Source organism: Mobula hypostoma, chromosome 14, assembly GCF_963921235.1.
Source record: "Mobula hypostoma chromosome 14, sMobHyp1.1, whole genome shotgun sequence".
NCBI lineage: Eukaryota > Metazoa > Chordata > Chondrichthyes > Myliobatiformes > Myliobatidae > Mobula > Mobula hypostoma.
In genome coordinates, this window is record NC_086110.1 from 21,978,955 (window position 1) to 22,123,133 (window position 144,179).

The window sequence follows — 144,179 nt, forward strand, 5'->3', positions numbered from 1 at the left end:
TGGATGTGGAAAGAAACTTGCACACTCACAGGAGAAATTTCAAATGCCTTGCAAGCAGCTCTGGAGATCAGAATTGAATCCAGGCTGCAGGAGTCATGTAGCAGCAACTCTCCTAGCTCTGCTGCCCTGTTTTGTTTAATCAGCAAAGATATTGTGAAATGGGCAACAAACTCAATCATGCTTTGATTAAAGAACATAGTGGTGAAATGAAGTGGGGTGGGTGGTGTGAAGAAGAGAAAAAGAGAAGCTACACTGGTTATTCCTATCACTTTTTAATTTTATGATATATAATATGAATCTGCTTTTTTCACTTTGTACTATCTTCAGTCATCAGGGTGTGAATTACTGTACCATCTATGAATTACGTTACTGTTATTTTACAGCTGGCTGACTGGAGATGTTCTTTGCCTTGAAAAAATTTGCTTTAATGACCTTTTCCATATATAGACTGCCTCATTTAAAATCAGTATTCCCTAAAGCTGAACACTAGCGATGAAGTAAACTGAGTAAGTTAATTGATATTTGGATCCATTACTGGTCAGAAGACGAGTATTATTTTATTGATCCTCAAATAACGTTATGTCTGTAATGCAATATACCCAAAATGCTGGAGGAACTCAGCGGGTCAGGCACAGTCAATGTTTTGGGACGAGACTCTTCTTCTCTAATGTTTTTGTCTTTCTTTTCTGAGTTGTTGTTAAATGTCATCTGCTGGAATCATAAAAACAAGTCACTGTTTAACTCAGCACAGACTGAGGATGAAATCAGTTATTAGCTTCAACCATCATAACTTCACTTGCCTCAGCACTGAAATATTCCACAACTTACTGACTTACTTTCAAGGACTCCACAACTTGTGTTCTCAATATTATTTATTTGTTTGTTTATTTATTTTTATTACTATTTGGTCGTTTGTGAATGCCTGGAAGAAAATGAATCTCAAGATAGTATATGGTGACTTATACGAACTTTGATAATAAACTTACTTTGAACTTTGATCCATTATCTGTGTGGGCTTGGTATGACACTAGCCATATCATCACAGAGCCAACAGGGGATCACTATACTGTACTGTTACCGATCGTGAAGAAGGATGTCTGACAGAAACCAATGAGTGGAATCTGATGTCCACAGTTCCATTTTGTTTAAAAGCATTCATATAGTAAGTCACATACTTATTGTGCAGGGCAATATATCGTGAATTTGCCCAGAACAACTGGCACAGGTAAAATATTTAACTACCCTGTATCTCTGAAATATAAACGAGGAAATAATTCACAATCAATTCAAGTGTTGAAACGTGTATCAACCACAATGGTGAGTATATTTTTACTGATTTTAAATTGCATTTAGAAAATGAAGCTATATAAAATTAATAACAAGAAAAATGATGGAATTAATAGATTACTGGTAAAACTATTAAATTCTCTCATAAAATGCATTGTTTAATAGTAGAATTTTATAGGAAATTTTCAGTGCTATGGCCTTTTCCTCCCTGCAGTGAAGGAGTTGAAAGTATCACCTTAGCTGAGGTGTTTCAAACAACTTTGGACAAATTCTGTGTACAGGCTGCCTGAGGTTAAGGACACCCAACTTGTGGAATGAGCTCCCATAAAATGATTAAATTCAGAAGTCAATATATGTATGTAGATTTGGTCCAATGAATGACAGAACTAGTCTTCTCTTTCTCCACTTCTAATAATTGTCCTTTCTTATCAGTCTTGTGTACCTCTGATGCCATTGATTACAAAACTGTGGAGGTATGGCTAACAAATCAAGTATATTTTCTGACAGTGTGGACAATATTGACTTATGGATATCTGTAAATGTGGAACTCATATTTTACCCTGGAATAACTTGTATTAGAAAGGAACATGTCATAAGAATTATTGTTTTATTTCCTGCTCCTGTAGAACTAGTTACCAAAATGAAAAATGAAAATCAATGTTACATATCATTGTTAGTGAAGAGCATCTGACCAAGAAATATTGTAGAAATGAAATTTTATATTTATCTCCAGTATGCAATGCTTAAGCTGGCAAAAGAACATTAGTACAGATTTGCATGTGAGCCTTAGCTATATCTCAAAGAGAACTGTTTGTATTGAGGATGTTCGAGGCACTTTGATCATGAGTCTGGAGATAGCAGCAGAGTATACTAGTTAGTCAACCACATCTGCACTGCAGCAAAGTAACCATCTGTTTATCATCCAGGTCACTGGAAATTCTTTCTTGACTGATCCAGTGTTCCACCAACAGCAGCTTCAGTAAGGACTATGAATAAATGGAGAGAGGTAAGAAAATTGGGGAAAGGAGAAAGGCCTTGTGTAATCTTGTACCTTCAATGGTGTCAGCAGCCCAGGGAATCCTCACCTCAATGCCTTTGGATGAAAAATCCTACAAAACGTAGTGGATTCAGCCCTATATGTCATGGGTAAAGCCCTCCTGACTATTGAATACATCTATGTGAAACACTGTCATAAGAAAGTAGTATCCATCATCAGAGATCCCCACCACCCAGGCCATGCTCTTTTCTCGCTGCTGCCATCAGGGAGAAGTTACAAGAGACTCAGGACTTATGCCACCAGGTTCAAGAACAATTACTACCCCACAACCATCAGGCTCTTGAACAAAAGGGGATCATTACAATCATTTGCTCATCCAATAAGATGTTCCCACAACCAATGATCTCACTTTAAGGACCCTTTATCTTGTTATCTGAAGTTCTCATTGTTTATTTATATTTGCATTTGCATAGTTTGTCGTCTTCTGCAATCTAATTGATCCTGTTATAGTTACCTTTCTATAGATTTGCTGAGTATGCCCGCAGGAAAATGAATCTCAGGGTTTTATATGGTGACACTTTGTACTTTGATAATACTGTAAAAAGTACTTGGGAATTTTTGGAACTTTGATTTGTAATTACTTGGATATAGACCAAGAGGGAGGAAAACACCAATTTACATAGAATGTAGGTATAGAAGCCAGTATATAACAGAAGAAAGTCAATAATACCAAAATAGAATATTTGTTAATGCTTTAGAAGATTGAAGGTAGCTACAAAGAGACATTGCATGATAGGGAATCTGGGTTGTTACACGCAACACACATCAAAGTTGCTGGTGAACGCAGCAGGCCAAGCAGCATCTGTAGGAAGAGGTGCAGTCGACATTTCAGGCCGAGACCCTTCGTCAGGACTAACTGAAGGAAGAGTGAGTAAGGGATTTGAAAGTTGGAGGGGGAGGGGGAGATCCAAAATGATAGGAGAAGACAGGAGGGGGAGGGATAGAGCCAAGAGCTGGACAGGTGATAGGCAAAAGGGGATACGAGAGGATCATGGGACAGGAGGTCCGGGAAGAAAGACAAGGGGGGGGGACCCAGAGGATGGGCAAGAGGTATATTCAGAGGGACAGAGGGAGAAAAAGGAGAGTGAGAGAAAGAATGTGTGCATAAAAATAATTAACAGATGGGGTACGAGGGGGAGGTGGGGCATTAGCGGAAGTTAGAGAAGTCGATGTTCATGCCATCAGGTTGGAGGCTACCCAGACGTGTGTTGTAAGGTGTTGTTCCTCCAACCTGAGTGTGGCTTCATCTTTACAGTAGAGGAGGCCGTGGATAGACATGTCAGAATGGGAATAGGATGTGGAATTAAAATGTGTGGCCACTGGAAGATCCTGCTTTCTCTGGCGGACAGAGCGTAGATGTTCAACAAAGCGGTCTCCCAGCCTGCGTCGGGTCTCACCAATATATAAAAGGCCACATCGGGAGCACCAGACGCAGTATATCACCCCAGTCGACTCACAGGTGAAGTGTTGCCTCACCTGGAAGGACTGTTTGGGGCCCTGAATGGTGGTAAGGGAGGAAGTGTAAGGGCATGTGTAGCACTTGTTCCGCTTACACGGATAAGTGCCAGGGGGGAGATCAGTAGGGAGGGATGGAGGGGACGAATGGACAAGGGAGTTGTGTAGGGAGCGATCCCTGCGGAATGCAGAGGGGGGGGGAGGGAAAGATGTGCTTAGTGGTGGGATCCCGTTGGAGGTGGCGGAAGTTACGGAGAATAATATGTTGGACCCGGAGGCTGGTGGGGTGGTAGGTGAGGACCAGGGGAACCCTATTCCTAGTGGGGTGGCGGGAGGATGGAGTGAGAGCAGATGTACGTGATCTCCCCCCTGGCACTTATCCGTGTAAGCGGAACAAGTGCTACACATGCCCTTACACTTCCTCCCTTACCACCATTCAGGGCCCCAAACAGTCCTTCCAGGTGAGGCAACACTTCACCTGTGAGTCGACTGGGGTGATATACTGCGTCCGGTGCTCCCGATGTGGCCTTTTATATATTGGTGAGACCCGACGCAGACTGGGAGACCGCTTTGCTGAACATCTACGCTCTGTCCGCCAGAGAAAGCAGGATCTCCCAGTGGCCACACATTTTAATTCCACGTCCCACTCCCATTCTGACATGTCTATCCACGGCCTCCTCTACTGTAAAGATGAAGCCACACTCAGGTTGGAGGAACAACACCTTATATTCCGTCTGGATAGCCTCCAACCTGATGGCATGAACATCGACTTCTCTAACTTCCGCTAGGCCCCACCTCCCCCTCGTACCCCATCTGTTACTTATTTTTATGCACACATTCTTTCTCTCACTCTCCTTTTTCTCCCTCTGTCCCTCTGAATATACCTCTTGCCCATCCTCTGGGTCCCCCCACTCCCCTTGTCTTTCTTCCCGGACCTCCTGTCCCATGATCCTCTCGTATCCCCTTTTGCCTATCACCTGTCCAGCTCTTGGCTCTATCCCTCCCCCTCCTGTCTTCTCCTATCATTTTGGATCTCCCCCTCCCCCTCCAACTTTCAAATCCCTTACTCACTCTTCCTTCAGTTAGTCCTGACGAAGAGTCTCGGCCTGAAACGTCGACTGCACCTCTTCCTACAGATGCTGCTTGGCCTGCTGCGTTCACCAGCAACTTTGATGTGTGTTGCTTGAATTTCCAGCATCTGCAGAATTCCTGTTGTTTGGGTTGTTACATTCAGTATTAGTCTGAATGAACAAACATGTTGTGGATGCCTAAAAGAGAGGGATTTGGGATGTTCATAAGAGAAACTAGTTTAACTCTAGGCTTTATTTCAAAAAGTAAAGAGTATAAAAACAGAGATAATATTAAGCTTTATAAAACTTTGTTAGGAAATTGTTCTAATTTGAGATCCATACTGTCAAAATGTCATTATGGTTTTATTATGCAGATCTGTTTGATTGCTGTCTTAATCAAGAAATATAAACTGAAAAATCTTTTGCATTAGAATGGGACTTTTCTGCATAGATTGTGACAAAAGCTTGTTAAGGCTTCAAACATCATCTTTATTCCACCCAGAGCTTTGTAGCAGGGGTATGGGAACAGCACCAGTTTGAGCCTCGTAAGAGGTGCCTTGAGCTGGAGACAGGCACTAGGTTCTGCCACCTGAGAGCAGGCTCTGAGCTCTGCCTCAGCTGTAGGACCTGAAATATAACAATCCTGTGAAGGATATCATGGCCCAGAAATTCACTTGAATGAAGCATGATTTTTAACGGCCATGGTACTGAATTCTTACTTAAAGTCAATTACAATGTGGATGACAATAACTCAATTCTATTCGTACAATGCAATATTTTACATTAGCCTGGGACATCATTAATCTTGGCATCAGAATAGCAACAAACAGTAGGGGACTCTTGATCCTTCTGATAGCAAATTTATCTGATCCAGTAATTATAGGATATTCCCCTCCTGCCCTGCAACCACACATTGATTTTTCCTCCTCCTTCCTGCCGTGCTCAATGATACCATATTCGTCACGCCTTCTATCCTTGGACAGTCTTTATTATTTACCTTATACCTGTCGACTAGAGAAAACTTCTGCTGATCCTTCTGGGCCCCACTTGCCTTCACTTTACCCTGCAGGCTCGTGGTCACAGCAGCTCCAGTCAGTCTGATTCAGAGGTATGACTATCTCCAGCTGACTCAAAGCTGTTCAGTGCACTCTGGGAGTTTAGAAGTTAGCTTTTCGACTGCAAGCCTATCATCAGGTACTAGATTATTAACATGTTAACTGCTTTAGATCTGAAATGTTCCCAGTTATTAGCTTTGTTGACAACAAGTGATTTGGGTTCTATCTTGGGTTCTATCTTGGGTTCTACCTTTGCCTGATCAACGTTAGATCCCAGACTGTTGTAGCCCAAGGCCACAGTCCCAGCCAACTTCACGGGAGTCAAAATTGACCAATGGATAAATGATGAGAGGTAGTTTCGCTTAGGGTTGGCTTCCTCTAAAGTAAGGTAGGGCAGCACAGTGTCTCTGTGCCTAAGTTGTCTGCCCAAGTCTGAACGCAGGAATTTGAACTTTCTCTCTGTACTTTAATCTAGAGACAAGATCAATACTGCAGACTTTTCTGACAACATTTTAATTAATACTAAATGCAACAGTTTTAAGGTGATGATAGCCAGAAAGCTGAAATTATCAAGGTCCCAGGATGAGGAGCAATAAATAGTTTAGAGAAGTGATGTTATTGGAGATAAGTACATGCAGAACAGTGTAGCACAGGAAAGGGCCTTTGGCCTTTGATGTTGTCTCAAACTAATTAAGCTAATAGCACCTAATTAGGCTAATCCAGGGACGGCGAACCTATGGCACGCACGCCCAAATTGGCATGCACAAAAATTTTGATATACGTGGCATGCACTGCTGCCCTCGATATATTTTTAAACCCCACTCAGAATAAAAACATACTGTACATAATGATTCTTTACTGCCAAATGAATCAGCAAATGATTATAACCCGAGAGCAGTGAGATGTTTTCACAAAAAATGTCTCACGCCGGCTAGATGGTGGTGAGAACACATGACAGCAAGTTAACCTTTCTAAACTGGTTTCCATGACAACTGAGGGTGCACCCAGCATGACTGGTAAAGGGGTGGGTTTTGTCAGTCTGTTTGCAAAATATGTTGGACATCTACTGACAGGCTTTCAGTGTACATTACAGGAAGAGGCTTTGTGGGCAAAAGCATATCTTAAGGAACTTGAAGAAATGATAAAAATTGTAGCCAAGGTAATTAATTTTATTTTTTAAAGAGGTGAAGATTAGCTTTATTTGTCACGTGAACATGAAAACGTACAGTTATATGTCGTCTGTATCAAATCAAATCAGTGAGGATTGAGCTGGGCAGTCTGCAAATGTTGCCAGGTTTCCGATGCCAACATAGCATGTCTGCAACTGACTTACCCAAACCCTTATGTCTCTGTAATGTGGGAGGAAACCTGAGTTGTCACAGGGAGGACATGAAAGCTCCTTACAGGCAGTGGTGGGAATTGAACCTGTATTAGTGAATGCTGGCACTGTAAACCAATGTGCTAACCACTGTGTTACCTTGCCACTTTTTCTGGGCATGCTTTGGAAAAACAAAGGCAATTCCAGAATTTACTGAGTGAGGTGAGTGAAGTGTAAGCAGAACTACTTGTGTATTACATATGTTGGCTCAGTAGAGGTTTTGTTCTTAAACAACTCTTTTTTGTGTTTGGATGAAATCCACCTGTTTTTGGCAAATGTAAAAATTGTCAAGAATTATATCACATCCTGTGGCTTTGTAAATGTATTGTTTTTTTTGCAGATTCCTCCTCACATTTAAATGACTTGAACACCAAATTACAGGGATGTGGTAAAACACTTGATGTTATGTTTGATAATATGAATGCCTTTGATATCAAACTGCGTATATCAGTGTGATGCTGTAAGTAAACGCTAACCACTGTGCTACCTTGCTACTTTTTCCTTTAAGTATTTTCCAAACCTTAAAAAACACATGATAGGTATTGACATTCCTAAACCGATAGATATTGAGAGAAGATTCACTGAGCTCAGGTTAGTTGAAGAAACTGCAAAAATCATAAAATATACAGACAGTGTAAGATCACACAAATTGAGTTTGGAAATGTTGCAGTAGATTGACTTGGATAATTTTGAAATGCAATTGATTGATTTACAAAGTAGCTCAATTTGGAGGCAAAAATTTGTTAACAAGAGCTGAATTAGAAAACTTTGAAAAAGCAGCTGCTTCTTCCACTATCTGCAGAATCATAATAATAAAAGAGATCAGTTAGTGACTGGATCGAAACATACAAATCCAGACACCAAAGTTCTGAAACTCTGGAATTCCATTCCTGAAACTTTTAACTGTTTAATAAACCTAGCAGTGGCAATATTAACAGTATTTTCATTGACATATTCATGTGAGTCATTGTTTTCATGATGAACTTGGTCTGGCAAGCCAGGTCTGTACAAGGCATTGAGGGGAATGGGGAGAGTATGGGAATTTAATATTGAAAGAGAAGAATGGGGGATAAGCTCAAAGGGCCAAATCACCTACTCCTGCTGATTATTTATTTGTGTTGTTACCTCAGGAAGAATGGAGGCTGAAGGAAGACCCAATAAAAGGTTTATGAGATTGATTGGCATAAGACCATAAAACATAGGAGCAGAATTCAGGCATTCAACCTTGATAGTGGCTGAATCAAACCCACTCTCCTGCCTTCTTCCCCTAACCTTTGACAAGAACCTATCAAACTCTGCTTAAATATACCCAAATGACTTGGCCTCCACAGCTATCTGTGGCAACGGATTCCACAGATATTCACCACCCTCTGGCTAAAGAGACATTGACAACCCAATATCTTCTTCCTCAAAGGTCAAGCATTTAAGGTGAGGAGAGGATAAGTTCAAAGGAGATGTTCAGGGCAGGTGTTTTACACAGAGATTGGTGGGTTTCTGGACTGTGGACATCGAGGTAAATACAATAGTAGCATTTAAAAGAGTCTTAGATAGTCAGATGACTATTGCAAAGAATGGATGGATATGGACATTGTGTCGGCAAAAGGAATTGGTTTAGATAGACACAACATTGTGGGCCAAAGAGACTGTTCCTGTTTCTGGGCCTGTACTGCTCTATGTTTTATTTCAGATGTTGTCCAACCAGCAAACTACAATACAACCACAAACAAGAGCAAATCTGCAGATGCTGGAAATCCAAGCAATACACACAAAGTGCTGGAGGAATTCAGCAGGCCAGGCAGCATGTATGGAAAAGAGTATAGTCAATGTTTCAGGTCAAGATGCTTCATCAGGTAGGCCTGAAACGTTGACTATACTCTTTTCCATAGTTGCTGCCTGGCCTGCTGAGTTCCTCCAGCATTCTGTGTGTGTTAACTACAATACAGCCTCCAACTTGTCGTACTCCAGCCTCTTGAGATGAAGGCTGACATTTTATAAGCATTTTACAGTATTTTGGGGTTTTTCTGCTTCTTAGACATACATTTATTTTTGTTACACGTCATTATTTTGCTACTAAGACACAAAATAGTTGTTTAATTCCTTTGCCGTTTCTCTGCTCTCACGTTTGTCTATAAAGGACATACATTTGCTCTCACTGATCTTTTCCTGTTGCTTATCTATGGAAGCTCTCACAGCCTACTGCTCTTTCTGACAACTGTATAAGCCTCTTCATTGGATTTAACAGTATCTTCAATTATTGCTGTCAGTCATGGAGGGAGCACATTTCTGTGTCTCAAGGGCATACATTTTAAATTAATCTGTTTTCCTAAGCAACCAGAGTGAGCTCTCCCCTCATACCTTCATAGTTTCCTTAGTTTAGATTCAAGACCGAGATTCAGATTGAACTACATCACATCTGAACAGTGTGTATTCAATCACATTATAGTATTTTTTCCTAAAAACCCTGTTTACAACATAATGATCAAATAACCATTTCTTATTACTCAAATCAAGATCTTTCCCCAAGCTGAGCCCCTAATATTTGATCTTGAAAACCATTTTACATACATTTCATGAATTCATCCTTCACCTTTATAACTGTTGATTTGATTTCTTCAGTTGAAATGTATGTAGTGTTTTGACATTATCCTATTAAATAGCACGAGCCTGTTAAATATTGGTGCTCAGGGGGATCTGCATATTAAAAAAAAAACATGAAGTTGTCATGCAGAAAAAATACTGGTCTTTACTGCAAGGAAGTGGAGTACAGGAGTAACTAAGCCTTGCAACATTTGTACTGTGGTCTGGTAAGGTCACAACTGGAGTATAGTGTGTAGGTTTTAGCTTATTTAAGAGGGAATATAATTGCCATAGATACAATGCAGTTAATGTTTACTCAAGTGATTCTTGGGGTGAGGGAATTGTCTACTGCAGAAGATTGAATAGAATAGGACTTTCCTTTGGAGTTGAGAAGATCACTTTCTCAAACAGATGTACAGTATTATGCAAAAGTCTTAGATCTCCCCCGTCCCCCTCTCTCTTTCTCTCCCCCTCTCTTCCACTCTTTCTCTCTTCCTCCCCCCCTCTCCCCACATTACAGTATATCATGTCTTTCCAGTTACCAAACAACATAACACATAATACTGTACTACTGAGCTAATACAAAGCTAAATACTCTTATTTCTGCTTCCCCACCACCTTCCTATTTCAATCAATATGTAGTAGTGTGCAAAAGTCTTAGGCACCCAAGCTATATACGTATGTGTGCCTAAAACCTTTGCTCAGTACTGTAATTCTGAGGGACCTCTCTGGGGAGATCCTGAGAGAACATCTTCCCTTGTGGAGAGATTCAGAAGGGGGGCCACTATCAAGATAAGGAGTCATCCATTTAAAATGAAAGGAAAATGTATAGGTATTTGGACAGCAGGTGAAGCAAAGGTATGCATCAAAGCATAATATCAGGTCAGCCATGACGTGAATTATGGAGCAGGTCTGGGAAGCAGTAAGTCCTCCTCCTGTTCCTATTTCAAATAGTCATAGTCATACTTTATTGATCCCGAGGGAAATTGGTTTTCGTTATAGTTGCGTCATAAATAATTAAATAGTAATAAAACCATAAATAATTAAATAGTAATATGTAAATTATGCCAGGAAATAAGTCCAGGACCGGCCTATTGGCTCAGGGTGTCTGACCCTCCAAGGCAGGAGTTGTAAAGTTTGATGGCCACAGGCAGGAATGACTTCCTATGACACTCTGTGTTGCATCTCGGTGGAATGAGTCTCTGGCTGAATGTACTCCTGTGCCCAACCAGTACATTATGTAGTGGATGGGAGACGTTGTCCAAGATGGCATGCAACTTGGACAGCATCCTCTTTTCAGACACCACCGTGAGAGAGTCCAGTTCCATCCCCACAACATCACTGGCCATACGAATGAGTTTGTTGATTCTGTTGGTGTCTGCTACCCTCAGCCTGCTGCCCCAGCACACAACAGCAAACATGATAGCACTGGCCACCACAGACTTGTAGAACATCCTCAGCATCGTCTGACAGATGTTAAAGGACCTCAGTCTTCTCAGGAAATAGAGACGGCTCTGACCCTTCTTGTAGACAGCCTCAGTGTTCTTTGACCAGTCCAGTTTATTGTCAATTCGTATCCCCAGATATTTGTAATCCTCCACCACGTCCACACTGACCCCCTGGATGGAAATAGGGATCACCGGTACCTTAGCTCTCCTCAGGTCTACCACCAGCTCCTTAGTCTTTTTCACATTTAAGCTGCAGATAATTCTGCTCACACCATGTGACAAAGTTTCCTACCGTAGCCCTGTACTCAGCCTCATCTCCCTTGTTGATGCATCCAACTATGGCAGAGTCATCAGAAAACTTCTGAAGATGACAAGACTCTGTGCAGTAGTTGAAGTCCGAGGTGTAAATGGTGAAGAGAAAGGGAGACAAGACAGTCCCCTGTGGAGCCCCAGTGCTGCTGATCACTCTGTCGGACACACAGTGTTGCAAGCACACGTACTGTGGTCTGCCAGTCAGGTAATCAATAATCCCTGACACCAGGAAAGCATCCACCTGCATTGCTGTCAGCTTCTCCCCCAGCAGAGCAGGGCGGATGGTGTTGAATGCACTGGAGAAGTCAAAAAACATGACCCTCACCGTGCTCGCTGGCTTGTCCAGGTGGGCGTAGACACGGTTCAGCAGGTAGATGATGGCGTCCTCAACTCCTAGTCGGAGCTGGTAAGCGAACTGGAGGGGATCTAAGTGAGGCCTGACCATAGGCCGGAGCAGCTCCAGAACAAGTCTGTCCAGGGTCTTCATGATGTGGGAGGTCAATGCCACTGGTCTGTAGTCATTGAGGCCGCTGGGGTGCGGCGTCTTCAGCACAGGGACGAGGCAGGACGTCTTCCACAGCACAGGAACCCTGTGGTTCAATCTGCATTCAAACTGCAGATTGAAATGTAGTTCAATCCGCAGTTTGACTTCATTCCATGCTTGGAATCAGTGATTGACCCCGTTTAGGTGGTATGGGTTCCTTTCAACTGGTCTGCAGGACTCTTGGCTTTATAGGGTGATAACGGTGGCACTTGGGTTCAGTCCTTACCTAGGTGTGTCTCTGTGCAGTTTGTATGTTCTCTCTGTGACAATATGGATTGCCTTTGGGTGCTTTGATGTCCTCCCACACCCCAAAGATATGAAGGTTGGTGTGTTAATATGTTACTGTAAATTGCTCCTTTTGTATAGTTGAGTCTAGAATCTGGTGGGAATCAAAGGGAAATGAGGCAGGAATAAAATTGACTTGGGGTACAATTAGTGCAAACATGGTTGCTTGACAATCAGTATGGACTTGGTGGCGAGAGGGCCTGTTTCCATGGTGTATCTCGTTATGATTCCATGAAATTAGAACATAGAACAGAACAGGCCCTTCAGTTCACCTTGCTGTCCCAACCCTTTAATCTACTCTAAGATCAATCAACCCATTCCTTCACACATAGTCCCCCATTCTTCTTTTTTCCATACGCCTATCTAAGAGTCTCTTAAATGTCCCTAATGTATCTACCTTTACAACCAACCCTGGCAACACATTTCATGCACTCTCCATTCTGTGTATAAAAAAAACTTGCCTCTGACAGGGTCCCCCTATACTTTCCTCCTCAAAGTTATGCCCCTCGTATTAGCCCAGGCTCAGTCAACCTCTCCTCATAAAACATGCTCTCTAGTCCAGGCAGCATCCTGTTAAATCTCCTTTGCATATTCCCTTGAGCTTCCACATACACTCAGTGGCCAATTTATTAGATACACATGTACACCTGGTTAATGCAATTATCTAATCAGCCAATCGTGGCAGTTACTCAATGCATAAGAGCATGTAGACATAGTCAAGAGGTTCAATTATTGTTCAAACCAAACATCAAGATGAGGAAAAATATGATCTAAGTGACCTTGACTGTGGAATGATTGCTGGTGCCAGATGGGGTGGTTTGAGTATCTCAGAAACTGCTGATCTCCTGGGATTTGCACAACAGTCTCTAGAGTTTACAGAGAATGGTGCGAAAAACAAAAGCATGATCCAGTGAGCGACAGTTCTGTGGGCCAAAACGCCTTGTTAATTAGAAAGTTCAGAGAATGCCTGGCTGGTTCAAACTAACAGGAAGGCGACAGTAACTCAGATCACCACACATTACAACAGTGGTATATAGAAGAGCATCTCTCACTCGCAATGTGTCAAACCTTGAAGAGGATGGGCTACGGCAGCAGAAGACCACTAACACACACTCAGGGGCCACTTTATTAGGTACAGGAGAAACTGTACACGGTACTCCAAGTTGGATAAACTTGCACAAATAGGGTAGAGATTGTATCAGCTCCTCTTGAGGAATTGGATCTTTGCATGAGAAGCATGGACACAATCCTACGGCATCTTCTATACTTGTGTTTCACTGAACTTTTGTTATAGCAGTCAGTCTGTACAAGCCTATTTTCGGTCATTAAAACTGAATTATATTGCTATGTTGCTAAAGGCTCATTCTGCTCTGTCCTAAATGATGCTTATTTAAGGTGAGCTTTTCTCTGTGGCAACATTCTACCTGGTCTTTTAGTACAGAGATGAGGAATTTCTTTAGCCAGAGGGTAGTGAATCTGCGGAATTCATTGCCCTAGACGGCTATGGAGGCCAAGTCACTGGGAATATTTAAAGAAGAGAGCATAAGACCATAAGATATAGGAGCAGAAGTAGGCCATTTGGCCCATCAAGTCTTCTCCGCCATTCAGTTATTGGCTGATCCAATTCTTCCAGTCATTCCCACTCCCCTGCCTTTTCCCCATACCCTTTAATGCCTCGTCTAATCAAGAACCTATCTATCTCTGCCTTAAATGCACCCAATGACTTGGCCTCCACAGCTGCCCGTGTCAACAAATTCCACAGATTTACCACCCTCTGACTAAAGTAATTTCTCCACATCTCTGTTCTAAATCAGTCCTTCAATCCTGAAGTCGTGCCCTCTTGTCCTAGATTCCACTACCATGGGAAATAACTTTGCCATATCTAACCTGTTCAGGCCTTTTAACATTTGGAATGTTTCTATGAGATCCTCTCTCATTTTCCTAAACTCCATGGAATACAGCCCAAGAACAGCCAGACGTTCCTCATATGGTAACCCTTTCATATCTGGAATCATTCTTTTGAATCTTCTCTGAACCCTCTCCAGTGCCAGTACATCCTTTCTAAAGTAAGGAGCCCAAAACTGCATACAATACTCCAAGTGTGATTCCACGAGCACCTTAGAAAGTCTCAACATCCATCACATCCCTGCTGTTATATTCTATACCTCTAGAAATGAATGCCAACATTGCATTTGCCTTCTTCACCACTGACTCAACCTAGAGGTTAACCTTTGGGGTGTCCTGCACAAGGGCTCCCAAGTTGATAGGTTCTTGATAGTAAGGGTGTCAAAGGTTGTGGGGAGAAGGCAGGAGAAAGGGGTTGAGAGGGGTAATAAATCAGTCATGATGGAATGGTGGAGCAAACTCCTTGGGCCAGATAGCCTAATTCTGCTCCTATGTCTCATGGTTTTAGCATTATTGGAGCAGACCAATGCAAGTTCTTCAAAGTCTCTCATGTTTTAACTTGCTAACTGTTTATGTTCAACATAATATTTAAAACTTGTTTTGCTTTAAGCTGTAAACTGTTATTGAAATGAAATACAGTATCTTGTAGTTGATTGTGTTACTGCATTGGAGGATTGCTTTTGCATCTTATATATTGACCAGCAGTTAAACATTCTCCAAGTCATTATATTTTATCTCTTTTATAATTTATAGAAAGACTGCTTTTCTCATCAACTTCTCATCAGTAAATGCTTTGAATAATACCTTTCTGCAAGTGTGTGTTTCAGTACTATAGTTAAAAGATTTTGATAAATGTGCTCACATTTCTACCAAAATGAAAGTTACTTGGATAGAGATTTTTTAAAAATGTTCTCTGACAACTCACTTTTGGAATAGTTGCTTATTTACTAAACATCATCTTATTTCTTCATCTTAACTTCTCTTATTAAATTAATCTCTAGCAGGAGCAGTGGGAGATTGGGGTGGCGATGGGTAGGGGCTGGCTGCTGGTGGGTGGGGGGGGCGGTGGGGGTGTGTAGTGGGGGTTGCTGGGTTGTGAGTGGAAGATGGGGTCCCAACAACTAAAGTCCAACCTCTGAAAATGGGTATCTGGCTGCAAATCCTCCAACACCACCAAGTATTTGGGTAAGAAGACTGTCAAGACCTTTCATCTTCACACAGGTACTAGCATTGGTCTGTATAATGAAGTCTTGCTCTTTCCCTGGTCCTCCTCTTCCACCTTGTGTGCTGATGAAACAACCTCAGACTCTTTTTGGCCTTATGTGACTATACTTTTTCATGCCCTTTCTTTGCTTTCTAATTATCCTATTAATTTCACTGTTACACTTTATCTATTCCCCGAGACATTCTGCAGAATAAATTAAATTTTCAAAATCTGACAAACTTAATGAACATTTCGTTCCCATAATGAATTGTAACTGAATAATAATAGTGGATCTTGGTTAATTGGTCCATTTTATTAATCAGGGCAGCCACTTTTGTTCAAGAAGAACAAAAACTAATGGAGAAAATAGCAGGATTCCCTTTGTTTATTTGGGACACTGTGCCACATAGTTGGGACAGGAGAATGTTACCGAACGGTTTCTAACTAGTGACAGACACCACACCATGCTTAGAGCAAACAGTTTTAAATAGTGTCAGTTGCATGTGTTTGTGTTCAAAAAGCAGTGATTTTTGTCACTGATAGTTGGCACAAAATAAGCAGTAAGACAATTTAGAATTGCTTTGCTCACTGCGGTTTCAAGCATTCAGGTTTGGAAACGCCAGAAACAAATGGCAGTGAAAACAAAACAATTTCACTATTTTAACAAAATAGGAACTACACTACAAAGAATTTGAAGGTATCGATAATCATCTTGAATGTTACGATGAAAATGAAGATTCAGAGGATACAATCGCCAAAAGCATCGTATGAAGGCAGTCCATTATCTGCACTAATTTTGTTCATTTACAGTCAATCAAAAGAACCCGGCAGTATGTTGATTGTCTGTCTTATTCGACAATAACAGTGAAACAGGTGCAGGAGAGCTTTTAAAGTGGAAAAGCTGTTGCACTGGTTGGTTCCATTCTCCCAACCTTGAAAGTCTGCCTCCAGTGGTTTCAGTAGGCGAAGCAGACTGCCATCTTCCTTAGTTGCAAATGACTTCTTCTATGCCTCATCTTGCCTTTCAGTCTCCACAAAGCTTTGCAGAACCGCCTTCTTGGCCATTGGATCTTAGGGTTGATCTCCGTTGAAGATTACTTCACATGCTAAGACAGGCATGTCCCTATCTCACAGGGGTATGAGGCCTGCCGGCTACCCTCACCTGGTTTAGCCCAGATGTCAAAGTGGTGTACTGGGGCATGGCCACTATCACATGCAAACAACTACTTGGAGCCACAATGTGTCCCAATTAACCATCAGAGCTGAGTGTCCAGTGGGGATCAAAGGTGAGTGAGCTGCCTCAGAGTGGACATGACAAGTCCCTTCATCAGAGGTGCTTCCCCTCCCCTGGACACCCCATGCACAGCACACGCTGGATGAATTCCTCTGTCAATGACTACTAGGAACTAATACACAGTTTTACAGTACTGTAGTGGCATTGGTAGTGTTCTAATTTGTTCTGCATTTAGTGTACATACATAATTTGTTACTCAGTTAAATTGTAATTTGTCTTTTTTCAGAATCAGGTTTATTATCACTGGCATGTATTGTGAAATTTGTTAATTTAGCAGCAGTGGTACAGTGCCAATACAAGATAATGTAGAAAGAAAAAAATGAGTAAATCAATTACAGTAAGTATATAATATGTATATTGAATAGATTAAAAATGGTGCAGAAACAGAAATAATATCTATTTTTTAAAAAGTGATGTAGTGTATTCATGGGTTCAATGTCCATTTAGGAATTGGATGGTAGAGGGGAAGAAGCTGTTCCTGAATCACTGAGAGTGTGCCTTCAGGCTTCTGTACCTCCTTCCTGATGATAACAGTGAGAAAAGGGCATGCCCTGGGTGATGGGGGTCCTTAATAATGGATATTGCCTTTTTGGGGCAGTGCTCCTTGAAGATGTCTTGGATATTACAGAAGTTAGTACCCAAGATGGAGCTGACTAATTTTCCACTTTTGTGTAGCTTCCCTCAGGCCTGTGCAGTAGCCCTCCCCCCCATACCAGACAGTGACATAGTCTGTTAGAATGCTCTCCATGGTACTTCTGTAGAAGTTATTGAGTGTTTTAATTGACAAACCAAATCCCTTCAAACTCGAAAGGAAATATAGCAGCTACCTTGCCGTCTTTATAGCTGTATCAGTATGTTGAGACCAGGTTAGATCTTCAGAGGTCTTTGCACCCACTTCTGATCCCTCGGCTTACCCTTCCTGAAGTACACTATCAGCTGTTTTGTCTTACTGAAACTTAGTGCGAGATTGTTGCTGCCACACCACTCAGCTAGCTGGTATATCTCACTCCTGCACGCCCTCTCATCTCCATCTAAGATTCTACCAGCAATGGTTGTATCATCAAATTTAGAGATGGTATTTGAGTTATAAATAGCTACACAGTCATGGGTATAGAGGGAGTAGAGCAGTGGGCTAAGCACACACCGAAGGTGCACCAGTCTTGATTGTCAGCGAGGAGGAGATATTATCACCAATCTGCACAGATTGTGGTCTTCCAGTTAGGAAGTCGAGGATACAAATGCAGAGGGAGGTATAGAGCCCCCCCCCCATTTTTTAAATATACCTTTTAAGTTATTTCCATGAAACTTCAGCTAATTGGTGCAACTGCTTAGTTGGGCCAAAATGTACTGTTTCCAATTAACCAGAATCCACTCTCTGCATATTTCAGCCTGTGTTTTAACTATTTTCGCGAAATTTTCCTGAGTCAAAAACTAGAAATTATATCATGTAACCACACACATTTGATCCATTACATCTTTTATTTACAATGATACAGAGGAAGGTCATTCTGCTGAATTCATTGTAGGTCCCAGTGAACAGTCCTGTTTCCCCCTCTGTTCCCTGCCTTTACTCTTTCACACACAATCATCAAATTCCCCTTTGACTTTTGTTTGTCATTAACAAAGGGGGTTTCACAGAAGGCACAGGTGTAACATGGCAGAAAACCAGAATGTCCAGAGGTGGCCCACACCAGCACAGTGAGTCAATGCAAGCTGAACCCGCAGCTGAGAGACAGCAGCACTAACTGGAGAAGATTGCAAGCACGAGCTGCCTCAAGGAAAAGACCAGAGACGGGGCACGGGGCCATGATCAGCTATTTCTCGCTGATCAAAGCGTTGAGGAAGGTTGAAACATCAAGGCGGATGCGGAGGATGCCGCTGGTCGTGGTCGCTCTATGCAGAAGGACTGAGGTTGAGTGGTTGCTCTCCTCCATGTTGACGGAGGATGTTTTCAAAATTGTGAGATTTATGTGATTATTGCGGTGGGCAGTAGTTTATATTGGTCTCCTTCAGTTTTCTGTGTTTTCTTTTAGTTTTTTTTGGGGGGGTGGGGTTTGGAGGTATTATGTTCTAGCTGCTGTTTTTCAGGTGGGCCATCTGTTAGTTTTTGTGTGAGAGAGGGGTTGAGGGGTTTGAGGTTTTGTTTCTTTTTCATATGGGGGGAAGGACTGATGTCTTTCAATGACTACTATGGTTTTTCTGTATTTCATGGTTATCTGGAGAAGACAAATCTCAGAGTTGTATTCTGAATCCATACTTTGATACTAAAATGAATCTGTGCACCACTGTGCCCTCATTTTGATTGTTTCATTCATAAGTGAGTACAGTATATTGTGAAGTACACTTTATAATGCATAGCCAACATAGAACCCTATTTGTGGGAAAAAAATTTGATTCAGCTCTAGCTCCCCCCCCCCAGTAATTACTGGTCAAAACAGAAAATTTCAAGTGTGAGCTATAATTTACTTCTGTTTTCTGATAGCTGAATTAGCTACTGGCCTGTATAAATTCAGTCTTGAAATGGGCTTCACAGAGACATGAGGCATTGCAGCTGCTGGAAATCTAGATCAACACAACACACAAACTACTGGAGCAACTCAGTAGCTCAGACATTATCTACGGAGTGAAATAAACAGTCAGTGTTTCAGGCCGAGGCCGTTCATCAGGATAACAGGGTAGGGGAAGGAAGAAGAGCACAATGCAAAGGTAACAGGTGAGAGGGGAGAGGGTGTAAAAGGGAATAGCTTGAGAAGCTGGGAGGAGATAGGTCAGGGAGATAAAGGTCTGAAGAAGGAATATTAACAGGAGAGGGGGATGGTAGGCCATGGAATAAAGAGAGGGACGTGGGGACCCAGAGGGAGGATGGTGAATGTGTGGGTAGGTCTTGAGGGCAGGAAACAGAAGGGCTAATGGGGTGACATAAATATAGGGTGGGGGTGGAAAATGGAGGAGAGTGATTACTGGAAGCTAGAGAAATCAATGTGGATGTCCAGGCTAAATTAGTCTATGCAGTAGTCACCCATATTAGGTATTACTAAGGACATGAAAGTAAGAAATATTGATAACCAGTTTACAGTACCTCAAGGTGAAAGGTCAATTAAAATTTAGCTCAGATTGGCTTTGTCAAATCTGAATTTTAATATAGTCGTTCATCTCCTTTAGGCTAAAGTCTAATTTATTATAAAATATATCCATCTCTGTATGAGAAGATAGCTTAAAGGAAATACAAATACACTTAATAATTCTAAAGAAAATCAGATAAATCATTTTAAAGAGGTAGCAGAGTTTTTAGTACACTCACTAAAGAATTCAGACAGTTCTGCAAAGTGTAATGTCTATTACTTTGTCTGTGTTAATTCAGTTTTTCATTAGTTCCAATGGGCAATTGTCAGATAAATCATTCCCGAGTTGCTTCCTTAATAGTTCCATCTCAGTATTGATGGCATTGCCAGTATCATAGATCACAAGTGGAAGAAAGGTTACCTATTCTCATAGGAGCTATTTTCATTCTATAAATTATAAAGGAGAGGGAGTACTGTTCACAATTTTTTTAGACATTCCAGAATGCTTTGAATGAATTATCAGTGAATCTCTTGAGTTCCTGTTTTACTTTACCACTGAGATTTATCCATGTGGTATTGAAGATACACACCTTTTATATAAACAAGAATAAATAATTTTAGAACTTTAATAGTAAGGAGTTGCAATTTTATCTATTTATCTATCTATATACTTATTTATTTATTTGGCGATGCAATGCTTAGTAGGCCCTTCCAGTCCTTCAAGACATGCTGCCCCAGGAACGCTACGACCCCAATTAACCCTAAACTAATCACAAGACAATTCACAATGACCAGTTAACCTACCCAGTACGTCTTTGGAGCACCCAGGGAAAACCCATGCAATCCACAGGGAGGATGTACAGACACTCCTTACAGAGGAGCACTGGAACTGGAATTGAACTCTGAACTCTGGAAAACACTGCGAGCTGTAATAGTGTTGTGCTAACCACTGCACTACTATGGCGCCCAGCTATAAACCAAGAGGCTTGTTTTCTTACATTATGTTTAGTAATGATTTGTTTATCCATTTTCAAATATACCATTAAGATTATAATTCACTGATGAAGATAATAAATTATAACTTTTTTAAGCATGGCAACCCTCTTATTCTGAAATGCCTCCATTATTAATGCACTGTGCCTGCAGTTTGTACCAGACACAGATTGACTTGTAGTTTCATACCTAGATGTTCTGACAGCACCTCACAAACTGGAACTGCTGTCACAAAGGAGAATGTAGTCAGCAGGGGCATGGGAAACCATCTCATACAGGTTCCTCTCTAAACTCCACACCTTTCTAACTTGGAAATAGAACACAGCACAATAGAGGCCCTTTGCCCACAATGTTGTGCCAACCCATACAAATCTACTCCACAATTAATCTTATTCTTTCTTCCTACTCACCCCATAGCCCTCCATTTTTCTTACATCTATGAGCCTATCTTAGATGTCCCAACTGTGCCAGTCTCTACCACGAGCCCTGGCAGAGTATTCCAGGCATCCAACACTCTGTGTGTAAAACAAAAAACAACCTACCTCTGACATCTCCCATAGACTTCACTCACTTTAAAATGATGTCCTCCGGTACTGGACATTGCCACTCTGGGTGAAAAAGGTGATAGCTGTCCACTCTTTGTCTCTTGTAATTTTGTACTCTATCAAATTGTCTTTCATCCCCGTCGCTCCAAGGAGAAAAGCCCTACCACACTTAACCTTTCCCCATAAAACATGTTCTTTAATCCAGGCAGCATTGTAGTAAACTTCTCTGCACCCTCTCTAAAGTTTCCACATCCTATAATGAGGTGGCAAGAACGGAACACAATATTCTCCATGTGTTTCAACTGGAGTTTTATAAAGCTGCAACATTACCATAAGACCATAAGATATAGGAGTGGAATTAGGCCATTTGGCCCATCAAGTCTGCTCTGCCATTTCAATTTTCCTCTCAGCCCCAATCTCCTGCCTTCTCCCCGTATCCCTTTCTGCCCTGACCAATCAAGAATCTATGAACCTCTGTCTAAAATATGCATACAGACAGCCTCCACAGCTGCCTGTGGCAAAGAATTCCACAAATTCACCACTCTGGCTAAAGAAATTCCTCATCATCTCCATTCTAAAAAGATGCCCCCTCCATTCTGTTGCTGTGCCCTCTGGTCTTACACTCTCCCACCACAGGAAGGAGAGTCTATCTACCTTCAGACCTTTCAATTTCCCAAGAACCTTCTTTCTAATTACGGTAACTTCACACATTTCATGGCCCCTGACACCTGGAAATTCCACCATACTGCTAGTGCCTTTCACAATGAAGACAGATGCAAAATACTAGTTTAGTTCATCTACTATTTTGTTGTCCCCATTGTTCCCTCTCCACAATTGTTTTCCACCTATGATCACTTGCCCCAAGGATTCTTTAACCTTAATCTCTCTGATCAATTCTGGTTCATCGCACAACACCCAGTCCAGAATAGCTGACCGTCTAGTGGGCTCAACCATGAGCTGCTCTAAAAAGTCATCTCATAGACACTCTAGAAATTCCCCCTTCTGTAATCCTGCACCAACCTGATTTTCCCAATCTGCCTGCGTATTCAGACCTCTCATGTCTATTGTAACATTGCCTTTAGGCATGCATTTTGTATCTCTCATTGTAATTTGTAGGCCACATCCTTACTACTGTTTGGGGGTTTGTATATAACTCCTGTCAGGGTATTTTTATCCTTGCAATTCCTTGGCTCTGTCCAGTGTTTCAACACCTTCTGACCCTATATCACCTCTTTCTAATGATTTGACTCCATACCTTCTGGATGAGCCTAATATGGGGAACCTTGTCAAATGCCTTACTAAAATCGATATACACCACATCCACTGCTCTACCTTCATAAATTTGTTTTGTCATAGAACATAGAAATTTACAGCACATTACAGGCCCTTCGGCCCACAATGTTGTGCTGACCCTGTAACCTACTCTAGAGACTGTCTAGAATTTCCCTAGCGCATAGCCCTCTATTTTTCTTAGCTCCATGTACCTTTCTAAGAGGATCTTAAAGACCCTATTGTATCCACTTCCACCACCACCACCACCACCAGCCATACATTCCATACACCCAACACACTCTGTGTGAAAAACTCACCCCTGACATCCCTTCAGTACCCATTTCCAAGAACCTTAGAATTATGCCCCATTGTGTTAGCCATTTCAGCCTTTGGCTATCTACACAATGCCCCTCATCATCTTATACACCTCTATCAGGTCACCTTTCATCCTCCATTGCTCCAAGGAGAAAAGACCAAGTACACTCAACCTATTCTCATAAGGTACGACCTCCAATTCAGGCAACGTCCTTGTAAATCTCCTCTACACTCTCTCTATACTATCCACATCCTTCCTGTAGTGAGGTGATCAGAACTGAACACAGTACTCCAACTGGGGTCTGACCAAGGTCTTATATAGCTGTTACATTACCTCACGGGTGGTGAACGCAATCCCGTGGTTGATGAATGCCAACACACCATACGCCTTCTTAACAACACTGTCAACCTGTGTAGCAGCTTTGAGTGTCCTATCAACATGGACCTCAAGATCTCTCGGATCCTCCACACTTCCAAGAGTCTTACTATTTATATTATATTCTGTCTTCAAATTGGACCTACCAAAATGAAACACTTCACACTTATCTGGTTTGAAGTCCACCTGCCACTTCTCAGACCAGTTCTGCCAGTATTGATGTCCCACTGTAACCTTTGACAACCCTCCAGACTATCCACAGCACCCCCAACCTTACTAACCCACCCTTCTACTTCTTCATCCAGGTCATTTATAAAAATCACAAAGACGAGGGGAACACCACAGGTCACCGACCTCCATGCAGAATATGAACCATCTGCAAACACCCTTTTTCTTCTGTGGGCAAGCCAATTCTGGATCCACAAAGCAAGGTCTCCTTGGACCCCATGCCTCCTTACTTTCTGAAAGAGCTTTGCATGGGGAACCTTATCAAATGCCGTACTGAAATCCATATACACTACATCCACTGCTCTACCTTCATCAATGTGTTATGTTACATCCTCAAAGAATTCAATCAGGCTCGTAAGGCACGACCTGCCCTTGACAAAGCCATGCTGACTATTCCTAATCAGATTATGTCTCTTCAAATGCTCAAATTCTGCCTCTCAGGATCTTCTCCAACTTTCCCATCACTGAAGTCAGACTTACTGGTCTATAATTTCTTGGGTTATCTCTACTCCCTTTCTTGAACAAGGGAACAACATTTGCAATCAATCCTCCAGTACTTCTCCCATCCCTATTGATGACTCAAAGATCATCACAAGAGGCACAGCAATCTCCTCCCTCACTTCCCACAGTAGCCTGGGGTATATCTCATCCAGTCCTATTGACTTATCTAACTTAATGCTTTTCAAAAGCTCCAGCACATCTTTTTTAATGTCTATATGCTTAAGCATTTCAGTCTGTTGTAAGTCATCCCCACAATTGCCAAGGTCTTTTTCCCTGGTGAATACTGGAGCAAAGTATTCATTATGTACCTCTGCTACATCCTCCGACTCCATGCATACATTTCCACTTTCACACCTGATAGGTCCTATTCTCACATGACTCATTCCTCTTCACATACTTGTAGAATGCCTTGTCATCTTCTTAAAAAACTCAACTAAGCTTGTGAGGCATGACCTGCCCCTCACAAAGCCATACTGACTATCCCTAATAAAATTGCATTTCTCCAAATGCTCATGAATCCTGTCCCTAAGAATAGTTTCCATTAGTTTGTCCACCAATGACATAAAACTCATTGGTCTCCCTTCTCCAGCCTCGTATCCCTTTTGCCAATCAACTTTCCAGCTCTTAGCTCCATCCCTCCCCCTCCTGTCTTCTCCTATCATTTCGGATCTCCCCCTCCCCCTTCCACTTTCAAATCTCTTTCCGTCTCTTCTTTCAGTTAGTCCTGGCCCGAAATGTCGACTGTACTTCTTCCTATAGATGCTGCCTGGCCTGCTGCGTTCACCAGCATTTTATGTGTGTTGCTTGAATTTCCAGCATCTGCAGATTTCCTCGTGTTTGGTCTGTAATTCTCAGGATTACTTCTATTATTTTTTTTTAACAATAGAGCAAGGTTAGCCAGCCTCCAATCATTTGGTACTATTTATTTGTCCAGAGAGGATGCAGATATCGTCAACAACCCCACAATTTCTTCTCTCACTTCCTGTAGTAACCTGGGGTATATCCCAAGGAATTATGCATCCTATTGTTTTTCAGATATACCACTGTTGCTCTTCATCATTACTGCATATGGTAGTCCCTCTCCAACAGTAATGTAAAAGCTCCTTTCTCCCGTTCCAGAAGGTATGTCAACACTGCCTTTTCAAGGATGATTAGGGGTTGGCAGCAAATGCTTAGAAGCATAAAAAGGCAACTGAGGATCTTCCTCAGGCATAACTGGGTCATAACTGAGTCTTAAGGTAGGGCCAGTTAAGACTCCTGGAGGTGGAGGACATAGTCCTAAATGAGTAAATTGTTACTGAGGGAGTCACTGTAAAGAAAGATGATTCAGAATTAATTTTTAAAATGGTGCAGTAAAGACCAGCTGATTTTAAGGTAGATATCCATATGGCACAGATATGAGAGGCAGGGAGAAGTTGTGGAAGTATTGGCCGTAATCTTGCAATATGAAACCTGGAGGAATGCACAAATTACATCCTTGTTTGGGGGAGAAAAGGTCCAAGAATAAACCTACAAACCACAGGCCAGTCTGCTTATTCATGATGGTGGAGAAATGTTTGGAAAGAATAATCAGGAACACGTGGACAAGTGTTTATGGTTCAGGGAAAGCCTTGTTCAAAGTTAATCATGTTTAATTAAATGGATAATTGTTTCTTGAGGGAGATAACAGAGAGGGTCAATGAGGTCCATGCAGTTGATATGAAGCAAATAAATTCTCAGAAGCAATACACACAAACTGCTGGCAGAACTCAGCAAGTCAGGCAGCATCAACAGAAATGAATAACCAGTCAATGTTTCAGGCCAAGACCCTTCTTCAGGACTTCTGTGTTCTCAGAAGTATTTGTTAAGTTTGTCAAAAGTTTGAAGCCGATGGAGTGAAGGAACAGTTGTAGAATAAATCAAATATAGGTCAAGTGACTGGAAAAGGAGAGGACAGTACTGTACATTGGAGTCAGTACAGGGACCATTGCTTGCTGACTGCTTATTAATAATATGGACTTGGGTGTACAGGGCATGGCTTTCTAATATCAGAATCAGAATCAGGTTTATTATTACCAGCATGTGTCGTGAAATTTGTTAACTTGGCAGCAGCAGTTCAATGCAATACATAATATAGAAGGGAAAAAATAATAATAAATAAATTACAGTATACATATATTGAATAGATTAAAATTATGCAAAAAACAGAAATAGTACATATTTAAAAAGTGAGGTAGTGCTCATGGGTTCAATATCCATTTAGGAATCGATGGCAGAGGGGAAGAAGCTGTTCCTGAATCACTGAGTGTGTGCCTTCAGGTTTCTGTACCTCCTACCTTATGGTAACAGTGAGAAAAGGGCATGCCCTGGGTGCTGGAGGTCCTTAATAATGGATGCTGTCTTTCTGAGACACCGCTCTTTGAAGATGTCCTGGGTACTTTGTAGGCTAGTACCCAAGATGGAGCCGACTAAATTTACAACCCTCTGCAGCTTCTTTCGGTCCTGTGCAGTAGCTCCCCCCCACCCCCCCAACCCATACCAGACAGTGATGCAGCCTATCAGAATGCTCTCCACGGTACATCTACAGAAGTTTTTGAGTGCATTTGCACATAACTCAGAATTTGCAAGCTTGGTAAATTGTGTGGAAGACAGATACAGACTTAAAGGGAGGCGGTGGGGTAGGTGGATGAGATATCAATTATACAGAGTTAAAAGTTGGAGGGAACACCAAGCAGGGTGATGGAACCGATGGGAAGTAGACACAGTGATCTGCAACTAGATGTTCATAAATTGTTGAAAATGGCAGGTAGGTTGAGAAAATATTTTTTTTAAACCTTCAAGTATTATTTATAAATACAGGCATAGACTACAGGAGCAAGGAAATGATGATGAATCTGTCTTACAGAGGAAAAGCTCCAGGCCAGCTATAACTGGAGTCAAGTTCTAGGCATACTTTGGGAACGGTGTGAAGGTTCAACAGAGGGTGCAGAAATAACTTACTAAAATTATTACACAGGTATATGAACAGATTGATCCTCTCCTTGAGCAAGGGAAGGTGCAAGGAGATCCTCATGGAGACATTTAAATTCTGGAAAAGTCTAGACAAGGTAGAGCAAGAGAAACTTGTTGGCAAAAGTATCAAGAAACGGAGGACACAAAACTAAGGTGATTGGCAAAGAAAAACAAAAGTGACTTGGGGAGATGCTATTCAACACAGAGAATAGTTGGAGTCTGGGATGCACTGCCAGAGGGAGTAAGGAGCCATCCTGGTGATACAAAAAGAAACAGAAAATGAGCCTCTGTGGGAAGAGGAACTGTTCATAAACAACCTGCTGGAGGAAGTCAGGAGGTTGAGCTACATCTGCAGGAGGAAAGGACTTGTCAATATTTTAGGTCAAAACCCTGTATAAATTCAAAGCCCGATCTGCTCTTTCCAGCAGTTTCAGGATTTTACTTCAGATTCCGAGCAACTGCTATTAATTTCTAACTTTCACATTGAGCTCAAAGGGAAAAAAAATATTTGCGAAGCTTTGGGGAAAGGACAATTAAATGGATTTAGCTGTATCCTCTAGCACAGTGCTGAACCAGTCAGTGGGCTGGCTGGCTAAAATCATTTTGTGACTTTGAGTCCATCATTAACAGTATTACATAAAAGATTAATAAGGTAGATGGAAGTATAAGTTTGTGAAAATTTTGTACAAAGTTGTCAACCACCATTTTCCATCCTTTATGAACTAAAATGGAATCACAGCAGACTTCTCCCATGCCTTCTATTGGTTGGTCACAAGGTTGGATTAGCAAAGGCTTGTTAAGCACTGGTTATCAAAACCTCTTTAGCAGTTATTCATTTAATATCTTGACTTGGAACTAGGAAATGAGCCATTTGAGAGGAAAAATTATAACTAGGCGCTAGTTTTTATTGATTATATGAACTACAATTTTGTAATGTATTTATATCAGGTTCAGCCTTATCATCACTGACACGTGTCATGAAATTTGTTATTTTGCAGCAGCAGTACAGTGCGTACATTAAAATATTCAATGGATGACAAGGAATATATAATAAAAATTAAATAAATAGGGCAAAAAGATCACTTCTCTGTTGGAGTAATTCCGGATTCGTATTCTGCCCCAGAAGGTGTCTCAGCCAAGATGGTTGACACCGAGATAGAACTTTTCTAGCCATCTTCCAGTACTTGCTGAACGTCCTGCTGCGACATGCTGTGTGAATTACAAATCTGTTTGCATACTTATTTGTAAACAACAGCTCTTTTTGTTACAGCAGTATTATGCTCTCTGCACCTCCTGACCTTAAATCAGTATTGCAGCATGGGAGGCCCTAATTACACCCAGTCAGCTACGTTGAACAGGCCATACCATTTGTGTGCTCAACACCAGATGTTTGAATGAGACACCATTCTGAACTATGTCATTAAAAAATTATTAGTTTACAGATAGAGAAAAAGATTCAAGGATGCATTCACCCCCCCGACTCTTGGGAATCCCTGGTTCCTGACTGTTCAAAGTGCAAGGGTAGCAATCAGATGACGCTCTCCCTCTTCCCTTCCAGCTCTGAAGAAGGGTTTCGGCCCGAAACGTCGACTGTCTGCTCATCTTCCTGGATGCTAATTCCTCCAGCATTTTGTGTACGTTGCATTGAGAGCCCAGACTCCATGCACACAGAAGCGAATGCGTCACAAACTACCAACCCACCCACTCCAGTAGGCACCACCTACTTCAGCGGTAGAAGATTCTATACTGATCTCATTCGTCATCCTGGAACCCACAAAACTGGAGTGGGGTGAAGTCATCTCTGATCCCAGGGAACCACCTACAAAGCAGGAGATGATGATTCCAGGACAGCTGCAGCTGTCATTAGGTAACACTGCATAGTGTAGCACTAAAGCAATACAGCTTGGTGTGTAGCTGGTAGATGCATTATTGTGAGCAGATGATGAATACCTTGTGATCAGGAGGCAATCTGTTTATTTTGATAATTTATTCAATTAACATCCCTGCAATGATATATTTACCAGATTAAATACATTCTCTTACTGTTTATCACGTTTCATTTGAATCAATGTATTTTAAAACACACTGAATTTTTAACTCTGAGTTAATATATTTAGGTATAAAACCACCAAATGTTGGCGCACCTCCAAAATACTTTTACTGGAAATAACCAGCAAAATCTCATCACATGAAAGTTATCCTTTGTAATAACTTTGGCTTGCAATCATGTCGATACCAGTGGAGGTATTAATTCTTTTTTACCTTTGGCATGGTTATGTCAACTTAAAACATGATATCTGCAATAGGATCACCTTTTTCAGATTCTTCCATTTAATTTAAAATTCAATTAAAATAGATTTGTTAAACTCAAGCCACCATTGGTTTTTAATCTCTTAATTGTGTTGAAGTCAAGATTTTCAGAACAACTTAATGCAGCTGTATACCGAAATGCAATAAAATTTCCTGGACAATAGTATTTGCATATTTTAACCCATGATTCAGGCATCAGAACATTTTTCTCTGAGACCTTCACTTATAAAGACTGGATTAATCCCAGAGAAAATGGTTAGCTAAGCACACTAAGATTTTCATAATGGTGAGGGGGGGGGTGGGGGGGGGGGTGGGGGTGGTTTGCAAGAATTGTAGGGAGAAACCATTTACAGGAACATCAGCTGTTCATAATAATTCATCTATTAGGAATGTAAATGATCATTCTGTCTGTCCAGGGAATAGATACCATCTGATCATTTAATTAAACCAAGAAAAGGGATTGTAAAAATTCATGGCTTCTGCTTATTAAGGTCAGCACATAAAGAATTGCCACTGGAAAGTTATTGTGGGCTGTGGAATGGCATATCAGCAGCAACTCAGCCACCTGGAGAGGAGGTCAGAAGTGATTAAGTAATTGGCTTAAAAAACAGGTAAAGATCAGGGACACAGCTTGGAGAAGCTCAACATACATGTTAGATCCATGTTTTGTCGAACAACCCTTAGATAATGAGTTTGTTTATTCTGATTGGTTCCTTACAGGAAGGAATTAAAGGGACCAGGTACTTCTCCAGAGGAACAGTGTCCTCTTGTGTATTTGATAGGACTGATAGAAATTAATTAGCAAAGACTTGGAATGCAGAACAGCTGTTAAAGAAATTGAAAATCAAAACTACTGCAGGTGCTGGAAAATTCAAAGTATAAAAGCTGCAAACACGCAGAAGTCCAGACAACGTCTGTGGAAAGAGAAACCCTTTGCTCAAACTGGGAAAGGGAAGAAAAGATTATGATGTTAGGAATAAGATACTTTAAGTGGGAAAGAAATGTAAAATGTTCTCCAAATTCCAGAGGAGAGGTGAGAGTGACTGTCTGCAACATTGAGGCAGCATTTGACTGACTATGATACAAAGGGACCCTGGTGAAACTGAAGTTAGCCAGCTTCAAAAGGAAAAGCCTCCAGTGGCTGGAATTGCACTACCTTACACAATGCAGTTGTCGAAGCTAAATCATCCCCGTGCAAGGAGCAGGGTTTCTCAGGACTACGATCAACACTGATCCAACGGGATTAATACGAAGGACAAACTGTGGGGAATGGGAACAAGTAATGCAGCAAGAACAGCCAACGTGGGCAAGGGAGCGAGGAATTTCATTAGGAGCCTTTCTGACCACAGTTAATTATCAGAGTGGCCAGACGAATTTACTTTTTACTAGTTTCCTGCTGTTTACCTTCAATCTTGTCTTTCTGCAGCAGTGACCGTTTTAATTGAAGTCATAGAACACTACAGCACAGAAACATGCCCTTTGGCCCATCTAGTCTGTGCTGAATCATTAATCTGCCTAGTCCCATTGACCTGCACCCTGAATTGCTACAAGACTGTGCTTGTTGCTAAGTATTAGATGGTACCCAAGGTTAAAAAGGCAGAAATCTGCTCTATTTCAAATAGATTTTTGGAATTCTTTACATCCACTGAAGATGCATAGGAATTTATCAGAAAGATGGCTTCTCCAACTCTGCAGGCCCACTGCCCACACCCCCCTCCTCCCTTTTAGAATGGCAATGAAGAAACCAGGTCAGAATACAAATCCTGGATTCACACTTGAACACTTTTAATGAGTAACTGTGGATGTAATTAGCTGTTTAGTAAATACAGAGAAACAAAATGTGTTATTTGTCCTGTGACCACATTAGAGCATTATCATTATCGTATAAAATCCAGCTCCATCCCTTTTGTGACATGGCAAGAATCTAACCAGCTGAGTCCTTGTGGGTGGATAGTGATAATAGAATGCGGCAGCTGTCATTAAAAAGACAAATCCCCTGGCAAGTCAAATGGAAAACCTGGAAAATGGAAGATTTCCATTCTGTCTTTTCTCATTGTCTGTAAGATTTGCAGTATATTTTACAGTGGTATGCAGTCATTTATCAGTATTAAGTTACAACCTCAGTTCATGCTGTCAAGTGGAAATCCTGCAGATTTGTAATGTGGTTGATTTATCATGGCATTTGTTTGTGATTATTTTACAACAGGCATAAAAGTGTCCAGTTTCCAATTTTTAGAAAAACTGTTTAAACTAAACTGAAGATAACCATGCAAGAACAGAGAAGACAGGAACAGGTACAAGTTCTCCCATACCTAGTCTCATCTGTTTATATTTATTTCTCATCACCTACCTGTCTCTGTCTCACCTTTCCTCTCAGTTGAAATATGTCTACTTTAATGTATAAAGTATTAATAACAAGGGTGATGAACTGACATCATGGGTCAGTACACGGAATTACGATGTCAGAAGGACAGGATTGGTTGCTTTATACTCCAGCTTTTACATGTTCCTAAAAGGATACGGAGGGCTCTGTACCAATAATGCTTAAAGTAAAATAATTCAAGTACTTCCCTGCCCTTATCGCATCTTCCCTCCACACACTCAGTTCTAATGGTCAGTAACTGAAGGTTCGGACCGGAAGGTAGATGTCAGGGAAAGTATTGAAAGGCAAAATTGAAATAACATGTATGATGGGTAGGATAGTTCGAAGTGTGCATATTTTAATGTTAGGAGTATTATGGGTAAAGATGATGAACTTAGAGCATGGATCAGTACATGGGACTATGATGCGGCCATTACTGAAACTTGGTTGAGAGGGGCAGGAATGGGTGATTAGCGTATTAGGTTTTTGCAATTTTAGAGAGGATAGGGAAGGAGGCAAAAGAGGGGGTAGGATTGCGCTAGTAATCAGGGACAATATCATAGCTACACTCGGGGCATAGGGGAGGGTTCCGACACTGAGTCCATTTGGGTAGGACTCAAGGAAGTGAGGGTGCAATCACACTAATAGGATTGTACTACAGAACCCCCGGCCCCCAATAGCCACCAGGAACCACTGAGAAATAGATATATAAACAGATTAAGGAAATGTGTAAAAATAATAGTGTTGTCATGGGGAATTTCAACTTCCCTAACATAAACTGGACCTTCTTAGTGCAAGGGGTTTAGATGAGGCAGAATTTGTTAAATGCATTCGGGAGGGCTTCTTAAATCTGGAAGAATTTCTGAAACGCTCGTTCGCTGCTGTCAGTGCTGCGCGGTCAGGAATCTTTTGGAGGGTAGGCCTCAAAATCCCCGGCTTTGCCTGCTGTTGGCGACTGAGATGGAGGTCGAATCGCTCGGATAGAGATGGCGCTCAGTACTCGGTGTCGGAGAGCTGATCAGAGCTCGAAGTTTTCAGATGACTCAGAGTCGGACCGTGGTCGGGTATGGCAGGGAGAGTTTTTCTTCCTTCTCCCGTCTGTGTGAGATGTGGGACATTTGAGAGACTTTGAACTTTTACTGTGCTCATGGACTTCTTCAAGTTATGGTATTGTTGCACTGTTGTAACTATATGTTATAATTATGTGGTTTTGTTAGTTTTTTTTCAGTCTTGGTCTGTCCTGTGTTTTGTGATATCACACCGGAGGAAATATTGTATCATTTCTTAATGCATGCCTTACTAAATGACAATAAAAGAGGACTGCGTGTCTTCATAATCTAAATCAATATGTAGATGGTTCAATGCGAGGAGAGGCCGTATTGGATCTGGTGTTGAGTAGTGAGCCTGGCCAAGTGATTGACCTTTCAGTGGGTGAACAGTTAGGGAACAGTGACCACAACTCTTGAACTTTCAGGATAGCCATAGATAAGGATAGGTATGTTCCTTGTGGGAGAGCTTTAAACTGGATTGGGGCAAATTACAAGGGCGTTTGGCTGGAACTAAGATGATTTAATTGGGAGTACCTTTTTTCTGGCAAATTCACATCAGACATTTTAAAGATTAATTGCAGAAAGGCATGTTCTCCTGTTAGAAGGACGGACGGGGATAGAAAGGCAAGAGAACCTTGGATGTCCGGAGAGGTGATGAACTCAGTCAAGAAGAAAAATGAGAAGTACAGTATGTAAAGCTTTGGAACTTAGGATCAAATGAAGCACATGAGGAGTATAAGGAAGCCAGAAAAGAACTAAAGAATGTAATTAGGAAAGCCAGGAGTGGCCATGAAAAGTCCTTGGCGAGTAGGATTAAGGTGAATCCCAAGGCATTCTATACATACATCAAGCAAGAGGATAGCTGGGGGGGGGGGGGTAGGTCCACTCAAAGATAAAGAGGGGTGCATTTACTTGGATGTGGAGAATGTGAGTGAGGTACATAATGAGTACTTTGCTTCAGTATTTACCAAGGAGAACGACATGAAGGACCAGGAGATCAGTGCTGAGTGTATAAATCTGTTAAGTCATTTAGAGGTCAAGGAGGAGGAAGTGTTGGGTCTCCAAATGAATATTAAGGTGGATAAATCCCCAGGGCCTGATAGGATTTACCCCAGGTAATTGAGGGAGGCAAGAGATGAAATTGCTGGGGCCTTGACCAGTATCTTCGCGTTCTCTCTTGGCACAGGCGGGGTTCTGGCGGACTGGTGAGTGGCTAATGTTGTACCCACGGTAGATCATTTACAGATATGGGCAGAAAAATGGCAGATGGAGTTTAACCCAGATAAATGGGGGGTGTTACACCTTGGTGGGGCCAAAGCAAGGAGACCGTACACTTTAAGGGCAAGACCCTTAATAGTGCTGCTGAGCTGGGAGACCTTGGGGTCCAAGCTTATAGCTCCATGGAAGTGATCGATAGGGAGGTTAAGAAGGCTGATGGAAGGCTTGCTTTCACTAGTCGAGGCACTGAGTTCAAAAGCCAAGAGGTTATGTTGCAACTTTATAAAATTTTGGTTAGGCCACATCATGTATTCAGTTCTAGTCTCCCAGAACTAGAAGGAATGTTGAGGCTTTGGAGAGGGTGCCGAAGAGGTTTGCCAGGATGCTGCCCGGTTTAGGGGGCATGTGCTATCATGAGAGGCTGGACAATGCTGGGTTGTTTCCTGAGGGGAAATCTGATAGAGGTTTACAAGATTATGAGAGGTATAGATAGCGTAGACACGGCGCATCTTTTTCCCAGGGTCGGAATGTCTAATACCAGAGGGTATGCATTTAAGTTGAGATGGGCTAGGTTCGAAGTGGATGTGAAGGGTAAGTTTTTCCACTCAGAGTGGTGGATCCTGGAATGCCCTGCCTGGTATGGTGGTAGAGGCAAATACATTAGAGGCTCTTAAGAGATGTTTAGATAGGCACATGAATATGAATTGTGTAGGTAGGAGGGATTAGTTTTCAGGTTTTTTAAAAATTTACTTTTTAGCTGGTTGGCATAACGTTGTGGGCCAAAGGGCCTGTTCCTGTGCTGTACTGTTCTATGCTCCAATGCTGGGTTAGTCATCACTTAAAACATTGACCATACTACTTCACCCAATGAGTTCTCCCAGTAGTTTAACCCATTTGGTCCTTAAAATATCTCTGCCAATGGACAACATACTGGTTCATTGTACATTTCAACAGCTTTGTGCTATCCCTACCTCCCTGGATGCCCAAAAATATACCCTTCTTTACCTCATGAATTAACAAATTGGATCATTTTTCTTCCCAGCCTTCCGACCTATGATGGCCACCAGATGCAAGTCTCATGAATATACACAATGATGGAAATGTCTCAGCCTTATAGTGTAGGGAACGCCAGACCTTGAAAATGCTTGTGGGTGTAGAAAGGATTGAGGATAGCAAATTTCTCTTTCTCAAGGGCACCTGATGTGTTCTTGGTCACGGTTACCGGTACGGTTTTAAAAAATACATGTTTTAATTAAGGGACTGAGAGATGATCTTATATGGGGTATAAAATCATGAAGGGTATAGATAGGATGAATGTAATTCACCTTTTCCCAGGATTACTGAATCATGAACTAGAGGCCAATAGATCTAAGGTGAGAAGGGAAAGATTTAGTAGGGACTTTTTTAAAAAACCACAAAAGTTAGCATGTATGTGGAAGAAGCTACCTGAGGAAGTGGTTGAGACAGGTACAATAACAACCTTTAAAAGACAGTTGGGCAGGTAACTGGAAAGGTCTAGAAGGTTACGGAGCAAACGCTGGTAAATGAGATTAGCTTGGATGGGTCATCTCGGTCAGCATGGACCAGTCAGGCCGAAGAACCTGTGTAACTGTGAACTGAATTCACTTGCACTGTCGTGCCCAGGTGATTAGTTCAAGCCCATGACCGATGAGTCAGGGATGACTGTGCGCTAATCATCTCAGCTGCAGGATACCGCTATGCGGTGAGTGCATTGTAACCAAATCACATCATCAATAGTACATACAGCGAGCAGAATTAATCAGAACATCAACTCCACCTGCCATACAAATACAGGGCAGGTTGGAAACAATACTGAACGATTTGCCTTCTGACCCCCACAGCCTTTCCACTCCAATGCCTTAAAACAAACTTCCAAGAACTCTCTCCATGTGCCAGCACCTCTTTGACATGGAGTGACTCATTGTTTTCTGGCATTTGGATTTTTATTTTGCTCTGGATCATCACTGCGTTTCCACAATTTATTTATGCTTTATTGTTACTTTATAATCATTCATTCTCTTGTTACTTTTAAGGTAAAACCAAGGGCAGGAGTTGGTGCTTGAACTCAGCGATAAGTCATAAAGTATTAATTGAAACAGCCAGTTATTTTCTTTACCCTAACACCAAGGTTGCTTGTCCAGTTGAGAGATTAACTGTGCCTAACCACCCAACCCATTAAGTGCACCAGTTACTGACCCACCCCATGTCGGCCTTCAAACTACCCTTTAAAAGCAAGTTTGTTTAAAAAATGCAGCATGAAAATGCTTACAGTAAGATAATTCAAATACTCAGCTGCACTTACTCGTCCAGGACAACTCCATGCGAGTGGATAAGTTACCAGCTGCACGCTAGTCGGCTTTGGTGTGCATCTGACTCCTCTTGGCGACACTAGAGATTCTGCAGATGCTGGGAATCTTGAACAACACACACACAAAATGCTGGAGAAACTCAGCCGGTCAGGCGGCATCTACGGAGGGAAATAAACAGTCGATATTTCAGGCTGAGACTCTGACGTAAGAGTCAGCTCAGTTCAGCCCAACATGCATTACTTCTTTTCGCTGTTTAAACTTACTTAGCTTTTATCTTTTCGATTGTGTACAGTCATAGAATTATGTAGAACAGAAACAGGTCCTTCGGCCCACCGAATCAATGCTGCCCCATTTCATGCCTCTTTTAATGCCCTTTAATAAATGTGATCAACTTTTCAGGAAAAGCTGTACTGATAATACCATAAATGTCACTTTGAAGTTCCTGAAGGTGACACATTGGATGGATTCTCCAGCGACGGCATCACATGCTCTATAGATTAGTCAAAGTTTCTGCATTTTATATAATCCACTAACTGAGAAAGAGAATGAGGTTAATTGTTGACCACCTAAAATGTTTAATTGTGGAAAGTACACCTTTATCAGACAAATTACATTGTGAGCATTAATCTTGTGTATGTTTAGATTTCCACATGCTCTAGATTATTTTTGTTTGTCCATTAAGTGATTGCTTATTCATTGTCAGTTACGCTCAGTAGTATGGATGAATGAATTTGGTCGTTAGATATGTGAAACAAATTGGGCAAGTGTACAAGCCTGCATACCACCCCCCGCCCCCAAACTTCATAACACACAGGTGGGGCCCACCTTACAATGCTTTTAAAGATTCCTTGTGCATTGTGCTGAGGGCAAACTGTTTGCTATTGGGTCGCGATGATACAGTGTTTCCAGTATTGCTAAATGACTCGCTGTACTGGAGAGGAAACAATACTATCTTTGGTACACTATTTTTAAAAAAACAGAACAGCACAAAACCCTCTTTGTCCTGTTGCTGTATCCTTGCTTGAAGTAAAAGTCTTGGTAAAATGACACCATTTGTTTCATTTCTTAAACTCTGTAGAGGGTGCTCCAGTATTTTAATATTTAACCAGCCAAAACCCATTCCCACCTCTTCCCCCACAAAATTGTAGTTTCAGTTGGTAAACAAAGTATTATCCTTAATCTCTTCCTAACAGAATCCTTGAAACCACATTTAGATCCTCTCTGCCATCTGGCTGCATCCATCCTTTGCAGAAAAAAAACACAACCCTAGGATTTGGAGACGTTAATAAATATTCAAGTATTGATGTTTCATTCCACAATTTTTAATTGTTTGTATAAAAAATGTATCTGCACTTTCTAATAATATTTGAAACAAAATTTGATATCGTTCTTCATTTTAAAGAATTAGAGCCACTTTGGCAAAACCCACAATTCAGCAGTACAAGTTCTATTAACCACAGTAAGTATTACAAATTTGAAAAATCTTGGATGCTTTTTAATGTCAAGTTTTCAGAAAATGCAGCTAATGGGAAACTCAGAAGGCAAATGTGAGATGGAGTTTACATTTGACAGGATTGTTTCTCAAATGTTCATCTATTTTCCCAATACTCAAGTAGACATCAGCCTGGAGTGAAAGATCTTGCTATACAACTGCAAAAAGTAAGGGAAAAGGGAACAATATTGCGATGAGCACTGATGCAGAGTTGGGTGAATTTCCAGCCTGACTCCGTTGCTTTCACTGATTAGCAGTAAGTTGCAATTTTCATGTCAACTGAAATACCCAATTATAGTTATCTGTGTGAAAATGTGTGCAGTTTGTAACGATTAGTAACAGCAGGTACACTTTAAACACACACCATTTATTGTGCGTCCACCTAACTTTTCGCTGGTCACAGAGATCGGTGATCTCACTGTCTTGCAGCATCACAGTTTTCATTCTGGAAAAGCTTTGAGCATTAACATTTCAAATCAGACAGACGAATGGGGGAAGAGGCAACCAAAAACTTCAGAGGATTCAGGACCATTGTGTTACTGTAGGAAGTTTCAAAAGTGGGGACTGTCACAATATGGACATTTTAAATGAGGTCAACACGAGGAATTCTGCAGATGCTGGAAACTCAAGCAACACACATCAAAGTTGCTGATGAATGCAGCGGGCCAGGCAGCAACTTTAATGTGTGTTATTTTAAATGAGGTGGTTGGTTTTGGAAAAAAAATGAAAATTCACTGCATCTCGAATCTGTAATTGTGCTGTTTTTGCTTTTCCTGAATTTCCTCTGGCACTTTGTGCTGTCTTTAGCAAATGGTTGTTCCTGGATAGCCCAATCCCAGAGGTCAGGAGCTATGTACACCGCTGGTGGTGATCCCACTCACTGCACAATAGCCATCTTGTGATTTATTCTCATAGCCACACAGTTTCCATTGATGGCCACAATGTAGGCACTTGAGTGGCAAATTTAATATTCATCTTTTCATTGATTATATTCCAAGTACCATTGATCAGCCTGTTTTCTTCTTTAGCAGTACCTCTAATTAGAAAAATGACCAAAGTGTTGATAATGTATAAATTAGACCAAGTACCCATAGCAGAAGATCCAAATGAGCAAAGTGATGGTTTTGGATGAAGGCAGAGGTTCACTCACTGGGCTGAGGAAGAATAATGTCCAAGGTTAAGAACTGGAGGTGGTGGGGACATGGTTTTGGATTTCCAGAACAGGTGGACAAAGGTGGGAAGATATCCTTGGAGTGCAGTCTGGAACTGAATGTTCCCACAAGCATAATATAAAGTGGAAGCACAACAAACATGGGACCAAGGAGGACATTATGCTGAGATTTATTTGAATTTAAAAGCGCTTAATGGCAGAAATAAAGGTAGCATGGAGAGAAACTTTTAAACTTGGTTAATTAAGGCAATGAGTGGAGACCATTGCTTACCAAACTTTGCTTAAAAGGAGATTTGGAATTGATCTTTCACAAAATGTTTTTCTCCAGAAGGGTGCTGACATGCGAAGTCTTTCCAACAAGTATTGAGCAACAGAGATGAGATGGCAGCTTATGGTGAACCTACAGTGAAGGACAGTATGGAAGTATAGAAAACCATTCTATGATGTTGATGGTAAATAAGCAGGGAGAGATAATTTTTATGTGAAACAAACACTGGGGTTGTCTTGATGATGCAAGATCGAGGAAAGATTGCCAGTCAGTTGCACGTAGATGCATGCAGCAGAGTATAAAATGCTGTAAAGTTGGAAAGAAACTAGGGAAGAGGGATAACATGATCTCCCCTAAACTTGAAAGGACTGCCAATTTTACCTTTTAAATCAAAAATGCAATTTCCATCAGTTTCTGTCAACAGGAAACGGAGTCAGAAGATAGTACTTAAACAGCTAGAGCAGCAAGTTCTAGTCTGTTTCTCAAATACGATCAGTGCCCCCCTCCCCTCATGTATGTAAAAAGTCAGTAAAATTTTCCCATGCAAAAGAACCACAGCAGTTAACATTCAAGTTTTTGATCCCACCAACCCTGCAGTTTTAACTCTTTGGGGTTTGTTTCCCAAACAAGAACACATTTGTTTGTCAGCACCCTACATAGAGGAACAAGTTGTAGCAGCAGGTTGGCAACCAATCAATTTAAGATTGGTAGCAACTTTCTTCACTCTCATTGGAGAGTGACGCCAGTGTCTTCCCACAACCCATGATGCTTGTGCCAATCTAGCCAAATTCTGTTGTTCGGCATTTGATCCAGTGTTGGCTTACAGATCTCAATTTCAAATTATACCTTCACCTCTAATTATGTTGCCCTTGTCCAGTTATACGATTTGAACACTTAACAGGTCCTGTCAGCCAAATCCCTCACCCTCAACTTGGACAAGTCTTTACTGCTTGTAACTTGCCTCACGTTTTTTTTTATTAAATTCCTTTTCAATTCATGTTTTCTTAAGACGTTGGACCAACTGGCCTAGGAGTGCATGCTGGCCAATCGTTTCCTTGGTAACCTTTTCCCTCAGATGTCCATTAACAATAAACCTCACTGGTCTTGTCCCCATTTCCCCGCCAATCACTATTTTTAAAAAAATATAAAACAGCAGCTTCTTAAGCTAGCAACTAGCACATCTTTGGGATGTGGGAGGAAATCCCAAGTACCTAGGGGAACTGACACTGTCGCAGTAAGAGAAACAGACTCCACACAGAATCAGGAAGTTGCTCGAACTGCTACCTCACTATGCCACTATCCTTGCTGGGTTGTTGTATCCCAGTACTTAATCTTTCCAATTTAAAACCCTCATATTAAAATCACTGGCTTCAACTTTTAGTTCAAAACAGTTTCAAATTCGCATGTCTGATGATGCACACTTTACTATGGTTAACAATACAGGTTCATGCATCTGGGTTACTCTGGAATTTCCTCCCAAAATTCCTTTGATTCCTTCCCCCCCACCCCACCCCCAAGCCTCCATTCCTCAAAACTGATTTCCCATACTGAGCTTGTTTTTGGCTCAGTACAGCTCCACATGTCGAGCTATGCATGGGGTTTTTAAATGAGTATTATAGTTAGTACAAGTTGTTTTGGAATACTGATTCAAGTTGAAAGGAAACTTGTTTTGGTGCATGTTAGAACCTTTATTTGAATGATCAGCATACAACTATGGACCATTCGCAATGGTCTGCAGTCTTAACCTTCAAGACTGCTCAACTGTTAAATAAGATAAATACAAGGTAGTACAGTTTAGGGAAGGCAAATGGAGACAAAGGATTGAATGGGGTCAAATACAAAAAAGTAAGAAAAATACTGCCCTCATTTCATAAAAAAATTACAAAATATCCCCAATTAGATAAAATTGCCCTCATCTCTTTACCAAACAGATTTTAATGCATAACAAATCAAAAAATACATACACAGTCATTAAAAAAAATACAGCAAAGTCATACCCCACCATTGAACCCTGCTGGCTCAGAGAAGACTACCAGAGAAAGAAACAGGAGCAATAAATGCAGCTAAAGCAATGGTCAAAACAATCGCATTGTGCCTACAATTGTTTTTGGGTGATAGCAGCCAGCCAGATCAAAATGTTGGCATTCTACAATTCCCAAAAGCATTTGCAAGGTGGTTAGAACTACCAAGCAGAGGAAATATTTTCACAGATTTTGCCAGTACCAGTGTTATTTTGAAAGAAACCAAAAGCCGTTCATTCTACAGAAAGAATATGAAAACTGCAAAGTCATTGTGCTTCATACTTTTAGTAGTGTGGAGAGAGGTAAATGTTGATTATTGTTAATCCAGCAGCCAACAGTGAACAGACTGGAAATTTAAAGTAACAGATTAGGCCATGAAACTAACAGGCTAAACAGATTAGGCCATGAAACTAACAGGCTAAACTAATTTTTTTAAAAATCACTGGGCCTTGACTATGTGCTTTTGGAGTAATCCACATATTTATTATTTAGAACTACCAGGTTACTAAGATGACCTGCAAGTAGTTCATTCTTATTGAACATCTTTAAATAATTAGTAAAGCTGTAAAATTTATATTATCATAGAATGGAGCCAGTTCTGCTGCAAATGCTTGAAATGGTAATAATGGTATTAACAAGTTGTTTCGAGATTTTAGGCCTCCTAAAACCTCATTTTTTTCCTAGCTAATATTTTTTTTAATTAAGTGGCAATTTTTTGAAAAATTCTCCAAGTTCATTCCCAAGTGTTTCCACAATTTAAAATGAAATAAAAACCAATTACATTCAATGCAAAAGTTCTTCAGATGACAATTGCTTAATGTGTGCCCCATGTTAGCCAGTGAGAGTTTCATTTAATGACAGGTTAAGAATCATGAACTTTTGATCAACTATTAACCTAATAATTTATAGCAAGTCTGAAAACAATTAACATTCAAGATAATTCAGCTATTTTTAAAATGATCCTAATTTAAAGTGCTTTTTGTCACTAAGTGTACACTGGGGTTTGAGTACTTAAAAGCAGCTTGTCTCAGTGTTGAATAGTGCTCTGATAAAGGAGTAGTACCAAGTCTGTGCAATACAAAAAGCAAGTGTCAAACAGCATGGTAAAAGGATATTGAAGCCAGCAGGATTCCTTAAAATTTAAGATACAGGTCACTTTAAAAAAAAGTTACAGGACACCCTCATACCACCAAAACCCACATTAAAAATTGCAAACCTCTCAAATATTCTTTTAGGGAGCACAGCAGCTACTTCATGAAAGGATTTTGCTCCACAGAAATTTCTGTCCACATTTAATCTGTTTTATTATTGTTTTCCATAGGAAAAAGGGGACTCCTGCTCTCAAATCAGATAAATGCAAGTAATGCTGATTAAGTAGTTTGTAAATAAGTCTGTATTTGTAACAATGAGGTCACTGATGCGATGTGCAGATTCTGTGATATTAAACCTGCATTTTTAAAAACACTTGTATTGCAATTTCACATGATACATTTGTCTTCAGTTGCAGGTAACTTCTGTATAAATGCAGCTTTGTAAAGTGACGTACTCCAGTTTTATTAGACAGCAACCAGTTCAGGAGGTTAGCTTTATAAATAGAACCTTGGGCTAGTTAATTGCCATTGAAAATGAAACAGTGAATAAGCAGAGTTCTCTGAAAGATCCTTCATTAGAGTGATAGTGATTTTTCTCTTGCTTTCATGAATATTTTCTCCACCAAATTCACAATTTGTTAATATTTTTGTATGGAAGTCAATCGAATTCCATCCTCCCTAACAAGGCTGAAGTCAAAGTCAACCACTTGGTAATTTTACTCTGAATGCTTTATTATATATATATATAAAAAAAGTGATTAAAAGGAAGTCATCTATAGTGTTATTATTGTTCCATCTTCTCGCATGTTTCCATGGCTTGAATTTATTTTGTTGGAACCATCACTGTGCATGTTCAGAGAGTTTAAGGACCCTTTACACTTGCTTTCTTTGCTGTCTAACAGTGGGCTGTTTAGAGAGATGTTATGCTGCAGCTTTTTTGTTAGATCTCCATTGATGCAATTTGGGAATACAGTTTTTGGGATGTATGATGGCATGTCATTTTCAATTATTATATCTCCTTCATCTTCACTCTCCCCTTCTGCCGTACTGTAGTGGTTAGCATAGGGTGCAGTAGCTATTGTGTTGTTATGTTGGCTTGGACTACTGTCCGTTGAGACGGCAGAGCTCCCAGAGGCCCTGCTGCTGCGAATGACGTTATTGCGTTGATTTGCTGGCTTCACGGTAATGATAAGGTTGTGACTGTTTGCCACCATCATGTCAGTCACTTGGTCCAGCGACTTCCCAGCAACGTCAATTCCGTTCACCTCTAGTATTTCATCATTTACTGCGAGCAAGCCCGTGCTCTCCGCTAGACCACCTCGTACAAGCCGTGAGATGAAGATTCCTGGGACCTTCTCTACTCCTTGAGGGGCTACCCGTACACTCACCCCATCGCGAATATAGAATCCAAGCGGCTTGTCAGAGCCATGTTTGTGAAGACGGACTCTGCGGTGGGTTTCTGGAAGGATGTCAACGTCGATTATGGAAGAGATCTGTCGGAAATCCTGAGGCATTCCAATCAAGATGTGAGGCTTTGACTTGTGATGTACAGGGCGAAGGACATGAAGACCTTTCTTCTTGCGCAGCAGTGAATTTGTTCCAAATGCTCCAGAGTCACCTTCAGCTGCAGGAAGAAAAAAAAATATTTGGTTAGTTTTCTGAAGCAACATTTGAGCTTTTATATAAGGAAAGGAAAATCAAAATCACTCAGCAGTTCTCAGATCCAGATCCTACCCAAAAAATAAATATTTTCTCCACATTCTTAGCCAGTGTCAGAAAACTCCTTAAAGTCCGCCTGTTACCTTGTTAGTATGTTGCAGAGATACTGCTTGTCAGTTGCAGTGAAGAGAATCTGAAGTTCAAGTTTGTTACTGCATTGCACTGTACATGAAATGGAACATTGTAAAGGATAAATTCATGGAGAACAGAACACCAAAAAGGGAGTGCAAGAAACACACACACACACACACACCACTCCCCCCCCCCCCGGAGGAACTCAGCAGGCCAGGGAACATCTATGGAAATGTCAACTGTACTCTTTTCCTGGCCTGCTGAGTTCCTCCAGTGTTTGTGTGTGTTGCTTGGATTTCCAGCACCTGCAGATTTTCTCTTGTTTGTAAGTAGTAATTTTACAAATCTTGTTTTCAATCGGCATTTCAGGATAGTCAGAAATATTTGTCCTTTTTAAAATGGAAGGACAATCCAAGATGCACCACGATCCTAAATACTCAGGAAAATAACGTGGGATGGTCAGATATTGTCTGCATAAAATGGCACAGAGGCCGATTAACACTTTCTTTCCACCCCACCCACCCTTCAAAACATACCACAAATTCCCAACCTTAGAACAACTTAAAGTATGGGAAATACTCTTACGCTACAAGCACTATTTAGATTGCACAACAAATATATAGGGGTATTTAAATATTACCACTGAGATCACTTTCCAGCTGCTGCAGAAACTAATTTAATGGGAATAATCAAATAGTGTATGACAGCTCATCCATCACCTGATGCAAGACCACCCATTACAGACTAGAGGTCCTTTAGCCGTTAAAAAGCATTTCAACTCATTTGAGTTATTGTTAACTCTTGTTACCACAAATGATGGTAGAATTACTACTGTTAGACCACCGTCAAGAAACTAGTGCATTTTTGTGGCTAATTGAATTACTTTATGATCAGATTTGTTAATGCATTAGCTGATGGTTTGGATGGTAAAATTGAAAATATTCAGATAAGATCAGATTTCTTTTCAACTAACTAAACTGTCCACTGCTGCTGTAGATTCCAGAATCTGAACTGATTAGGCAACTGGAGCATACATTTACATTTAACATTCCTCTCAGGCGATTAGGAACATTTCATAAAGTATCTTTTCAACATCATGGAAAACAATTAGAATTCATGTTACATCAGATTGAGTGCTTGAAATGTACAAAGTGACCTTTTCCAGTGTTACAACTCACTGATGACATAATAGGATTGTATTTATTGACAGCACTGCTAAAAAGATTTAAATTTCAGTGAATCTTTTTAGAGCAAATTTTATTTACAGTCTTCACATCCCTGTTCTTCAGATTCACTACACCACAGGATTAAAAACAATATGATTCATGTATTTTATATTAAAACAACAGCAGTTCCCAACCTGGGCTCCACAGACCCCTTGGGTTAACGATAGGGATCCATGGAATAAGGTTGGGGATCTCTGAAGACAACAAAAAAAACCTCATGGCTTTTCCTCTCCTCAAATGGAACTGAAACCAATTTTACTGGATTACAAAATTATCGCGGGAGGATAAACATTTAACACTCATACTCAAGGGGCTTTGGGTTTCTCCTTGATCCTGAATATACACGGGGTACAAAAATCATTGTCCAAAATTTTAAATGCTGAAGAAAAAATTATATCACGTTTATCATTCTGCACATCTTTGTCAGTAGTGACTCAATTTATTCAGGTCAAAAAATTCAAATCCCACACAGAGTTTTCTTAGAACCTTATTTATACGGACTACAATGAAAAGAAAACATCGATACAACTGAGGAGTCTTTGTTTTACTTTGGCACAAATCCTACAAGATGCTCAGGTAGTCCTTCCTGGTTTGGTCCCCACTAATGAGGTTTTTCCAGGGACATGTTGTTAAGCAGTGTTACACCTCTGCAAGGTGTAGTTATACATCCTACATCCCCATATCTGCTGCCGTCAAACAATCCCCTTGTGGTATTTGAGATGGTTCAGTCCCTCTGATATAGGATACCCTCTTCCTCCATGACGTTGTGTGGCTTAAGGAGATTGGTTATGAGTTACCACTGTTTGTGGTACATTAGTGTGTTTCGTCCTATCTCCACCTCTGTTGTTTGTGTAATAGACATGAAGTAGCTAGTGATAACTGCACATAAACTCCTCCAATCTGTACAGGCAGCATCAAAGGATCACAGCAAACAGCTTCTCCTCAAGGGTCTAATTGTACTGTCAGATCCTCTGTGTACAAACCCCATTTCCAGAAAAGTTGGGATGTTTTCCAAAATGAAATAAAAACAAAAATCTGTGATATGTTAATTCACGTGAACCTTTATTTAACTGACAAAAGTACAAAGAAAAGATTTTCAATAGTTTTACTGACCAACTTAATTGTATTTTGTAAACATACACAAATTTAGAATTTGATGGCTGCAACACACTCAACAAAAGTTGGGACAGAGGCATGTTTACCATTGTGTAACATCACCTTTCCTTTTAATAACACTTTTTAATCGTTTTAGAACTGAGGATACTAATTGTAGTAGATTTGCAATTGGAAATTTTGTCCATTCTTGCTTGATATAAGACTTCAGCTGCTCAACAGTCTGTGGTCTCCGTTGTCTGATTCTCCTCTTCATGATGCACCATACATTTTCAATAGGAGATAGATCTGGACTGGCAGCAGGCCAGTCAAGCACACGCACACTGTGTCTACAAAGCCACGCCATTATAGCCCGTGCAGAATGTGGTCTGGCATTGTTCTGCTGAAATAAGCATGGACGTCCCGGGAAGAGACGTTGCCTTCATGGCAACATACATCTCTCTAAAATCGTAATATACGCCTCAGAGTCAATGGTACCTTCACATACATACAACTCACCCATGCCGTGGGCACTGATGCACCCCCATACCATCACAGATGCTGGCTTTTGCACCTTTCGTTGATAACAATCTGGATGGTCGTTTTCATCTTTGGCACGGAGAACTCGATGCCCGTTTTTTCCAAAAACTAGCTGAAATGTGGACTCATCTGACCACAGCACACGGTTCCACAGTCTTCCAGTCCATCTGAGATGAGCTCGGGCTGAGAGAACTCACCGGCGTTTCTGCATAGAGTTGACATATGGCTTCCTCCTTGCGTAATACAGTTTCAAGTTGCATTTCTGGATGCAGAAACTGACTATGTTGAGTGACAATGGTTTTCCAAAGTACTCCCGAGGCCAGGTGGCTATAATTGTCACAGTAGCATGACGGTTTCTTAGGCAGTGCCGCCTGAGGGCTTGAAGATCACGCGCATTCAACAGTGGTTTCCGACCTTGCCCTTTATGCACTATGTCTCTGAATTCTCTAAATCTTTTCACAATATTATGCACTGTAGATGTTGAAAGACCTAAATTCTCTGCAATCTTGCGTTGAGAAATGTTCCTTTTGAACTGACTAACAATTCTCTCACGAATTTTGGCACAAAGGGGTGAGCCATGACCCATCATTGCTTGCAAAGACTGAGCCTTTGATGGACGCTACTTTTATACCCAGTCATGATACCTCACCTGCTACTAATTAGCCTGCTTAATGTGGAATCTTCCAAACCGGTGTTACTTGAATATTCTGTGCACTTTTCAATCATATTTTAACTCTGTCCCAACTTTTGTTGAGTGTGTTGCAGCCATCAAATTCTAAATTTGTGTATATTTACAAAATACAATTAAGTTGGTCAGTAAAACTATTGAAAATCTTTTCTTTGTACTTTTGTCAGTTAAATAAAGGTTCACATAAATTAACATATCACAGATTTTTGTTTTTATTGCATTTTGGAAAATATCCCAACTTTTCTGGAAATGGGATTTGTAATTAAACAGGGCCCTTGTTGCAATTGTCCAAGTTATTTAACCACCTAAAAGCAAATGCTGAACACCATTCCACCTTCTTCATCCCCAGAGTCACTCATGCATGTCAGACAAGGAAGAGTTTTGCTCATATATTTGGCAGGCTTCAGGGAACGATGCTCCTGCAGCATTAACTGGGGTCAAATTCTCTTCACCTGCCAGATCCACTAAAAGTTGGGCTTCTGGTAATCAATTAGCCCTTGGAAAGTATTCCTGTCTCAGCACATCAACATTTACTTATTCAATGTCACTTGTCTCTGTGCATCTGCTCATCAGGGTTCAACTTTCCCGCACAGCCTAATTGCCTTCTCCACAGACGTTACCAGTTTTTAAAATCGTTATTCTCGCAAAGTCCTTCCCCCCCCCCCACCCCCGGAGGAAATCAGCAGGCCAGAGAAAAGAGTAAACAGTAAACGTTTCGAGCAGAGACCCTTCATCAGGACCGATGACTCAGCTTGGCTCTCATCGGAAGCTCACCATGGTGCTCATTAATACAGTCCTGATGAAGGGCCTTAGCTTGAAATGCCCACTATGTACCCTTTTCCATAGATGCTACCTGGCCCACTGAGTTCCTCCAGCATTTTGTGGAGTTTAAGTCTGAAGCCTCCAATAGTTCAAACCAATGGGAATGGGGCAAAATACTGCAACTTCAATAGCACGCAGGCAATCTAATTCACGTGGCACAGCCTGGACAAAACTGTGAAGTTATTTCAATAAAAGATACAGTACATTCTTTGCAAAACTGCTTTCAACTCATGATAAAACTAAAGCCAAATTAAAATTTTAGCTGCTGATTTATTGTGCTAAAGATACTGGATCAGTGAGATTTCCCTTTCAGTTTAACAACTAGTCAAGACAAACAGACTACTTGAATAAAGAAACTTCTCTCATCACAACACATTTACGGTTCTTTGCCAAGATTACAGATCATAGTATATAGTTCACTTTCACTCAAAGGTGTAATGACAAACCCCCTATACAGTATGCTCCATTGTGCTCTTAAGGAATCTTGACGGATATAATCATTTCATACCACTTGCCTAACCTGGTCTTCAAGTACTAAAGCAGTTTATAAAACTAAATCAGGATGTGCCTGGTCATCTGATTTTTGTTGCAAGATGATAAGCAAACACTAAGGGAAAGGGAAGTAGAGCAAAATGCAAAATATGCAACTGAAGTTAGCCCTTTGCAAAATGGAAACTATTCCGCCCGAGATTGGCATTGGTACAAATGTCGCACAGTAGGAATCAAATTATGACCATGTAAGCCCATTGATCATTATGTAATAGATTTAGTGCCTTGCAGTTGTGCCAAACAGATGTTGCGCTTAGATAAAATTTTCATAAGTGGAACTCCATTGAACAGTGTTAAAAATGGACATTACAATTCAAAAATAAAGTGAATGCATATATTTCCACACAATCTTGCAGTCATGTACAGTATTATACTGTTTTTTTAAATAAAAAAGTAAAATAGCCAGGACAGGTTACCTATTCATGTCAGTTTGAGCTACATTCAATGAACAAGTTGGAGTCATGCAGAATGAGATCTTGGTTTCAGTACTTGTCAATGTCAAACCTTAATACTACAACAAGCAGCCTGCACTATACCCATGACTTAAGGACAAAAAAAATTAGGCTAACACTCAAGTGCATTACCAAAGGAGTGCAGTGCTAACGTTTGAACCAAGATCCCACTAGCTTCTTTCAACTGGGTACAGAGGAGCCCATAACACCACGTTGGACGCAAGTGGAATTATACTTGTTCGCGTGGACTGTATTTGCCTTTCAGCCAGTACCATTTAATCTGTTGCTTGAAGAAACTTTGTTGACAAATAGGCCACCTTCTTTCCAACACCTCATTCATGCAGAATGAGATATTACATGAAGTGCAGAAACTGTGGAATTTACTGATGCTGTGTGCAAAGGGAATTCTGGGAAGGCTGACATTGACGAGTGTAGTATACTGTGCAGCTCAAGGCAGATTCACATAATAAAGGCTAGTGTCTCCAACCTGTCCCATGCCAACTGTGATACAGCAGAATACATACTTACCACCTCCATGGCCCACTGAAAATATTGCAATTCCTCAGCAAGGGAGAAGACAAACCCATTTGGGAAATTCCTGACTCATCAACACTATCAAGGGAAAACAGGGCCATATCAGCAAACTTCTGAATTTCTGAAGTATCCTCCTTTTCATTTCGATGATGAATTTAAACTGTACAAGTCCGAAGCCTGCTCCAATACCGTAGAAAAGAAATCCCACATTAAAACTAGACCTGGCCTCATACAACCTAACTCACTCCTGATGCTTTGTAATATACTTAGATGGCGGCAGTTGGAAAGCAAATAAAGTGTCACATCTACACCAATCTATCCCATGTTCTTTGTAGTACTTTACTCAGCTTGAGGTTTTTCCCCAGTTCTTAAAAAGCACAAGATATTTTTGGTGAAGTAATTGTGGGTGGGGATAAGGTGCAAGATCAGGCACGATTCCTTCCAATAAACAGTAATATTTAAAAGCATCAATGATATTTATAGGTTTCTGACCACAATAGTTTCCACAAGTCCAAGTGAAACATCTGAATGGATTGGATTGGCTGGGCCATTGGTCTCATTCTGAAAATGATCCCAACACCTATAAATACTTGGTGAAACAAATCATACCGCATCGTGTTTCACAAAGTGGTTGGTTTAACTAACCCAAGCCAGAAATGACAGAAGCTACACAGTAAGAAAAAAATTTTGCAGTCACAAGTTTAAAATTCCTGTTGTTAATTTCTAAGGAATTTAACATTGCCACATCATTTCATTTCAGAGGAAATGTCCTGGGTCCAGCATGCAAATGCCATTACAAAGAACGCAAGACAGCGCCTCTACTTTTAGAAGTTTGCGAAGATTCAGCACGTCGTCTAAAACTTGGACAAACTTCTACAGATGTGTGGTGGAGAATGTACCGACTGGTTACATCACGGCCTAGTATGGAAATAGCAATTTTCCTTGGACAAAATACCTACAACAAAAATGTAGTGGATACGGCCCAGTCCATCGTGGGCAAAACCCTCCCCACCATCGAGCCACAAGGAGTGCTGTTGCAGGAAAGCAGCATCCATCAAGGACCGCACTACGCAGGCCATGCTCTCTTCTCATGGCTGCTCTCAGGGAGGTGGTACAGGAGCCTCAGGACCCATACCACCAGGCCCAGGAACAGTTATTATCCCTCAACCATCAGATTCTTGAACCAGAGGGGATAACTTCACCCACCCAATACTGAACTGTTTCCACAACCTATGAACTCACTTTCACAGACTCCTAATCTCATGTTCTCGATATTTATTACTTTCTTTAAAAAAAAACTTACTTTGTATTTCAATTTGTCGTCTTTTGCACACTGGTTGTTTATGTATCTTGTTGTGTGCATTTTTTTCATTGATTCTATTGCGTTTCTTGTATTTACTGTGAATGCCCACAAAGTGAATCTCGGGACAGTATATATGACATATGTACTTTAGTAATAAAAATACAATGAACTTTAAACATACAGGGAAGGCTAACTATGGATGAATCAAGAGACACTGTAGATGTTCATCAATGCAGGTATTTTGTTGCCTAAAGTTAGGAGTGGATTTCCTTAATGGAGAAGGCCTGTGTGCGACTTTTTGACACGGGCAACCTGATACACGCACAGCCTTTGACAGGGTCAGAGTCCAGTGGCAGGATGTGCAAGATGACTGGGGACCCTTCACTGCTGCTGCCATGGGTCATCTTCTGCCAGCCCCACTGTCGAGGCCTTGGCTGGATCGCTCTTGGTCTGGAATCTCTCCCTGGACCTTACTGCCATGGGTGACTCTACCAGATCACCCCTTTCAGGATCTCAACAAGTCACAAGCCTCTCCACCACAAGGTGATGATCCACTGAGAAGATCAAAGTACATAACGTGCTCAATGCACGCCCACATGTGGTTCTATATAGGACTCTGTCGTCTCAAATAATGGCGTGGGGGGCAGCAAATTATAGGGGATATTCCTGTTACCTACAAATAACTTAAACACTAAAGTAGCTGGAGTAATAATTAGTAGGTAAATAGACAGTGAAGCATTTTGAGAACCGTTTTGTTTAGGATTAAAGAGATCTGGAAATACAATTGGGTTGTTATTCAAATACATTTTTAAAAAGTATTTTCACAAGTTCCAAAATCCTTTCTTTCCACACATGATCATCAGGATCGACTCAGCAAGCTTTCCTCCGGCCTCCGAGGATTCCTAAAATCCAAGACAAACTGACACCTTGTGTAGGTTAGACAAGATATACAGCCCCAGGGGCCAGTCCCTAAATAAGGCATTGGCCAGTCAGGAAAGTAAAGAACATTTTCTTGTCTCAGTGGCGGTGAAGCTTAGTAATTTTTTTTTAAACCCAATGGGCAGCTCAGTTACTGAGCATATTAACATCTAAAAAAAATAGGATGGTTTGAAGAACATCAAGAGTTATGGGATTAGTGCAGTAGAGTGGTTATGAGATCAGCCTGTTCTTGTTTTTATGATCTTTTGTTGATAGGTGCTGCCCTCTGGAAGAGTCATTAATCAGACTCAGCTGATTGTACAAAAACTGTGGCATTAAGAGAAGCATGGAAGGAAACCCAGGCGTCCCTTACTCAACATTACCAAAAACGTTGCAGGCCATCATACTGCAGTAGTGGGAGCCTGCAATTTGGCTGCCACATTTTCAGTACTGCAAATGAATGCCGAAGGTGCTTCACCAGCTCAAGAGGTTTTGGTTATGAGCTGATGGAGGTCATTAAAGGCAATGTACAAATGCTTTAATGCAAGAAACCACACCGACTGCTCACTGAAGAACAGCAAAGTTATTATTTGTCTTCTTGCTAACAGCAATGACATGGAAAACATGCTCCCATTGAGATTCAATTCAAACTACAATTTCTTGGCAGATTACAATACAAATTGTTAATTGGAAAATATTTGAGGTTACTTTAAAGTGTATATTACTGCTGCCAGGTTTAACTATCAGACTTGTACTACCAGGTATTAGTAGGCCTGCATTTTAATCTTAACTGGCAAAACTATTGTAGTCCAAAGCCATCAGTTCCTTAAAAATGTTGCACCCGTTTGCTCCTGCTGGCCATTAGGCATTATATGATCAATTGCTCTGTTTCAATTATATGGACTCTTCTTACAAAAACTGCCACGTCATACCAATTTAAGTTACAAGCTGTCCTCATTTGCAAAACTGTCTCAGTCAACGTCATGAGGAAGGAACCCTATCCTGGTTAGGTATCCTGTCAAAGTACAGTACAAACTCATACTAGGGACACAGAAACACAACCTAAATGTATTACAACTTCTTTTTAAAAAAAAGGAAGCAGATCTGTAAAAGTTTCCATCCATGATTTTCGGAGCCGAATACAAAAATTTTCTTCCAGTTTTAATCTTGGTACTGAGAATGTTGAGCAGGAAACATACTATTTTGTCAAAAATTCCAACCACATTAGCAAGGCATCTTACGGTGTTAAAATGTTGATTACATCAGCACATCTATAAACACATCTCTAACTTGAGAAGGATATCGTTGGAGGCAACATCTAAACACAACTAAAGAAAGAACTTTGCAAATGAGTTTTAAAAATTCTAAATTGGATTCTGATATTATATGATCATAAGATATGGGAACAGAAATAGGCATTTGGCCAGACTATGGTCTGCCATTTCATCATAGCTGATCCATTTTTCTTCTCAGCCCCAATCGCCTGCTCCTGTATCCCTTCATGCCATGACCAATCAAGAATCTAAAGTCTTGGCTTCCACAGCCTCCTGTGGCAACAAATTCCACAGATTTGCCACTCTCCGGAAAAAGAAATTCCTCCTCTCCATTCTAAAATGATGGCCCTCTGTTCTGAGGCTGTCCCCTCCAGTCTTAGACTGTCTCACTATAGAAAACAAACTCCCTACATCAACTCTATCAAGGCCTTTCACCATTCGAAAAGCGTCAATGAGGTCAACCCTCATACTGCTGAATTCGGGTCCAGAGCCATCACACGCTCTTCATATAACAAGCTGCTTAATTCGGGAATCATTTTCCCAAATCTCCTTTGAACCCTTTCCAGTATCAGCACATGCTTTCTAAGAGGCCCAAAACTACTCACAATGCTCGAAGTGAGGCCTCTCCAGTGCTTTATAAAGTCTCAACATTACATCCTTGCCTTTATATTCTAGTCTTCTTGAAGTGAATGTTAACATTGCATTTCCCTTCCTCACCACAGACTCTACCTACAAATTAACCTTCAGGGAATCCTGCACAAGGATTCACTAGTCCTGTTGCACCTCAGATTTTTAAATTTTCTCTCTATTTAGAAAACAGTCTACCCTTTTGTTTTTAAACGCAAACAACAGGAATTCTGCAGATGCTGGAAATTCAAGCAACACACATCAAAGTTGCTGGTGAACGCAGCAGGCCAGGCAGCATCTATAGGAAGAGGCGCAGTCGACGTTTCAGGCCGAGACCCTTCGTCAGGACTAACTGAAGGAAGAGTGAGTAAGGGATTTGAAAGCTGGAGGGGGAGGGGGAGATCCAAAATGATAGGAGAAGGCAGGAGGGGGAGGGATAGAGCCGAGAGCTGGACAGGTGATAGGCAAAAGGGGATACGAGAGGATCATGGGACAGGAGGTCCGGGAAGAAAGACGGGGGGGGGTGACCCAGAGGATGGGCAAGAGGTATATTCAGAGGGAAAGAGAGAGAAAAAGGAGAGTGAGAGAAAGAATGTGTGCATAAAAATGAGTAACAGCTGGGGTACGAGGGGGAGGTGGGGCCTAGCGGAAGTTAGAGAAGTCAATGTTCATGCCATCAGGTTGGAGGCTACCCAGACGGAATATAAGATGTTGTTCCTCCAACCTGAGTGTGGCTTCATCTTTACAGTAGAGGAGGCCGTGGATAGACATGTCAGAATGGGAATGGGATGTGGAATTAAAATGTGTGGCCACTGGGAGATCCTGCTTTCTCTGGCGGACAGAGCGTAGATGTTCAGCAAAGCGGTCTCCCAGTCTGCGTCGGGTCTCACCAATATATAAAAGGCCACATCGGGAGCACCGGACGCAGTATATCACCCCAGTCGACTCACAGGTGAAGTGATGCCTCACCTGGAAGGACTGTTTGGGGCCCTGAATGGTGGTAAGGGAGGAAGTGTAAGGGCATGTGTAGCACTTGTTCCGCTTACACGGATAAGTGCCAGGAGGGAGATCAGTGGGGAGGGATGGGGGGGACGAATGGACAAGGGAGTTGTGTAGGGAGCGATCCCTGCGGAATGCAGAGAGAGGGGGGCAGGGAAAGATGTGCTTAGTGGTGGGATCCCGTTGGAGGTGGCGGAAGTTACGGAGAATAATATGTTGGACCCGGAGGCTGGTGGGGTGGTAGGTGAGGACCAGGGGAACCCTATTCCTAGTGGGGTGGTGGGAGGATGGAGTGAGAGCAGATGTACGTGAAATGGGGGAGATGCGTTTAAGAGCAGAGTTGATAGTGGAGGAAGGGAAGCCCCTTTCTTTAAAAAATGAAGACATCTCCCTCGTCCTAGAATGAAAAGCCTCATCCTGAGAGCAGATGCGGCGGAGATGGAGGAATTGCGAGAAGGGGATGGCGTTTTTGCAAGAGACAGGGTGAGAAGAGGAATAGTCCAGATAGCTGTGAGAGTCAGTAGGCTTATAGTAGACATCAGTGGATAAGCTGTCTCCAGAGACAGAGACAGAAAGATCTAGAAAGGGGAGGGAGGTGTCGGAAATGGACCAGGTAAACTTGAGGGCAGGGTGAAAGTTGGAGGCAAAGTTAATAAAGTTAACGAGTTCTGCATGCGTGCAGGAAGCAGCGCCAATGCAGTCGTCGATGTAGCGAAGGAAAAGTGGGGGGCAGATACCAGAATAGGTATCCAACCTCACTCCTTCGGAACGCTCTGCTCTCCACTCCCTCCGCACTAATCCTAACATTATTATTAAACCCGCTGATAAAGGGGGTGCTGTTGTAGTCTGGCATACTGACCTCTACCTTGCCGAGGCACAGCGACAACTCGCGGATACCTCCTCTTATTTACCCCTCGATCGTGACCCCACTAAGGAGCACCAGGCCATTGTCTCCCACACTATCAACGACTTTATCCGCTCAGGGGATCTCCCATCCACTGCTACCAACCTTATAGTTCCCACACCCCGCACTTCCCGTTTCTACCTCCTACCCAAGATCCACAAACCTGCCTGTCCTGGCCAACCTATTGTCTCAGCTTGCTCCTGCCCCACCGAACTCGTTTCTGCATACCTCGACACTGTTTTATCACCCCTTGTTCAATCCCTTCCCACCTATGTTCGTGACACTTCTCACGCTCTTAAACTTTTCGATGATTTTAAGTTCCCTGGCCCCCACCGCTTTATTTTCACCATGGATGTCCAGTCCTTATATACTTCCATCCCCCATCAGGAAGGTCTCAAAGCTCTACGCTTCTTTTTGGATTCCAGACCTAATCAGTTCCCCTCTACCACCACTCTGCTCCGTCTAGCGGAATTAGTCCTTACTCTTAATAATTTCTCCTTTTGCTCCTCCCATTTCCTCCAAACTAAAGGTGTAGCTATGGGCACCCGTATGGGTCCTAGCTATGCCTGCCTTTTTGTTGGGTTTGTGGAACAATCTATGTTCCGTGCCTATTCTGGTATCTGTCCCCCACTTTTCCTTCGCTACATCGACGACTGCATTGGCGCTGCTTCCTGCACGCACGCAGAACTCGTTAACTTTATTAACTTTGCCTCCAACTTTCACCCTGCCCTCAAGTTTACCTGGTCCATTTCCGACACCTCCCTCCCCTTTCTAGATCCTTCTGTCTCTGTCTCTGGAGACAGCTTATCCACTGATGTCTACTATAAGCCTACTGACTCTCACAGCTATCTGGACTATTCCTCTTCTCACCCTGTCTCTTGCAAAAACGCCATCGTCTTCTCGCAATTCCTCCGTCTCCGCCGCATCTGCTCTCAGGATGAGGCTTTTCATTCTAGGACGAGGGAGATGTCTTCATTTTTTAAAGAAAGGGGCTTCCCTTCCTCCACTATCAACTCTGCTCTTAAACGCATCTCCCCCATTTCACGTACATCTGCTCTCACTCCATCCTCCCACCACCCCACTAGGAATAGGGTTCCCCTGGTCCTCACCTACCACCCCACCAGCCTCCGGGTCCAACATATTATTCTCCATAACTTCCGCCACCTCCAACGGGATCCCACCACTAAGCACATCTTTCCCTCCCCCCCTCTCTGCATTCCGCAGGGATCGCTCCCTACACAACTCCCTTGTCCATTCGTACCCCCCATCCCTCCCCACTGATCTCCCTCCTGGCACTTATCCGTGTAAGCGGAACAAGTGCTACACATGCCCTTACACTTCCTCCCTTACCACCATTCAGGGCCCCAAACAGTCCTTCCAGGTGAGGCATCACTTCACCTGTGAGTCGACTGGGGTGATATACTGCGTCCGGTGCTCCCGATGTGGCCTTTTATATATTGGTGAGACCCGACGCAGACTGGGAGACCGCTTTGCTGAACATCTACGCTCTGTCCGCCAGAGAAAGCAGGATCTCCCAGTGGCCACACATTTTAATTCCACATCCCATTCCCATTCTGACATGTCCATCCACGGCCTCCTCTACTGTAAAGATGAAGCCACACTCAGGTTGGAGGAACAACACCTTATATTCCGTCTGGGTAGCCTCCAACCTGATGGCATGAACATTGACTTCTCTAACTTCCGCTAGGCCCCACCTCCCCCTCGTACCCCAGCTGTTACTCATTTTTATGCACACATTCTTTCTCTTACTCTCCTTTTTCTCCCTCTGTCCCTCTGAATATACCTCTTGCCCATCCTCTGGGTCACCCCCCCCCCGTCTTTCTTCCCGGACCTCCTGTCCCATGATCCTCTCGTATCCCCTTTTGCCAATCACCTGTCCAGCTCTCGGCTCTATCCCTCCCCCTCCTGTCTTCTCCTATCATTTTGCATCTCCCCCTCCCCCTCCAGCTTTCAAATCCCTTACTCACTCTTCCTTCAGTTAGTCCTGACGAAGGGTCTCGGCCTGAAACGTCGACTGCGCCTCTTCCTATAGATGCTGCCTGGCCTGCTGCGTTCACCAGCAACTTTGATGTGTGTTGCTACCCTTTTGTTTTTTCTACCAAAGTGTATGACCATACACTTCCGAACACTGTATTCCATCTGCCACTTCTTTGCCCATTCTCCTAATCTGTCGAAGCCCTTCTGTAGCCTCTCTACTTACTTGAAACTACCTGCACTTCCACCTACCCTCGTATTGTCCACAAACTTTGCAACAAAACCATCAATTCCATTGTCCAAATCTTTATAATAGATTATAATCTGGATTTTGATAAAATTCCTCCAAGATTGTGGATCACAATTGGATTTATTTTTAAACAGTTCTACATTCAAGGTCACTCCATTTAGATCTTCAACTCCCTGGAATAAAAATTCTGCCTGTAGCAAATAAGCCAAAATGGGTATGTAGCAGGTCATAGTTGAGATGCAGTTAGCATGAGTAAGAGCAGGGAGACTAAAGGGAGAAAACTTTGGTATATTTTATAACATACTGCACTCCACTGGAGGGCCACAACTGGAAGAACAGTTTTAACTAATACTCAAAGCATTTGGCCATTTTATTTTGAATGACTTTTATACTTGTTTGATTTGTACCAGAGCCCATAGCATGAGCAGACTATGAGAATATTTAATCAGGAAACTAGCACTTTGAAAAGTTGTTGCAATGCAAGAATGGCTAAAAATTCCCTGTTGTGGGATAAAAGAAAAAAAACATATGTACTTGCCAGTTAACAATTAAGATCAACCAGAAATAATTCTGCAAGGCTTCCCTCAGCGAATTTGGGAGTCTGACCAGGCATGTTTTGTGGGCAACATTTAATGGGCTACCGGAATCAGATTTAATATCACCTGCAAGTGTTGTGAAATTTGTTAGCTTAGTGGCAGCAGTACAATGCAATACATAATTACAGAAAAAATGAAAGTGTACTACATATGTTAAATAGTTTAAAATGGTGAAAAAACAAGAAATGATATATTTAAAAAGGGAGGTAGTGTTCCTGGGTCTTGTGTCCATTCAGGAATCGGATGGCAAAAGGAAAGAAGCTGTTCCTGAATCAGAGTGTGCCTTCAGGCTTCTGTACCTCCTACCTGATGGTAACAGTGAGAAAAGGGCATGCCCTGGGTGATCAGGGTCCTTAATAATAGACGCCACCTTTCTGATGCACCACTCCTTGAAGATGTCTTGGAGGCTAGTACTCAAGATAGAGCTAACTAGTTTTACAACTTTCTGTAGCTTCCCTCAGTCCTGTGCAGTAACCCCCCCGCCCCCCCCGCATACCAGACAGTGATGCAGCCTGTCAGAATGCCCTCCACTGTACAACTATAGAAGTTTGAGTACTTCAGGTGACAAACCAAATCTCCTCAAACTCCGAATGAAATATAGCCGCTGTCTTGCTGCCTTTGTAGCTGCATTAATATGTTGCATTCAGGTTAGATCCTCAGAGATATTGACGGCCAGGAACTTGAAATTGCTCATTCTCTCCACTTTTGAGGATGAGGTAGTGTTCCCTTGTCGTACCCATCCCGAAGTTGTTGAATGGACGATGGGAGCAGCCTCAGAACCATAGCACCAGGAACCAGGAACAGACTAGGTGCTGAGTTCTGATGATGTCCTTTCAGTCCTTTTCTAACAAAGTTCACAAGTAATGCTTCACAACACTTTGGTTGCAGCTCCGAATGATCCAGGATAGTTTGACTAGCATTCCCCTCGACCACACTAAACATTCTCTCTGCAATCTCAGCAAGCTTTCTGCCAATGCTTCCCAAACTACTTGGCGGACAGCAAGAACAGGAGGGAAACAGGGACCAAAAGTTCACCTCCAAATCATACAAGTACCTGACTCACTCTTCCTTCAGTTAGTCCTGATGAAGGGTCTCGGCCTGAAACGTCGACTGCACCTCTTCCTACAGATGCTGCCTGGCCTGCTGCGTTCACCAGCAACTTTGATGTGTGTTGCAAGTATCAGCATAGTTGTTTTGTCTACATCCTGAAATTCCCAGCCCGACAACAATTCATGAATACTTTCAACAAAGAGAGCAGTAAATTGCTCACCATTAGGATTGGACACAATTCCCTCCCCCTCAGATTGGCTGGTAAAATGCCAATTCCATGAACAAAAATGAAAGGAAGTCTCAAACATGCAAAGCACTTTAGATAATTTACTTGAATAGGCAACAAATACATTTTGGATGAAATAACATGCCAACACAATTACAAAAGGAACAGAAGAATTAGTTCAGAGACTTAAAGACACTCATCTAGTTGATGTTCAGGCAATTTAGAAAGGGATTTAAAAAAACTAACCACTGTGACAAAATTTGCATTTTTGCCAAGACTACAAAATGTGCTACTCAAACTGCACTTGATCAGTGATTTCATCTAATAATGTTGAAATGAGCAACCTTTGAGTAAAGATTTAAATTTAAACTACAAGATTTAGACAAGTTTATTTATCACTCATGCTGCTGTCACACTAAAGCACGAAAGGAGAGCACTAAAATATTGAGATTGATCATATCCCATTCAGCCATAAACACTGTCACACATATGCAGGCACAAACCTGCCTTGACAAGTTCTACATGAGCCACAGACATTTGCCAAAATACAAATACAACCATTGTTACAATTTGTATATGTAGGTTTTCTCGTGCAACAAGTTCACCAATTCATTCTTACTGTCTTACAGGAGATACTCAGGACAAAGGTCATTAAGCTTGCCATCTACTGTACCCAAGATACTTATTCAAAAAGGAGGGGATTTTGGATCAGCTCAACTGAAAAGAGCATTTTCAGCAATTTACCAGACAGGACAAACTCACATCTCATTAACATTTCAAAACCCAGTAATGTCAAAACAAAAAAACATACGTTTTAATTTTAGTCACACATTGTATACGGTAATGCCTGGCAAACAATGTGATAACAGTGCTATCAACTGAGAAGTTCACAGAGGCAGTTCCTTGGGGGTTGAGATCAACTTCCTTCCACTTCAATTGTATGGATGCTGAGGAATTTAATGCAGGATCCACTGACTCTGCCAGATGTGAAGAGTACGTTTCAGGGAACGAGTGGTTCTGATACTTGGATACTGAGTGCTTCCCGAACATATAACCTGTGATATAGAGATTCCAAATGCTCCATTTGCAGCCATCACTCAAACAAGTTCAAACAGAACTTTTGTATTTCACTTACAGCAATGTTTGAAGAATTAAATCCTGACAAATATAGTCTCATCCACATGCACTGTACAAAGTTTACTCGAGAATGTCAATAATGAAAAGAGCAATCACATGTGAATCAACACACATAAAAGTTGCTGGTGAATGCAGCAGGCCAGGCAGCATTTCTAGGAAGAGGTACAGTTGACGTTTCGGGCCGAAACCCTTCATCAGGACTAACTGAAAGAAGAGCTAGTAAGAGATTTGAAAGTGGGAGGGGGAGATCCAAAATGATAGGAAAAGTCAGGAGGGGGAGGGATGGAGCCAAAAGCTGGACAGTTGATTGGCAAAAGGGCTGTGATAGTGAGTCTGAGTCAAAATGTGGTAGAAAAGTTGAAGAGCCGAAGAAATTACAGATGGGAAGCAGTGAGAGATGGTTTCACTGAACTCCCGAAGAGAAGATTTAAACTTCTTCAGTGTAGGCATCACCGGAAGAGGCTTCGCAGTAGTGAATTTAAAAATGCAAACACGAGGAAATCTGCAGATGCTGGAATTTCAAGCAACACACATCAAAGTTGCTGGTGAACGCAGCAGGCCAGGCAGCATCTCTAGGAAGAGGTACAGTCGACAATTCGGGCCGAGACCCTTCGTCAGGACTAACTGAAAGAAGAGCCAGTAAGAGATTTGAAAGTGGGAGCGGGAGGGGGAGGGGGAGATCCGAAATGATAGAAGGGCTCCTGTCTTCTCCTATCATTTCAGATCTCCTCCTCCCACTTTCAAATCTCTTACTAGCCCTTCTTTCAGTTAGTCCTGACGAAGGGTCTCGGCCTGAAATGTCGACTGTACCTCTTCCTATAGATGCTGCCTGGCCTGCTGCGTTCACCAGCAACTTGTGTGTTACTTGAAATTCCAGCATCTGCAGATTTCCTCGTGTTTATGATCACATGTAAATGTTTGTGGTACATTCTTTTAAGCATCCTCAAACTTCACACTGAGTGGCAATTATTGTAAACATCAATTACAGCTCAGAACAAAACTATGTTCATCTTACCTGATTATCTACTGTGATCAATTTCCTTTAAGCATACAGGCCAGCACAGATTATCCATTTGGCATCAACATTAAATTGCTTAACATCTTGATTTCTGGAATTGCTGGGTTACAAAGTGGATGGCTTTTGGATAAAATATTTTTCTAAAGGATTCTGTCAAAAATGTAATTTTGTTAAGAATCTGGAAAGACTGATGTTCGTGTCCAACCGATTTGGTGATAATCTTACCAGCACTTAAAGAACCCAGCCCTGCCAAGAAAAATGTGCCAGTAATGTCAAACCACTTAAATTGGAAGTCTTCTAGCTTGATAAACTGTTGTTCAAACTAAAGTCTACATGAAGCTGAGACATATAAGTCAGCTTGCTTCTCTCTACACATGCTACCCAACCTGCTGAACGTAGGCATTTTCAGACTTCACATTTCCAACATATTACATTCTGTTGCGTCTTTGGTACAGTCTTAGTTGATCAAATTTAGTGTGCAAAAACAGGAAGGAAATATTGTGCAAAAAAAGTTCTCAAATTCTGAACAATACACTTCCCAACCCAAATCACACATAATAACCAGAGCAACACACATAAAAGCTGCTGGTGAACGCAGCAAGCCGGGCAGCACCTCTAGGAAGAGGTACAGTCAACGTTTCAGGCCGAGACCCTTTGTCAGGACTAACTGAAGGAAGAGCTAGTAAGAGATTTTAAAGTGTGTGGGGGGGGGAAGATCCAAAATGATAGGAGAAGACAGGAGGGGGAGGGATGGAGCCAAGAGCTGGACAGGTGATTGGCAAAAGGGATACGAGAGGGTCATGGGACAGGAGGTCTGGGGAGAAAGAAGTGGGGGGGGGAGCCCAGAGGATGTGCAAGGAGTATAGTGAGAGGGACAGAGGGAGAAAAAGGACAGGGAGAGGGAGAGAGAGAGAGAGAGAAATATAATAAATAAATAAATAACGGATGGGGTACAAGGGGGAGGTGGGTCATTAACGGAAGTTAGAGAAGTCAATGTTCATGCCATCAGGTTGGAGGCCACCCAGATGGAATATAAGGTGTTGTTCCTCCAACCTGAGTGTGGCTTCATCTTGACAGTACCCACAATACCTGTCCTCTCGTTTTTAAACTATACATGAGTCCAGCATGGCTTGTTGGGTGGTGTATTTCACTGTCGCAAATGTCATCCCCACAGGAGTTAACTTTTCTCCACGCAAACACGAGGAAATCTGCAGATGCTGGAATTTCAAGCAACACACATTTATATTTTCTCTCTAGGACAGAGCGCTCTGCCTCAGACAGTTGAAGGTCGGAGGGGATGGTAAAGACCCGGTGCTGCTTTAACTTTTCTCCACTATAGGTTCTCAGTTGGATATCTGCAGAATCTTTGAAATTCTGTTCAAACTCATTTTGTGGAATGACTGAAACAACTGAGTCAGTGTCCGATTCCACTTTAATTAATTTGCCGGTTACTTCTGGTGTAAGCCATATTGCTTGCCTATTGTCAGCTTTCACATTGTAAATCAAGGCTAGCCAGCCCTATGTCACACATCATTATCAGATTTCTCATCAACTGTACACAGATTAGTCCTTTTTGAAACTACACCTTGACTTTTTATCCTTCTCGTCCCTTTGGACTCCATTTATCCAGACCTGCTTTTTATACATGTCCTACTTTGTTGCATTTTCTGCAAGTTTCACCTTTAAATAACCCCTTACACAGTGGTAACACAATTTGTTCAGGCAGGCCAGCTTCTGTCTAGACGCTGCAATTTTGCTCACACTCACCTCCATTCCTGACTGCAACTCAATTGCGTCCGTCTGCTGTTTCCATTGATTCATTTAAAAGAGCAGTTGAAATAGCTGAAAGCTGTGCTTCAGTTAGGGGTAATTTTTTAAAAATGCTTTCTTGTAAGATTCCTCAAACTAAACATCTCCCAGTGAATCATTAAGACCTTTACCAAGCTGATAATGCTCAGATTGTCTCTTCAGTTCAACCATACGAGCTGAAAGAGACTCCCCTTTCTTTTGATTCTGCTTATGAGACCTAAAGTTTCTGCGATCAACAATGCATTTGGTTCCAAATTCTCCCATATTATTTTCACTACATCAACAAAGCTAATTTCGGCTGCTTTGGTTGGAGCAGTCAAATCAAGCAAACTGCTTTTCCATCTATTGTACTCAGCAAAACTGGTTCTTATTTCTTCTTGGCTAATCCATTTTCCTTAAAATGCTGCCCAATCCATTCAGCATACATATTCCAGTTCTCTTGTGCAATTGTACATCTTTCCAGTGTAGCCAGCCATTTCCGCTTTTATTCTATTTTTATGACCACCACCCATATTTACTGCTCATGAACCCATGAATTCTAGTTTTCTGCCCTTTTTAAAATATATAAACAGGACCATATTTTCTCTTCCTCCCCCCACCACCCCAAAAGAGAGATGTTGTGCTGCTTTTTCACCTTCCTCTTGAACATCTTGCAACGCTTTTTTTAAAACTCAAAGCACAGCGAGACATTCAACAGGTTGATAGTCATCTTGGGTTAGTTTTTAAAATACCTCAAAGCCTCTGTTTTGCTTTGTAACTCCAAAACAAACTGAATCACAACAAGAACAAGGAGCCAGGAGATAACCATCTAACTTTGTTTTTACTCGAAGTGAGGCACGTACACACGTTGTGGTGACGTAGTGACATATGCCATTTACGTACTTTTAAAAGTACATATAGCCTGCAAAACATTAAAAATGCTTAATCAATACATTTACAATATTACTGAAATATTAACTACATAGCAATTGTATTCCAGATAGTTTTCTTTCATACAAATGCAGCACGTGGGCTGCATTTTGTTCCTTCTGCAGCCTCAGCGTCTTGCATGCCACCCCTAATCAGTACAGTGATTTTGCCCACAGCCTAGACTCGCACCTGAAAATTGGCTACTTGGGCATGTCTCAGTAATTTTTTTTATTAAAAGGCATTGTCCATTGTACTCCAGTGATTTTCAGTTCCAGCTTTAGAAAGGAAAAGCTAAGAAGCATTCTAAAAGACTACAAATGTTATACAAGTCCTAAACAACCCTTTCCAGATTTACAGCAGTAATAATTGCAGGTGACAACAGTAATGTTATCATCAATAACTACAGAACATGGCAGGAAGATAACTAAACTGTAGATATCTGGCATTATTATGCACCACAGCAATCTCATGAGACCAAAGCTGAACCCCCAAGCAGTAGTGACTGGAATCCTTTAAGAATTTATAGTTTTGTGTTTGAAGTCTTTATTGGGATACTAATAGTGATATCACCACAAATAAGACTTTGAATACAACATTATCATAAAACTAACTTCAGATCTAAGTAATCAATAGAATTATAATCGCAATATAGCACTTGACATTAACATGCAAGCCCAATATCCTCTTTAAAACAGCAGCATCTGCAGATTTTTAGTACAATCTAACAATTTACTACTAGACTTTACATTTAATTTCAATCGGTCTTCCCTTAAAAACAAGCAACAGCAGCACAAGGAGCCAAATAATAACCAATTCCATCTGGTAGCTGCTTTATTCTTAATAAAATAATGGATCCCAAATGTGACCCTAAATACTTCAGAAACAGGGCCATATCTCAAATCACAATGCTTCTGCATGTGCATCAGTAATTGGGAGGAAGGAATTTTTCATTTCTCTGTAAACAGTTTGCTTTACAGCAAAAATTGCTTGTACAATTTTTTTAAATGGTCTATAGTTGAGGTCTATAGTATTATGAAGGAGCAGTCCTGATTAAAGCAATAGCCATTATTATTCCCTCCATAATGGCTTCTGGACTAGCATATCTGGAGAGAGTCTTTTCCTTTAGAAGCTCTCGTCTGTTTTTTCATGGTTCGCATTACCCTGGGTTTAGTAGTGCGCACTTAACCAACTATCACACATCTAGGCCTATTAACAGTTTTTTTTATAAAAACCTGCAGTGAATCCTTGCTGCAAGTACCCCCGCTTTCTTAGAAGATTTGGCTATCCGATATTGCACTGTTTCAATCTGTTTAAAATGTTAAATAACCATGAGGCTCATCCATACAACTCCCACAAAACGCTGGAGGAACTCAGCAGGCCTGCCGAAGGGTCTCAGCCCGAAATGTCAACTGTACTTCTTCCCCGCCCCCATAGATGCTGCCTGGCCTGCTGAGTTCCTCCAGCATTTTGTGTGTGTTGCGCGGATTTCCAGCATCCGTAGATTTTCTCATCGATATGATGGCCAACTATTTAACTCTGATTAGAAACCAAACTGTTGCAGAAATCCAAGTCTTTACCTTCTCTTATTTTATAATTCATCTGTTGCAAAGATTGTCTTGCAAACCATGCAGGAGAGAAATCTGATAACATCAGGTCTTCATTCTGAAATATTCATTCAGCCCTTCCACAAATCCAACCCAACTTACTGAGTATTTTCCATTTTCACTGTTTGTGCAGGGTAGGGAGCCAGCTGCATCCTACCGACAACCTTGGCCAACTTTGGTCCATCCTTAGTCTTTATTACCAGGGCACTTATCCTTTTGTAAGAAAGAATGTGCAACATCAGTTATGTGCTCACCCTTTAATCAGTTTCCCGTCATCATGTCTTCTTTCAAATTCTTCACATCCTCACCAACCCCCTTCCACAGCCATGCTAGAATCTAGCATATTTGCATTTTTCCAATTCTGGCCACAAACATCACCAACTTTACCAGTAATACCATAGCACGGAGTTAAAGTTTTGATTTCCTTCTAAACCTCTGTCTCATCCATCTCCACCAATATTCCCGACTGTGTGCAACATTGTTTGTTAACACTCATATAAAATGCCGTGGAACAGATTTTCCTTTGAGTGCTAATTAACTGCAAATTGTTTGACGTCAAGATACAAGAATAGAAATTAATACTGCTTGGCATCTGCACAACGATCACAAGGAATGCATTTCTGTGACATTCTCCAACTATTAAGACTGAAGTTTATCATCAGGTCATACTGAAAAATTTAACAACACATTTAAGAATGTGGTATTTTTGACTCCAGATTGCTACATCAACACACTGAAGTTTGTGATACTGAAGTTTATAACTGTTACTTGAACACCAAATCACCTTAGGAAATTTTGCGACCTCGTAAAATATCAAAGATCTTTAAAGTCAATGAAATTTGAAAGCTCATCTTCCATGCTTGTCAGTCAGTATTATGTCAAAAGTGATGTCACAGACAATAAATTACTTTTTTTTAAAGTTACCAAGCTGTGAAATAGCACAAATGCATTTACGCATTGCAAAACTAGAAAAATATTGTTCAGAACATCAGTAATGCTTGCATTTGGAACGTCATGGGATTGTTTGGCACAAACAAAGCAAACAAACACATTTCATCTGGGAATAGCGTCTGCATGGTAACATAGCAGTTTCTGTAATGCTATTGCAGTGCCAGTCATCACTGATCAGGGTTCAATTCCCGTTACTGCCTGTAAGGAGTTTGTATGTGGATTTCCTCTGGGGATTCCAATTTCCTCCCACACCCCAAAGACCTACTGTTAGGGTTAGTGACTTGTAGGCATGGTATGTCAGCTCTGGGAGCCTGGCAACACTTCTGGGCTGCCCAGACGATCCTCACTGATTCGATTTTATGCAAGCACCACAATCCACTCACTTTGATGTGCATGTGACAAATTAAGCTAATATTATTTTAATAACACCTCAGACAATAGTACACCAAATCATTCCAGCTTGTACTCAAGCTTAAAATTCCTTAGTAACACACACAAAATGCTGGAGGAACTCAAGCCAGGCAGCATCTATAGAAAAAGAATATCGTCCTGATTTCTCCAGTCCTGATGAAGAGCCCCAGCCCAAAGCATTGACAATACACTGTACTCTTTTCTATAGATGCTGCCTGGCCTGCCGAGTTCCTCCAGCATTTTGTGTGTGTTGCTTGGTTTTAGAGCATCTGCAGATTTTCTCTTGCTTCAAATTTCTTGACCATCTTTGGCCATCTCTGGCCCTCATTTTACTAGGGCACACACCTAAATTATCTAATTAATAAATCCAGATCCAAAAATATATAACCAAGGATATATAACATCCACTTCAAATCCATCATCTGACAGCAAGTCGAGCAAACTTCCCCGTAACTATATTGAACTTAATGCATCCCTTCTGATAAAAAAATACAACAGGTTAAAATTTAATCTGGTAACCATGGATATAACCTATCCATTAAGATCCTAGTTAGCTATAAAAGAGATTCACAGAAGCTTTTTTTTAAAAAAAATGATTCAAACTTGGTCACAAAAGTGAGCTGCTGACATTCAGACAGCTTAGTTAAGAATTAAACCCAAAAGAAACTATCAACTTATTGATGCTTTCAATGTGGTAGTTACTTCCAGTCAAAACAAAAAAATTATCCAAGCACCACATTAAATTTCAGTTTATATATGACCCAATGATAAACTCAAGCCTTGTATAATAAGTCGCATTGGAGTTGCTTTGCAAACAACCAAAGACAAATTACAGTATTGGATTGTTTTTGCTCAAACAACTTAATTCTGCACAAGAGATGCTGCAGATACTGGAAACCCAGAGCAACTCTCACAAAATGGTGGATGAACTCAGCAGGTCAGGCAGTATCTGTGGAAATAAATAAAATCACTGCCTGTTTATTAATTTCCATGGATCCTGCTGAGTTCCTCCAGCATTCTGTGTGTATCGAACTTAATTTTACAGATTGGTTACAGCACAAATTAAGGTAAAGTTGCTTAGATACCAGGTCACAAGCTACTGCTCCACTAGTGATGGCATTTAAAAAATTACATTTCCATTGTCCATGAGGCAGTGCAGAGGAGGTTCACCAGCTTGATTCCAGAGATGAGGGGATTAGACTATGAGAAGAGATTGAGTCACCTGGGACTGTACTCTCTGGAATTCCGAAGAATGAGATGGGATCATAGTCATAGTCATACTTTATTGATCCCGAGGGAAATTGGTTTTCATTACAGTTGCACCAACCAAGAATAGAGTATAAATATAGCAATATAAAACCATAAATAATTAAATAGGAATATGTAAATTATGCCAGGAAATAAGTCCAGGACCAGCCTATTGGCTCGGGGTGTCTGACCCTCCAAGGGAGGAGTTGTAAAGTTTGATGGCCACAGGCAGGAATGACTTCCTATGATGCTCAGCGTTGCCCACAACACTTATAGAAATGTAAAATTAAGAAAAGGGATAGATAAGATAGAGGCAGGAAAGTTGTTCCCACTGGGAGGTGAGACTAGACTAGGGGACATAGTGCCAAGATTTGGGGGAGTAGATTTAGGACAAAGTTGAGGAAGAACTACTTTCCCCTAGAGAGTGGTGAATGTGAAATTCTCTGCTTATGAAGCAGTGGAGGCTACCTCAGTAAATATATTTAGACAAGTTTGTATAGATTTTTTGCACAGTAGGGGAATTAAGGGTCATGGGGGAAAATAGGCACGTAGGTGGAGATGATCAGCCAGGATTTTATTGAATGGCAGAGCAGGCTCGACAGGCCAGATGGCCGACTCCTGCTCCTATTTCTTATGTTCTAATGTTATTTATTCTGGATGCACAGCAATTTTTTCCTGATTTTACTATTTGTTTCAATGGCCCCAAGGAGGCACTTGCAGTGAAGATTAAAGTAGCAATTTTTACCACATTTAAAAAGCCAGAGTATTTTACATTGAGAAAACGAACAGTTAAAGGTACAAAAGGAGTTACTAATCAGCAGTCCAGCGGCCCCACATTAGTCAAATTCCATTTCTGTGATACCATACCACCGAATCCCGAAGGATTGAGATGACCCACAGAAGTTTTACTTAATGCAGTTAACGCACTGACACACTGCACACGTTTCCAAAACATTCAAGTATCTTAGTTTGCAAAGACCTGCATGACAATTGAAGCACCTCGACTAGAGGATCTTGGCTCTCATATTGTTACTCCTAATCCTTCCATTACTCAAAAGTGGCTGCAAAAAAAAACTCAAAATGATCATCTTCTCTGAATAACCAGTGAGTGAAACCCCTGCCCATTCAACCCCCATGCAGTCTTGGTAATTGACTATGTCCTCTAACATCAGTGCTTCATCAGCCAACAGTGAGATACTGTTACTCTAAAGTCAAAGTCACAGGTCACTTGATACTATAAAGTCAATAGCATTTTCCACAATGATTGCTCTTCCCTTGGTAATCATGGGAAGATTTCCCTCTTTCCACATGTTGGCTGTACTTACCTCAATCCCTGGCATGTACCGTCATACTGCTTAGCCAACATCAGGTATTGCCAAAGCAAACTCCCCCCCCCCGCCCCAAATATAATGAATGTCAATTCCTTTCTTCTTCCTAAAGTGTCAGGACTTGCCAAAGAGTTGTGTTTTGTCAGCCTTTGCTGAAAATCCAACAAGGCTTCCAACAATACCCTTACTACTATTTTCCCCTAAAAGTTAGCTGTTTCATCACCGCTCCTCCATTAGTTCCTCAGTCCAACAAATTGGCTTAAAAATCTCATTCTTCACTTAACTTTTTCCTCCCACTCCCTCCCCCAACAAGCCTTTCAGCTCCCTCCCTGAACACTGATCACAGCACACAACTTTTTCTTCCACTATAACAGTATCTTGGTATTTGTTCTGAAATTCCCCAGGAACTTTTTCACCATACCACCCCTCTCGCAAAGAATTTAATCTGCACAACTAAGGTTTTAAGGCCCTTATGTGAATCTCATTTGGCCGTCTTAATTTTAAACCAATTTTACTTCCTGAAGCATTACCTTTTACTGAAAGCACAGGTTCACATTTACTTTTGTTGCCAGTGTCAGTCTAGATAAGAACAATCTCAGCAGCTGCCTGGGAAAGTTGCTTTAAGGTTGCTGCTGGCTTCACAAATAGCCAGCAGCACAGACAGGAAACAAAACATTTTTTTAAAAAAAAGAGCTCTTTTACAATTTAGCACCCTGGATCCAAAACAAAGCAGTTTAACCTCCTGCTTACACTGTGGACTCCAATGGCTAACATGTGGTGCAACAATATTTTCTCATCAAGCGGTAGGTTTAGTGTATAGGACGTGTTTTGTCAGAATGGAAAGTTAGCTACAGTAACTTAATGTCCTAAAAATAAAGTCTGCTGCATTGTTACTCCGTGCTCCACCTGCCCTCCGAGAATAAGAGTTTCACAATAGAACTCTGGAAAATGTGAACCATTCCCCATATTTCAGAAGCACGTCTCCACAAAGGCAAACATCAATACACCAATGCTTTCAATGTACGAACACCGCCTTTGGTCTACCGAAAAGGGCATCTGAGCTGGCATGAGGCTCGAGATCTACCAGGAAGCAGTGACCTTCCCTACTTAAAGGCATTGCAGAGTGGAAGACTATCCCTAATGCTTGTCACCGCAATATCCTCCAAGTTCATTGGAATAATAGGCTCCCTGTCTGACACTAAGGACTAGTCACTCAGCTGACCGGCCCCATCATTTACTTGCTCAACCCAGACTCAAAGTAGACATTATTTCCACTCTTGTGGAAGATGATCATCAGGCAAATGGAGAAACAGGTTCAAGGACATGTTCAAAGCTGTGAATCTCTTGCTCAAAAATGGAGAAGGTACATTCAGGATTGTACAGAAAACCGGAGACCATACCTAGGGTGCATACAGGAGGAACACACCACCTCTCAGGCAACTCCCCCAATGTATGGAGCAAGTCTGTAGTTGTTATCACATTTGGCCTCATTACCCACCTCATAGCTCACAAAACCGGTGTGGAAACAAGTCATCTTTGATCCTCCTCAAGGCGATGACTTCTGAAGAAATGAAAAGGTTTCATTGAAAATGAAACACTAAACCAATTGCCACAAAATTTTCAGTCCTGTTATTCAAGATTAATTTACATTGAAACAGTAAAATGAGCTGTTTGCATTAACAACCGACATTCCCAAGAGAGTGCTGGGGGCAGCCCGCAAGTTTTGAGTTGTTAGTAAAAGCTTTCTTAGACCAAGACCGGAATTAATTTATTAATCCAGAGAAAATGAATGAGCAAGCACCTCAAGTCCAGAAACAGCCTGAAGTAAACAGAATCCAATTGGACCTCATTTTCATAACAGTGGATTCCAGTTCATTGGGAGAGTCCAGTACATTTTGGCCCAATTAAGCAGCTGCCCCAATTAGCCAAATTTTCATGGAAATAGTTAAAAGGTACAAGAAGACAGTTTGTCATTTAACTGGGAAACAAATTCTGCATTTAAATGAAATACAGAACAAATCAGAACACTACCAATACTATGAAACTGTATTAGTTCTTAATAGTTATCAACAAAAATACATCCAGAGTACACTGCTTTATTCTCCTGACTGACTAAATAAAATAAATCAGCCCAGACACCTACTGCACATAATGGACTGCCTTTTGATGATTGCACCCTTCAAATCTTCATTTTCATTGTAACATTCAGTATGATTGTCGATACCTTCAAGTTCTGTGTAGTTCTTAACTTGAAGTAGTGAAATCATTTCATTTTCACTCTTGGCCATTTCTGGCATCTCCATGACTGAATGCTTGAAACTGCAGTGAGCAACATAGTTCTGAATTCTCTTACTGCTTATTTCTGAACCCGAATACAAGCACTGATGCTATTTAAAAATGTTCACGTTAAGCATGGTGTAGAGTCTAATGGCCACACGAGTGCAGGCAAATGACACCAAGTTGCAACTGTTCGGCAACAGTCTCCTTTCCCAATTAAGCAGCATAGTGTCCCAAATAAATTAAGGAAATCCTGGCTATTTTCTCGATCAGTTTTTACTGTTTCAGAGTTGTCCTAAATAAGCAGCTGCTCCAATTAACCAGAATCCACTGCATTTGCTTCTCATCAGGGGATAGAGGGGAGAAAAAAAGTACCAATTTAAAGGACAACTTCTGGAATCTCATTTACTTGTTTTAGAACTGACCATTTTACCATCTGGAGAGAAAGCCCAATTATTCTCTCTTCCTGGAAATATTCAATGGCAATAACACTCATCCTACTCTAATGAAGAGTCTTATTGTACATTAGTTTATAATGTAAAAGTTAATTAAAACTTCCTTAGGAAGTTGAATATCCTGCAATCTAGTTATCACTGATTATTTCTGTGCACGACAACATCTTGCAGGTAAATCACAAGACATTAGGTGTAGGTAAGCATTGCTTTGTCTGGTCTGTAAAACAAACGATACCGATTTACCACTGGGGGCAGCCAGCGTAGAGTCCAAGCAAGCTTTGAACCCAACCTGAACAACCCAAGGCTCTTCAGTCACAACACGCTGGAGGAACTCAGCAGGTCGGGCAGCCTCCGTGGAAACGATCAGTCAACGTTTCGGGCCGGAACCCTTCGTCAGGACTCGGTCTTCGCCACTGCTCTTCAGTTGGTTGTTCCGTATGGGCAATCAACACAAGTCTTTAACCCTAAATTTACATATTTTAGTCTAATACTAGATCCCATCCAGAAATTGTCACATAATAACTAGGTTACTAGATTAGTAACCATAGAAATGGATTAAGATAACTGGATAAGTGGTGGTGGGGGGGGGGCAAGTTAATGGCACATTGGCAGGATAAAATGGCCTCATTGTAGCTGGGTGCTTGATGTGGGTACAGATTCAGTGAGCCAGGAGGACCTATTCCTATGCATTAAGACCCATATTCTACCATCACCACAGGCTAGGTACCAAAGATAGTTGAATAAGGTTTACAGAGCAAGAACAACATGGATATGGTGACCTAGTGAAGCAATGGGTGGAATGTACTAAGTGACCAGATGATAGACAGGACCATGTGATTTAACATCTAATGGTGCCGGTAATACAAGGCGATGTTTTACGGGCAGCTCACAAAACCACTAGATATACCTCTGAACTACGATTGCTGCAATCTGCAGCCCGTAGTTTCCTTTTAAAAAAGGGTCTAAACTTGAGGTCCACCGTCCCCTTGGTTAATGGCAAGGGTCCATGGCATAAGAAAGGTTTGGTCCAAACAAACTAGGGATATTACGATCTCCTATTGGACTCAGCAAATGTGACCCTCAGGAAAGCAGATACAGCACTTTGAAGCAGAGAAAGGGTCAGCTGTCACTGGGATAGGCTAAAGTGTCGAGGCCCGAGAGTGGAAATGAACTGGTGTTCTGTGCCAGCCAAGATCCCCCCAACCAAGCCCTTCTCATCTGATTGTGTTTGACCAGTCTCCCCCTCACCCCCTTCTTGCTACTACCATCAAGCAGGAGGTGCAAGAGTCTTGCGTCCCACACCACCAAGTTCAAGAACAGTAATTACCCTACATCCACCAAGCTCCTGGATTGGAGTTGAGCAGATTCCCCAGCCTGTAGGCTCACTCTTTGCGACTCTGTGCAAATAATTTTTTTAAAGTTAACAAATAATACTGAGACAATGAGCAGCAATGTCCTCTTTTGCACATTGAATGCTTGCTGGCCTTTGTTAAGCATTTTTTCCATGGGTTCTAAAGTATTTCTTTGTTTTCCTGTGGATGCCTGCAAATAAATGAATCTAGGTTTATATTGTATACACAAATTTATTTTGAACTTTGGTGGATCAAATCAAAGCTCTGCAGTCTCGTCCCATGAACTCCAGAATTTAGGGTAGGGCAGTTAATGCGATGCATCCTCGCAACGAATGAGCATGCAAAAAAGCAGAAACATGTGCAACCACTTCAGCCTGAAGTGCCACGAATGATTCACCAACTTTGACAGCTCCACAATTACACAAGTCAAACCACTGGCACATTCATTCCACAAACAAGATTGGCAAGATGAGCAGATACAAAGGGTTGTGTGACCATAGCAACATTTAGTGTGGCACCGAGACCATGTCCTCCAGGACTATGTGCATTTTTATCCAGACCATTGCAATGCAGTTCCAGCTCTGGTAGCACCTGGTAATGTAGAAAATTACTTCACTTGGACCAATTTAGAACTAAACAAATCTGTCCAACTATGGCCCCAACAATATACTAAAGTGCTGACGTCGTGATATTTAGACCTCTACTAACCGATGCTCAGGTTGGGATCCACCATATTCCAGACCCATTTACATTCTTAGCCCAACCATGGACAGAAAATTCCAGGAGGCAAACGATTATCTGATAAAAGCCACACTTGACCAGATATGGCATCAAATGGTCCCAATAAAATGGAGGTCAGTAGGGATCATGGGGAAAACTGTCCACTGCTGGGGTCAAACAACTACTCCAATATGGTGGCTGAAAGTCAGCCAGGACTAGAGAGCCAATAAATTGCAATAAATAAATAAATCATATAAAAATCCAACGAATACTCTCATGGAGCTGCACTCATCCACAAAATCAAAAGCTTGATGCCATCCAGAACAAAAGTAGCCCATTTGATTTACCCATTTACTCTCCCAAAAATCAGCATATCATTTACAGAAATGTACTGTCTACTTGAAATACCACTGGGTTAGAAGCTACCATAAGAGCAAAGACCCCTCCAAGCCATAAAAATAGCCATGTCCCAGTACCAAATATCTGTGTAAGCAGGAGGCATGAGGGCCAGCGAGTTGGCGAGCCTGGAGTTTGGGGGCTGTCATCGGCTAGCTTGGAGGTCCCTACTGAAGGCTGATGAGAGGTTGAAACTAGAAGGCCAAAGCCTGGAGACTGGAGGCCCAGGGGCCTGGGTCTGGAGGACTGTGTGTGGATGAGTGGGAAAGAGGTAGGGAGTGAGGGAGGGGAAAAAAAAGAGGCTTGTTGTGTTGTGCTGTTTTGTTGTGTTTTGCGTTGTCTTGCTGATCATTGTGGGCATGTTATGTTGGCACTAGAATGAGTGGTGGCACTTGCTCTTAGGTTGTGTTGTTTGTTAATGAAAACAACGCATTTCAGTGCTTTTTCAAAAAAAAAGTATTTGCACAATGTGTTCTTTTTCGCGTGTTGGATGTTTGTCAGTCTGTTGTGTGTAGTTTTTTGTGGATTCTTGTGATTCCTTGTTTTGTGGGTACCTGCACAAAGACATCTCAAGGTTGTTTGTGGTACATGTGCTTTGATAATAAATTTTCTTTGAACTTTTGATATACATGTGACAAAAATGAATCTGATCATGTTCCTGAAAATGAACATTCAATCTTTCAAAACACCAAGCCTTCACTGGAAGAGCCCACTTTAACTGCTGAGGCCAATCATCAATGCTTCTTGGGCAACTGGACTTTGATATTTGAGAATTAATACCTTACCTACATGCACATGCAGTTAACATTAGGCTACGTCCACACTAGACCGGATAAATCCGTAACCGAAGCTTCTTCTCTTCGTTTGACCCTCCGTCCACACTGAAACGTCATTTTCCTCCCCCAAAAATGGAGCTTCTCTAAAACGCCCTTCAGAGTGTTTAAACCTGAAAATGCTGGTTGGGCATTGTAGTGTCCTGACGGAGGGTCTCAGCCTGAAACGTCGACTGCACCTCTTCCTAGAGATGCTGCCTGGCCTGCTGCGTTCACCAGCAACTTTGATGTGTGTTGCTGGGGCATTGTAGTGTGTACGGGATAACTGGAGGTTTTGAAAAACCTGTCATCCCTTTCATCAGTGAAGAGACTATGGCTGTAGGAAATATTTCCAGGGTGACCCCTCTGTGGGAGTGGGGAAGATGTTGGTGGGGCCACCTGGGGGTCTGTGTGTCCGTATGTGTAACTATTGTAGTGGCTGTGAGGCTGGTATTGTGGCGGTGAAAAGTACTGGGGGGGGGGGCCATCATATTCCTCATCATTGCAAATCCCTCTGCAACAGAGTTAGTCAGTTTTTCAATGTTCGTTGTCAGCCGGGTCATACTGTCCGTGAACTCCCTGTCGGTTGCCTCCATACGCTCCAGTATTTGTTTTTTTTTAAAGTTTTAAGTCCTCCTGCGTGAGAGCCAAGAGCTGTCTGTCATTTGGCAATTTCCTTTTAAGTTTTTCTAGTCTGTAACTGGACAAACGTGCACCATGTATACTGTTCCCTCTTCGCTTGTTTTCTGTAGATGTGTCCTGCGCATGTCCAGTAGGAGGAGATTCACCCAAATACCCATTTTAATGTGGACGGAGGTATTTTCAAAAACGCCTGGCGTGGACGCCTATTGTTTTTATGCGAAACCAATGTTTTCAAAATTATCCGGTCTAGTGTGGACGTAGCCTTAGACATCTGACAGCAAGCAATTGGCAGTCATCTAACTACTGCATAATTTACCATGTCATGGAGCACCCATGCAAATGAGACCGATTCTTGAACTTTTAAGCTCCTTCAATTTGAACCCCTTTATAATTTTAAGCTAAAAAAAAATTCTGCTGGTATTGTCAGAGGTGATCAATAGGGATGGGAATGGCTACATTGTGAAAAGGAACAACTTAGTGAACAATCCAGCAAGTTAGCCACGCGTACTTGTGCTCCTCGGTAACAGAATGATGTGCAGCTTCTGGTATCTGACACCGCATCACATTCCATTCAATGCAGAGTGATAGATCACCTAATCCAATTATCACTAAATCATTTGTTGCGAGCAATCAGATATGCACATCGCCCAGTAACACATGCAAGCATACATTTAGAAAATCAACATGCAGGTAAAGAATGAGGAATGACTGGTTGAAATCCTGCATTCCAACAATACTTTGCTATTTACAAACTGAATACTTGGAATTTGATGCACTCCCCGTCTCAGATAAATCTGTGCGCTACTTGGGTGTTTCTTGTTGTCAGGTTTATGTCCCGTCTAGGTTCCATTAGAACTTTTGGCTGTTCAAGCAATCTTGGGCAAAAAAAAAACTCTCAATACATGTACTAAGTAATGCCACTACCATTCCAATGTACCCTTTCCTTCCTAGTAGGAAGTAGATTCAAAGAAGAAATCCTTCAAGCGAATTCCATTTTGGGTTCGGACAAATATTACCCTTCCCAGTAATTACACAATTTGTTTCCAAGTCATCCAAGGAACTGCCCAGAAAGAAGAAATTTGAGGAGGTTGGTACCTTTAAAAAGGTACTCTAGGCAGGGTAGCCAAATATACAAGCGATCCAATTTTCAATTTCTAACATTTCTTCCTGTTAGAAGCTGTATGCACGTGGATACTGCTGGCTGGAGCCCTACAGATAAGGTTTTGGGAAGTTTGAGAGAAATCACCTGCATGTAGGTTACCAAACTGATAGAGCACGGCATTTTTTCAAATCAAGAGAATGATCCTTCAGGGCAAGTTTTAAAGAGCAGAGCATGCTTCATTTGGAACACAAAGCAAAGACTGTGCACATTTAGTACAGGAGTTTACTTTAATTAAAAATAGATACTACACAAAAGTTCTCTCAAACTTGAGGCTAAAAATAATTAAATATTACTTGCAAAATTGAATTATAGTTCACCACCAATTACTGTACATGCAAATACAGTTAGTAGCCAGTTGTGCTGCTGCCTCAGTTCCAGCGACCTGGCTCATTTCTGATCAAGATGGTTCTCATTTTTCACCAGACCACCTCGACTTCACCCAGGTATTCTACTTTCCTTCTACATCCTCACCACGTACAAGCTCTTTGGTCCTGCAATTTGCCTTTAAATATGGCTGAATTCGGCAGAAGTTAATTGGAATATAGGGAGAATAAAATGGAATAATAGATCCAGAGGGCCAAGGGCTCAAAGCTGTCATGCAAGACTAGCAAAATAAATACAAAGAATCCTTTACAACTAAAAAAACTAATTGAATTCCATTTATTCACTATTATCCAGTCACTAAATATAGTCCAGTTAATATTTTTTTAAATGAAATTGTTAAAGCTGACAGGAAGGAAGTATGTATATTTACACTATGATAGATGTTTGAATATGTGCCTCAAATCTCAACAACAGAAATGTGTTAATTGTTTGCTTCGAATAATAACAGAAATGGTTATGATAAACATGTCAAACTACAGTGTTAATTCAACAAACAGATTATCTGTCCATGTCATGGAGTGTTCTTGGTAAGGCCCAAGTAAAAGCATCAGAGAGGCAAAACGTTTCCCAGCACACAAGTTAGAGAGGGGGACAGGAAATCCGTAGGCAATCACCTTAGAATCAACATTTGATAAGAAAACATGAACTGTATGACAAAACAGAGGAGATAAAACTAGATTTCCCAAGGAAACTGACCGCTTCATTACACTAATAATTACACTGAAAAATCCAAATGAGATTTTCTGGCTTTAGAAAAAAGCTGCAACTAACCCTTCAAAAGGAAAAAAAAGCACTATTCAATAAATTCTATATTCTTCAATAAAATAATACTGTTTTATGGATTAACTGTTTACACTGTACTTGAAATATTTTGCTTCATTTCAAATTTCTTCCAGGTATGTACTGTTGGCCTAAATTTCTGTTTAAAAAATTCCTCAGAACTCTTTTCCAGTGCAAACTGGTATTGGCTGGACTGGCAGTCTTCCACAGCATTAATAAAATTCCTACAAAGCATTCAAACAGATAAACACTTGCGTAGATAACTACTACAATCTACGTTTAATGGATTACAAAAGTTGCAACTTCCCCAGAATGTAGTCTTCTTTTTAAAAAAAAGCAAACTGCCAGCAACTTATCAGCTTCTCCAGTTAGAACAATCTCATGCTGCAAGAGGCTACTTTAGCTGGGATAAATAGATTTTCTTTTTAATAACTCAGGTCATCCCAAAATACTGCACAGCACCATGTCTGCATCTGCAGTGGATCAATCATGGCTGTGAAATGGTGGCAGAAGAAGAGGAGCAAACAGGAGAAAAGGTGATATGGGGGGGTGGTGGAGGAGAAGAACGGGGGGGAGGGGAAGAACATACACAATCAGAAGGGGGACAGGCAAACGTCAACCCAACTCTGGTTCAAATCCAGATCATCAGATAGGAGACACCTGCACCACTGCTGTGCCAAACTCTGCTTGCCAAAGACAAACGTACCTGTCGGTTTCTAGCAGGATACCCTTACACTACGTGCCAAAATCATCAAGAGGCCCACTGACTAAATGGACTTCAAACCTCTCGCCCGGGTAAGATATAACAGTGCAAAAATATAACCAAAACCAAAGCAAAATGTAATCAGCATCAGATTTATCATTGTTGACTTGTCATAAGATTTGTTGGTTTTGCAGCAGTATAGTGCAATACACAAAACACAGTACAAATTGAAATATATACAAAGTATAAACTAAAGAGCAAAGAAGGTGAAGTAGTGTTGATGGGTTCGTTGACTGGTCAGATGTCTGATGGTGGAGTGGAAGAAGTTGTTTCTAAAACATTGAACACATCTCTTCAGGCTCGTGTACTTCCTCCCTGACTGCAATGATGAGAAGTGAGCATGTCCTGGGTCGTAGGGGTCTTTAGTGATGGATGCTGCTGTTTTGACGCATCATACTTTGAAAAGTCCTTGATGGTGGGTTGCTAATATCCATGATGGGACTTGGCTGAGTTTACAACTTGGCTGGGCTTCCCCCTCACCATCCTGTGCAGTGCACCCTCCGTACCAGCTGGTTATGTAACCTAGTTGGAATGCTCCCAACAGTACATCTGTAGAAGTTGTAGCATGTCCTTGGTGACATACCAAAGCTCCTCAAGCTCCTAAAATATAGCTGCTAGCATGCTTTCTTCTTAATAGAACCAATATGTTGGGTCCAAGATAGGTCTTCAGAGATGTTGACACCCAGGATCTTGAATCTGCTCACCATACAATTAAAGAGATTTCTTAAATCTTCAGTGGAATGTGAACTTAACAGTAATGTGACTGGCTACTTAACATTGTCCATGCCACTAATGTAGTTCAAGCCCTCAAAATAGATTTATTATTCTTGCTCTGCTCAATACCTGCCTTGAATGAGAATTCAGTTTAAAAATTGATGAAATTTTAATCCAAAGAATGATCCATTAGAATTACCTAAATTTGAAAGCTTTTGAAATTAAGGTGGCATTGGAATGGTACATTATTGCTCTATTTTCAATGTCATAACATTTGCTTTTCATTTACAGGTTTATAGACTGATTCAACAAGTCTACTCCAGTTGTTCATCTAGCTCTTAAAAAAACAGAAAAAAATTAAATGACCCATTCTGGCACCGAAAGTTAATATTTCATCAAGGATGTAAAAGTAGGTTTAACAAAAGTTTACTTTAAAAAAAACACTAGATGAACATTCAATTTCCATTAGGTACAAACTTGTATTACTTAGGTAGGTTCACTCGAATTCTCTGAAGTATAGGATTGAGATCCAGGCACCGACACTCATTAAAATCTGAGAATTGATGATATGGGAAGGCAGCGATAGACCAAAAGCAAAAACATGCTGTGTTAATATCCTGAGAAAAGCTAGAAGGGTGGGAGGAGAGATTAAAAAACAAACATCAGAACTGAAACCCGAGGAAAAGTTGAGAACAGATCATGCTTTTATTAAAAAAAAACGAAATAGAAATAAATCTCTTGGTATGTGGTAACACATTCATCCTCAAGCATCTAGAAGGCTAACAAATAATAATAAAAGCTTAGAATGGAGGCCCACAGAGGCAATATCTGATAGATGAGAGGGATTTTTTTTTAAAAAGCGGATTAATAGGTCAGTGGGTTCTTAAACAATTCAATACTTTTCCTGGTACAGCTCAAGTTCTGAAAGCCTAACTTTACACAAGAACAAAACTATTGCATTTTGTTCTTTTAAAATGAATTTCACAGGAACAGTTAATCCTTAATAAAACAAGATCCACATCTTTACCTTCAAGCATTCTTCTCTGCTCCTTCCACATTAAAACTTGATTCACACATCCCCCCCTCCCCCTACAGCCATGCCAACTGTCTATAATTAGGCCATAGTTTTCAAAATGCTCAGATTTATCACGTACATCGAAACATACAGCAAAATGTGTCATTTGGGTTCGCAAACAACATACGGTGGGGGCAGGGGGGGGCAAGTGTCACCATACATTCCAGGGCCAACAGAGCATATCAATAGTGCTCTGCATAACACAAAACACAACAACGGCAAAGCCAGACTCATTCCTTCACCCATCCACATACAGTCCTTCACCCCCAGGACAGACAGCCTTCGGTCTCCTTGTGGATTTGCAGACATTGGGCTTCGACATGTCCCGCTTCTTCATAAATCTTATCCATAAAGATCCCTCCTCATAGCTTCCTTACCACTGACAGATAGGCAAGGGCTGTTTTCTTGGAATGAATAGTCTGAGGCAGGTCTTAATTGGCAGCACATAAAATATGCAGGGCCTGGATATAGTAAACAGGTCCCATTTGCTTTATTACCTACAATTTGTATTATAGTATTGTCATAGGCCAGAGATGAGAATTATGAACAGACGATTACATGCATGAATGTTTACTGCACAATTACATACAATCGTATTTTCATAGATTCACAGAATCCATTTACCCCATTCTATTTACAAATTAGACCTCAACTGAAGTGAACAGCCCAGATGCTGTACAATTCCTTACAAACTTGCTTTTGAAGGAGCTTTTGTGTGACTACTGCCTCATGATTCAAGATCATGATTCCATATCAAGTGTAGTCCCATTAAATTATTTAACTTTCATTTATGCTGAACACTGAGCCATTGCTGCACAGAGGGCATCTGATACAGTTGAAAACAAAATATCTAAGTGCTGCTTCTTAAATGAGCAAGCTGAGGTTCTTGCACACACTGGGGAAAAAATTGGGCATTTATTGGTTGAGGGAGGAGGTTCTCTCCCTTTCCATGCATTCCTCCCAGCACCACCATCCCATCTCATTTAAAAACGTGTGTGCAGGCTTGAAATCACAAACGACTCGATTACTATTCAGTGCAAAAGACTAGAACAGATGGAGGGCATTGTTGAAACTGATAATTTGCCCTCTACCACAAGGTTGTGTACTTAGCCCGCTGCTCTACTCACTTTATACTTACAACAGAGAGGCTAAGCACAGCTTCAATGCCATATTTAATTTTGCTGACGACACCACTATGGTGACAAATCAGCATATAGGAGACAGATTGAAAATCTGGCTGAGTGGTGCCACAACATCCTCTCACTCAATGTCAGTAACACCAAGGAGCCGATTATTAACTTCAGAAACCAGAGTTCCATGAGCCAGTCCTCCCTGGGGGAAGAGGGCTGGCATCTCCAAATTCATTGGTATTATCATTTTAAAGGATTTGTCTTGGGTTCAGCACAAGTCCTATTACAAAGAAACCAAGGCAGATCCTCTTTCTTAAGATTTTGCGAAGATTTGGCATGACACTTAAAACTTTGACAAACTTGTATAGATGTGTGGTGATGACTATATTGTCTGGCTGCATCACTGTCTGGCACGGAAACACCAATGTCCTTGAACAGAAAAGCCTACAGGACGTGGTGGGTGCAGCCCGGTCCATCACAGCTAAAGCCCTCCCCACCATTGAGCACGTCTACACAGAGCACTGCTGCAGGAAAGCAGCAGCCATTATCAAGGACCTGCAACATCCAGGCCATGCTGTCTTCTCACAGCCGCGTCAGGGAGGAGGGTACAGGAGCCTCAAGACCCACAACACCAGATTCAGGAAAAGTTATTAATCTCAACCATCAAGCTCTTGAACCAGACAGGATAACTTCACTGATCCACCACCGAATTATTCCCACAACCTACAGACTCACTTTCAAGGACTCTTCATCTTGATATTTATTACCCATTTTTAAATTATTGCTACTACTTTTTTCCTTTTTGCATCTGCAGCTGGTCTCTCACACATTGATTGTTTGTCCTGTTGGGTGCAGTCATTGATTCTATAGTATTTCTTATATTTACTATGAATGCCTACAAGATGAATCTCAGGGTTGTATATGGTGACATACATGTACCTTGACAATAAATTTACTTTGAACTTTGCTACAAGTTTCAGGGCACGGAATGTATTTCAATCAGGTGATGATTTGTCAGCGACACTTCCACAATGGAAATACGATCAGTTCAAAACAAATATAACACTTGCATGTTTAAACCTCAGGTTTTGTTTGCATGGCAGAGTTTGCAATTTTGTCAAGCTCTGGTGGGTAACTGTTTACAAATCAAGATATGCTATTAATCAGTGTCCAAGATAATGACAGTCATAGAACACCACAGCACAGAAACAGGCCATTCAGCCCTTCTAGTCCATGCCAAACTATTTATCAGCCTAGTCCCATCTACATATCCCCCCCATCATATTTCTAACTGTTAGAATCAAACCGGAATCAACATTAAAACCAGTAGCTAAATCAATTCTGCTCTCTAAAGTGGTCACTATTAACCAGAGCAACAGAAAAAATACACGTCAATATTCATTCCAGTAAGTTTCTGATACAAGCACGTGGATCCAAATGGTAACACAAGGAAATCTGCAGATGCTGGAAATTCAAGCAACACACATCAAAGTTGCTGGTGAACGCAGCAGGCCAGGCAGCATCTCTAGGAAGAGGTACAGTTGACGTTTCGGGCCGAGACCCTTCATCAGGACTAACTGAAAGAAGAGCTAGTAAGAGATTTGAAAGTGGGAGGGGGAGGGGGAGATCCAAAATGATAGGAGAAGACAGGAGGGGGAGGGATGGAGCCAAGAGCTGGACAGGTGATAGGCAAAAGGGATACGAGAGGATCATGGGACAGGAGGCCCAGGGAGAAGGAAAAGTACAAAATGGTACTAGTTCTCCCTTTAGGAAGAATTTTGTTCCATATCCCTGGGCTGTTTGCGATGTTAAAAAGGCAGCTTTGTGATTGTCCGAGGAGGATAGGGCCAGGCTGCTGCAAGCAGTAATCAGAGCATGCCAACACAAAGAATGTGCATTTGTCAAGGTAAAGGAATGCAGCTAGTTTCTATGCCATTCTGTTCCAGCTGATATTTAGCCTTAGAACAGAAAATACTGAACGTCCGTCCTTCAAGACTTGCAGATTTCAAATTTTAATGCTATCTGTTGCCCTTTTCTGTAACATTGTTTTAAATTAAATAAAATTTCACTCAGTGACTTTGAGGAGTCTTCTGTCTGATCGACTGAGTCTCACTGTTGCTTGCTTTACCCATATCACTTGAATATTCGCAAATTTTACTCATCATATTGGGCAAAGTTTGCAAGTACAATTTGGCTTCAATTTTCAGAAGTTAACAAATTGTGAACTGTCAACAGTAATCATCCAATATAAGTTTAAAAAAAGTGAATAAAATTACTGAAAATAAACAACTTTTTGGCCACATTTCTGAATGTCACTGAGAAATGTATTAAATTTATTGAAAGTTACCAATTTCTCCAACGAGTGCCTTTTAAATGACACCAAAATGTACATTACAACAGCAACTTCAACAGAATAAAACTGAGGAAAATATGTGGCATATCCACCACTACACAGCAAGGAGGAATTTGAAACATCTTTTTGTTATAAAAGATCTTTCCAGTGGTGAAAAGATTTTAAAAGGGGCCTGCATAAGCTACTGGAGATAGCAGACCTGGCATACAACTTGCATCTACAGCTTCCAGAACAGTTCAACTGTAAAAAGCTCATCCACAAAGTTCTCATTCCACCTCCACATCTCTTGGCAATACAAAGTGTGTTAGTGTTGAACTTGCTTTAGACTATGCAGTGCAAAATTAGTAGATTTCAAGTAGCTGTAATTGCTGAAGAAACTATAATTAAAGAGTTACGATCATTTTTAGAAAGCACTAACAGTCCAACAATGATACATGCCCATTCATCTTCTTAATAAAAATGGAAGTCATATACTTACAAAAGCATTGAAAATTTCAAGACCAAAATCAAAAACATTCTGCATTCACTTGTGCAATTTTCTTTGATTTTATCATCCTTCTCCGAACAACCAGAAAGCTGACTTCAGAAGGATCAGATTTGTTTACAAACCCCGCACACCATTTCTTACCACCACCTTGCATTTCTAACTTCTTGCTGCCAGTCTTCATTTTTGGTCACTGACTGTAACACTCCAGCACAATCTAGTTACTCCACTGATATACAGCAACTAACCTCGTGCTCACAAGACGAGTAGTTCTATTTCGTCCGGGTGTAAACAAACGAGCCAGTTGGGGGGCTGCTGCAGCAATGAGAAACTGTGGTCAAATGTCACAACACAGACAAAATCAATTAAGAACACAAGGTATCAAACTTACCTTGTTCAGTTTCAAATCCTTCTGTTCGATCACTGCCAGTTTTAAGTTGGTTTTTTAACAACAAGAAAATCAAACTCTGATTGGAAATCTTGTCCTTGTAGTTCAAATGTAAATTTAAATACAGCCCACAGCCAGAAATAGTTATGAAAGGTTGAAACACCTATAAATATATATATTTTTTTAAATCTGGGACAAAAATACTAATTTCAGATCAACTAAGAAACTTGGAGGAAAATACCAAAACACTCATCTCAATGCTACATTGTGTCTGAAAATTTCTAACCAACTCTTAATTAACGATGTATACTATACAGAATGCATAAAGGTAATCCTACAGCAACACTAAAGAATTGCAATCTCTTAACAGATACTTCAAGTTCAAAATTGTTCATGCTCCCAACTCCATCTGTTTCGGTAAGTAGTGGAGAGAAGAATTATGACCGTATGAAATGAAATCTTTTGCATGTTCTTGTGACAAATATCTGGCCATTTCCTCCAATTCTTCTCTCCCTCTGCCCCCACGAACCTTTCTCTTATGGCCCAGCTCCACTCTTCAGCAAGTTCCTAACCAAAATAACTGTTTCCTCTGAACAGATAATTGTAAACTGTCCCGTGATTAAACTAGGAGTAAATAGGTGGGTTTCTGGGCAGCGCAGCTAGAAGGGAAAAATAAATAAATCTCAGCCTCGTCATTGCATTGTGGTATGTGGACAATGTTTGTGTTAACCAAGTGATCACAAACCCATTCAATGAGTTGTACCAAATAATGTTCTAATCATCTGGAAAGCAAAATCTTCTCTTTCCAAGCAGACATTTTTGAGAATTATTTCTTATTCTACTGTATACCAAGGGTGCGAAAGAGCAGGAAGCAGTGGGGGTGGGAAGACGTTGGAAAAGATTCAGTGGCTACGAACGCCGGGGTGAGAGTGTTACTAGTTGTGTGGTGGCCGTCCAGCTGTGAAGAGGAACTGAAGAACATCGTTAGGTGTTCCCACAGTACATCCCACAGAAACAGCACTGATTAATGCCACATGTAGCATTCTGAAAGCAGAATCAGCAAAACTAAATGCAAATTCTGCATGCTTGACGTTGATGCAAAACCAAAACACTTTCCAAGTACTGTACGCCTTAATAAAAAAAATTCAACTCTTAATTATTTGTGACTGAGGATTGCTTCTGTATCATGGTAAAAAGGCAGAAACCAACGTGGAAGGATCCAAATATGGACAATTACAGAGAAGATTGATGTGGACAAACAAGACAACATGATCAGAGACTTGAGGAAAAGTGAAATCAAAACAGACACTAGACACCTCCCAACAAAATGTTGCCTACTCTCCTTTGGAATTACCAGTTGCAGGAGACCCATCCATTGGCAACATGCTTAGCTTCACTCTTCAGCAAGTTCCTAACCAAAATAACTGTTGCCCCAGTACAGATAATTGTAAACTGCCTTGTGATTAGGCTATGATTAAATAGGTGGGTTTCCAGGCAGTGCAGCTTGAAAGGAAAAACAAATAAATCTCAGCCTCGTCATTAAATTGTGGTATGTGGACAATGTTTGTGTTAACCAAGTGATCACAGACCCCTTCAGTGAGCTGTACCAAATAATGTGCATACACTAAAGGCAGAATCTTTTCCCAAACAAGGTCTACAGTGAAGATCACAAACAAGAGAAAACCTGCAGATGTGTGTTGTTACAGAGAAGATCTGCAGACATTACTTTCCATACCTTGAACCACTTTTCAAAAGGCAGACTTCCAATAATATTCACCACTGCCCTCAGAGTGACACCACATCTGACTAAGGTCAAGTCAAAGAATGGGGTTAAACAGTAGCACGGTGGTTAGTGCAACAACAGTGACCCGACTTCGGTTCTTCTGCTGTGTTACGAGTTGCTACGCTCTCATCATGGCTGCGGGGGTTTCTACCAGGTGCTCCTGTTTCCTCACACATTGCAAAGATGTACATGTTAGTTAGTTAACCGGTCACATGGGATGCGGGCTTATTAGGTTGGAATGGTTTGTTACTCTGCTTCATTTAGGAACTTTGTGGGCAGCAAACACCATTTTTAGAATTAACGGCATACCTTTAGAATCACATCCAATATCACTGACACATGACATGAAATTTGTGGTCTTTGTGGTAGCAGTGCAGAGGCAAAAAGAAACAACAGATCACAAAAAGTAAGTAAGTAGTTGAGGGAATAAAAGGCAGCAAGGACTTGATGACAAATGAAAGCAGAGGATTTAAAAAGAACAGAAAAGGCATGGCTATTTGGACACCAGCAAATATCTGATGGTTAAATATAGTGTTGTGCATCCACTAAACTACAATGATCTCAACTCCCATGTGCCTCAGTTACCCAGATGAATTATAGTAGACTGCAGTGGTATCATTAATATCATTTCTAAAAAAAAAATGTGCCTAGTTCCATAAACCACTTTCAAATCTGATTGCATGAAAAGCTGAAATCATATGAAGAGATTAATTAGTTATTACTGCACCATTGTTCAAACCAGCCTAGAGTAGAACAGGCCGGGCCAAGATTGTCCTTGATACAACTGGAGTGTAGCTTACACACAACTAAGTTTGTTGACACTACCTGCTCAGATCAGAGACTACAGCACACCTGATCTCCAGGTCGCCAGATACTTTTAGCAGCAATGTTATTCTTCAAGCAAACTATCAAATGGAGGTGGTGGTTTCCACATGGAGATAAATATCCTGTCAAATACAGGACATTTCTCCTCGCCCTAGGGGTCACTTCTCTTACAACACAGACTGCATTATCAGGTTTTGCTTCCAAATGTGCAAAATCCTTGGAACTACTTGGTGCAGTATTTAATACAAGCAGGCTTCAAGATGCCCAAAAGCAACTATCACTGTAAATTTGCAGCCAGTTAAAGCCAAGAGTCAAGGATAATATTAAATTCAGCATCATAATTAGGAATTCAGAAATAATTAATGCCCCCTGTATTGCTTGATCAGAAACAGCCAGTTCAATTCCTGGATAGCTACAATTGCAAAACTTGCTGATCAAACAGTAAAAGCAAAAAGGAAATACTGGAAATGAGATTTCAAAAAAAAAAAATCATAGAAATACAAATGATCCGGGGAGAAATCTAATGCTTCGGTCAGATATATTAAGTCTAGCAGCCAGTATTCTTCAGATTTTGAGAAAATCTCTCAGACACCACGCAAGGACACAGTTGGTGCACCATCAAAGATCCACTGATAGTAACAGATTCTCAGCCCTCTGGTCAGCAAATGAAGGACGCTTCCTCTTATAACACAAGCAAAATGATTTTTAAAAAAAAGTTGCCTCTTAAATATTTTATTTTCCAGCTAATCTTTTCCAGGTAAGAATAGGAAATATTGGATGAAATCCATCTGGGTAGCCTCCAAGCTAGTGGTATGAACATCAATTTCTCCAACATGCGGTAAATACTCCTACTCTACCTTTCCATTCTGGTTACCATCTCACCAGCCTGTTTCCCCTCCTTTACTCCATAATCTACGATCATATTAAATTTCTTCTTCACCCCTTTACATCTTTCACCCATCACCCCCAGCTGCTTACTTCAACCCCCTTCCCCTATTCAATTTCCCCCTCACCTGGTTTCACCTATCACCTGCCAGCTTGTCTTCTTCCTCCCCCACCCATCTGTCTTCTTATTCTGGTTTCTGCCCCTTCCTCACCAGTCTTGATGAAGGGTCTTGGTCAAAATGTCAACTGTTTATTCCTCTCCACAGATGCTGCCTGACCTGCGAGTTCTTCCAGCAGTTTGTTTTTTTTTGCTCCAAATTCCAGCATCTGCAGTCTCTTCAATCCAATATAAAATATTGGAGAACCCGTGAGCCATTTAGAATTTCTAAGTCTGATTTATCCAAGTTCTCACTTTTGTTGTGGATAAAATTCAGAGAACGAGTATGTTGAGGTAAGCTGCTCACCAGTTCTATTCTAACACCGGTAATAATGAGAGAAATAATAAATTGTTCAGTCACACAAAGTTAAACAGCCAGTCATAATTAACATAACAGCCTGCATTTATGAAGTATGGACTCAGTTAAAGACTTTTCAGACCAGTTGGTTTACTTCGGGAATGTGACCTGTGAACCTAACATACCTGTTCTCAATTCACACGCAACCAACCCCATCTCCAACTCTTCTCCTGATATCAAAACACAAGCAGTCTTAAATTTGATCAATAATCAGATGACCCACATTGTTGAAAGAATGATTTTAAACAGGGAGGAGTCACTCAGATTCACACTGCCCACATCCGATTTTGCAAGTCATTGATTACAAAACTACAAACCTGTCTATCTTCATGCTCGAGAATCTATACACTGTGCAAACTTTTAAAGTTGATGAATCAACATTTTGTAGGTTTCAAAGGCCTGCCCACCAAGGCAATTTGGACCATCCAAACAAGAAATGCTGACTTAAGAGAAACTTCCACCTCCAAACACTTTACAGTCAGCTGTACAATATAGAAACAGACCCTTTGGCACACCATCAATACCAATCATCACCAGCAACACATCCCTGCATTAATTACACTACTTTTCTGCCCTCATTCAAGTGCCTGCCCAGCTGGCTCTTAAAATTGTTACTGATCCTGTCTCCATCACCTCCTCTGGCAGCTCATTGCAGATATCAACCATTGAAAAATGTATCCCTCAGATCTCTAAGCCTCTTCTCTCTCACTTAAACCAATGACGAAGGGTCTCGGCCCGAAACATCGACTGTACCTCTTCGTATAGATGCTGCCTGGTCTGCTGCGTTCACCAGCATTTTTTGTGTGTTGCCCCAGTTTTAGAACCGCTTTACCATGGGAAATGGACTCTGGCCATCCACCTTCCCATCTCTCTCAATTTTATACACTTCTGTCATGTCATCTCTTAGCTGCCTTTGCTCCAGGAAAAACGAACCCAGCCTATCCAATCACTTCACCACTCTGTAACTGCACTGTCGTCTTAGGGCACTGCATTTATACTCCTCAGCTCTATATTCAACAATAGTCCCCAGGGTCCTGCCGCTCACCGTGTATGCCCTTTCCTGGTTTAACTTCCCAAAAGATGCCACTTTGCACTTGCCCAAGTTAAATTTAATCTGACGCTGTTTTGCCCACTTTTCCCAGTCAATCTAGATCCTGTTGTAATCTTAGATAACTTTCATTGACCACTATACCACCATTTTGGTGTCATCTGCAAACTTATGGATCGCTCCCCCCTTCATTCCCTCAAATAATCAAACATATGACAGAGGACCTTCTACCAATCCCTACAGCACACAGCTGGTCATGGTGATCCAAGAATCCTTGACCAACACCATCTGTGTCTGACTACACATTTCTTGTGTGATTTTATTAAATTCAACAGGACTCTCAAAACTATAACGTGAAATTGCATCTTCATGAATCTATGAAGATCATAGCTGCAAATTATTAAGTTTGCTCAAGTCTCATCTGTTTAAACAGATAACATTAAACATTTGTACAAGGTCTCTGTAATATTATAGATTTCTGATGCTCTCCTTGCAGCACATTAATAATAATTAAAAATGCCATAGCATTACAATGACAGTCCACCAAATTAGATTACAGCAGGAGCATTTGCATTTTAATTGGCTAAAATTAATGATATTGCACTTACTGAGCAAAAAAAACACATTGAAAAAAGAACCCTAATTAGATGTATAATTTATACATTGAAATTCAGTTGTGACTACCAATATGTCCTGCACAGTGGCATTTGTAAATACGACAATTAACTTGAAAGACGCCACATTCATTACTAAAATGAAATTTACATGCTTGCAGAAATCCAAGCAGAGAACTGAAGAATTCAAATTACAACCATCCTTAAATAGAGCCCTTCTTAAGTGTGTCATAATACTAATGACCCATGCAATTCACTACAAATCTAATGAAGGCATATTTCATCAGAGCTTTCATATATCCATTTATGTGAAATTACTGACCACACAAAATGTGTGGAGAGAATAAATCAAAAGGCAAGTTAATGTTTCAGCCATAAAGTGCTGGTTCTTCTCATTTTACGACAAGAAAGACAACTAGAGCATTAATAATAATTTTTTTTTAAATGCCTGACTGCAACTGAGGTACCATTTTCAGCACAGGACCCTCCCTGGTGAGTTTCCTTCCCCAGCAAGTCCAGGTAGTCAGGTGCTACTTTCTCAATGAGGTTACAAGAAATTTGGAATGGCATCAGGTTTGGTAGGTGTCTTGTGTAAAACAACGTTCCCGTTTTCTGGTGTCACGTTGTTGTCAGTGACATGATCATCACTGAGAGGCAAGTCTGGTGACTAATGTGTCCGTCTTGTTGTATGCAGTCGACTCAGGTATGTTCTTGTTGGTTGAGCATCCAGTATCTGGTCCACATGATGTCTCCATGTCTGATCTCCAACATCCACTGAGTACATCAGTGGTCCAGTTCCTGTAGCTATCCTACCGAGTGTCCAACTGTCTTCTCGGTAATCACTTGCTGTCCAACCTCGAAGCTCCTGGCCGATTCACTTGGGAACTGGCTGAACTGTTTATTTTGTACTTCCCTCTGGAGGTCTGGCTTCAGGAGGTCCATGTGAGAGCTCAGATTCCTGCTCATGAACAGCACTGCAGCGCTTGACTTGCCGTCACGTGAACAGATTTCCGATACACAAAAAGGAATTGTCCACCTTCAGCAGTAGAGAAATGTCTTCCTTGACCATCGTTTTAATGGACTACTTGAAGGTCTGGATAAATCTTTCAACAAACTCATTCATTGCTAGATGGCGAGGAGCTGCCTTGAAATGTCTAATGCCATTTTTCTTCATGAACAGTCGGAATTCTTCTGAGTATTGTGGTCCGTTGTCACTCAATTTGTTCTGGCAAGCCGTTTCTGGCAAAGATGGTCCTCACAGCAGAGACAGTCTTTGCTAAAGTGGAAGACTTCATTGGTATAACCTTCAGCCACTTTGAATGAGCGTCCACAGCAATCATGAACACGGAGTTCATGAATGGCCCAGCAAAGTCAATATGCACTCTTTGCCATGATGATGACGGCCACTCACACTGGTGTAAGACTGCCTGTGGGATGCATTTTGATCTTTTTGGCATCCCAAACAACCTTTGGCCAAGTTTTCAATCTGTTTATCTATTCCCGGCCACCACACATAGCTCCAAGCTAGACCTTCATCTTGACTGTACCTAGGTATCCTTCATGCAGATTCTCTAACACTCTGGTACACAGGGAACCACAACACAAGATCCACACATCAGCGATCTCTGACATAATAACAGTTGGTCTTGCCTCGCTGAAAACATCGTTTTACCATGAGCTGGCCACCCTTGCATGGTGATGTCATAGACTTTTGACAACGCTAGATCATTCCTCGTTTCCCTGTATTTTGGAAATTGCTACCGGCAACTGGTCCACTAATACGGCGTGGAATACTTCTGCTGGGTCACAGTATGAAGTCTCTTTTCCTTCAGTTGTCAATAATGGAAGATGTAACAAGCTATCAGCATTGTGTGTTCTTTGGTACCCTTGAATTCTGTCATAAGAGTGGGCTCCTAGGAACAGAGTAACCAGATAGCAGTCATCACTGGAATTTCCTTCCTGGGATTGTAAATGGATACAAGGGGCTGGTGATCTGTCACTAGCATAAACATTTGTCTAGAGGTAGTACTGGAACTTCTCTATTCCCCATACTAGACTAAGGGTCTCTCAGTTGATCTGTGTGTAGCTGCATTCGTCAGTAATCTTGAAGCAAACACAATTAGGCATTCAGATCCGTCTTTCATAATGTGTGACAAAACAACTCCAATGCCATAAGGGGACACATCACATGCCAGTCTGATGGGCAGGGATGGGTCATAATGAGTGAGCAGTGTATCTGATGTTATTAGTCTGTTTCCCTGAATACTTTGTCACATCTTTCTTACTATTCCCACTTTGCTCCTGTCTGTAACAGTGCATTCAGTGGGTGCAGCACTGTAGCAATGTCTGGGAGAAACCGGTGGTAACAGTTTACAAGGCCCAAGTATGACCCAAGTTGTAACAAATTTTCCAGTTCTTCTCTTGTGACTTGTGTAAGCCACGATTGTCAATGACATGTCATCAATATGAGATTTCATTCTTGAAAAACTCACATTTCTCTCTTTGCACGCAGACCATACTCACTCAGCCTGTTAAGCACTTGACCAATAATCTGGAGGTGCTCTGCATCATTTTTGCTAGTCACAATGAAATAAAGTTAAGATGGCACTAAACGACAACTCCTTCGCTTGCACCTTTTGGAGACAGTTCTATTTCTATCTTTGATATCTTTTTCCTTTTTAAGGTTCTTTTGAAGACCCTGACCTGGAGTCACTGACTTCGGCTCTTTGCGGGAATGGGATCTGCTCTCAGGGCCTCACGACCAGCTGCTTTTTGATACCCCAAGTACATGGCCTGGAAGTCTAGCCTGCCTTCAGGGTTCCAGATTTTCCTGGCTCTGGAGACGGGCTGATTCTAGGCCGGTGCCCCTGACTGCGAGTCACGAGAGAACACGGAGCATCAGGAGCAGCAGGTTAGCTGCCATGGGTTGTGTATCCAAAGAGCCATGCCCTTCTGGGGCCGACTCTCTGGGAGCAGAGCTCAGAAAAAGCGACACACACTTTTTAAACATTGTAAATCAGTGAGTTGTTTGTTCTGTTTCTCCTCTTGCTGTGAAACGGGGACACCTCTTTTTTCCTTATTCAGGAGAGAGACAGCCTGTGGTGTGTCAAGTAGTCTTTGGGGTACAGCAAGTCTGTGTCTTTATTGACGCTTGCTGCACGCTCGAGTGCTCGGTGGAGGGCGCTGATGCTTTTTTGCTGGTGGGGGGGGTTGTTGCCTTGCTGCTGTTTGTGTGTGGGGGGAACTGGCGGGGGGTGGGCTTTGGGGTTCTAACGTTTTAACTGTCATTCATTTTTTGGGGCACTTCTCTGTTCTGTGGATATCTGCAAAGAAAAAGAATTTCAGGATGTATATTGTATCCATTTCTGACATTAAAATGTACCCTTTGAAAGGCAATACTGTTTCTATGTTTGAGTACTCAGTCCATTGCTCTTTGCTAAATTGCTGGAGCTGATCTGATGCTAAAGACAAGGCAACAGTCCCCTGTGAGGAACCTCCTGCTTAACTCCTTAATCTCCATTTGTAGATAGGCTTGTGACAAGTCAATCTTTGAAAACCTCTCCCTGCCTGCCAAAGGTGCAAAGATGCTTTCTATTCATGGCAGAGGATACTGCTCAGTATGCAGCACTGGGTTGATGCTCACCTTGAAATCCCTACATATGCAAACGGCTCTGGCCTTCCTTTACTTGATCACTGGGATAGTAGGTGGGGCCCAATCACTCTACTCAACTTTGGAGAGAATTCCAGATGCCTGCAAGCTTTTCAGTTCAGCATCTACTTTAGTATGTTGTGCGTCAGGCACTGGACACACTTTATGGAATCTTGGTGTCGGCTGCTTCACCCAGTTCACATTTGGTCTTCATGCCTTTCAGCTTACCAGTCCCCTTCTCAAACACCTTTCATTAGCATTAAGCAGGTGTGATCGTCTCTGGTTTGTGCTTCCATTTGGGCTGCAGTTGCCTGTTGATTTCACACAGAGAGCTTCGACTGTGTGCCAGTCTAGTTGACTTTTTCCCCTCGACAATTCATGTCCAAAGTGCTGGCCCTCCACTTTTCAATACATATAGCTCTAACTGCTGTGTTTGGCCTCAGACGTCACATTTACTTTCAGTTTGCCTTTGGAGACACTTATTCACCTGTGTAAATCTTAAGAGCATCACTGATCTCTTCTCAAATGGTGTATTAGAAACAGTCTGTTGTAGTCAGCCTCTGGAATTATGGACAAAGCTAACCCCGTATCCAGCTCCGTTCCCAGTTATACACCTGACACATTTATTGTGATCCAGATTATATTGTAATCTGCTTCAGTAAACTGTGCTGTTCCAGGCATGACAATTCACTTTGTCAGACTATGTTGCTTGATTCTGTTTTACATTCAGTGACTTTATGCATTTGCTTAGTTTGAGACTTGTCACTCAATTATACTTCCTGTTAGACCTGGACACTCTCTATATGACCTTGTCTGTGACACTTTCTGTAGACTTTTTCTTTGAACCAACAAGTCATTTGCATCACAGGAGGGCTTGCCACAACATCTTTTCCTTTTTTGCACCATTCAGGGACATTTTGTGCATTTCACATTCTAACCTCCTTTTCTGTAGTCCCCATGCATCCTTTGCCACAGTCTCTACAGTCCAACAATACTGCAATGGTCAGAGATTAAGGGAGCTAGGGCTTTACTCTTTGGAGGAGAAGGATGAAAGGAGACATGATAGAGGTGTACAAGATAATAAGAGGAATAGATAGAGTGGATAGCCAGCACCTCTTCCCCAGGGCACCACCGCTCAATACAAGAGGACATGGCTTTAAGGTAAGGGGTGGGAAGTTCAAGGGGGATATTACAGGAAGGTTTTTTACTCAGAGAGTGGTTGGTGCATGGAATGCACTGCCTGAGTCAATGGTGGAGGCAGATACACTCGTGAAATATAAGAGACTACTAGACAGGTATATGGAGGTATATTAAGGTGGGGGCTTATATGGGAGGCAGGGTTTAAGGGTTAGCACAACATTGTGGGCTGAAGGGCCTGTACTGTGCTGTACTATTCTATGTTCTATGAAATGTAGACTGTTTGTTCATTTCCATGGATGCTGCCCAACTTGCTGAATTCCTCCAGCATTTTGTGCGTGTTGCTTTGGATTTCCAGCATCTGCAAAATAACATACACAATTCAACTTTAAAAATAAAATGACTCAAGCATCAATGGGAGCTATGGCATTTTTAAATGGATGAAGGAATGCTGGGGTAAGAGGTGAGGTGGTGGAAAGAATACTTCACTGCAATGCTTCAAAAAGAGATAAACTTGCAGGGGAGGATGAACACGAGTGATGAGGCACAGGAATCATCTGAGGTAGAAAGGGTGCAAGACCTTAAGGAATAGTTAAACTGGGTAGCAGGATAAAGGTGAGAAAGTAGAATGCAGGCTGAAGTATTAAACAAGAATTAACTTTATTGCAAAAAAAAATAGCTCAAGTTGCAATGCTAATTGATTTGTAGAATGTACTCACTATTTTGTTCAGAGTTATTGATAATGGCAAGCTCCATCAGATTTAGCGTTGAGTAATAATGTAGAATTAGCCTGCCTTGACAGATTGTGACCACAGATTAAATGTGACACCCAGCTTGTGACATTCTGTACCACACAGCTCATCTTTGCCCTATCAGTCATAACCCATCTAATACCACATCTAAGACAAAGCAACACAAAAACCAGAGTCAATATTAAATAAAGCAACTTTGAAGGAATGAGAAATTAATTGGGCCCAGCAAACTGCATGTAACAGCACAATGAGACAGGAAGTTGCATCACATGAAGGTACAGTAGCTCAGTGAATGGAGGGCAAGGAGAAAAACCAAATGGGATGAGTTTATAACTTATGAAAAGATATTAGTACAGTACATACAGGTTGGACTGAATCAAAAGCAGCACGGAGCAAAGGGGATGATGTTAAATAGAGGAAAAATGAAGCAGAAAACAAGGGATTTACCAAGTTCATTACCAAGTCTTCACAAACATGACAGGAAATGGGGAAGTAACAGATACATGATGCTATAAGAGGTTCTTTACACTCAAGAAGTGCCAATGCAAATTTAAAGATTGAGAAACTGGATTGCTACAGGCTTCACAGCCAACTATGGGGAAGTTGATGTAGTCTCATTGAATGAGCACCTGAACAAGCATCATCTGACAAGTTAAGCATGATATTAACATGTACGAACAATCTAATTACACTTGAAGATTGATAGGGCAGATTCCTAGAAACGTCGGCTGAGACTTCTGGAAATTACTTGAAAAGGATTCAGAGCAGACAATTTAAGCTTGGGGGGCTCCAACAATAATTAGTCTTTGGAACATGGGTTGTTGTGGGACTAAAGAGCAGGGGACAAGTACCTAGAAGCAAGGATGGAGCTTCAATTCAAAGAAGGACAGTACAGTCACATAGCAGCTAGAGTGGCGCCTTATAGTGCCAGTGAATGGGGGTCAATTCCCACTGCTATCTGTAATGAGTTTGTATGCTCACTCCATGATCACATGCATTTCCTCCAGGTGATCTGGTTTCCTCCCACATTCCAAAGACATGGGTTAGTGAGCTTGTGGGCGTCCTACACTGGCACCAGAACCATGTGACATTTGCAGGCTGACCCCAACACATCCCCGGACTGCTCTGGCCACTGATTTTAAACAATTCATTGGATGTTTCAAAGCTCATGCGACAGAAAATTCTAATTGTAAATCTGATATTCTGATTGGCTGCAACACCATCTGGGATAGGTGGGAAAGGGGTGGTACCCATTGCATAGGATTGAAGAAAGCTCCATCATGGGTAGCAGCCGCCGCAGTATCCAAGACATCGTCAAGGAGCTGTGCCTCGAAGGTGGTGTCCATCATTAAGGACACCCATTACATGCCCTCTTCTCATTGTTACCATCAGCAAGGAGGTACAGACGCCTGAAGGCACACACTCAACAATCACAGATTCTGGACTAGAAAGTTTTGACTCTAAGTGCCGACTGTCCATTTCCCTCTGAGGATACAGCCCAACCCACTGAGTTCCACAGGAGTTTGCTTTCTTGGCTTCAAAATATATTATTCCATTGAATAGCAAAATGGAGTGTGTATTCAGGTATGCAGAAGGCTGGGCATTGAGACAAATAAAAGGTCTTGAATCAAATGTGGGTGGAGTTCAACTGAAACAATTATGAAGCCATCTTGACAGGACCATAATAATAAATTGTAATATCTTTTGTTGTAGGAAGATTCCAGGAGCAAGGTAACAAAGGAATTTTAGGTATTCATGTACAAGGCAGACATATCTAGATGGGTCTTAACTCCACCTCTGCCAAACCCAAAGCTTTTGTTTGACCTAGATTTCACTACCTAAATTTCAAGCAGCTACACATCTCCTACCCAACTAGACAGTCCTATACTTTGATGCTCTTCTTCTAAACAACTTCAGTCCTAATTGCTGAAAATAAAAAAAAACAAGACAAAGATAGTCCTGATGAAGGGTCCTGGCTCAAAACATTTGACTCTCTACTCCTTTCCATAGAGGCTGCCTGACCTGCTGAATTCCTCCATCATGTGTGCACGGGCTACACTGGATTTCCAGCATCTTCAGAAATCTCATGGTCATGATATTAAAGGGGTGCTCATGTATTGCCAGTTACATTTTCAGCCCTTCTAGCCTTATCGGTATCACTAACCAATGAAGCATTTTCCACATTTTCTGACTTCAGCTCTTGTCTGCAATAAAAATTTGTACAGTAAAAGCATTTTTAATACGAAGAGAATAGTGCACTGCAGCTCTCCAGATCTAAACTTCAACCCAAATGTCTCCTGCACCAAAGAGGAATTGCAAATATCTGCATGGAAATTAATACTACCAATAAAGGTAACTAGCAACAGAAGTTTTTCCTGATCACAAAGTTAAATGCAGCTTACCTGCCAGAAACCTGGCTCCCTGCTTTTTAACCATTGAATACTGAAGACAGCAGAGGAGAGAAAGCGAGTAAATACTTCAGAGCGGAGAAAACAGCCGTATGCCAGATGAAGAAAGATGCTGAAAGCTTTCGTTACTGACAAGCTGCTTTTATAACCTAGGTCAGCACTCAGGAAAACACAACAACTGGTATATTAATAATACCAGGAAAGAGGAGACAAATAAATGGCAATTAAAAATATCAAAGCTTGCCTACAATTATAACAAATATTGCTTAATTGTTGAGCAGATTGTTAGTAGTGTGAAAATGGGACCTTTCATAAAATACGATGATATCAATGTAGTAATATTAAACCAAGTGTTGGAAATATTACCCCTGCAAAGGATCCTTCTTAACTCGATTAAATGGCAGCATTTTAACCAAAGTTCGAGACTATTTCATGTCTACATAATCGAAGGAGGTTCTGGCGCTGTTCATCTTTAATTACAAAGTTTATTGTCATATGCACAAATGTGTATGAACAGTGTAATGAAAAACTTACTGTGGTAGCATCACACGACACCCAGCATCATGCACGCAGCATTCACAAGAAAAACAATGAATTATACACAATTTTTTTTTAAAACAAGAAACAATAAAACAAGAAGAATTATACTGCAAAGAGGTCATGGTGAACTGTGGTGATTAAGGTTTTGCTGGATGGTTCATGCGCTGAATAGTAGCAGTTCTTGAACCTGTTATTACGGGACTTCAGGTTTCTGTACCCGCTACCCAATGGCAGCTGTGAAATTACAGCATAGTTCAAATTGATGAGAATCAGCTACAAAATACAAAACTGACAACACCATCCCACATCTACAATAATTTTTAGGGTACAGTAACCATTAGAGCCAATGGATCAGAGCTGCAACAACCTAGCTTCAACTCTAACTTTTGGTGCTGAATGTGTGACAATAATCAATGATACAGTACATGGTTTTCCTCTGGTTTCCTCCCACATTCCAAAGCCAGGCAATTTGATTGGTTAATTGGTCACCATGACATCCTCATGTGGTCACTTGGTCATTACAGACCATGATCATATGGCAGTCTTAATAACAGATAGTACATTTAATCTCAAGCTAAGTGATATTAATTGAGGGAAAGAAAAAGGCCTTTTAGTCAATTGCTTACAAACTGACTTTATATTTAGAGAGTGTGGGAAGGAAATGACCAAAACTTTCACATCCTGGATATTTTTTTTGGGGGGTGGCGGGGGGCGAACTAGCTCTCTTCTACGTTGGGAGAACTGTCAAGGAGCAAACAAGCCCCAGGTGAATCAAGCTGAAGTTCATGACAACATTACAATCCTTCCAATAAACTTAAATCGGAAGTTATCAACATTTCTTTAAAATGTCTTCATACATGGTAATCAACATTAATTAGGGAAACCTGTGGTCCATGTTGGCAGATCAGGAGGTGGAGAGGGTTAGCAACTTAAACTCCTGCATGTCACCATTTTAGAAGACCCGTCCTGGACCCAGCACACAACTGCAATTGTGAAGAAAGCACGGCAGCCTTAGTCTGTTTCTGGATGAAGTTGCAGCATACAGCACGGTGACTTAATCACCAGCGACACACACAAAATGCTGCAGGAACACAGCAAGCCAGGCAGCTTTATGGGGCGGGGGAGTCAACAGTGGACATTTCAGGGCAAGATCCTTCCACAGGACTCCTTCACCGTCACACGACTAATTGTTGCCTCACGCAAACAGCCACCGCAAGCCACATCATTTAACTTCAACACTCTGAAATTCTCCCCAAGCCTCCAATTCCCCTTCAAAAGCCACTTTTGATCAAATAGGTGTCAGTTTTGCTTCTATCACCACCTTTGGCTCAGGTACTCCACTTTTATTTCCTCCTCGACCCCAGTGCAGTTTTAACTGTTCTACACTGGAATGCTACAAATAGAGTATCAAACATTTTGGGGGAGGGGACCTGCATCAAAGTTAGGAAAGTGTACATTAATTTTGAATAATTATGTATTTTTTAAACCACTTCAAATACCAGTAGTCTGTACATTTCAACCTCTATCACATGGGCCTAGTGCACTTCTTATGCACTTTGTGGCTCTAAAGAACCCAACTGCTAAAAATCATCTTTCATGCAAAGCCTGGATTATTGAATTAGTCTAATCTAACGCATGCACTTAGTCAATAAGCTGAGTCCCGGAGCACTCAAAACATCAAAACCTGGTGGAAATGGCTTTCACTACACTTCTAAGAAACTCCTTTTCTTGATGGATGGACGGATAGATTGAATTACCTTGCTTTATCCAAACAGTAAATGCAATTGAAAAACCTCGCCCTGTGATGGGGTTAGTGGTTCGTTATTAGCTGCCCAGCAAATTTCTAGTGTGCATTTGAAGGTAGATTACTTGGCGAGTAAACCAGAGATAGTCAAAAGAATCTGCAATCCAAAGAATGCGGACTACAAATACAATTTGTAATAATCTACTGCATATACTTTCCAAATTTGTAAGGCCTTGTACTATTTTCATTAAAGAGTTCTAGTGTTGTGTAGTATTGCACAAATTCAAAAATTCAAACTCCCGCTCAAATTATACTTCCCTTTTGTACTTTGTCCTACCACAGTAGAAATAAATGGAGGTTTGTTGTTTCAGAGGAAGAAACTAACCAAAGTTTCAAAGTTCATTTATTATCAGTGTATACAGAATACAACTCAGATTAGTCCTCCTGCAAGCAGCCAGGAAACATCATGGAACCCGTTCAAGAAAGCATCAAACACTTTATGTGTGGAAAAAAGAACAAATTGCACAATTGGCTAAAAGTGAGCAAATATACATAATATCAAACCAAAGGTCCAGTAGTATTCAGTTTAGTTCAGTGTCACACTGCTAGCCCACTGCAGGGCAAAACATTCTTCGCCGAAGCATCCCAGACCACATCGATCACCTCAATCGAATCACTCAAAAAAAAACAGCAAAAAGAGCACCCAGAATCCAGGAGCACAAGCAAATTGAACCCCATAGTCCCCCCAAAAACAATCAATCCTTGCAATGTGGATCCCTTCCTGCACTTTCCTCGAACAGCAGCTAGCGAGAGGGAGAGGAAGACTGGCCACACGCAGGCAGACTGTGCCGAACACGTGCCAGCCCTGAGCTCCCGTCCTTAACCTTGCTCGATGCCTCAGCTGGAGAAAAGGATTGGAGTCGACCGAGTGCTTGTGTCTCATCTCCGGGCTTCCAGACAGCACACTCTGCTCCAAACCTCACCCAATTCCCTCAGAGACATCAAGGAGCCCAGATGGCTCAGTGGTACAAAATGTAAATTCCAGGTTCCAATCGTATCTGAAAGGTAATCTGGTGCATTGTCTGCAAGGTGTCACCATTGGTGGTGTTGTTTGCTGGTGCCACCTTGAAGTCTTACAATGAACAGCTGAGAGAACATACAAAAGCCAGGTAGTGACTAACTTGGGGTTAAACACTTACAGATGCTGTAACTGGAGGACTGGACACTATAGGCTTTTCTGAAAAACAAATAAAATCACTTGTAACTAATGGCTGATTTGGGGGTAAAAAAATTAATGCTGAGACAAAATTAGATTTTTAAGCCTGATGAAATGCAGAAGCCAGTGAAAGATTTGTCTTTTGTATTATTTACTTGGCGACACAGTGTGGAGTGGGTCCCTCAAGACAAGCCGCCCCAGCAACCCCACAAACCCGATTAACCCCACAAGACAATTTACAATGACCAATTAATCCACCCCGTAGGTCTTTGGACTGTGGGAAGAAACCCAAGCACTTGGGCAAAACCCACACATTCCACAGGGAGGACGGACATAGATTCCTTACAGAACAGTGCCAGAACCGAACTGCAAACTCCAGAAATGCGCAGAGCTATAATACAGCCACACTCACCGCTGGTACAGGCAAGTTATTAGACTGGAACAGACAAGATGCAGCCAGTTCCCAAAGGACCAACTGAGCCAACACTCCACACCAAAGGATTATTCTGTAAAATTAAAGGAGACCACAAACAGCAGCCTGAGAATTCATCCTTGGGACACCCTTTGAAACATGCTTAAAATGCTTCTGTGATTAAGAAAAACAAACCCACTTAATCTTACGAGGTCAGCAATCCATTCTAATGATTAGGATTGGGCCAAGTAGGAGACCTCTGATCTTCAGCTCAGCACTAGTTGGAGGTGTGGAAGTCAGACCCACAAGGAGGAAGGGACATCTGCAGTTCTTAGGGCCACAATTACTTTGATCCCGCTCACTGGGGCAACAAGTAAACTTTGCACGAGACGGCTAAGCAATGCCCTGATATTAAGAAAGTCTGGATTCAGGACATGCTCTTCCTCAGTCCTTTTTCTTCTGCTGACTTGGTCCTTCCTTCCTTCCCACTTACACATACCCAGATACAAAAACTTATGGAACTTCTGATATCAAAAGTATGAGACAGAGCAGTAATCTATACCTGAACTGGTAGCAATGCTGTTGCACAATAGGATGTCATGAACACACACTGACTATAATTAGAACGCACCACACCCTCTGGTGACTCCGTCATTGTTTCGAGTACGCCATAAAAGCTATGATGCAGTAAAATGCAGAGACTGGCTGCCTGAGGAATGAGTCAATAAAAACCATTGCAATCAATGACATTTGTACAAGAATCAATGGCAACTTAAATCATTGGTTTAAGACCCCACCCAAAAATGTTCTTATGAATCTGTAGGTGTCATAAGCAATTTAAAAGCACTTTGCAGCAAAGTCTTAACCTGTCACTAGGTTAAGAAATAGATTCTTTATTAAAAGATGGCAATTTAAGAGACAAGAACTTAATGCATGGTCAATGCCAGCAGAAAGCAATCTTAGCACCAAACTAAAACCTTGATCAGGAAGATTACAGTCCAAGCAGAATATGAAGACAATAGCAATTCCCTCGTCTAGTCCTCCAACTCAATTCAGCTCCGTCAACATTTGTAAGGCTAAAGTGGTGGCATCATTACTTTGAATACAGTCGGTACTCCATGTCCTTCTGGCCAGCATCTGACCTCACTCATTTAGTCCAAGGCTCTTTCACCCATGGATTTCACATTCCTTCCATTGATCAAATCCTTAATGATCTTTCCCTTCAATCTATAACCTGCTCTTCCCCTACAAACAACCAACATTAGCCATGTCATTTGTTAAATTTATGATCTAGTGTATAAAACGGTATATCATGGACATAAATTAGGAAGGCATCAGGCGCTGGAAATCCATAGCTAAAAAGATTTAAATTTACAATGTGCTTGAAGTGCCCTAGAAACGTTCTGAAAATTGACTGAATGTAATTTATCAAGTAGTACAACCGGTTTTCAATTGAGGGGGAAAAGACACAAGGATTCCACACAGTTGTTATGTCCTTTAGTAGCACTTGAGTCCCAGAGCAAAGGGTTCAATTCCTACTCCAGAGACGAGTACAAAAACCAAGACTGACAATCAAAAGTTCTGCTCAACGGAAAACACCCTTTTAAAAAGGGCATTAAACCAAAATATCACCTGCTTTGCACAGAAATCTACAGCTCATACAGGCCCTTCAGCCCACAATGTTGTGCCGACCACGCAACCTGAAACCCCGTAGAAATCTTCACAGGGCACCAGCTGAATGATGTAGACAGGATGAGATTGGACAAAAGATGAAATAATAGAGGTTAGGGGTAGAAGAAACTAGCTTGTGGGACAAGATCAGGCAAGAGGTAGTAGGTCAACTTGGACAGTCTCTGCAGACAGTGCTAATCTTGTACAGGACAAGAAAATAGTTAATGCAGAACTCAGTACAAATGATCATGTTGTGCACTTTTGTTACAATTACAACAATGTACAATGTTGTGCACTTAATATAGAGTACCCCAAGGCCACTCTGAGCGGTGTAAACACTGAATCAACAGGAAATATTACAGCAGTACATGTTCATTGAACACTTTACAATGAGTGGATAGATTTAGAGACACCACAACAATATCTGACAATAGATGTGTAACAGCCTAAAGTAACATCATATGGAAATACAAGATAACACTGATGTAGACGTGTTCTATACATTTACCAAGGTGCTTTATTAATGTATTGCTTGTGCAAACATTCAATAGATGCAATTGTCACTTTTGCCCAGTAACAAAAGCCTTATTGCATTTAGTTGTAGCTGTCGTCCCTTTCATTGATGAAGAGACTTATGGCTGTAGGAAATGTTTCTGGACAAACGAGCTCCAAGCCTTTCGTTTGGCAATTTCCTTTTAAGTTTTTTTAGTCTGTAACTGGACAAACGCACACCAAGTATACAGTCTCCTCTTCGCTTGTTTTCTGTGTGTCCTGCTCATGCCCAGTAGGAGGAGATTTGCTCAGAGACCCGTTTTAATGTGAACGGAGGTATTTTCAAAAGTCCAAGTCGGAGAAAGCCAGAATAAAAAAAACACCAAGAAAACAATTCAAAGATAAAGTTATCACATCAAGTGAAAAGAATGACAGTCAATGAAAAAAAAACAAGTTTAATTGCTTTCTAAATGTCAATAGCTCACCCCCAGGTCTCTACAGAGAATATCTGCAATTCCAGCTTTGGACTCTAGCCTTTTCCTGGGGAGTATGATTGTTCACGCGCAGATGAAGTTTTGCATTCTCTTCATTTACTGAAGGTCAATACACACCTGAAAACAGCATGCCAACCTTTCACGATGAAACGACATTACGCAAACTCAAATGGAAGTAAAAAAATGAAGATTTGTTAAAAATGAGGTATAAATATTATCAATGAAACTGCATACCGTGGGGAAGGTTAAATCATTGCTCACAAGTACTCAACATAGTGCATCAACATTTAAATTGTTAGATGTATTTCAGAGAGTAGACAGTAACTTTCAGGGTACTGCCATTGTGACGTTTAACAAGAAATAATCAGACAGCAGAGTCAAAAGAGTCAAGGCATTTCAGGGGATTAAAATGGATCAAGAAGTGAACTTGCTCAGTGCCTTTAAGAATCTGGTAGGTAATACTTGAGGCACATTTAAACAGATAATTTAGAAAGCAATGGTGAAAGAAATACTACTTGAGATTTTGCAGTTGTGGGTAGTTACATTTTGCTTAGCTAAAAACCAATTCATGAACATGTCCATGAATGGAAACAAAATCTTAAAACAGACAAGGAACATTTGAGAAGTGGCAAAATCTTGTTTCCAAAATTCTACTTGATAAATACAAAAGCCAATTTCTCCCAGAAGTCAACAACATTTACACAAACTTTAAGCATACTATACTCACCATTTTTTTTAAAAAAGGGCATAAATAAATAAATACGTTTCAGTACCATATACCGTCAAAGATTGCAGATTTCCTCCCAGAGAGGGAACAAAAAACAAATTCAAACTGTAAATACTGAAATTATGTGTATATTTGATATATTGTTGCTTACTTTACCAACTGAAATTTTGGCTCCAAGTTTCAGAATGAAAATGGCAAATCAAAGACTATTGAATGCAGATATTTAACATATTCCCAATGCTTGTTTAGCATTTGCATAGCACCTTGACAAACTAAAGATTAGCCATTAATTTTTGACAGACAAAAATCAGCAGCTAATTTGCTCACAGCAAGTAATAGAATGGTGGCCAGGTCGCCTATTCCAATCATGTTGGTCGAAGGAAAGATTTAAACAGGACACCAGGGGTAACCCCGTTCTTCAACACATGGCCATAATGTTCCACATTATACACCTCTAACACCTTACCCAAAAAGTCAGCACCTAGAGCATGACAACAGTACAGAAACAAACATTCCATTAACATTTGAGCCAGGCTTAGTCTCAGCAAAGGAGAGGTACCAACAACCTGAGTGTTATCCGCCCGTCACAAGTTCAATAATGGAATGCAGTTTGACCACTAGCTACAGAGAACAATTCTCCCAAAAGGAGTATTCACACCCATTGGCAGAGCAGCAAAGTGCCTCCCAACTACAGAAGTACACTGAAGAATACTAAATTTTAGAACATACACTCTAGGTAGCCACATATTGAAGGAAAATAAATATTGATAGAAGGCATATTCGGGTAGCTAAACAGAAGGGAGCTTTCAACTTGTTTGTTTTGTTCCATTAAAATGGGTAGGACAAGTGAAAAATAAATTCCAAGCACAGAAGAAACTTCCAGTGGTCAATATTGAACTGAAATCAAGAACAATCTTCAACCACAAAGACTGCATTGTAATTAAAAATCACTCAAGTGTGACACAGACTGCCTTTGGGGCACAATTAATACAAGATTACAGTGTAAAAAAATAGATCCCAGTGTTGCCCCCTCTGCCTACAAAAAATCAGCGGGCCATTCAAGTCCATTACATTCTGTTTAGGATTGTTACGGGCTCGTCTGTTCTATTCCCTTCAAGGTCTCAAAAGTAAAATAATTTAACCATACAAAAACTTACGGATACCAAGGGCAAATTTTACGATTGACACTTTCAAACACCAGCAAGAGATTTACTTGCTTCACAGGCCAAAAATCAGCCACCACCATCACTCCCACCTCAGAGATCAAGACTTGTTCTTTTTGGGTGGGGGTGGAAATTATCATGCAAATCAATATTCATATCATATATTGAAAATAACCACATTTTCAGTGTTTCCTTCCCCTATACAGAAAACAGTACACAGTATTCCAGACCAAAATAGCTTTGAGCTGTTTTTTTTTAAAAAAGCGCTGTCTATAATAACACTGCAGCCTGTTAAGTGACATGGTCTTTTGCCGTGTACAGAACTGACTTGTGCAGCAGATAGTCAACATGACGACTGAAGTCTTGCTTTCATTCCCCCACCCCGCAAAAACCAAATCTGGAAATAAGATTTTATTCCCAATTTATTTAAACCACTATTCATCAAGATATTGCTCCTCTATCTGCTTAAAAAGTTGTAATAAGCAAAAAAATTGTTTGTCACTGCCCATTTTGATTACTTGATTTAATTCATATCAAGGATGTCAACCAAGGGTTGCTTAAACCAACAGTGAATCTCCAGTTTCACTATGCCATGCAAGTCCATTATTACCCTTACTAGCTAGGATCATATAAACAAGATGAAAAATAACATCCTTATTAATAAATTACCTTTAACAAAATTCATAAATGTTCCAATATTGTCCACACTGCAGGTTTTACCTATAGGAGTGCACTGCAACCATAATTTCATCTAAATGCCTTAATGGCAATGTCACAATATAATACAGGCTTCAACTTGAATTACTCCAGCATTTGTACAAGTGGACTCTTTGGCAGTTCTCGGTGCAGAGAACCTAAAAGATAGACTTCAACAATTTGTTCCCAAGATTGACATTTTCTAATGTTTTAGGTCCAGATTGAGAAACATTTACAGGGGTCACTTACTTTGATAGGTCACTTCACAAGTTAGTCACTGCAATTAAATATGAAGAGCAGCAATTTCTTTTGATGTACCATGCTCATGAAGTCTGTAGCTGCAGAGCAACAAATTGCTGTTTTGCCAAGACCTGCATTCAAAAACTTGTTTGTAGAATGGCCGTCTGATATGCACACTAGGGAAAAGCTCACCAGAAGATCCAGCGTTTGCATCTAAGCTAGTCCTAGTTGCCTGTAACCGACTCCTATCCCTCAAAACCTTGCCCATCTGTGCACCTGTCCAAGTACGAAAATATTGTTAGTGTACCCTCTCAACCACTTCCTCTGGAAGCTCATTTCATTTACTGACCACCCTCTGGGTGAAAAGCCACCGGGCAGGTACAGATTAAATCCCTCCCTCTCCCCTTAAACCAAAGCTGTCAAGTTCTTGTTCCCCCAGCTGAGGAAAAGACTAAGCACATTCACCCTATCCATGTCCCTCCTAATTGTCTGCTCTTCATTCTTCTCCATTCCAATAAAAGCAAGTCCCAACCTGCCCAGCCCCTCTCCACAACTCAAGTCTGAGTCCCAAAACATCCCTTTTGAATCTCCTCTGCACTTGTCAACTTAATGGCACCTTCCCTCTAGCAGGGTGACTGAAAATAAACACAAAATTCCAAATGTGGCCTCACCGACATCTTGTACAATTGCAACACATCATCCCAACCTCTGTGCTTGGTGCCCTGATTGAAGGCGGACAGCATGCCAGAAGTTACTTTCACCGTCCTGTCTACCTGCAACACCAGTAACAACCTCAGAACCACGTACTTGCACTCCTAGAGTCCTCCCGTCTACAACACTCCCCAGGGCCCTACCATTCACATGTTCCTGCCTTCCAGGACACAAAGGGTACTGTTTTAAAAAGAGGAAAATCCTGTCTTGTAAAACCTCGAAAGGGGAAGCTCAGTTGAGATAATTATTTTTCCTGTTAACACCCAAGTCTCAACCCAAAATGACATCAACAGAATAAATTGATAGAATAGAATAAATAGAATAAATGAAAATAAATGAAATGGAACAAATAGAATAATTGACATCATTGGAAGAGCCAAGTATCAATGTTTCATTAGAATACCAATAGATGTCTTCACCGAATAAACTCAGACAGTTTTTAAATATACAAACTGAATGTGGATCACAGAATCTGGATATCCAGACAGGACTTTGACAAGAGCATTAATGCCAAAGATGTTTCAGATAAATCGTTTTCCATCTATACTCATTCACTACACTGCCTGCACACTGTATCAACTAAATCAAATTGTCAGGTCAGTGCAAGTAAATTATATTGTTTCCAGCTTCCCTTGATCACAGGTAGCATTGACAGTTTTACAATGATAGCAATATTTTTAAAATCGACTCCACATCAGTTTTATGTGCAAAGGAATGACAAAAGGATCAAGAGAACAGTTGACACAGAAAGGAACTATATCATGGAAGGCTGACTCTGACGGACAATCCACAAATCAAAAATAAACATTCAAATCCAGTTACAAACTCAGATGAAATTTAGAACACAAGCCAAGACTTCCAGGACTGTAATCCCATCCATACGCTGGACATTTTTAAGTCTGCCGTTCATCTGTTGTAAATTGGTGAGAAGTGGGGAAAAGAGACCATTGCTATTCTTAATCTTGCAACCATCAAGAAATTCAGTCATACAGGATAAATCATTCCTGCTGAGTAGTTTCATGTCTACAGCATTGCTACATTAGCTAATTAAAGTACTTGAAGACAGAGTGCCATGGGCTTTTAAAAGGTCAGAAGTCGCCAAGCTTGTGATGCCCTGCGTCATCAGCAAACAATACACTTGAGCACCTACAATTTGAAAGACAAGCAGCAGCTCAGTGGTACGCTTCATACCAATACTTCCATACTCCAGGAGTAACACACCAAATGCAGCTTTTCAGCAGAAAAGGACCCTGAAACACTTAATGCAAGATACATTAATGAGCTCAGAATGTGTTCCGTATGCTCCAGCTTAGCAAACTGTTAAGCATTTCAGATAATGTTTTAAAAAAATACTTTGTTCTTCCCAGAAAAATGCAATAAATTTCAAAATGCAAAAATGTAAGAAAAAAAGGGAAAATAATTTAAATGAAATTGCCATAAGTACTTTGGGACTTAGTTACTATAGATAAATGATAACTGATAATGTGGCTAACATCAAGACAAGGTTACAAGTTTCCAGAAAAAAAAGTTTCACAGGGAGGTGAAACAGAGCAGAAGAGGATGCCGCATTAACTGGATTGTGGCAAAGTTTAAAGCTACTTAGATATTACAGTGTGTACAGAAATCAGCATTTTGGCAGTGCCACCAGCCTCCTGTGTGGTATTCTTCACTGAGAGAAGAGTTGCCGCTGTAGCGGTTCTGTATTCTCAACCTAACTTCAGGTGAAAAAGGTCAACATGATCAGGGAGAACCAACCACAGAATTCTGAATCCTGATCATAAAATTGTATGAAACAATGCAGACAGATTTAGGTGCTGGCATAAGGTAAATTTTGCCAATTTACCTTTGATACATTTTTAATACAGTTAAGTCAAACTTAAAGCAAGCTAGCAAAAAGTTTACTGTCTCATGAAAATTTGAGTGACTATTGCATTCACCTCGTGAGCACGAGTACAGGCAATAATAACCTTCCGAGTTTCTTTTTACGTTTTCCCCAGAAAGTTTGTATAACAGACATCGGGGGGGGGGGGAACATCCACAAAGTTATTTGACTACACTTTGATTCCATATTGGTTTGACAAATTGGAGGTTCTTCATTAAATCTTCAATAACATTTTTCAAGTGTCTCCAAGCACATAGGCTTTCTGAATATCTACCACTGCATTCTTGGATCTTGGAAACTATTTGCTTACCAACCAGAAAGGCACTGCAATAATTATATGAAAACAACTAAACATTTTATCATCACGCAAATCATGCTAGCCTTTCTGATTTAATCAATCAGAAATAGACAACAGGAAGTTGGGAAAACACCTCAGACGTTCCCTGTCTAATAGGATGACAGCACTCAGTGAGGGAAAACAACTTATTGCAACGTAGTTCAACAATGCTTATTAGCCTGGAGATAAATGAAGAAGTCTTCTCCATTCAGAAATGCGAATGTTCAAGACATTCACAAATATTATGCAGCATCTTTTCAGCATCAAAAACTAAAAGAAGTTTTGCTTACTTTATTTTCAATATTGTTCACTAAATGACTTTGAATGGAATGACAAATTCACCTAACAAGATAATATGCAATTAAAGTCATCTAATTTGCAAACTAATTATAATCCAAGTTTTTTTCCCACAACTCCAACACCTCCTTTGCCCACCAAATGGTCTCTGCTAGAATCTAAAACTCCTCGCAAGTGATATGAAACCACCTTGCTATTGCTGCATACAACAGCAGAAATAAAAAATTCAGAAGTGGCAATGTGGGTCATGCAGGCAATAAGCAGACGTGTCCTCCACAGAGTGATAACAAGGTTGGGGCTGTGGGAGGAAGAGGAGATCTCTTAAGGAGGTTATTCTGTTTCAAAGTTTGCTGCCCACACCATAATTGATTTGGGAAATTGATCAGTTCATCCATTCTCTGCAATACTGGGAAGGGGGTGGGGAAGGAAGAGATGAAGAAAGAGCAGAATCCATCAGCATAATGCAAAAAAAAATTACAGGAATCCTTCTTCCACAATGCAAGTTTCAGTGAAGCTTTTGACCCACTCCCATTTCAGAAAGCTTTTACTTAAATCGGTTTCTAACCTCATCACCCATAGGACCATAAAATCCAAGAGCAGAATTAGGCTATTTGGCCCCATCAAGTCTGCTCCACCATTTGATCACGGCTGATTTATTATCCCACTCAACCCCATCCCCCCGCCTCCTCCCAGTCAGCTTCACCGACCCTCCCGTTTGAAAACGCAAGCTTCAATTCACCATGGGATGAACATGCAATTGTTTACCCAAACAATCTTTGGAGTGATTTATTAGGGCCCAATCCATGAGTTTTTTTTAAAGCAGCAAGTAAACTGTTTTAACCCTAAAAACCAATCATCCAGAACCAATAAATTTATGCAGGTTAATTTGCAGCCATTTCTGGTATTAATAAGTGGAGCAGGTGACCTTATGTGCTAAAAATAGACAAAACTGTAACATGGACAATAGAGAAACATTTTGCTAAAAATAGCGTTCATTGTAAGTAACTACGTGCATTACTATTCCTTCTGGCTATTTTGAAAGAAGTTAAAGATTGAGGTGGATTCTTCCTATGACTGAGACAGTTTAGTGGGCAAAGGAATGGGAGTTGTATGATACAGCGCACATTTAGAACAAGTGATTATGGCGCATTACATTATTGAGCGCTTAAGAGGCATCACACAAAATATAAAGGCACTATCGGACTCTGCGACACTCGTTATACAGTACGTCTCAAAATTATGTTTACGGGATACAGTTCCAGCACCAGTCTTTTAATGGAAGATTGCAGTTAGTCACGTTTTCTCGACTTACCGCGTCTCTGAATAATGACTCGCAGTAAAGGGTTGGCAGACGAGACTGCTTTGTGATAATTGTCATCGTTGTTAATGGGTAGTAAATCCCCGTGGATATCGGTATATCCCAACAATACGTCCACGTATGGTATCTGATGGACGGCTTGTATCAGCTGGTAAAATTCCTGAAAACCCCCGATGTTGGAACGCTTTAGAGCAAATCTTCGGAATTCGGCATCGAACTGTGGAAGGGAAAACGGAGAGTTTGCAGCACCTGCATCTTTAACACGCGGAGCCAAACAGGCTTACACTGGATTAAAGCAACACCAATCCAAAATATTGCTTAAAAAATCAGATTGCAAATCTAAAAAAATTATTCCAGGAGCAACATTTCAAATATTTTATGACATGTAATATCATTAAATATGGCTCCAATATTAACAGCCAATAATGAGAATTATGCTGGCGAGAAATGGGCACCATTGCTTAAAGAGTGCCTAGAAAGGATGAAAAACAATTGATAGAAATATAAAAGAGTCGCAATTACAAAAATCCGCCACATTTCTACGTCTTGGATTTTTTTTTAAGAGGAAGGTGAGGTTTGTTTACATCAATAGCGGATCAATTCGATCCGAGGAACAGCGCGGCGCAAGTAACCGTGGTCCGCACGCATTTACGAATACAACACACGCAATCACTGGAAAATATCCAAAAAAAAACGAGCGAACAATTGAACTCTGGCTCGTTTTGTTGCATTGTTACATAACCTGAACCACCTTATGTTATTATAAAAATTCACGGTAATATATGGGGTTTAATAATACACGACCAATTCAGCATTGAGAGAAACAAAGTTACATAATACATCAAGCAATTAATAAATTGTACCTTGCTTTTCACTTCGATAAGATTGTCCACTGTTCTGGCGGGTGTCCTGTGATGCCTGGACATGGTCTCTCAGTGCTTCCCGCCGGTTATACGTGAACCATGCACCGCCGAAACTCCACTGCAGGTAGCTGCACTATTACAGTATAGAACTGACTCCCGCAAGAACACCACTATCCACCGTTCGGTCTCTACGTCACTGCGCGATGACGACTCCCGCCTCCTGAAATTAATGAATGGCTGCTGTTGGTAATAGAGGCGGGGCCAGAACAGGTGTCATTTCTACGTCATCAAGAATGTTGCTGTCAAGTAACGATGGCAACAGTAGAACGCGATTGTATGTATCATTTGGCAAGAATGATTTTCAGATCGGTCGCTTCCAGTTACGTGTAAAGAATGAAAAGTTCGCTTCCCAGGTTAAATCCTCTTATTGAGCCCTCCAAAGAAACATCAGAGGAAAATATGCATTTATGTATTATTTCTTCATGCCTTTCCTGAAATATTCCAAACTGCTTAATGTAATAGTAACAAGAAATTCAGAGACTTATTAAAGTAAAAAAAAATGACTGCTATGTTTGTATAAAACAAGTTCTTCTAGGTAGCAATATGATCAACGTGCAGAGTTAAATGTATTACTATCTCCAACCCCTCCAACTACCCCTCCCCTCCCAACGTGCTCATTCGGTACGAACAGAAGATTCGGAAAGAACGACAAATAATTTTAGGCGACCAGAAAGTGTTAACAAAGCTGCCGATAGCTTTATCGCTGTTGGAGAGGAGCCAATTGCGTGAGCGGTCAACATTATGCAGGTAATTCAGTGGTTTCACAAGCAAGGTAAGATGACTGAATACATCTTCAAAAGCCAGCCTACCTAATGACTGGCACCACTACCGTGCCCTCGCGCCCATAGCAAAACTGAAAATCTCATACTCAAACTTTACAATGTACACACACCATCATCTGAGCTCGACAGACGCGTATGACATTCAGTAACACAGTTGCAAGCCTAACTACAGGCTGCGGCAGTAACCAGAGAGGCTCAAGGACAACTCTACCAACACAAGGAATGCATATATTGTAATTGGGAGTTAACTTGCCTTAACCATACTTCCCACAGCTCCATTTTCCTTCATCCCATAAAACTATAAGGCCATGTAACATAGGAGCAGAATTCAGCCCATCAAGTCTGCTCTGCCATTCCACCACAGCTGATTTACTCTCCTTCTCAAGTATCCTTTGGTGTTCTGACTAATCAAGAACCTATCAACCTCCCTTTTAAATATACCCACTGACTTGGCCTCCACAGCCATCTGTAGCAATGAATTCCACAGATTCACCACATCATGGCTAAAGAAATTCCTCTTCTGAGGGGAGGTCCTTCTAATCGGAGGCTGTGTCCTCTATTCTCCCACTAATGGCGGCATCCTTTCCATGTCTGCTGTATCTAGGCTGTTCAACATTCAATAGGCTTCAATGTGGACATCCTCCCCCCACCACCCATTCTTCTAAACTCTAGGAGTAAGGGCCTAGAGCCATCAAACGCTCCTCATACGTTAACCTTTTCATTCCCACAATCGCTCTTGTGACTTTCCTCTGGACCGTCTCCAACGCTAGCAAATCCTTTCTTAGATAAGGGGCCCAAAACTGCTCACAATACTCTGAGTGCAGTCTGACTAGTGCCTTATAAAGTCTCAGCATTACATCCTTGCTTTTATATTCTAGTCCTCTTGAAATGAATGCTAACATTGCATTTACCTTCCTTATCACTGACTCAACCTGTAAGTTAATTTTTAGGGAATCCTGCATGAGGACTCCCAAGTCCCTTTGCACCAGCCAAGTTCTGAATTTTCTCCCCATTTAGAAAATAGTCCATGCCTATATTCCTTCTACCAAAGTGTATGACCATGCCCTTCCTTACACTAATTCCACTCGCCTACCTTAATTTACAAATTCAGTTTGTTGAGAGGTGAGATCTGCATGTGATGAGTCCTGGTCACAAGTGGCCTGGCAGTAAGATAGTGGAAGAGGCCATTGGGTGTACGTGAATCCAGAGGAAAAGGTTGTACATGAATCCAGCTGCAAATGACTGAGATGTGATTTTGGAAGAGGCCATTGAAGAAGAATTTTGAAGAAGAGTGGTTGATAGGCAGAAAGGAACAGTGATCTGGAAGAATACCCTGAAATATTGTGTATAATGATAAGGTAGGCAAAACTATCCAGCAACAACTTTGCACAGAATTTTCACAACATGGTGGCCATCTTTCCCAGTACAGATTTGTACAAGGCAACATTTATACAAGTGGAAATCTAACCATGATGTTGCATTTCATGCCTGGCACCTTGGCGTTCATTTTACCTATTGTGGAAGGCGCCCGATTGTGGCAGCTCAGACAAGGGTCAAGACTGGTGGTAAGGGTCAAGACTTCAGGACACTAAGGTCATTCGGTGTAGATTGTGGTGTTTGTTCTGCTGAATACTGGAGAGCTCCAGAAAGGTGGGCCAGGCAGCAGTCTTGTTGTCTGGACACACCAGTGATCTGCTCTACGTATTTTCACGTAGAATCATGGTATTTGAAGTATACGGTAAAAGCTGGAAATATTTAACAGGCCAGGCAAGATTTATGGAGAAAGAAACAAAGGTTTACTGGCAGGTCCACAAAAAATTCATATCATTTAAATACGTGCATAAATGCTGTCAAATGAGGATTGCCATGTGAATGTGGGGGCCCAATCACATTCGTCGATACAGAGGCCTAACGCAGTGTTTCTCACCTAGGTTCAGGTAAAAGAACTGAGGTTAACGTGTTTACTCCATTGCCATCATCAACACACTTGTTACCTCTTCAAAAAGTTCAAATTATACTGGTCTGATAGGATCTGTTATTGACCAAGTCATGCTGGTTATGGTATTTGCCTTCACCCCATCCTCTCACTGTCATAACAGGTATAGGGCTCCCCTTGTCCTTACCTAGGACCCCACGAGTCTTCATATCCAACACATCATTTTCCGTAACTTCTGCCATCTCCATTGGGATCCTATCACCAAGTACATCTTTCCCTCTTCACCCCTCCGCTTTCCATTGGGATCTCTCTTGACATGACTCCTTTGTCTGCTTGTCCCTCACCAGTGATCTGCCTCCTGGCCCATCCCTGCAAACATGACACGTCCTACACCTGCCCCTGTATCTCCTCCCTCACCACCATTCAGGGTCCCAGACAGTCCTTCCAGGTGAGGTGGCACTTCACCTGTGAGTCTGTTGGGATGATATACTGTATCTGGTGCTCCCACTGCAGCCTCTTCATCAATGAGACCTGAGGTAGACCGGGGACTACTCTGTAAAGCACCTTCGTTCTGTCCACCGCAAAAGATAGGATTTCCCGATGGCTCTTCGTTTCAATTCAATTTCCTAGTTCTACTTTGACATATCTGTCCATGGCCTCCTCGACTGCTATGATAAGGCCAAATTCAGGCTGGAGGAGCAACACCTCATATTCTGTCTGGGCAGCCTCTAGCCTGATGGTATGAACATCGATTTCCCTAACTTCTGGTAATTTCTCCCCTTCTCTCCTTCTGTTTTTTCCTCCCGATTTCCTATCCTGTTTATCCTCTCATCCATTCTCTTCTCCTCATGTGCCCATCACTTCCCTCTGGATCCCATCCTCCTCTCCTTTCTTGACATGTTTTGGCAGTTTTGGCAACAGCACATGACGAACATTGAGCTCTATAACAACCTACTGATGCTCTCCACTAAAATCGAGGCGAGAAGACTGCAACTAGGGGGCACTGTCTACGCCACCTCGAGCTACCTGCCAGCCTAGTCATCATATGGGAGTCCATGCACAGGAGGATGAACCCTGGGTGCCCTCCCAAGACTATGGTCAACACGCTCCTAGAAGACAGCGGTGTGGCTAATGTAGGCGAACTGAACACACTGATGAGGGAGAGGGAGAAGTGGAGAGTCTGTGATCGTGCCCGACGCCGGCCCCCTAGGCCTGAGTCAACACAGTAGTAGTAGTACAAAACTCACACTGAAACACTGGGAGGTGCTCTTTGCCTTACTCAATGACTTACCTTCTTGCAGACTGGAATGAGGAAATTCCTTTCTTGAAAATGTTCACACTTCATGTATCTCTGAGGATGGTATGTTCAATTCATAGATCAGGAAATCGAGGGTTGCAAAATCAAGACAGAACTATCTCTCCATGTGTGGGAGGGAGGAGAACAAGGAAAATGGGAGTGGTTAGAGAAATCGATGTTGATGCCACTCAGCCCTTTTATTTTCACTCATTCTGGTGGCTCTCTCACCTCTTATCTTCCTCTCCCCCGCCCTAATAACCTGCCCATTATATCTCTCTGGCACCCACCCCCTTCCCTCTACTTGCGTGGTCTACAGTCGTCTCCGATCAGATTCCTTCTTCTTCAGCCCATTGCCTCTTCCACCTACCACGTCCTAACTTCTAACACCATCTACTTTCGTTCTCCCTCCCCCACCCACCTACCTTCCCCCTCACCTGTATTAAATTATTTCCAGTTACCCTCCCCCCACTGTTTTATTCTTGCTTCCCCCTCCCTTTTCAATCCCAATGAGGGTCTTAGCCCAAAACGTCTGCTGCTCATCTCCTCTTTAGATGCTACCTGACCTTCTGAGTTCTGAGCATTTTGTGTGGGTTGCTCAAGATCTCTTTTGTCTTGGTCTTGCTGCACTAAAGCTTTGTTATTCAGCAACTAATTTGGACAGGGCAAAGTGATAATGGTCATAAGATCTATTTTAATGATTGGTTGAGGAAAAAATATTGATTTAGCACAAAGAAGTTCCATGTTATTCATTTTAAAGACGCGGAATTTGCTGATAAGTCTGGCACCCACTGCCCATCCTTAAATGTCCTTGAGAAGGAGAGAATGAGACAGTTTCTTGAACTGCTAGAATTCTTCTTTGATGAAGGTGTGTCCACAGGCCTGACACATGGGAGTTCCAGAATTTAGAACCGGCAATGATGAACATCCTTAATTAATTTGTACCTTTGCTGAGTACAGCAATGCAGTGTAACAATCTGTTTTCAAGCTGAGGATTTGGCCTTCTGGCATTTATCCTACCAAAGCAAGCACTGCAAATAAATCAATATCATTTTAATCCCTGCCCTGTAATCAAGTAATCAAATTATGAAATGATTAAATTGCCTGTCAAAAAGTCATTTGATGAAGTCACCAACTTGAAAAGGCCTTAAGCCAGTAGCCTCTGTAAAAAGTTTTCTAGTGTACTGTGCAATAGTGGTTTTGATTTTATGGATAAGAATTTTCCTTCATGGGATCCTTAATCAGCTTGCCCTGTCACATGCCAGGAAACACTCACAACACACTGGAGGAACTCAGCAGGTCGGGCAGCATCCATGGAAAAGATCGGTCGACGTTTCGGGCCGGAACCCTTCGTCAGGACTGCAGAGGGAAAGGGCAGAGGCCCTATAAAGAAGGTGGGGGGAGGGTGGGAAGGAGAAGGCTGGTAGGTTCCAGGTGAAAAGCCAGTAAGGGGAAAGATAAAGGGGTGGGGAAGGGGAGGCAGGGAGGGGATAGGCAGGAAAGGTGAAGAAAGAATACGGGAAAACACAATGGGTAGTAGAAGGAGGTGGAACCATGAGGGAGGTGGTAGGCAGCTGGGGGAGGGGGCAGAGTGACATAGGGATAGGGGAAGGGAGGGGGAGGGAATTACCGGAAGCTGGAGAATTCTATGTTCATACCAAGGGGCTGGAGACTACCTAGACAGTATATGAGGTGTTCCTCCTCCAATCTGAGTTTAGCCTCATCATGGCAGTAGAGGAGGCCATGTATGGACATATCTGAATGGGAGCGGGAAGCAGAGTTGAAGTGGGTGGCTACTGGGAGATTCTGTCTGTTTTGGCGGATGGAGCGGAGGTGCTCCATGAAGCGGTCCCCCAATCTGCGTTGGGTTTCACCAATGTAGAGGAGGCCGCACTGGGAGCACCGGATGCAATAGATGACCCCAACAGACTCACAAGTAAAGTGTTGCCTCACTTGGAAGGACTGTTTGGGGCCCTGAATGGTGGCAAGAGAGGAGATGTAGGGACAGGTGTAGCACTTGCGCTTACTGGGATAAGTGCCGGGTGGGAGATCAGTGGGGAGAGACGTGTGGACCAGGGAGTCGTGGAGGGACCAATTCCTGCGGAAGGTGGAGAGGGGTGGAGAGGGAAAGATGTGCTTAGTGGTGGGGTCCTGTTGAAGGTGGCGGAAGTTGCGGAGGATAATGTGTTGGATCCGGAGGCTAGTAGGGTGGTAGGTGAGGACAAGGGGGACTCTGTCCCTGTTGTGGTGGTGGGAGGATGGGGTGAGAGCCGAAGTGCGGGAAATGGAGGAGATGCGGGTGAGGGCATCACTAATGACAGCAGAAGGGAAACCACGATCCTTAAAGAGGACATTTGAGATGTCCTGGAACGGAAAACCTCATCCTCAGAGCATATGTGGCAGAGACGGAGGAACTGGGAATATGGAATGGCATTTTTGCATGTGGTGGGGTGGGAAGAAGTATAGTTGAGGTAGTTATGAGAGTCAGTGGGCTTGTAGAAGATGTTAGTGGACAGTCTGTCTCCAGAGATGGAGACCGAGAGATCGAGAAAGGGGAGAGAAGTGTCCAAGATAGACCAAGTGAATTTGAGGGCTGGGTGGAAGTTAGAAGTAAAGTCAAAGAAATTGATGAGCTCAGCATGGGTGCAGGAAGCAGCACCAATGTAGTCGTCAACGTACCGAAGAAAAAGTTGGGGAGCAGTACCAGAATAGGTATGGAGCACAGACTGTTCCACATAACCAACGAAGAGGCAGGCATAGCTAGGGCCCATGCGAGTTCCCATAGCTACACCCTTGGTCTGAAGAAAGTGGGAAGAGCCAGAAGAGAAGTTATTGAGTGTGAGAACCAGTTCCGCCAACCGGAGGAGGGTAGCTGTGGTGGGGAACTGGTGAGGTCTATTACCCAGAAAGTAGCGGAGGGCTTTGAGGCCTTCTTCATGGGGAATGGAGGTGTATAGGGATTGGACATCCATAGTGAAAATAAAGCGGTTGGGACCGGAGAACTGGAAGTTATTGAAGAGGTGGAGGGCATGGGATGTATCCTGGATGTAGGTGGGGAGAGACTGAACTATGGGTGACAAAATGGAGTCCAGGTAGGCAGATACAAGTTTAGTGGGACAGGGGCAGGCAGAAACTATGGGTCTACCGGGACAGTCCGGCTTGTGGATCTTGGGGAGGAGGTAAAACAAAGCGGTACGGGGTGTGGGAATTATTAGTTTAGTGGCTGAGGATGGAAGGTCTCCGGAGTTGATAAGGGTAGTGATGGTATGGGAGACAACGGTTTGATGTTTTTTGGTGGGGTCCTGTTCCAGGGGTAAGTAAGAGGTGGTGTCAGACAGCTGCCGTTTGGCCTCAGTGAGGTAGAGGTCTGTCCGTTAGACTACTACGGCACCACCTTGGTCAGCGGGTTTGATGGTGAGTTTGGGATTAGTGTGGAGAGAGTGGAGGACAGTGCATTCAGAGGGGGTGAGGTTGGAACAGGAGAGAGGAGTGGTGAAGCTGAGATGGTTGATGTCTCGGCGACAGTTGGAGATGAAGAGATCGAGTGCAGGTAGAATGCCCGGGCGGGGTGTCCAGGAGGAGGAGGAGGGTTGAAGACGGGAGAAGGGGTCATCGGTAGGGGGAGGGGAATCCTTGCCAAAGAAGTAGGCTCGGAGACGTGGGCGACGGAAGAAGAGTTCAGCGTCATGGCGGGCATGGAGCTCACTGAGGTGTGGACGGAGGGGGACAAAAGTGAGGCAGAACGTTCTGCCTCAGAAAGGGGAAGGTCAGAGGGGATGGTGAAGACACGGCAAGGGTTGGGGCTGGGGTCGGAGGAGAGTGAAGAGTGGGAGGTCTCAGGAGGGAGAGGGGGGCTGGGATGTTCAGGGAGAGCAGGGTTAGGGGAGGATGAGGGATCAGAGGAATGGAGGGGTGACGAGGGGTAGAGGGAAGGTTGGGAGTCGCAGGGAGGAAAGAGGGTACTGGGGGGAACAGACGGGCGGTAGGACCCAGCGGCAGTAAGAGTGGTCCCGGTCCAAGAGGATGAGGTTTTCCGTTATCATCTGCTCCGAGGATGAGGTTTTCCGTTCCAGGACATCTCAAATGTCCTCTTTCTTTAAGGATTGTGGTTTCCCTTCTGCTGTCATCAGTGATGCCCTCACCCGCATCTCCTCCATTTCCCGCACTTCGGCTCTCACCCCATCCTCCTGCCACCACAACAGGGACAGAGTTCCCCTTGTCCTCACCTACCACCCCACCAGCCTCCGGATCCAACACATTACCCTCCGCAACTTCGGCCACCTTCAACAGGACCCCACCACTAAGCACATCTTTCCCTCTCCACCCCTCTCCGCCTTCCGCAGGGATCGGTCCCTCCCCACGGATCTCCCACCCGGCACTTATCCCTGTAAGCGCAAGTGCGACACCTGTCCCTACACCTCCTCTCTTGCCACCGTTCAGGGCCCCAAACAGTACTTCCAAGTGAGGCAACACTTTACTTGTGAGTCTGTTGGGGTCATTTATTGCATCCGGTGCTCCCGGTGCGGCCTCCTCTACATTGGTGAAACCCGACGCAGATTGGGGGACCGCTTCGTCGAGCACCTCCGCTCCGTCCGCCAAAACAGACAGGATCTCCCAGTAGCCACCCACTTCAACTCTGCTTCCCACTCCCATTCAGATATGTCCATACATGGCCTCCTCTACTGCCATGATGAGGCTAAACTCAGGTTGGAGGAACAACACCTCATATACCGTCTAGGTAGTCTCCAGCCCCTTGGTATGAACATAGAATTCTCCAACTTCTGGTAATTCCCTCCCCCTCCCTTCCCCTATCCCTATGTCACTCTGCCCCCTCCCCTAGCTGCCTACCGCCTCCCTCATGGTTCTGCCACCTTCTACTACCCATTTTGTTTTCCCCTATTCTTTCTTCACCTTTCCTGCCTATCACCTCCCTGCCTCCCCTTCCCCCACCCCTTTATCTTTCCCCTGACTGGTTTTTCACCTGGAACCTACCAACCTTCTCCTTCCCACCCTCCCCCCCACCTTCTTTATAGGGCCTCTGCCCCTTCCCCCTACAGTCCTGACGAAGGGTTCCGGCCCGAAACGTTGACCGATCTTTTCCATGGATACTGCCCGACCTGCTGAGTTCCTCCAGCCTGTTGTGAGGGTTGCTTTGACCCCAGCATCTGCAGATTATTTTGTGTTTACATGCCAGGAAAACTGTGCAAACTCAACTGATTTACTTTTGGAGCTGTTTTCTTAATTGTAGAATGCACTTAACTTCAAAAGCAGTAGGCCATTTTACTGAGCGGGCCTCATGCAGCATGTCATAAACACAAGAGATTCTGCAGATACTGGAAATGCAGGGTAACACACACAGGATGCTGGACGAACTCAGCAGATCAGACAGCATCTAAAGAGGAATTAGGAGCCGATGTTTCGAGCCAAGACCCTTCACCTCCTTCTCTGTTACAATTTTGCTCAGAACATGGACCATGTGACATACAGCTAACATTTCAATCATATTAAATTTGATATTGGTCTAATTCCCAAATCAAGAAAATTGGTTTTGTGGATTAAGAATGATAATGCATACAATATACAGAAATTGCTGGCCAGGCAGCATCTATGGAGGAGAATAAATAGGCGATGTTTTGGGTTGAGACCCTTCATTGGGACTTGATTTGGACTGAAATGCTGGCTGTTTATTCCCCTCCATAGGTGCTGCCTGACTTGCTGAGTTCCCCAGCATTTTGTGTGTGTGTGTTGCTCAAGATTTCCACCATCTGAAGAATTTTGTGTTTATAATCCGTACAGAAATAATTGCAGAAGCTGAAAGACAAATCTGATGTACAGAGTGGCAAAACAAGTTTAGGTATGGAGTCCAGTATTATGTCATTATGAAAATCATTGCTGATGTTACAGTTAGAGGCATAGATAGAATACTACTGGACAGAGAAAGGCCCTTTGGCCCATCTAGTGCATGTTGAACTATTAGTCTGCTTAGTCCCATTGAACTGCACCCAGAGCATAGCCTTCTCAACCATGTACCTACGCAAATTTCTCAGAAATGTTGAAAATGAACCCGTATCTACCACTTCCACTGGCAGCTCATTCCACACTCTCACCACCCTCTGAGTAAATATGTTCTCCTTAAACATTTTGAACATTTCACCTTTCACCCTTAACCCATGACCTCTACTTCAAAGTACATTTATTATCAAGGTATGTATACAGAATACAGCTCTTAGATTCATCCTCCCTCAGGCAGCCACGACATAAAGAAACACCACCGACCCTTTTCCTAGAATAACATCAAACACCCAATGCGAAAAAAAGAACAAAATGTTGCAAAAGGCAAAAAGTGAGTTTGGGAGTACTTAATTTCACCCGACATCAGTGGAAAAAGCCTGCTTGCATTTACCTTATCTATACCCTCATAATTTTGGATACCTCTATCAAATCTCCCCCTATTCCCCTACATTCTAGAGAATAAAGTCCAATCCTATTCAGACTTTCCCTATAATCAGGTCCTCAAGCCCTGATAACATCCTTGTATATTTTCTCTGCACTCTTTCAATCTTACTGACTTACTTAATGAAATACTAAAAAAAAAACTCCTTTGCAAGATGGTGGATGCTAGGAATTTGAAGTCTGAATCAGAGACACGATTAGATTGAGTGAACAGGGACACAATCAGGCAGGGGTCTGGAGTTGGTGCTGTGATCAGGTGAATCCATTGATTGGGAGAGGCGTGCAATGTAGGGTGGAGAGAGGATTCAGAGTTGTGATCTGGAAGTCCAAACAAAGTTAGTGGTTCACATACAGTGCTAGAGGAACTCAGCAAGTCAGGAAGGGAAATGTATGGAGTGGAATTAACATCTCAGCCTGTGTCCTTTCATCAGGACTGGAAAAGAAGGGGGCAGAAGCTAGAATAAGAAAATGGGAGGGAGGGTGGGGAGTACAAATTAGCAGATTATAGGTGAAATCAGTTGACGGAGAAGGGGATACCTGTCTTCGGAAAAGGGCTGAAAAAGAAGGAGTCTGATAGGAGAGGACAGTGGACCATGGAAGGAAGGAGACTCCTACTACCACTGTGTGTGTGTGTGTGTGTGTGTGTGTGTGTGTGTGTGTGTGTGTGTGAGAAGAGAGGGTGGGAAAGTGCTGGTTTTGCTGTTGTTGGCATTGTTATTGTTGCTGCTAATGTTCTGCTGAACATTGTGGGCATACGATGTTGCCACCAAATCATGTGACAACACTTATTTGGATAAGGTATTCACGAGTAATACACAAACTTTTGTTTTACATATATAACCTTTTCCATTTTTTATGTGAGTAAATCTATATTAATTTGTACATTCAGAAGTGCACATTCAGATAATACAGAAAATAATTAGGCACTCAAATAGATGTTTATGTGCAATTGTAATTCCACTCTATTAAACTAAGTAATGATAATAGTTGTTATAAAAATATTAATAATAGTGGTTGAATACTAATTTCCATGTATCTCTTCTGGTCCATTTGTTTCTGGTCCAAAATTTCCCCAGATCTTTTTTTTCACTTGTGTTAATTCCACATTTTCCAAAAAAACAGTAAACATTCGAGCCAAGGGTGCTTACATTAACACCATTACTATGTTGGTGAGACAAACAGTATAAACCATTAGGAGGGTCATCTAAAGTCTACTCGCTTTGGGGTTATAAATTCAATCCATTTATTCCAAATTTGATAAAATTTTTCCTTTTGAATTCTCAGCGAGTAGGTCATCTTTTCCATTTCAAATATTTCCAAAATGATTTCATGCTAATCTTCTAATGTAGGTGATGTTGGATTTAACTACTTTCTGGTGATTGATTTCTTACTGCTCAAGGGGCCTGCAGCAGCTTTATATCTTCCTTCTGTTCTAAGAACAATACATGCCCCAAGTAGAGAGTCTCAAAGTTCAGAGGTATCTGAGTCTTAAATACCTTAACTAATGTTCTGTGAATACCTCCCCAATATAAACTTAATTTAGGGCAATCCCAAAAAATATGGAAATAATTTGCCTCCTTGGAGCCACACCTTCTCCACCACGCCACGTTTGTGTCTTTATATTTTTCCTGGTATGGGGTCTTGGAGTATCTTATAATATTTTTCCAACAATGTTCTCTCCAAATCAAAGAGTTAGTCAAAGACCACTGAAAGCGGCAGATTTTCCCTCAAGCCTCCTCTGAAAGTACCAACCCCGCTTCTTTCTCCCACTTCTCTGTGTTTTCATTTTTGGCATGAGAGAGTGCATTATATAATCAAGAAATTGATTTACTTGGTATTGAACTGTAAGCTGAATTCAGAATCTTGAAAAATTCTAATTCTACTGTTGATAAGTCTGTTATCTACAACTCTGGTTAACATGATGTCGTACTTGAAGGTACCTAAAAAAGTCATTGTGTTCTAGGCCATGTTTGTCCTGTAGGAATTGGAAACTTTGTAATACACTTTTGTGTGTGAATGAGAGGTAGGTTGTAAGACCTTTCTTTATCCACAGTTCAAATCTTTTATCTCCTCTTCTGGGAAGAAATTCAGTATCATAAGAACACTATCTGAAAAGTTTTAACATGTTATTGATTCCACATGAATTAGCCACCTTCTGCCATACTTTTAATATGAGATTTATCCAGCTGTTTTTAATCTTTTCCAATTGGGCCATCAGGAAGAAAAAATTCTTATAGCAACCTGGTCCCTTTGCACAATTCTGATCTCAATCTTTGGAAAATATACATCACTTTCTGTCATTTGATAAAGATCGGCATCGATGCCAAAATTCACCAAGATTTTCAGTGCACCTACACTGCCTTCAGCTGACTGAAAAAAGGGGTGAACAAAGACCATGGTTTCCAATCCATTAGCAAACACATGATCTACTGAGCAGCAGTGATCTCTGGCCTCCTATAGGTTTCTGGGTCATAGATAATTCACTGCCAGCATTGAAAGAACAGAAGAAATTACACCTACACTGTCATCATAAAATTCTCCAGATCCTTGGCAGGAAAGCCAAAACAGTGTCAACATCTTTCCCAGGCTAAAATCCCCAGTATAGAGAATCTCTGCAAGGTCAACTGACTTCAGCGGTGGGCTGCCCTACCAAAGATCAGGTGTCCTAATCCAAACACTATTCATCATTAGCATTTCAGGACAGAGAAAATTCTTCAAGAACATTCTTGGCCAGAGAACTATAAAGAGCATGAACAACAAGACTTAAAGATTTTTCACTAACATGTGCTTGTTTAGAATCTCGATCCTACCAGTGGGAAAGTCTCTGGCTTCTGAACTCTGAGAACCGCGGTGGATACAAGTCATCTTAACACTGTGGGACTGCAGAAGTGGAAAACTACATACACTTCAAAAATATTATTTTGGGTCACACCGATCTTGTGAAGGGAACAATATAATTGTGATTTTCGTTTTAAAAATAGCGCACATTCACCATTATCTGACTAAGTGACTAAGAAATGAAAAGTCAACAAACTAGTGATATCTCCCTGCATACTCCCACTCTTGCAAACATTGCAACATAACAAAGTATAGGACTCATAGCTAAATTCCACTGAGCTTCTGGTTTCATTCATTGTGTATGGGGAATGTGCTTACTCATTTGTTCATTGAATCATAGAGTCAAGTAGCATGGTAACAGAACAGTTGACACTGTACGTCCATGCTGACTGGAGGGCACCCATCTACCATAGCCTAGGTCAGGGGAGGTGGATTTTTTTTGAGTGCAAGGGGAGGGCTTTTCCTGAGATGAATTGGGTTGTATCCACTACTTTTTGAAGGATTTTCGGTGCATGGGCATTGGTGTTTCTGAACCAGGCCACGATGCAACCAGCCAGAATACTGTCCACTCTGCATCTACAGAAGTTTGTCAAAGTTTTAAATGGCATGCCAGATCCATGCAAACTTCTAGGAAAGTAGAGGTGTTGCCGTGCCTTCTTTATAATGGCACTTAAGTGCTGATCCCGGGACAGATCCTCAGAAGTTATCATGCCAAGGAATTTAAAGTTACTGACCCTCTCCACCTCAGATTCCCTGCTGAGCAGTGGCTCATGGACCTCCAGTTTCCTCCTCCTGTAGTCAATAATTAGCCCTCTGGTTTTGCTGCCGTTGAGTGAGAGGCTGTAGTTGTGGCACTATTGAGACAGATTTTCAATCTCACCACCCTTGATTCAGTCAACAACCATGGTGTCATCAGCAGACTTGAATATGTCATTGGAGCTGTGCTTAGCCTCATTGTCATAAGCATAAAGCAAGTAGACCTGGGGCCAAACACACAGACTTGTGGTACACCTGCGCTGATGGAGATTGTGGAGGAGAAGTTGTTGCCAATTTGAACTACAAGTGAGGAAAACGAGGATCCAGTTGCACAAGGAGGTATTGAGGCCCAGGTCTCGGAGCTTATTGATCACTTTGAGGGGATTGAATGCGGAGCTGTGATCGATGAAGAATATGCATCTCCACTGTCAAGATTGTTGCAGGGCTGTTGACCTGTTGTGATAGTCGGCAAATTGGAGCGGATCCAAGGTACTCCTCAGGAAGGGGTTGATATGTTTGGTTACTCACCTTTCATCGTATTGGGTGTAAGTGCGATTGGATGATATTCATTGGGGCAGGCTACCTTGCTCTTCTTGAGCACCAATATGACTGAAGCCGGCTTGAAGCAGGTGGGAACCGCAGACTGCCAAAGTGAGAAGTTAAAGACGTCAGTAAACACTTCAGCCAGTTGATTAACAAGTCTTCAGTACTCAGCCAGGTACAACAACTGGGTCAGATGCTTTCTGTGGGTTATTTATTTATTTATTCATTGTTTTACTATTAATAAAAGTATAGCGGAAACAGATGGTGTAGTGACATCAGCACCGGACTTCGAGGCGAATGGTCCTGGGTCTGAATTCAACCAGTTCTTTGCTCGCTTTCCATCCAGGCTGGGTGAGTGTCAAGCTAAAAACTTGGCTTCATAAAAACAGTCAAAAATACTACAGAAACGCCAAAATTGTTGCCCAATGCTCCGCAAGGCGTGAAAAAGAACAACAAGTAGAAGAGATAGATTGAAATAAATAATGCATTTTAGAAACAAGAGAAATCTGCAGATGCTAGAAACCCATGCAACCCACACAAAATGCTGCAGGAACTCAGCAGGCCAGGCAGCAGCTTCTTTCCATAGGGAGCATTTTAGAAAATCTGTTAAGAAATTAATAATATCAATCTTTTAAAAAGACAACTAAAAATAACATAATTCCTTTCTGATTGAATGGCTGAGCAGACTCGATGGGCCAAATGGCCTAATTCCGCTCCTATGTCTTATGGTCTTACTGTTTATTTATTGTTATTATTTCATTATTTTTGTGTTTGCACAGTTTGTCATCTTTTGTACAGTGGTTGAACATCCAAGTTAGTGTGATCTTTCATTGATTCTATTATAGTTATTATTCTATTATGGAATTATTGAGTATGTTCACAAGAAAATGAAGCTCAGGGTTGTATGTGGTGACGTTGATAATAAATTTACTTTGAACTTTGAACTTTTGAAAGAGATTACACATTTAGAAGAAGGTGTTTGTCAGGCTTCCCTTCATCGATCAGGATACTGAATACAGGAGTTGGGATGTTAGCTAAGACTGCACAAGACATTGGTAAGGACACATTTGGGGTATGCATATAGATATAGTTGCTCTGCAATGGGAAGTATATAATTAAACTGAAACAGGGGAGCCTAAGGGACAACATTAATAGAGATTTAGAAAATAAATGAGGGGAATTGCTACAATTTTTTTTTTCCCCAGGGAAAGGAATACAAAATTAGAGGGCATAGGTTTAGAGTGAGAGTGGGAGGATATGTAAGAGACTTGAGGAGCAATCTTTTCACACAGGAAGTATTGAGTAAATGAAGCAAGCTGCCAGAGGGAGTGGTAAACGCAAGTGATTGGTAATTAATTTATTATGTTCGCATGTATCAAGGTAGGGAGAAAACTTTGTTTTGCATGCCATCCATTCAGATTATTTTACAACATAAGTACATCAGGGTAGTATCATGACCTTCAAAGGGCATGGACAGGTTGGGCCAGAGGCCCAGTATCTGTGCAGTATAGATGCATCTCCCTCTCCCATTTTAGCAAAACATCGATATCACCCTGTAGGCTAACCACAAGGTATTCTGCAGACACTGGAAAGCTTGAGTTCCTCCAGCATTTTGTGTGTGTTACTCTGTAGTCCAAGACTACTTTCTATACTATCAGAAACTCCACCAATCTCCAACCTCCACCAACAAGAAACGCAGTTTATGGCAAGGTCTGCCCACCATCACTGACTTCAAAGCTAAGCACAGTGGTGCTGCCAACGTCGCTGCCTCTCTCCCAGATGAGCTAAATCTTTTTTGTACCCGGTTCAATGTTGCCAACACTGAGCCCCCAGGGAGAGCCTCCGATGCGACCTGCACCTTGACCTTCTCTGAGGCTGAAGTACGCAGGTGTTTCCTACGAGTGGACAGTCGCAAGGCTGCGGGACCAGACGGCATCCCAGGGCAGGTACTCAGAGTGTGCGAGGCACAACAGGCAGGTGCATTTACAGACATTTTTAATCTCTCCCTCTCCCAGTGCAGAGTGCTTCAAAACATCCACCATTGTCTCTGTACCTAAAAAGACCAAGGTAACATGTATGAACAATTGGCATCCTGTCACACTCACCTCAATAATAAGCAAATGCTTTGAGAGGCTGGTCAAGGATTACACCCGCAGCATGCTGCCACCCACACTGGACCCCCTACAATTCACCTATCGAAAACCGATCGACAGATGATGCAATAGCCACAGTTCTACACAACGTCCTTACACATCTGGAGAAGAGAGATGCCTATGTGAGAATGCTATTCTTGGACTACAGTTCAGCATTCAACACCATAATTCCCTCCAGGCTTGACAAGAAGCTCAGAGACCTCGGCCTTCACCCTGCCTTGTGCAGGTGGATCCTGGACTTCCTGTCAGATCGCCGGTAGGTGGTAAGAGTGGGCTCTCTCACCTCTGCCCCTTTGACCCTCAACACAGGTGCTCCTGGGCTGTATCCTAAGCAACCTTCTTTACTCTCTGTATCCCCATGACCATGTCGCCACCTACAGCTCCAGTTTGCTAATTAAATTTGCAGGTGATACTACACTGATTGGCCTTATTTCAGATAATAATGAGGCAGCCTACAGAGAAGTCATCACCCTGACACAGTGGTGTCAAGAAAACAACCTCTCCCTCAATGTCGCAAAAACAAAGAAGCTGGCTGTGGACTACAGGAGGAACGGAGACAGGCTAACCCCTATTGAGATGAATAGATCTGGGGTTGAGAGGGAAAACAGGTTTACGTTCCTCGGCATACACATCACCAAGGATCTCACGTGCTCTGTACATACCGCTGTGTGGTGAAAAAAACACAACAGCGCCTCTTTCACCTCAGATGATTGAAGAAGTTTAGTAGGGGCTCCAAATCCTAAGAACTTTCTACAGGGGCACAATTGAGAGCATCCTGACTGGCTGCATCACTGCCTGGTATGGGAACTGTACTTCCCTCAATCGTAGGACTTTGCAGAGAGTGGTGCGGACAGCCCAGCGCATCTGTGGATGTGAGCTTCCCACTATTCAGGACATTTACAAAGACGGGTGTGTAAAAAGGGCCCGAAGGATCATTGAGGATCCGAGTCACCCCAACCACAAACTGTTCCGGCTGCCACCATCTGGAAAATGGTACCGCAGCATTAAAACCAGGATCAATAGGCTCCGCGTGTCATGGTCCGGATCGGGGTCCCTTTAAATTTACCTTGTTTCTGTTACGATCCGGACCGTTGATTCCCTGTTTTCCCGTGTCCCTCGACTTTGGTGATTAGAGGTAATTAATGCTCGGCTGAACCGGTAGTTTATAGTCTCCGGTATTCAGCCATTCGGCGCGGGAGCATCTGCAAAGTCACGGCATGCCAATGTGTTCTGGCCGGAGCAAGCCTAGTCTCTGCCGAAGTGAGTGCCGGTAATTTGCCCTTCCTCACCGGAGCAACCCTGTCCAGTTACCTCGCCGAAGTGAGCCTGCAAAGTTTCCTCATCAAGGTGGGTCTGTCAGTTAACCCACCGGAGGGAATCAAGAACCGCTGTCTTCTGTTCCTGGGCCGAGTCGAGAGTTTGCCACTACCCGGAGGCTCCAAGTCAAGTCCTGGCTCTGGCGGCATTCTAGCACCAAGTCAAGTCCTGGTCCTGGCAGCATTCTAGCACCAAGCCAAGTCCTGGCCCTGGCGGCATTCAAGTGCCAATTCAAGTCCTGGCCCTGGCGGCTTCCCCGTTCTGAGTCAAGTCCTGGCCCTGGCGGTCTGTGATTCCTGTCCTACCCCCTTATCTGAATCTCTTCTCTGCCCCTCTCGCCTTTAGCCCTCGTTTGCAGCCCCCGCCTGCACTTCGGTCTAGTTCCATCGCCGGAGCTAGATAGGTACTGTCTGGTGTTCATTCGTGTTGGTCTTGTCTTGTCTGGTCCTTGCCTCCGTGGGGTAAGTCTGGCCGTTGCCCCGTGGGGAGCCATGTCTTGTCTTGTCCTCACCTCTGTGGGGTAAGTCTGGCCGTCTTGCCGTTTCCCCATGGGGAGTCATGTCTTGTCTTGTCTTGTCCTCACCTCCGTGGGGTAAGTCAGGCCGTCTTGCCGTTGCCCCGCGGGGGGTCATGGTCTGTCTTGTCTTGTCCTCACCTCTGTGGGGTAAGTCAGGCTGTCTTGCCGTTGCCCCGCGGAGGGTCATGAGTCCTGGCCCTATGTCCTGTACCCAAGGAGGGGTCCCGACTCTGTGTTCTGTGTATGTGTCCATGGTTCCATATACCTGCTCTCCCTAGACCGAGGCTCTGTTTTCCATGTTCCTCCTCTCCCTAGCCCACATCATGTCCTTGCCTGGTTTTGGGGTCCGAGCCTGAGGCAAGACCCAGGTACTGGGTCCTTGCCCAGTCTCGGGCTCGGAGTCATGTCTCCTCTAGTTCTAGGAGCCAATTCCCAGTCCTAACCCAGACCCTTGGTCCCAGCCTAGTCGTAGTCTTCAGTCCTTGTCCAGTTCACTACTCCTGCTCCTGCCTAGCTCGCCTGATATTGAACAATAAACTAAATTTAATTAACCTCACAAGACGTGTCTTGCATTTGGGTCCACCCTTGCTCCCTATGCCCCCGCCAGTGTGACAGAACGCTCCCGCCAAACATGGACCCAGCAGACATAAACTGTTTTTTCCAAACTCTTTTCAGCCTGAAAGTCAACGTGTTGTTGTTCTGTTTTGCCCGCTGGCCAAATCTCCCCCACCCACTCGGGTCATCGATAATACAGGCAAACCTGTTGGTCGCCTGGAGGCTCCCATTGGGAGGGGGGTACTGTCACGGTCCGGATCGGGGTCCCTTTAAATTTACCTTGTTTATGTTACGATCCGGACCGTTGATTCCCTGTTTTCCTGTGTCACTCGACTTTGGTGATTAGAGGCAATTAACGCTCGGCTGAACCGGTAGTTTATAGTCTCCGGTTTTCAGCTGTTCAGCGCGGGAGCGCCTGCAAAGCCATGGCAGGCCAATGTCATCTGGCCAGAGCAAGCCTAGTCTCTGCCGAAGCGAGTGCCGGTAATTCGCCCTTCCTCACCGGAGCAACCCTGTCCAGTTACCTTGCCAAAGCGAGCCTGCAAAGTTTCCTCATCAAGGTGGGTCTGTCAGTTAACCTGCCAGAGGGAATCAAGAACCGCTGTCTACTGTTCCCGGGCCGAGTCGAGAGCTCGCCACTACCCGGAGGCTCCAAGTCAAGTCTTGGCTCCGGCGGCATTCTAGCACCAAGTCAAGTCCTGGTCCTGGCGGCATTCAAGCACTAAGTCAAGTCCTGGTCCTGGCGGCATTCAAGCACCAAGTCAAGTCCTGCCCCTGGCGGCTTCCCCGTTCTGAGTCAAGTCCTGGCCCTGGCGGTCTGTGATTTCTGTCCTACCCCCTTGTCTGAATCCCTTCTCTGCCCCTCTCGCCTCTAGCCCTCATCTGCAGCCCCCTCCTGCACTTCGGTCTAGTTCCATCACCGGAGCTAGATAGGTACTGTCTGGTGTTAATTCGTGTTGGTCTTGTCTTGTCTTGTCCTCTCCTCTGTGGGGTAAGTCTGGCCGTCTTGCCGTTGCCCCGCGGAGGGTCATGAGTCTCGGCCCTATGTCCTGTACCCAAGGAGGGGTCCCGACTCTGTGTTCTGTGTATGTGTCCATGGTTCCATGTACCAGCTCTCCCGAGACTGAGGCTCTGTGTTCCCATGTTCCTCCTCTCCCTAGCCCATGTCATGTCCATGCCTGGTTCTGGGGTCCAAGCCCAAGGCAAGACCCAGGTACTGGGTCCTTGCCCAGTCTCGGGCTCAGAGTCCATACCCTAGCCTCTTCATGTCTCCTCTAATTCTGGGAGCCGATTCCCAGTCCTAGCCCAGACCCTTGGTCCCAGCCTAGTCGTAGTCCTCAGTCCTTGTCCAGTTCGCTACTCCTGCTCCTGCCTAGCTCTCCTGATATCGAACAATAAACTAAATTTAATTAACCTCACAAGATGTGTCTTGCATTTGGGTCCACCCTTGCTCCCTATGCCCCCGCCAGTGTGACACCGGGACAGCTCCTTCCACCAGGCCATCATTCTAAACTATTTGACTGTCCGTAGTACATACTATTTATTACAAATTACTATAATTTGCACATTGCACATTCAGACGTAGATGTAACATAAAGATTTTTACTCCTCATGTATGTGAAGGATGTAAGAAATAAAGTCAATTCAGTACAATTCCTAAGTATGTGAACTTACTCTTCATGTCTCCTACATTCACATATACTGTATTAGAAAGAGCTAAGGACCCAGCATTAATCCCTATGGAATAGATATCTGATCACAAAAACCCCTACCACCACTCTCTGCTTCCTTGTGCTGAGCCAGATTTGGAACCAATTTATCAACTTGAATCCCATGGGCCCTCTCCTTTTGGATCAGTCTCCCATGTGAGAACTTGTCTGACCTTACTGAAGTCCACGTCAACCATGTCTACTGCGCTGCCATCATTAATATACCTGTTACTTCTTCAAAAAATTCAAACCATACTGGTCAGATAGGATCTGTCATTTACAAAGCTACCTCTGATTAGTTGGTCTCTGCCTTTATTAATCCTGTTCTCGATTGTCTGCTGTTATGTGATTAGGGATTAACAGAGCTAATGGCCTTTTGGATGTTGCAGATTAAATTCCAAATAGTAATAAGATAGAGTAATGTAAATTCTTCCCATTTGTCCAGAGCACAACAACCTAGGCAGATGGAAATATTATGGCTGGGGAGAATTGGACTAAAATTTACTGTGGTTCATTGTTAAATTCTATAAGGTTCTGTAACATTCGAGGAAGTGTGACTTAATAGAAAAGTGCTCAAAAACATTTTCAATCACATAGCGATTAAACCACATCCCAAGGCATGATTGTCCTTTCCTTTCTCACCCAGACAAAAGATAATCATTAACAAAACAAGTTGCAATGAGGATGGCTTTCTTCAAGAAAGATTCTCATCCAATCAAGCAGTAAGGAAGTGAACGGTGACCTTTGAACCTGAATGACTATCACATCTGAATGAAATCACATGCCCACGTATTATGTCAGTCTCAAAATGAAAAGCTGGAGATTCATCCATTCTAAAGGATGATTCACTTACCCACCCATTTGTTCATTCATTCCGACTCCTATTCAGTTAACCTGCATCTTTATCAGTACAGATCACAGCAGGGAGCCTCAAATCTGAAACATTAGGTGTATAAGATGATAAGAGGCATAGATAGACTGGATTGCCAGCACCTTTTATCCAAGATGGAAATGACTAATGTGAGAGGGCATAATTTTCAGATGATTGGAAGAAAGTATAGGGAGCATGGCAGAGTTAGGTTTTTTTACACAGGGAGTGGGAAGTGCACTGCCAGGGATGGTGGAAGAGGCAGATACATTGGGGACAATTAAGAAGCTAAGCACATGGATGATAGAATAATGGAGGGCTATGTGGAGGGAAGGGTTAGATTGACCTTGGAGTAGGCTAAAAGGCCAGCATAATATCGAAGGGCTTGTACAGTACTATACTGTTCCTTGTTCGATCTTCTTAACTATTTTCCACTCCAGGAATGCTGCCTGACCAGCTGAACGCTTTGAGGATTTTCTGCTTTTATTTGTTTATTAAAGTTCTCTTGTTAATTAGACACGCCAAAGGATCAAACACAATGCAATATAATTTATGTTATTTTATTTAGAGATACAGCACAGAATAGGCCCTTCTGGCCTTTTGAGCAACCTGTGATTTAAACCTAACATAGTCACGGGACAATTTACAATGACCAATTAACCTACTAACTGGTACACCCTTTGGACCGGTGGGAGAAAACCGGAACACTCGGATAAAACCCATGCATTCCACAGGGAGGATGTACAAACTCCTTATAGAGGATGTCAGGATGAACTCCAAACCGCGACACACCGAGCTGTAATAGTGTCGTGTTAATCACTAGGCTACCATGGGGCCCCAAGTAATGATTGATTTTTGATTCAGGGGTTTTTGAGACTTGTGTGAAACAGTATTCAAGCCAAAGGCAAAATTATGTGCACTGTGGAATGTAAAATAAAATTAGAAACATACCAGAAATAATCAAGAGGCCAGGCAATATCTGTGGAGAGAGGAAAACAGGGTTATCATTTTAAGGAATGATCAATTGTTTTTCTATTGGTTCTGAAAATACACCTTCTAGAACAATTTTCTTTATGTCAGATGTCGCTCTGTCCTCTGCCATCCCATTCCTAAACAGACATTGAACCCTTGGACATTACCTCACTTTCTTAATATATATCATTGCTGTTTTTTGCATGATTTTTAATCTATTCTATATACGTATACTGTAACTGATTGATTGATTTATTATTATTGTTTTTCTTCTATATTATGTATTGCATTGAACTGCTGCTGCTAAGTTAACAAATTTCACATCACATGCCAGTGATAATAAACCTGATTCTGATTCTGATTTGTGCAAAATGTTGCTTAAAGCTTTAATCATCAATAGGCGGGAGGAGAAGAGAAGCAGTGCGCCATGCGTGTGCAGCCCTCCGATGAAAAATGATATCGTGTCTGTTAAATAGGGGCCGTGGACAATTCTGATTTGATGGAGAATAGACGTGAAAGCACAGAAGAACATCTAGAGAAATTTCTGAAACGCTCGTTCGCTGTTGTCGTTACTGCGTGGTCGGGAATCTTTCGGAGGGTAGGCTTCAAAATCCCCGGCTTTGCCTGCTGTTGGCGACCGAGAAGGAGGTCGAATCGTTCAGGTAGTGATGGCGCTCAGTACTCGGTGTCGGAGAGCTGATCAGAGCTCGAAGTTTTTGGATGACTCAGAGTTGGACCATGGTCGGGTATGGCAGGGAGAGTTTTTCTTTTTTCTCTCTGTCTGCTTGAGATGTGGGACATTTGAGAGACTTTGAACTTTACTGTGCTCATGGACTTCTTCATCAAGTTATGGTATTGTTACACTGTTTGTAACTATATGTTATAATTATGTGGTTTTGTTAGTTTTTTTCAGTCTTGGTCTGTCCTGTGTTTTGTGATATCACACCGGAGGAAATATTGTATCATTTCTTAATGCATGCATTACTAAATGACAATAAAAGAGGACTGCGTGTCTTCATAATCTAGTCACAATTCATACCATTATTTTAGTTCTGGTGCATTGCTGGGAACTAAGGAGGTCACTTGTCAAGTTTTGCATTGAAGGGTGGAATATTGCAGCAAGAAAATACACATCAAAATTATACCGGTCAGACCTTGGCCAAAGATAAGAACGGAGTTGGGGTAGTGGAGGGAATGTGGGGGAGAGCTAGTGTGTGAGGTGAGGGAGGAGAAGCTGTAGAAATGGTTCAGTAGAAAAAAGCATGGAAATTTCAGTGGTATTGTAAAGGATGCTTCATTTTATCTGGATAGCCAAAAATAAATGTATACAGTGGATTCCGGGTAATTGGACCATTGGTTAACTGGGACAGCTACTTATTCGGAGCAACTCCTAAAGTACAAAAACTAATCCAGACAATAGCTCGGATTCCCTTTGTTTATTTGGGACATTATGCTGCTTAATTGAAACAGAGGACTGTGGCCGAACGGTTTCCGACTGGCATCAGTCAAGTTCACTTACATGGCCATTAGACACTACTGTGCTTTCAGCAAACAGTTTTTAAATAGCATCAGTTGCTTGTGCTCATGTTCAAAAAGTTGGCAAGAAGTAAGCAGTAGGACAATTCTAAACTGTTTTGCTCACTGTGGTTTCAAGCATTCAGGCGTGGAGATTCCAGAAATGGCCGGGAGTGAAAATGAAATGATTTCACTACTTCAACAAGTTAGTAGTTACGAAGAATCTAAAGGTATCAACAATCATCTTGAATGTTACAATGAAAAAAAAAGATTTGGAGGATGCAATTATCAAAAGAATTTTATGAAGGCAGTCCATTATCTAAAGTAGGTGTCTACACTGATTTTGTTCATTTATGGTCAATCAAAAGAACACAGCAGTGTACACAGCATCAATAACTATCAGGAACTAATATAGATTTATAGCTCTATAATACTATTGATGGTGTTGTAACTTGCTCTGTTTTTCATTTAAATACATAATATGTTGCTCAGTTAAATGGTAAAAATTTGTCTTTTTTATATACCTTTTTAACTATTTCCATTCAACTTTAGTTAATTGTGCGGGGTGTATGGGGTGTCAGGGAGGGGTAGCACCTCTGGTGGGGGAACATGTCGCGTCCTTTTCAGGGCGGTTAGTCCACCTTTGGTCCCCACCTGGCACTCAGCTCTCACCTGTGGCTCCCCATAGCTGTTTGCATGTGACAGCAGCCACACCCTGGGCAACGGCTTCGACAAGCCGGCTAAACCAGGTGAGGGTAGCCAACGGGTCTCAAACCCTCGGTGAGATAGGGAGTTGTCTATCCCAGCATGTGAAGACAGACTCCGGCGGATTGAGCAGACGAGACCAATGGAAGGTCCAACGGTCAAGAAGGCGGTCTCTGCAAGCATCGTGGAACGCGTAGAGCAGGACAAGACACAGAAGACGTCCTGGTCATCCACTGCGCCTAGTCCCATCTCCAGCTGTCTAGACTCTGTCTTGCCACTGGATCCAGATGGGAATTGGGAAGAGAGAGTGAGGCTGACGCTGTGCAACTCTCCCTCACTTAAATCCAAATCACGCGCTAGTCTCGACACCATCATAATGGTGTCGAGGTCGTCATCGACGTCAATGATGGACGAACAACATAGTTAATTGTGCTTAATTGAGTCAAACTGTACTGGTCCTAATGTGTCCCAATCTGCAGTATATTACTTTCGTTTACTTACTAATCATGAGACGTATTTTATATCCCAACTTCTTTGCAGATAACATGGCCGACTTTGGTGTCTATGCTGTTCTGAAATTAGTGACAACAGCATGTTATGAATTATAAAGTTGACTGGAAGTTATTACACTTGATTTTTGTCCATTGAGACGGATGTCCTGGATGGCTAAAGTACACCCACTGGAAACTCCTGAAAAAAGCAAATGGGGCATTCATTATTACAAGTACAAAATAGGTTAAAGCCCCCAACTCCTATTCCTTCAGATGGTACAATAGCATGGCTAATGGAGCTGCTCCCTCACAGTTCCAGAGACTGAGTTTCAATTCTGACCTGCAAATGATCCTCCTGCACTTAACTGAGGTGCCAAGATTAACCAAGTTAGAGCTTCTAAGAACATTTCATTTCTTGGAAGACCTGGCATTGATAATTTTTAATATATTTTATGCCACTTGCATCAAGAGCAGATATCTCTTCAATTATTAATATCTGTATAAATACATAAAATCTTTATTCCACAACTATTTTAGTGTAATGAAACCAACAATGACAACATCATGCCTGGTTTACATCAATTATTTAAGGTAATACAATGGCAGAGCAGGTAGAGTCGCTGCTTCTCAAGTTCAGCAAACTATGGTTCATCCGGATTCCTGCTGTTGTCTATGTGAAGTTATCGTATTTTCCCTATGGCCTTGAAAGTTTCCTCTAGATTCTCAGTTTCCTCCCACACCCCAGATAAGTACAGGCTGGAAGGTCAACTGGCCACTGTAAATTGCCTCCAGTTGAGCGTAGAATCCAGAGGAATTGATTAGAATATGGGAGGATGGAATGGGACATTTCCTCCTTGCTGACAGTCAATACAGGCACACTTCAAGAATACACACCTAGCCTATTGCTCTGTTCCCTCTACACCCATGATTGTGTGGCTTGGCACAGCTCAGACACCATCTATAAATTCGCCAATGACACTACTGCTGGAGTGTTCACTGAGATCTTTAACCTCTCGCTTTGGCAGTCTGAGGTCCCCACCTGCTTCAAGCAGACTCCACTTATTCCATTGCCTAAGAAGAAGGTGATAACTGTCTCAATGTCCATCACCCAGTTGCACTTACATCCAATGTAATGAAGTACTTTGAGAGGTTGGTGATGAAACATATCAACTCCTGCCTGAGAAGTGACTCAGATCTACTCCAATTTGCCTCCTGAAGCAAAAGGTCCTCAGCAGATCTCATTTCATTGGCACTTCACTCAACCCAGGAACATCTGGACATCAACTAGAGCTTGGCATTCAATACCATCATCTCCTCAAAGCTAATCAAAAAGCTCCAAGAACTGGGCCTCAATACTTCTGTGTGTAATTGGATCTTCGGTTTCCTCACAGTCAGTTCAGATTGGCAACAACATCTCCTCAATCTCCATCAGCACAGGTGCACCACAAGGCTATGTGCTTCGTCCCTTGTTCTATTCACTTTACAGCTCCACTGACATATTCAAGTTTGCTGAAAACACCAGTATCACAATCTAAACCAAAGGTGGTGATGAATCAGCACGTAGGAGGGAGATTGAAAATCTGGCTGAGTGATGTCATAACAACAACCCCTCACTCTATGTCAGCAAGACCAAGGAGCTGATCATTGACTTCAGGAGGAGGAAACTAGAGGTCCATGAGCCAGTCGACATCGAAGGAACAGAGGTGGAGAGGGTCAGCAACTTTAAATTCCTTGGTATTATTATCTCAGAGGACATGTCCTGGGCCCAGCATGTGTGCAACTGGAAAGAAAGCACAGCAGCATCTCTACTTCCTTAGGAGTCTGCGAAGATTCGGCATGACCTCTAAAACCTTGCCAAACTTCTAAAGTATGAGAGTATCTTGACTGGCTGTATCACAGCCTGGCATGGAAACCCCAATGCCCTTGAGTGGAAAATCCTACAAAATGTAGTGGATTTGTCCCAGTCCATCATGGGTAAAGCCCTCCCCACCATTGAGCACATCTACATGAAGCATTGTCACAGGAAAGCAGCATCCTTCATCAGGGACGCCCACCTCCCAGGTCATGCTGTCTTCTCGCTGCAACCATCACACAGGAGATTTGGGACTCACCCTACCAGCTTCAGGAACAGTTACACTCAAAATGCCGGAGGAACTCAGCAGGCCAGGCAGCATCCATGGAAAAGAGTAAACAGTCGACGTTTTGGGACGAGACTTTCAGGGGTCAAAACTTAGGAACAGCTTCCTCCCCTCTGCCAACTTATTTCTGAATGGGCCATGAACCCACAAACACTAGCTTGTTATTCCTCTCTCACATTTTTTTTTACTTTTACAAATTACTGTACAGCAATATTTATGTGCTGCCACAGCAAAACCACAAATTTCACAACATATATAAACCAGATCTGATTATAGAAGTGTAGGACAATGAATACTCGATAGTCGGCATGTACTGTGTTTGCAAGATGGCCGGCTTCTGGGCTGTATAATACAATAACTACTCCCCACAAATGTGATTTCTTGAATTGTTGAAAACAATTCTAATGTAGAGTTAGAAAATTCTTCCTAGAGATTCCATCCACTGAAAGTGAAAATAGAAGTGATAAGTGTTGGCAGAAAATTGGCTTGATGTCACTTTCCCAAAGATAGGAAGCATCTCTGACCATCACCAACAAATTTGTGGATGGATTCTAATGAGGGTAGAATGGCAGGACAGCAGTTTCTGTAAGATTTACTTTTATCTCTGTGATACTTTACTCACAAGGCTTACATGGTAGTATTCCTCAGGAAAAAAGCTGTTATAAAAGGCAGGGGGAGAAGCTGAGGGAATTCTGAAGTGGACAAGTTGAAGATACTTTTACCTCTGGACCTCCTTTGTGCTTGGCTTTTCAGGATGATGAAGGGAAGGAAGAGGGCAGAGAGGTCCTTGCTTCATTAGAAACCAAGAAGCCACTAAGCCAACTGCTAGGACCTACCTCCATCTACAGGAGGTGCAGTGTCTGAAGACTGGTTTCTGAAGGAAATGATCACTGAGGATCTTGGAAACAAACCTTCGTTATTTAAAAGTTTCAGAAGATAATATGAAAAGTGTACTTGTGCTGGAGTTCAGGTCTTTAGTAGTACTGTCTGATTAGTGTTTGGATCCAGAGCTTTAGCGTATACAGTACATTACTTTCAGTTATTTCGGAATCAGAATCAGATTTATACCAGTCTCCTGATTTACAATTGCAGATGGTGATTGTGCTCGTGCTCTGATTGCCCGCATTTTTGTTTGAAATTCTGATCGCTTGTTACTGTGCAAATATCATTTCTAAACCTATCAATTAGAAAAATAAGCACAGTCAGAAACGTATCTGTGAAACTTCAAATAAATTTAAACTCTGTATCTTTTGCACAAAGATACAAAAGCCTGAAAACATGTACAGTCAACTTCCAAGGACAGCTTCTACCCCGGAGCTGTAAGATCATGAACGGTTCACTAATATTAAAAGATGAACTCTTGACCTCACAATCTAACTCCTTATCATCTTGACCCCCTACCTGCACTGCACTTTCTCAGTGGCTGCTACACTTCATTTTGCATTTTGTTATTGTTTTACCCTGTACTACCTCAATACACTCTGTAATGTATTGACCTATATGCAGAATAATATACCCCATCAATGTTTCTTCTAATTTTATATACCTCCAGTA

General features: G+C 41.9%; 1 protein-coding gene and 1 long non-coding RNA gene across 2 annotated transcripts; one reads left to right on the plus strand and one right to left on the minus strand.

Annotated features, from left to right (window-relative positions):
• The first annotated feature begins 6,994 nt into the window (after positions 1-6,994).
• Positions 6,995-51,580, plus strand: LOC134356144 (uncharacterized). Its single transcript, XR_010020289.1, has 5 exons — positions 6,995-7,083; positions 7,643-7,762; positions 28,713-29,021; positions 31,671-31,758; positions 50,921-51,580. It is a non-coding gene; the product is annotated as an uncharacterized LOC134356144 (long non-coding RNA).
• Positions 41,035-119,181, minus strand: pard6a (par-6 family cell polarity regulator alpha). The gene is made up of 4 exons (XM_063066798.1): positions 119,093-119,181; positions 115,024-115,243; positions 114,155-114,377; positions 41,035-44,090 (listed from the first exon to the last, which is right to left on the minus strand). Exons 2-4 carry the CDS (start codon positions 115,084-115,086, stop codon positions 43,240-43,242), a joined length of 1,137 nt encoding a protein of 378 aa, XP_062922868.1. The 5' UTR covers positions 115,087-115,243; positions 119,093-119,181; the 3' UTR covers positions 41,035-43,239.
• Positions 119,182-144,179: the final 24,998 nt, after the last annotated feature.

What these genes read in the sequence shown, in the direction of transcription:
- pard6a (XM_063066798.1), bottom strand. Translation starts at nt 115,086, where the DNA reads ATGTCCAGGCATCACAGGACACCCGCCAGAACAGTGGACAATCTTATC. An exon ending in TTATCGAAGTGAAAAGCAAG is followed by an intron (nt 114,378 to 115,023) that starts GTACAATTTATT and finishes TCCCTTCCACAG; the next exon opens with TTCGATGCCGAATTCCGAAG. An exon ending in AGTCATTATTCAGAGACGCG is followed by an intron (nt 44,091 to 114,154) that starts GTAAGTCGAGAA and finishes TTCTTCCTGCAG; the next exon opens with CTGAAGGTGACTCTGGAGCA.